The sequence below is a fragment of the Spea bombifrons genome, chromosome 2 (genome assembly GCF_027358695.1).
Source record: "Spea bombifrons isolate aSpeBom1 chromosome 2, aSpeBom1.2.pri, whole genome shotgun sequence".
NCBI classification, from domain to species: domain Eukaryota; kingdom Metazoa; phylum Chordata; class Amphibia; order Anura; family Pelobatidae; genus Spea; species Spea bombifrons.
In genome coordinates, this window is record NC_071088.1 from 82,043,122 (window position 1) to 82,187,300 (window position 144,179).

The window sequence follows — 144,179 nt, forward strand, 5'->3', positions numbered from 1 at the left end:
CCTTCCCATCTGTTACCACCTGTCAGTTCCCCTACCAAGTCTGCAGTTCCTTGCTTTTTCTGCTCACAGTCTACTGTTGCCTGCCTGTTTTCCTCATCACAATGCTATCTGCTTGTTCCCCCTCATCTGCTACCTGCCTATTCCCATGCCAGTTTGCTGCCTGCTTGTGACCCTACTGTGGGTCTACCTCTGGTCTAGAGCTACTTGACATTCCCTGCCTGTTCTCTTTCCCAGTCCACTACCACGTGCCTCCTCCCCATCTCAGTTTTCCACCTTGGCTGCTTGTTTCTCCCCATTATGCAACCTGTCTTTTCCCTTCAGCCTGTTCCCCCCACAGCCTATTCTGTCCTCCCTGTTCCCCGTCGCCTGACTGCTCTTCCACCCAGTCCACTGACACCTGCTTCTCCCCCTCCCAGTCTACTGCCTCCTGTCTGTTAGCTCTCATTCACTCTGCTGCCCGTTTGCTTCCCCCAGTTTGTAGCCTGTCTTCCTTCTTCTGCATGTCCCCTCCTAGTCTGTTGCCGTCTGCCTATCCCTTACTTGCCTGTTACTTGATGCATCCTATCTGTTCCAAGCCTAGGTCTATTGCAGTTTGCCTATCCCCCATTCTGTTACCACCTGCCTTTTGTCCCACCCAGTCTGCTACTGTCTTCCAGTTTCTCCTCAAGTCTACTGGTGCCTCTCTGACCCTCCAGTCTGTTTCCACCTGCCTGACCTATCTGTCACCTATCTGTTCTCATACCCAGTCTGCTGCTGTCTTCCTCTTCCCACTCCCAGTCTGCTGCTATCTTCCTATTCCTCCTCCCAGTTTCCTGCCGCTTGCATATACCTCACCAAGTCTGTCCCCCCCCCCCGTCTGTTGCCACCTCCTCTGGTCTATTTCCGCTTGCCTTTTCCCGCCTTGGTCTGTTCCCTGATTGTTTTTCTACCTAGTCTACTACAGCTTGCCTGTTCCCACTTTCAGTCTGCTGCTGCCTGTCTGTTCTCCCAGATTCATTCTGCTACCTGGCTACCCCCTCCCTGTCTGCTTCTTGCATATTCCTTCCTGCATTTCTATCACCCCAATCTCCTTCCCCCAGTCTGTTGGCTGCGTCTTTATACTTTATATTGTATCTTTGACTCCCCCCCTTCAATCTGCTGCCTGCCTGTTTAGCTCTGGTTACTTCTTGCCTATAGCTTCCTTCATGTCCACCCCCAATCTACTGCCTTAACACCCCTTTCAATTTGCTTCCTGCCTCTTCCAGCACACAGTATGCTGTGGCTTGCATGTTCTTCCACCTTTACTGCCTGCTTGTTTCTCCCAGTCTGAACCATGTATTTTCCTTCCTGAGTATACCACTCCCTCCAGTCTGTGGCAGTCTGTGTATCCCTTTTTTGTCTGTTCCCCCATTTGCTTCAACCTTGCTGTTCTCTAGGTCTACTGCAGCCACACTATCCCCTCATTCTGTTGTCACCTGCTTATTCTCCTGCCCGGTCTGCTACTGCCTTTTTGTTCCTCCCCAAGTCTACTGCGGCCAGCCTCTTCTATCCCCAGTCTGTTCCCAACTGCCTGGTGCCAACTCACTGTTCTCATACCCAGTGGCCCTTTTAACCCTTTATATGCAACCACTTGCCTATTCTCCAAGCTTTGCTATGTTGACACCAGCCTGGTTCTTTTCCTGTCTGCTGTCTGCCTTTTTCTACATGCATATTCACCCAAAGTCTGCTGTCTGCTCCCACAACGTTGATGACTGCCTATTCCCACCTTTATTTTCCTCTCCAAGTCTGCTGTCTCTGGCCTATCAGCCTCTTCTCAATCTTTTCCTGCCTGACTATTTTTGCCCTGGTCTGTTCATTGAGTGTTCTCCTACCCAGTCTACTACTACCTGCCTCTTCCCATAAACTACCGCATGCCTGTTCTTCTAACTAGTCCATTACCGCCTGCTTCTTTCCCCTCTCAGTCTGCTGACAAATGCCTAGTCTCCTCTTTCCTGTCCATTCTTTCCTCCATGTTCACCCTTGTCTGCTACCTTTTTGTCCCCTAATCTGCTGTCTGCCTCTTCACAATCCCACTCTGTTGTCACCTGTATGATCTTTCCACTTTACTCTTCCGCCCGCTTAGTCCTCTCTATTCCTCCTGTCTGTTCTCCCCCCGGCCTGTCTGCTTCTTCCCAGTCCCATTATGCTGTCTGCATGTTCTTCTCCCTTTATTCCGTTTCTTTCTTTTAGTTTATAGCCTGTATACTCCTACCTGCATGATGTCCCCACCTAACCAGCCTGCTTATCCCATCCCTGCCTGTTCCCCCGTTCCTACCACCTACCTGTTCCCAGCCTAGGTCTATTGCAGCCTGCCTTTTACACCCATCGTGTTGCACCTTTCTGTCCGTTCTACTTGGTATTCTACCACCTTCCTGTTCATCCCAAACCTACTGGCAGCTTGCCTCTCCCTCCTCCCACTCTGCTGCAAACTCCCTATTCCTCTGCCAATTTCTGCTGCTGCATGCCTATTCCACTCAAGTATGCTACCTGCCTGATATCCCCAAATCTGCTGCTGCTTGCCTACCCCTCTTGGTCTACCTCTGTCAATCTCCCAGTCTGTTACCGCCTGACTGTTGTCCTACCCAGTCTACTGCCACCTGCTTCTTCCCCCTCCCAGTCTGCTGCCTGCTTCTTTTCACTCGGGTAACTGCTTGTTGGTCCTTTGTTTGCTGCCTGCTTATTTTATCTTGCACCTTTCCCCAGTTTGCTGCCTGCCTAATTCCAATTTACGTTTCCCCCACTAGTCTGTTGCTATCTGTCACCCCCAGTCTGCTGCCACATGCCCTTCCCACTAGCATGCAATCCCTGCCTGTTCTCCCAACTCCACTATGCTGCGCCTATCTGTTTCTCTTACTGTGTTCTGCCTGCCTGTGTTCTCTAGTCGATCTCCTAACTAGTCAACTATTGCCTGCCTCTTACTCTGCTGCTGCTTGTCTGTTCTCCCCCATTCACTCTGCTGTCTGCCTTGTCCCTTGTTTGCTAATATTTTCTGTACTTCCCCTTGCAGTTTGAGGCCTTCATGCCCTCTAATCTGCTTCCTACCTTTCACTCATACTAACCAAACACCTGCCTATTCTCCCAGCTTCACTCTGCTGCCTGCCTAGCCTGTCCTACTTGTTCCTTCCTGTCTGCTGCCTGTCTGTATGGCCCATTCCCTCTGCTGCTTGCCTGTTTAGCACCATGTCTGTGTATTGCCTATTCCTCCCTCCATTTTCCCTACTCAATCTGCTGACTGCCTCTTCCACTCCCAGTCTGCTTCCACCTGGTGTTCTTCGTCTGTTGTCTGCTGATTCTATCCGGCCCGATACCACTGTCTGCTGTCACCTGAGTGTTCTCCTGCCAAGTCCATTGCCTCCTGCCTGTTCCCCCCTTCACTGTGCAGCCTGACTCTTTCTTCCTCCCAGACTCACAAGTCTGCTGCCTGCTTATCTCTCACCTGCATGTTCCATAAAGCCATCAGCATGTTCCCCCTCAGTCTGCTTCCTGCCTATCACAACATTGCTGCTGCCTACCTCTCACCCCCTCCCTTACTCTATTTACCCCTGCTTATTCCTATCCAGGGCTGTTCTCTGGGTGTTTTCCTATCCAGTCAACTACCGCTGACTTCTTTCACCTTTTTACTCTGTTGATCTGTTCTACCGCTTTAATCTACTACCTGTTGCTTAGCCTCCTGCTTGTTTATCACTGTCTTCTTCTTGTCTGCTCCTTCCTGCATGTTCCCTAGGTCTGCTACCTTCTTGGAAACCAAATCTTCTGCCTGTCTCTTCCCTTCTGCTGTCGCCTGTTCTACCAGACAGTTTACTGTAGCCTGCCTCTTCCTACTCCCAGTCTGCTGCCTCCTACTTGCTGCCCCCCTTTCACTTTGCTAGCTGTCAATTTCACTACAGTCTGCTGCCTGCCCATTCCTTCCTGCATGCCCTAGTAAAACGGCAACCTGCCTTTTTCACCACCATTCCTCTGCCACTTGCTTGTCCCCCTCCCAAGTCGGCCATCTCTCCATTCCCCCAGTCTGCTGTTCACTACCCAGTCTATTCTTACCTGCCCCCAAAACATGCATGCTTCTGCCTTCAGTTACTCAATTTGCTGCCTGCTTGTGACCCTACGTCTGCATAGTCTACCGCTGGTCTAGAGCTACCTGACATTCCCTGCCTGTTCTCTTTCCCAGTCCACTACCATTTGCCTCCTCCACATCTCAGTCTGCTGCCGCTTGCATGTTCTTCCACCTTGGCTGCTTATTTCTCACCATTCTGAAACCTGTCTTTTCCTTTCTGCCTGTTCCCCCCACAGCCTGTTCGGTCCTCCCTGTTTCCTGTTGCCTGACTTCTCCTTCACCCAGTCCACTGACACCTGCTTTGTCCCCCTCCCATTCTATTGCCTCCTGCCTATTCTCTCCCCTTCACTCTGCTGCCTGTTGCTTCCCCCAGCCTGTCTTCTTCTTTCTGCATCGCCTCTCCAAGTCTGTTGCTGTCTGCCTATTCCTTACTTGCCTGTTACTCCCGTTTGTTGCATCCTATCTCTACCAAGCCTAGCTTGCCACCTGCCTGTTGTCCCACCCAGTCTGCTACTATCTTCCAGTTTCTCGTCAAGTCTACTGTTGCCTCTCTCATCGATTAACTCTACTACCTGGTTACCCCCTACCCGTCTGCTTCCTGCATATTCCTTCCTGCATGTCAGTCGCCCCAGAATATCCTACCCCCAGTCTGCTGTCTGCGTCTTTATACTTTATACTGTGTCTTTGGTTCTCCCACCATCAATCTGTTGACTGCCTGTTTAGCTCCCTTATGCGTCTAACTTTCTTTTACTGCACATTCTTCAACAGTCTGTTTCCTTCAATCCTTGCCAGTCTGCTGCCTGCCTACCCCCACAACATTGTTGCGTGCTTACTTCCATTAGTTTCCGCTTCTAGTCCGCCATTCTCTGCCTATTACCCCTCTCTGTCTATGCCTGCCTGCCTATCACTCTCTCCTTTACTATATCTCTGCCTTTGGGTGTTCTCCTACCCAGTCAACTACCACCTTCCTCTTCCTGTCTTACTCTGCTGCCTCATATCCCACGTTTCCCACTTTACTCTGCTTTCTGCCTACTTAGTCTCCTGTCTGCATTCTACCTATTTTCCCCTACTATGCAAATACATGGCTTTTCCCTCAGCTTCACTCTGTTCCCTGGTGCCCTGCCTTATTATTATGCAGCATCTCTATTACATCCTCCCTATTCCCCCAATTCTTCTGCCACCTGTCTATTCCTCGCCTGCCTGTTTCCCCTTTTCCTGGCACATACTTGTTCCCCTACCGAGTCTACTGCTACCTGCGTATTTATCCTCCCAGTATGCTGCCACATGCTTGTCTACCGACTGACCGACTGTCTGTTGCCACTAATTCTGCTGCTGCTTGTCAACCTCCCTTCTTGGTCTAGTGCTACCTGACTAGTTAACTAGTCTGTTAACTTCTGCCTGTCCCCATGCTTCACGATGCTGCTTCCGCCTGCCTGTTTCTCCTCCTGAATGGGGCCTGCCTGTTCCTTCCTAGATGTTCCACTAGTCTGCTGTCTGCCACCCACAACATTGCTCACTGCCTTCTTCTACCCTCAGTTTCTTCTTTAACTTTGCTGCTCTCTTACACCTCCCATTCTGCTACCGCCTGCCTGTCATCCTCTCCCTGTCTCTATATACGCTACTCGTTTCCACTAGGGCTGTTCTCTGGTTGTTCTATCCAGTCAACTATCACCTTAGTTCCTCCCGCTCTTACTCTGCTGTTAATTGTCTGTTTCCCCCCTTCACTCGGCTGTTTGTTTCCTACCTATTATTTCCTGCACCTACTCCCCACAGTCTGCTTAATGCCCCCTAATCTGCTTAGTGCCTTTACCTCATACTATGCAAACACCTGCCTATTCTCTCAGCTTCACTCATCAGCCTGTCTATCATGTACTGCTTGTTCCCTCGTTTCTGCTGCCAGCAGTCTGTTCTGCCCCTTTACATTACTGCTGCCTGCCTGTTAAGCACCCTGTCTGCTTACTTCCTATTTCTTCCTGCATTTCCCCAGTCAATCCGCTGCCTGCTTCTTCCCACTCCCAATCTGCTGCAGTCTGCATGTTCTTGGTCCTTTACTCTGCTGCCTGCTGATTCTGCCCTGCCTGGTCCCACCGTCTGTTGTCGCCTGACTATTTACCTACCCAGTCCATTGCCTCCTGCCTCTTCCCCCTTCACTCTGCAGTCTGTCTATTCCTTCCTGCCATACCCCCAGGTCTGCTGCCTGCTCATCACTCACATGCCTGTTCCCTCTTTTGCTGCCACCTGCCTCTTTACCCTGCTGCCTGATTGTTTAGCCCCGTCTGCTTCATGACTATCACTTCCTGCAAGTTCCCTTCAAGTCTGCTGTTGCCTGTCAGTTCTCCCCCTTTACTCCCCTGCCTGCTGCTTAGCCTCGTGTCTGCATGCTACCTATTATTTCTTGCACCTCCTCCTGCACTCCGCTACCTTTATGCTTACAATTTGCTTCCTTACTTTGCCCCTACTAAGCAAACACATAGCTTTTCTCTCAGCTTTATTCTTCTGCCTGTCTCTTGTCCTCTCAGTTCACTGCCACCTGTCTGTCCCCCCCTTAATTCTCTAGCCTCTTTGGTCCCTCCTCCCTGACCTCCCCATGTCTGCTGCCACCTGCCTATCCCTCGCCTTCCTGTTCCCCTTTTTCTTGCCACCTGCTTGTTTTCCTACCACCTGCCTGTTGCCCCAACGTCTGATGCCATTTGTCTACCTCCCTTCTTGGTCTAGTGCTACCTGATGATAGCCCAGGCTGTCACCCCCTGCCTGTCTCCCTGCTTTACTATGCTGCCACCTGCCTGTTTCTCCTCTGTATGGGCCTGTCTAATTCTTCCTAGGTATTCCCCTAGTCTGCTGCCTGCTACCACAACATTTCTGACAGCCTGCTTCTGCCTTCAGTTTCTCCTTTTAGTTTGCTGCTCTCACACAGCTCCAAGTCTGCTGCCATCTGCCTATGACTCTCTCCTTTACTCTATTTCCACCGGCTCATTTCCGCCTAGGGCTGTTCTCTGGTTGTTCTCCTAACCAGCCAATCTCCTGCCTTTCCCCCCTTCACTCTGCCGCATGCCTGCTAAGCTTCTTTTTTGCTTCCTACCTAGTATTTCCTGCACCTCTCCCCCACAGTCTGCTACCTTCATGCCTCCTAATCTGCTTCTTGCCTTTCACCCATACCATGCAAACACTTGCCTTTTCTCCCATCTTAATTCTGCTCCCTAACTATCCAGTCCTGCCTGTTCACTTCTGTCTGCTGCCGTCTTTCTGTACTGCCTGTTCACTTTGCTGCCTGCCTGCTTAGCACCCTGCCTGCTTACTGCCTATTACTTCCTGTTTTAACCCAATCATCTGCCACCAGCCTCTTCCCCTCCCAGTCTGCTGTCTATTTGTTCTCCCATTTACTCTGTTGCCTGCTAGTTTAGCACTATGTATTCTTCTTGTCTATTCCTCCTTGCACATTCCCCACAAGGTCTGCTGCCTTCTTGCCTACCCAATCTGCTGCCTGTCTCTTCCACTCCCTGCTGTCACCTGTTCTACCAACCAGTTTACTGCAGCCTGCCCCTTACCGCTCCAAGTCTGCTGCCTCCTGCCACCCCCTTTGACTCTATCAGCTGTCTGTTTCTTTCATGTCTGCTGCCTGCCCATTCCTTCCTGCATGCCACACCAAAACTGCACCCTGCCTGCCCCCCCACCTCCAAGCTTGCTGCCTGCGCATATCAGCCTTCCTGTTCTTTTCACAGTCTGTTGCTGTCAAACTACTGCCCCTTTAAGTCTGCTTGCACCTGCCTAATCCCTCCAGTCTGCTGCCACCTGTCTGATGTCACCTATCTGTTATTGTACCCAGTCTGCTGCTGCCCTCTTCTTCCCACTCCAAGTCTGCTGCCACCTTCCTATTCCTCCTCCCAGTTTGCTGCCGCCTGCCTTTACACCACCAAGTCTGCCCCACCCAGTATGCTGCCACCTCCTCTGGTCTATTTCTGCTTGCCATTTCCCGCCTCGGTCAATTCCCTAATTGTTTTCCTACTCAGTCTACTACAGCTTGCCTTTTCCCACTTTCAGTCTCTTGCTGTCTGTCTGTTCTCCCCGATTCACTATGTTACTTGGTTACCCCCTACCCGTCTGCTTCTTGTATATTCCTTCCTGCATGTCAGTCGCCCCCCGAATCTCCTAGCCCTAGTCTGCTGTCTGCGTCTTTATACTTTATACTGTGCCTTTGGTTCTCCCTCCTTCAATCTGTTGACTGCCTGTTTAGCCTCCTTATGCTTCCTAACTTTCTTTTACTGCACATTCTTCAACAGTCTTTTTCCTTCAATCCTTGCCAGTCTGCTGCCTGACTACCCCCACAACATTGCTGACTGCTTACTTCCACTAGTTTCCCCTTTTAGTCTGCCACTCTCTGCCTATGCCTGCCTATCACCCTCTCCTTTACTATATCTCTGCCTGCTTCTCCCAGGACTGTTCTTTGGGTGTTCCCCTACCCAGTCAACTACCACCTTCCTCTTCCTGTCTTACTCTGCTGCCTCATATCTGTTTCCCCTTTACTCTGCTCTCTGCCTACTTAGTCTCCTGTCTGCATTCTACCTATTACTTTCTGCACCTCCCCTGCTTCCTGCCTTTCCCCCTACTATGCAAATACATGGCTTTTCCCTCAGCTTCACTCTGCTGCCTGGTGCCCTGCCTTATTATTATGCAGCATCTCTACTACATCCTCCTTATTCCCCCAATTCTGCTGCCACCTGTCTATTCCTCGCCTGTCTGTTTCCCCTTTTCCTGGCACATACTTGTTCCCCTACCGAGTCTGCTGCTACCTGCATATTTATCCTCCCAGTCTGCTGCCACATGCTTGTCTACCGACTGACCGACTGTCTGTTGCCACTAATTCTGCTGCTGCTTGTCAACCTCCCTTTCTTGGTCTAGTGCTACCTGACAATCCCACTAGTCTGTTAACTCCTGCCTGTCTCCGTGCATCCATGCTTCACGATGCTGCCGCCTGCCTGCTTCTCTTCCTGTATGCGGCCTGCCTGTTTCTTCCTAGATGTTCCACTAGTCTGCTGCCAGCCACCCACAACATTGCTGACTGTGTGCTTCTACCCTCAGTTTCTTCTTTAAGTTTGCTGCTCTCTTACACCTCCCATTCTGCTACCGCCTGCCTATCATCCTCTCCCTGTCTCTATATCCGCTACTCAATTCCCCTAGGGCTGTTCTCTGGTTGTTCTATCCAGTCAACTATCACCTTACTTCCTCCCGCTCTTAATCTGCTGTTAATTGTCTGTTTCCGCCCCTTCACTCGGCTGTTTGCTTCCTACCTATTATTTCCTGCACCTACTCCCCCACAGTCTGATTAATGCCCCCTAATCTGCTTAGTGCCTTTACCTTATACTATGCAAACACCTGCCTATTCTCTCAGATTCACTCAGCAGCCTGTTCCTGGTCCTTTACCCTGCTGCCTGCTGATTCTGCCCTGCCTGGTCCCACTGTCTGTTGTCGCCTGACTATTCTCCTACCCAGTCCATTGCCTCTTGCCTCTTCCCCCTTCACTCTGCAGCCTGTCTATTCCTTCCTGCCATCCCCCAGGTCTGCTGTCTGCTCATCACTCACATGCCCGTCTGCTTCCTGACTATCACTTCCTGCAAGTTCCCTTCAAGTCTGCTGTTGCCTGTCAGTTCTCCCCCTTTACTCTCCTGGATGCTGCTTAGCCCCCTGTCTGCATCCTACCTATTTTTTCCTCCTGCACCTCCCCGTGCACTCCGCTACCTTTATGCTTACAATTTGCTTCCTTACTTTGCCCCTACTAAGCAAACGCATAGCTTTTCTCTCAGCGTTATTCTTCTGCCTGCCTCTTGTCCTCTCAGTTCACTGCCACCTGTCTGTTCCCCCCTTCATTCGCTTGCCTCTTTGTTCCATCCTCCCTGACCCCCCATGTCTGCTGCCACTTGCCTATCCCTCGCCTACCTGTTCCCTTTTTTCCTGCTACCTGCTTGTTTTCCTACCCAGTCTGCTGCTGCTTCCGTATTTCTCTTCCCAGTTTGCTGCTGCCTGCCTATTCCCCTTCAGTCTGCTGTCACTTGCATATTGCAGCCAAGTATGCTACCACCTGCCTGTTGCCCCAAAGTCTGCTGCCTTTTGTTTACCTCCCTTCTTGGTCTAGTGCTTCCTGATGATACCCCAGGCTGTCACCGCCTGCCTGTCTCCCCACTTTACTATGCTGCCACCTGCCTGTTTCTCCTCTGTATGCGGCCCGCCTAATTCTTCCCAGATGTTCCCCTAGTCTGCTGCCTGCTACCACAACATTTCTGACGGCCTGCTTCTGCCCTCAGTTTCTCCTTTTAGTTTGCTGCTCTCATACACCTCCCAGTCTGCTGCCATCTGCCTATGACTCTCTCCCTTACTCTATTTCCACCTGCTCATTTCCACCTAGGGCTGTTCTCTGGTTGTTCTCCTAACCAGCCAATCTCCTGCCTTTACCCCCTTCACTCTGCCGCATGCCTGCTAAGCCCCTTTTTTGCTTCCTACCTATTATTTCCTGCACCTCTCCCCCACAGTCTGCTACCTTCATGCCTCCTAATCTGCTTCTTGCCTTTCACCCATACCATGCAAACACTTGCCTTTTCTCCCATCTTAATTCTGCTCCCTACCTATCCAGTCCTGCCTGTTCACTTCTGTCTGCTGCCGTCTGTCTGTACTGCCTCTTAACTTTGCTGCTTGCCTGCTTACTGCCTATTACTTCCTGTTTTAACCCAATCATCTGCCACCAGCCTCTTCCCCTCCCAGTCTGCTGTCTATTTGTTCTCCCGTTTACTCTGCTGCCTGCTAGTAAAATTCTTGTCTATTCCTCCTTGCACATTCCCCACAAGGTCTGCTGCCTTCTTGCCTTCCCAATCTGCTGCCTGTCTCTTCCACTCCCTGCTGTCACCTGTTCTACCAACCAGTTTACTGCAGCCTGCCCCTTCCCGCTCCAAGTCTGCTGCCTCCTGCCACCCCCTTTCACGCTATTAGCTGTCTGTTTCTTTCATGTCTGCTGCCTGCCCATTCCTTCCTGCATGCCACACCAAAACTGCACCCTGCCTGCCCCCCCATCTCCAAGCTTGCTGCCTGCGCATATCAGCCTTCCTGTTCTTTTCACAGTCTGTTGCTGTCAAACTACTGCCCCTTTAAGTCTGCTTGCACCTGCCTAATCCCTCCAGTCTGCTGCCACCTGCCTTTTCCACCTCCAGTCCACTGCCACCTGTTTGTCCCCCTCCCAAGTCTACAGCCACATGTCCATTTCCCCAGTCTGCTGCTTGCCTGATCACCACCCAGTCTATTCTTGCTTCCCTGTGCATTCCAAGTCTAATTCTGTCTTCCTGTTCCCACCAGTATATTCTCTTCCCATCTGTTGCCACCTGCCCTTACCCTACCAAGTCTGCAGCTGCCTGCTATTTCTGCTCCCAAACAACTGTTGCCAGACTGTTTTCCATATATCCCTCTGCTGTCTGCTTGTCCCCCTAATCTGCTAACTGCCGATTTCCATGCCAATTTTCTCCCCAAGTCTACTGCTGCCTCTACCAACCACCCAGTCAGTTCCCACCTGCCTGACATAATTTATCTGTTTTCGCCCCAAGTCTGCTGCCACCTTTGTATTCCTCCTCCCAGTTTGCTGCCTGCCTATATCCCCACCATGTCTGCTGCCACCCTCTTATTACTCCCTTTGGTCAATATCTGCTTGCCTTTCCCACCCAGTCTATTACAGATTGCCTCTTCCCCATCTTCACTCTGCTTCCTGCATGTGCTGTCTGCATGTTCTCCCCCATTAGTCAGCCTGCTCTTCTGTCCTCCCTATTTCCTCTTGTCTGCTGCCACCCTTGAGTCTGCTAGCTGCGTGCCTACTCTCAATCTCCTGCCTTCATGCCCCTTGCAATCTGCTTCCTGCCACTTCCTACTTCACAGTATGCTGCGGCCTGCATGTTCTTCCACCTTTACCCTGCTACCTGCTTGTTTTCCCTAGCCTGCTGCATGTCTTTCATTCCTACATGTACCACCCAATTCCTTGTCTTTTGCAGTCTGCCTATCCTTCACTTGCCTGTTTCCCCTGTTTGCTGTAAACTTTCTTGTCACTAGGTATACTGCAGCCTCACTAACCCCCACTTGCCTATTCTCCTACCTGGTCTGCTATTGCCTAAATTCCTCCTCAAGTCTACTGCCGCCAGCCTCTTCCAATCCCAGTCTGTTCACACCTGCCTATCTGCTTTCTGCCTATTCCTTCCTGCATGTCCCCCCCAGTCTGCTGCCTTCATGATCGGTTAATCTTATGCCTGCCTTTCCTACCATAGTATGCAACCACCTGCCTTTTCTCTAAACTTTGCTATGCTGCTGCTAGCCTGATTCCTTTCCTCTCTGCTGCCTAATTTATCATTCATGTTCACCAGAAGTCAGCTTTGATGACTATTCCTGCCTTCAGTATCCCCTCTCAGTCTGCTACTCTCTGCCTATTGCCCCTCCCAGACTGCTGTTTGCCTATCACCTCCCTCTCAGTTTATTTCTGCCTGACTATTCCTGGCCTGGTCTGTTCACTGAGTGTTCTCCTATTCAGTCAGCTACTGTCTTCTTCTTCCCTTCAACTAACACCTGCCTGTTGTTCTACCTAGTCCATTACCGCCTGCAACCCCTTCTCAGTCTCCTGACACCTACTTATTCTCCTCCTTCACTCTGCTGCCTGCTTACTGTCTATTCCTTCCTCCATGTTCAACCCAGTCTGATGCCTTTTTGCCCCAATCAGCTGCTTGCCTCTTCACAATGCCACTCTGCTGTCACCAGTATGTTCCTCCCCCTTTACTCTTCTGCCTGCCTAGTCCTGCCTGTTTGTCCTGTCTGTTCTGCCTACTTCACTCTGCTGCCTGCTTCTGCCCAGTCCCATTCTGCTGCTTGCATGTTCTTCCCCCTTTACTCTGCTGCCTGCTTGTTTCCCCTAGTATACAGCCTGTCTATTCCTTACTGCATGATGTCCCCGCCTTACCAGCCTGCTTATTCCTCAACTGCCTGTTCCCCAGCTAGGTCTATTGCAGCCTGCCTATTCCACCCTTTCTGTTGCCAACTGTCTGTTCTACTACTCGGTGTGCTATCGCCTTCCTGTTCCTCCCCAAATCTACTGCAGCTTGTCTCTTCCTCCTTCCGGTATGCTGCAACCTGCCTATTACCTCACTCATTTCTTCTGCTGCTGCATGCCTATTCCCTCAAGTATGCTACTACCTGCCTACTGCCCCAAATCTGCTGCTGCCTGCCTACCACCACCCCTCTTGGTCTATTGCTACATGCCGAATGCCCCAGCCTGTTACTGCCTGATTGTTCTGCCCAGTCTACTGTCACCTGCCCCCCACTTGTATGCTGTCTGATTCTTCTTTACTCTGCTAACTGCTTGCCAGCCTACCTCTACTGCCTGCCTATTCCTTCATATATGCACCCTCTCCACTCTGCTGCCTGTGTACTCCCATTTCCCCTTCTACCCTGTTGTGTCTTTTGCCCGAGTCTACTGCCACATGCCCTTCCTCTAGCATGCAACCGCTTGCTTAGTCTCGCAGCTCCACTGTGCTGCGCCCGTCTGTTTCTCCTTCTATGTGCTGCCTGCCTATTTCTGCCTATTTCTGATCCCCAGTTTGCTGTCTGTCTGCACCCACAACTGTACTGACTGCCTATTCCCACCATCTGTTTGCCCTCTTGGTCTGCTGCTCTCCACCCAGTCCCTTTCCTATTTGGCTATTACCCCTCACTGTCTTCCAGTTTCTCCTCAAGTCTACTGCTGCCTCTCTCACCCTCCAGTCTGTTTCCACCTGCCTGACGTTACCTATCTGTTCTTATACCCAGTCTTCTGCTGCCCTCCTCTTCCCACTCCAAGTCTGCTGCCACCATCCTCTTCCTCCTCCCAGTTTGCTGCCGTCTGCTTATACACCACCAAGTCTGCCCCACCCAGTATGCTGCCACCTCGTCTGGTCTATTTCTGCTTGCCTTTTCCCGCCTTGGTCTATTCCCTGATTGTTTTCCTGCCCAATCTACTACAGTTTGCCTTTTCCCACTTTCAGTCTCCTGCTGCCTGTCTGTTCGCCCCGACTCACTATGCCACCTGGTTACCTCCCTACCCATCTGCTTCTTGCATATTCCTTCCTGCATGTCAGTCACCCCCGAATCTCCTTCCCCCAGTCTGCTGTCTGCGTCTTTATACTTTATACTGTGTCTTTGGTCCTCCCTCCTTCAATCTGTTGACTGCCTGTTTAGCCCCCTTATGCTTCCTAACTTTCTTTTACTGCACATTTCTCAACAGCCTGCTTCGTTCAATCCTTGCCAGTCTGCTGCCTGCCTATCCCCACAACATTGCTGACTGCTTACTTCCACTTTCATTCTGCCACTCTCTGCCTATTACCCCTCTCTGTCTATGCCTGCCTGCCTATCACCCTCTCCTTTACTATATCTCTGTTCTTTGGGTGTTCTCCTACCCAGTCAACTACCACCTTCCTCTTCCTGTCTTACTCTGCTACCTCATATCTGTTTTCGCCTTCACTCTGCTGTCTGCCTACTTAGTCTCCTGTCTGCATTCTACCAATTACTTTCTGCACCTCCCCTGCTTCCTGCCTTTCCCCCTACTATGCAAATACATGGCTTTTCCCTCAGCTTCACTGTGCTGCCTGGTGCCCTGCCTTATTATTATGCAGCATCTCTATTACATCCTCCTTATTCCCCCAATTCTGCTGCCACCTGTCTATTCCTCGCCTGCCTGTTTCCCCTTTTCCTGGCACATACTTGTTCCCCTACCAAGTCTGCTGCTACCTGCGTATTTATCCTCCCAGTCTGCTGCCACATGCTTGTCTACCGACTGTCTGTTGCCACTAATTCTGCTGCTGCTTGTCAACCTCCCCTCTTGGTCTGGTGCTACCTGCCTAGTTAACTAGTCTGGTAACTCCTGCCTGTCTCCATGCTTCACGATGCTGCCGCCTGCCTGTTTCACCTTACTTCCTCCCGCTCTTACTCTGCTGTTAATTGTCTGTTTCCGCACCTTCACTCGGCTGTTTGCTTCCTACCTATTATTTCCTGCACCTACTCTCCCACAGTCTGCTTAATGCCCCCTAATCTTCTTAGTGCCTTTACCTCATACTATGCAAACACCTGCCTATTCTCTCAGCTTCACTCAGCAGCCTGTCTATCATGTACTGCTTGTTCCCTCGTTTCTGCTGCCAGCAGTCTGTTCTGCCCCTTTACATTACTGCTGCCTGCCTGTTGAGCACCCTGTCTGCTTACTTCCTATTTCTTCCTGCATTTCCCCACTCAATCCGCTCCCAATCTGCTGCAGTCTGCATGTTCCTGGTCCTTTACTCTGCTGCCTGCTGATTCTGCCCTGCCAGGTCTGTCTATTCCTTCCTGCCATACCCCCAGGTCTACTGTCTGCTCATCACTCACATGCCTGTCTGCTTCCTGACTATCACTTCATGCAAGTTCCCTTCAAGTCTGCTGTTGCCTGTCAGTTCTCCCCCTTTACTCTCCTGGATGCGGCTTAGCCCCCTGTATGCATCCTACCTATTATTTCCTCCAGCACCTCACCCTGCACTCCGCTACCTTTATGCTTACAATTTGCTTCCTAACTTTGCCCCTACTAAGCAAACACATAGCTTTTCTCTCAGCGTTATTCTTCTGCCTGCCTCTTGCCCTCTCAGTTCACTGCCACCTGTCTCTTCCCCCCTTCATTCTCTAGCCTCTTTGTTCCATCCTCCCTGAACCCCTCATGTCTGCCACCTGCCTATCCCTCTTCTACCCGTTCCCTTTTTCCTGCCACCTGCTTGTTTTCCTACCCAGTCTGCTGCTGCTTCCGTATTTCTCTTCCCAGTTTGCTGCTGCCTGCCTATTCCCCTTCAGTCTGCTGTCACTTGCATATTGCAGCCAATCTGCTTAGTACCTTTACCTCATACTATGCAAACACCTGCCTATTCTCTCAGCTTCACTCATCAGCCTGTCTATCATGTACTGCTTGTTCCCTCGTTTCTGCTGCCAGCAGTCTGTTCTGCCCCTTTACATTACTGCTGCCTGCCTGTAGAGCACCCTGTCTGCCTACTTCCTATTTCTTCCTGCATTTCCCCACTCAATCCGCTGCCTGCTTCTTCCCACTCCCAATCTGCTGCAGTCTGCATGTTCTTGGTCCTTTACTCTGCTGCCTGCGGATTCTGCCCTGCCTGGTCCCACTGTCTGTTGTCGCCTGACTATTTTCCTACCCAGTCCATTGCCTCCTGCCTCTTCCCCCTTCACTCTGCTGCCTGTTTGTTTAGCCCCGTCTGCTTCATGACTATCAGTTCCTGCAAGTTCCCTTCAAGTCTCCTGTTGCCTGTCAGTTCTCCCCCTTTACTCCCCTGCCTGCTGCTTAGCCCCCTGTCTGCATGCTACCTATTATTTCCTGCACCTCCTCCTGCACTCCGCTACCTTTATGCTTACAATTTGCTTCCTTACTTTGCCCCTACTAAGCAAACACATAGCTTTTCTCTCAGCTTTATTCTTCTGCCTGTCTCTTGTCCTCTCAGTTCACTGCCACCTGTCTGTTCCCCCTTCATTCTCTAGCCTCTTTGGTCCATCCTCCCTGACCTCCCCATGTATGCTGCCACCTGCCTATCCCTTGCCTTCCTGTTCCCATTTTTCTTGCCACCTGCTTGTTTTCCTACCACCTGCCTGTTGCCCCAACACCTGCTGCCATTTGTCTACCTCCCTTCTTGGTCTAGTGCTACCTGATGATACCCCAGGCTGTCACCCCAGGCTGTCACCCCAGGCTGTCACCCCCTGCCTGTCTCCCTGCATTACTATGCTGCCACCTACCTGTTTCATCTCTGTATTGGCCTGTCTAATTCTTCCTAGGTATTCCCCTAGTCTGCTGCCTGCTACCACAATATTTCTGACAGCCTGCTTCTGCCTTCAGTTTCTCCTTTTAGTTTGCTGCTCTCACACAGCTCCAAGTCTGCTGCCATCTGCCTATGACTCTCTCCTTTACTTTATTTCCACCAGCTCATTTCCGCCTAGGGCTGTTCTCTGGTTGTTCTCCTAACCAGCCAATCTCCTGCCTTTCCCCCCTTCACTCTGCCGCATGCCTGCTAAGCTCCTTTTTTGCTTCCTACCTAGTATTTCCTGCACCTCTCCCCCACAGTCTGCTACCTTCATGCCTCCTAATCTGCTTCTTGCCTTTCACCCATACCATGCAAACACCTGCCTTTTCTCCCATCTTAATTCTGCTCCCTAACTATCCAGTCCTGCCTGTTCACTTCTGTCTGCTGCCGTCTTTCTGTACTGCCTCTTCACTTTGCTGCCTGCCTGCTTAGCACCCTGCCTGCTTACTGCCTATTACTTCCTGTTTTAACCCAATCATCTGCCACCAGCCTCTTCCCCTCCCAGTCTGCTGTCTATTTGTTCTCCCATTTACTCTGTTGCCTGCTAGTTTAGCACTATGTATTATTCTTGTCTATTCCTCCTTGCACATTCCCCACAAGGTCTGCTGCCTTCTTGCCCACCCAATCTGATGCCTGTCTCTTCCACTCCCTACTGTCACCTGTTCTACCAACCAGTTTACTGCAGCCTGCCCCTTCCTGCTCCAAGTCTGCTGCCTCCTGCCACCCCCTTTCACGCTATTAGCTGTCTGTTTCTTTCATGTCTGCTGCCTGCCCATTCCTTCCTGCATGCCACACCAAAACTGCACACTGCCTGCCCCCCACCTCCAAGCTTGCTGCCTGCACATATCAGCCTTCCTGTTCCTTTCACAGTCTGTTGCTGTCAAACTACTGCCCCTTTAAGTCTGCTTGCACCTGCCTAATCCCTCCAGTCTGCTGCCACCTGTCTGACGTCACCTATCTGTTCTTGTACCCAGTCTGCTGCTGCCCTCTTCTTCCCACTCCAAGTCTGCTGCCACCTTCCTATTCCTCCTCCCAGTTTGCTGCCGCCTGCCTTTACACCACCAAGTCTGCCCCACCCAGTATGCTGCCACCTCCTGTGGTCTATTTCTGCTTGCCATTTCCCGCCTCGGTCAATTCCCTGATTGTTTTCCTACTCAGTCTACTACAGCTTGCCTTTTCCCACTTTCAGTCTCTTGCTGTCTGTCTGTTCTCCCCGATTCACTATGTTACTTGGTTACCCCCTACCCGTCTGCTTCTTGTATATTCCTTCCTGCATGTCAGTCGCCCCCGAATCTCCTACCCCCAGTCTGCTGTCTGCCTCCTTATACTTTATACAGTGTCTTTGGTTCTCCCTCCTTCAATCTGTTGACTGCCTGTTTAGCCCCCTTATGCTTCCTAACTTTCTTTTACTGCACATTCTTCAACAGTCTGTTTCCTTCAATCCTTGCCAGTCTGCTCTCTGCCTACCCCCACAACATTGCTGACTGCTTACTTCCACTAGTTTCCCCTTTTAGTCTGCCACTCTCTGCCTATGCCTGCCTATCACCCTCTCCTTTACTATATCTCTGCCTGCTTCTCCCAGGGCTGTTCTGTGGGTGTTCCCCTACACAGTCAACTACCACCTTCCTCTTCCTGTCTTACTCTGCTGCCTCATATATGTTTCCCCTTTACTCTGTTGTCTGCCTACTTAGTCTCTTGTCTGCATTCTACTTATTACTTTCTGCACCTCCCCTGCTTCCTGCCTTTCCCCTACTATGCAAGTACATGGCTTTTCCCTCAGCTTCACTCTGCTGCCTGGTGCCCTGCCTTATTATTATGCAGCATCTCTACTACATCCTCCTTATTCCCCCAATTCTGCTGCCACCTGTCTATTCCTCGCCTGCCTGTTTCCCCTTTTCCTGGCACATACTTGTTCCCCTACCGAGTCTGCTGCTACCTGCATATTTATCCTCCCAGTCTGCTGCCACATGCTTGTGTACCGACTGACCGACTGTCTGTTGCCACTAATTCTGCTGCTGCTTGTCAATCTCCCTTTCTTGGTCTAGTGCTACCTGACAATCCCACTAGTCTGTTAACTCCTGCCTGTCTCCATGCATCCATGCTTCACGATGCTGCCGCCTGCCTGCCCCCCACCTCCAAGCTTGCTGCCTGCGCATATCAGCCTTCCTGTTCCATTCACAGTCTGTTGTTGTCAAACTACTGCCCCTTTAAGTCTGCTTGCACCTGCCTAATCCCTCCAGTCTGCTGCCACCTGCCTTTTCCACCTCCAGTACACTGCCACCTGTTTGTCCCCCTCCCAAGTCTACAGCCACATGTCCATTTCTCCAGTCTGCTGCTTGCCTGATCACCACCCAGTCTATTCTTGCTTCCCTGTGCATTCCCAGTCTTATTCCGTCTTCCTGTTCCCACCAGTATATTCTCTTCCCATCTGTTGCCACTTGCCCTTACCCTACCAAGTCTGCAGCTGCCTGCTATTTCTGCTCCCAGACAACTGTTGCCAGACTGTTTTCCATATATCCCTCTGCTGTCTGCTTGTCCCCCACATCTGCTAACTGCCTATTTCCATGCCAATTTTCTCCCCAAGTCTACTGCTGCCTCTCCCAACCACCCAGTCAGTTCCCACCTGCCTGACATAATTTATCTGTTTTCGCCCCAAGTCTGCTGCCACCTTTGTATTCCTCCTCCCAGTTTGCTGCCTGCCTATACCCCCACCATGTCTGCTGCCACCCTCTTATTACCCCCTTTGGTCAATATCTGCTTGCCTTTTCCCACCCAGTCTATTACAGATTGCCTCTTCCCCATCTTCACTCTGCTGTCTGCATGTTCTCCCCCGTTAGTCAGCCTGCTCTTCTGTCCTCCCTATTTCCTCTTGTCTGCTGCCACCCTTGAGTCTGCTAGCTGCGTGCCTACTCTCAATCTCCTGCCTTCATGCCCCTTGCAATCTGCTTCCTGCCACTTCCTACTTCACAGTATGCTGCGGCCTGCATGTTCTTCCACCTTTACCCTGCTACCTGCTTGTTTTCCCTAGCCTGCCGCATGTCTTTCATTCCTACATGTACCACCCGCTTCCTTGTCTTTTGCAGTCTGCCTATCCTTCACCTTGCCTGTTTCCCCTGTTTGCTGTAAACTTTCTTGTCACTAGGTATACTGCAGCCTCACGAACCCCCACTTGCCTATTCTCCTACCTCGTCTGCTATTGCCTAAATTCCTCCTCAAGTCTACTGCCGCCAGCCTCTTCCAATCCCAGTCTGTTCACACCTGCCTATCTGCTTTCTGCCTATTCCTTCCTGCATGTCCCCCCCCAGTCTGCTGCCTTCATGATCGGTTAATCTTATGCCTGCCTTCCCTACCATAGTATGCAACCACCTGCCTTTTCTCTAAGCTCTGCTATGCTGCTGCTAGCCTGATTCCTTTCCTCTCTGCTGCCTAATTTATCATTCATGTTCACCAGAAGTCAGCTTTGATGACTATTCCTGCCTTCAGTATCCCCTCTCAGTCTGCTACTCTCTGCCTATTGCCCCTCCCAGACTGCTGTTTGCCTATCACCTCCCTCTCAGTTTATTTCTGCCTGACTATTCCTGGCCTGGTCTGTTCACTGAGTGTTCTCATATTCAGTCAGCTACTGTCTTCTTCTTCCCTTCAACTAACACCTGCCTGTTGTTCTACCTAGTCCATTACCGCCTGCAACCCCTTCTCAGTCTCCTGACACCTACTTATTCTCCTCCTTCACTCTGCTGCCTGCTTACTGTCTATTCCTTCCTCCATGTTCAACCCAGTCTGATGCCTTTTTGCCCCAATCAGCTGCTTGCCTCTTCACAATGCCACTCTGCTGTCACCAGTATGTTCCTCCCCCTTTAGTCTTCTGCCTGCCTAGTCCTGCCTGTTTGTCCTGTCTGTTCTGCCTACTTCACTCTGCTGCCTGCTTCTTCCCAGTCCCATTCTGCTGCTTGCATGTTCTTCCCCCTTTACTCTGCTGCCTGCTTGTTTCCCCTAGTATACAGCCTGTCTGTTCCTTACTGCATGATGTCCCCGTCTTACCAGCCTGCTTATTCCTCAACTGCCTGTTCCCCAGCTAGGTCTATTGCAGCCTGCCTATTCCACCCTTTCTGTTGCCAACTGTCTGTTCTACTACTCGGTATGCTATCGCCTTCCTGTTCCTCCCCAAATCTACTGCAGCTTGTCTCTTCCTCCTTCCAGTATGCTGCAACCTGCCTATTACCTCACTCATTTCTTCTGCTGCTGCATGCCTATTCCCTCAAGTATGCTACTACCTGCCTACTGCCCCAAATCTGCTGCTGCCTGCCTACCACCACCCCTCTTGGTCTATTGCTACATGCCGAATGCCCCAGCCTGTTACTGCCTGATTGTTCTGCCCAGTCTACTGTCACCTGCCCCCCACTTGTATGCTGTCTGATTCTTCTTTACTCTGCTAACTGCTTTCCAGTCTACCTCTACTGCCTGCCTATTCCTTCATAAATGCACCCTCTCCACTCTGCTGCCTGTGTACTCCCATTTCCCCTTCTACCCTGTTGTGTCTTTTGCCCAAGTCTACTGCCACATGCCCTTCCTCTAGCATGCAACCGCTTGCTTAGTCTCGCAGCTCCACTGTGCTGCGCCCGTCTGTTTCTCCTTCTATGTGCTGCCTGCCTATTTCTGCCTATTTCTGATCCCCAGTTTGCTGTCTGTCTGCACCCACAACTTTACTGACTGCCTATTCCCACCATCTGTTTGCCCTCTTGGTCTGCTGCTCTCCACCCAGTCCCTTTCCTATTTGGCTATTACCCCTCACTGTCTTCCAGTTTCTCCTCAGGTCTACTGCAGCCTCTCTCACCCTCCAGTCTGTTTCCACCTGCCTGACGTTACCTATCTGTTCTTATACCCAGTCTTCTGCTGCCCTCCTCTTCCCACTCCAAGTCTGCTGCCACCATCCTCTTCCTCCTCCCAGTTTGCTGCCGTCTGCTTATACACCACCAAGTCTGCCCCACCCAGTATGCTGCCACCTCGTCTGGTCTATTTCTGCTTGCCTTTTCCCGCCTTGGTCTATTCCCTGATTGTTTTCCTGCCCAATCTACTACAGTTTGCCTCTTCCCACTTTCAGTCTCCTGCTGCCTGTCTGTTCGCCCCGACTCACTATGCCACCTGGTTACCTCCCTACCCATCTGCTTCTTGCATATTCCTTCCTGCATGTCAGTCACCCCCGAATCTCCTTCCCCCAGTCTGCTGTCTGCGTCTTTATACTTTATACTGTGTCTTTGGTCCTCCCTCCTTCAATCTGTTGACTGCCTGTTTAGCCCCCTTATGCTTCCTAACTTTCTTTTACTGCACATTTCTCAACAGCCTGCTTCCTTCAATCCTTGCCAGTCTGCTGCCTGCCTATCCCCACAACATTGCTGACTGCTTACTTCCACTTTCATTCCGCCACTCTCTGCCTATTACCCCTCTCTGTCTATGCCTGCCTGCCTATCACCCTCTCCTTTACTATATCTCTGTTCTTTGGGTGTTCTCCTACCCAGTCAACTACCACCTTCCTCTTTCTGTCTTACTCTGTTACCTCATATCTGTTTTCGCCTTCACTCTGCTGTCTGCCTACTTAGTCTCCTGTCTGCATTCTACCAATTACTTTCTGCACCTCCCCTGCTTCCTGCCTTTCCCCCTACTATGCAAATACATGGCTTTTCCCTCAGCTTCACTGTGCTGCCTGGTGCCCTGCCTTATTATTATGCAGCATCTCTATTACATCCTCCTTATTCCCCCAATTCTGCTGCCACCTGTCTATTCCTCGCCTGCCTGTTTCCCCTTTTCCTGGCACATACTTGTTCCCCTACCGAGTCTGCTGCTACCTGCGTATTTATCCTCCCAGTCTGCTGCCACATGCTTGTCTACCGACTGTCTGTTGCCACTAATTCTGCTGCTGCTTGTCAACCTCCCCTCTTGGTCTGGTGCTACCTGCCTAGTTAACTAGTCTGGTAACTCCTGCCTGTCTCCATGCTTCACGATGCTGCCGCCTGCCTGTTTCACCTTACTTCCTCCCGCTCTTACTCTGCTGTTAATTGTCTGTTTCCGCCCCTTCACTCGGCTGTTTGCTTCCTACCTATTATTTCCTGCACCTACTCTCCCACAGTCTGCTTAATGTCCCCTAATCTTCTTAGTGCCTTTACCTCATACTATGCAAACACCTGCCTATTCTCTCAGCTTCACTCAGCAGCCTGTCTATCATGTACTGCTTGTTCCCTCGTTTCTGCTGCCAGCAGTCTGTTCTGCCCCTTTACATTACTGCTGCCTGCCTGTTGAGCACCCTGTCTACTTACTTCCTATTTCTTCCTGCATTTCCCCACTCAATCCGCTCCCAATCGGCTGCAGTCTGCATGTTCCTGGTCCTTTACTCTGCTGCCTGCTGATTCTGCCCTGCCAGGTCTGTCTATTCCTTCCTGCCATACCCCTTGCCATACCCCCCAGGTCTGCTGTCTGCTCATCACTCACACTGCTTCCTGACTATCACTTCATGCAAGTTCCCTTCAAGTCTGCTGTTGCCTGTCAGTTCTCCCCCTTTACTCTCCTGGATGCGGCTTAGCCCCCTGTATGCATCCTACCTATTATTTCCTCCAGCACCTCACCCTGCACTCCGCTACCTTTATGCTTACAATTTGCTTCCTAACTTTGCCCCTACTAAGCAAACACATAGCTTTTCTCTCAGCGTTATTCTTCTGCCTGCCTCTTGTCCTCTCAGTTCACTGCCACCTGTCTCTTCCCCCCTTCATTCTCTAGCCTCTTTGTTCCATCCTCCCTGAACCCCTCATGTCTGCTGCCACCTGCCTATCCCTCTTCTACCCGTTCCCTTTTTCCTGCCACCTGCTTGTTTTCCTACCCAGTCTGCTGCTGCTTCCGTATTTCTCTCCCAGTTTGCTGCTGCCTGCCTATTCCCCTTCAGTCTGCTGTCACTTGCTTATTGCAGCCAATCTGCTTAGTACCTTTACCTCATACTATGCAAACACCTGCCTATTCTCTCAGCTTCACTCATCAGCCTGTCTATCATGTACTGCTTGTTCCCTCGTTTCTGCTGCCAGCAGTCTGTTCTGCCCCTTTACATTACTGCTGCCTGCCTGTAGAGCACCCTGTCTGCTTACTTCCTATTTCTTCCTGCATTTCCCCACTCAATCCGCTGCCTGCTTCTTCCCACTCCCAATCTGCTGCAGTCTGCATGTTCTTGGTCCTTTACTCTGCTGCCTGCTGATTCTGCCCTGCCTGGTCCCACTGTCTGTTGTCGCCTGACTATTTTCCTACCCAGTCCATTGCCTCCTGCCTCTTCCCCCTTCACTCTGCTGCCTGTTTGTTTAGCCCCGTCTGCTTCATGACTATCAGTTCCTGCAAGTTCCCTTCAAGTCTCCTGTTGCCTGTCAGTTCTCCCCCTTTACTCCCCTGCCTGCTGCTTAGCCCCCTGTCTGCATGCTACCTATTATTTCCTGCACCTCCTCCTGCACTCCGCTACCTTTATGCTTACAATTTGCTTCCTTACTTTGCCCCTACTAAGCAAACACATAGCTTTTCTCTCAGCTTTATTCTTCTGCCTGTCTCTTGTCCTCTCAGTTCACTGCCACCTGTCTGTTCCCCCTTCATTCTCTAGCCTCTTTGGTCCATCCTCCCTGACCTCCCCATGTATGCTGCCACCTGCCTATCCCTTGCCTTCCTGTTCCCATTTTTCTTGCCACCTGCTTGTTTTCCTACCACCTGCCTGTTGCCCCAACGCCTGCTGCCATTTGTCTACCTCCCTTCTTGGTCTAGTGCTACCTGATGATACCCCAGGCTGTCACCCCAGGCTGTCACCCCAGGCTGTCACCCCCTGCCTGTCTCCCTGCTTTACTATGCTGCCACCTGCCTGTTTCTCCTCTGTATGGGCCTGTCTAATTCTTCCTAGGTATTCCCCTAGTCTGCTGCCTGCTACCACAATATTTCTGACAGCCTGCTTCTGCCTTCAGTTTCTCCAAGTCTGCTGCCATCTGCCTATGACTCTCTCCTTTACTCTATTTCCACCAGCTCATTTCCGCCTAGGGCTGTTCTCTGGTTGTTCTCCTAACCAGCCAATCTCCTGCCTTTCCCCCCTTCACTCTGCCGCATGCCTGCTAAGCTCCTTTTTTGCTTCCTACCTAGTATTTCCTGCACCTCTCCCCCACAGTCTGCTACCTTCATGCCTCCTAATCTGCTTCTTGCCTTTCACCCATACCATGCAAACACCTGCCTTTTCTCCCATCTTAATTCTGCTCCCTAACTATCCAGTCCTGCCTGTTCACTTCTGTCTGCTGCTGTCTTTCTGTACTGCCTCTTCACTTTGCTGCCTGCCTGCTTAGCACCCTGCCTGCTTACTGCCTATTACTTCCTGTTTTAACCCAATCATCTGCCACCAGCCTCTTCCCCTCCCAGTCTGCTGTCTATTTGTTCTCCCATTTACTCTGTTGCCTGCTAGTTTAGCACTATGTATTCTTCTTGTCAATCTGATGCCTGTCTCTTCCACTCCCTGCTGTCACCTGTTCTACCAACCAGTTTACTGCAGCCTGCCCCTTCCTGCTCCAAGTCTGCTGCCTCCTGCCACCCCCTTTCACGCTATTAGCTGTCTGTTTCTTTCATGTCTGCTGCCTGCCCATTCCTTCCTGCATGCCACACCAAAACTGCACACTGCCTGCCCCCCACCTCCAAGCTTGCTGCCTGCACATATCAGCCTTCCTGTTCCTTTCACAGTCTGTTGCTGTCAAACTACTGCCCCTTTAAGTCTGCTTGCACCTGCCTAATCCCTCCAGTCTGCTGCCACCTGTCTGACGTCACCTATCTGTTCTTGTACCCAGTCTGCTGCTGCCTTCTTCTTCCCACTCCAAGTCTGCTGCCACCTTCCTATTCCTCCTCCCAGTTTGCTGCCGCCTGCCTTTACACCACCAAGTCTGCCCCACCCAGTATGCTGCCACCTCCTGTGGTCTATTTCTGCTTGCCATTTCCCGCCTCGGTCAATTCCCTGATTGTTTTCCTACTCAGTCTACTACAGCTTGCCTTTTCCCACTTTCAGTCTCTTGCTGTCTGTCTGTTCTCCCCGATTCACTATGTTACTTGGTTACCCCCTACCCGTCTGCTTCTTGTATATTCCTTCCTGCATGTCAGTCGCCCCCGAATCTCCTACCCCCAGTCTGCTGTCTGCCTCCTTATACTTTATACAGTGTCTTTGGTTCTCCCTCCTTCAATCTGTTGACTGCCTGTTTAGCCCACTTATGCTTCCTAACTTTCTTTTACTGCACATTCTTCAACAGTCTGTTTCCTTCAATCCTTGCCAGTCTGCTCTCTGCCTACCCCCACAACATTGCTGACTGCTTACTTCCACTAGTTTCCCCTTTTAGTCTGCCACTCTCTGCCTATGCCTGCCTATCACCCTCTCCTTTACTATATCTCTGCCTGCTTCTCCCAGGGCTGTTCTTTGGGTGTTCCCCTACACAGTCAACTACCACCTTCCTCTTCCTGTCTTACTCTGCTGCCTCATATATGTTTCCCCTTTACTCTGTTGTCTGCCTACTTAGTCTCTTGTCTGCATTCTACTTATTACTTTCTGCACCTCCCCTGCTTCCTGCCTTTCCCCTACTATGCAAGTACATGGCTTTTCCCTCAGCTTCACTCTGCTGCCTGGTGCCCTGCCTTATTATTATGCAGCATCTCTACTACATCTTCCTTATTCCCCCAATTCTGCTGCCACCTGTCTATTCCTCGCCTGCCTGTTTCCCCTTTTCCTGGCACATACTTGTTCCCCTACCGAGTCTGCTGCTACCTGCATATTTATCCTCCCAGTCTGCTGCCACATGCTTGTGTACCGACTGACCGACTGTCTGTTGCCACTAATTCTGCTGCTGCTTGTCAATCTCCCTTTCTTGGTCTAGTGCTACCTGACAATCCCACTAGTCTGTTAACTCCTGCCTGTCTCCATGCATCCATGCTTCACGATGCTGCCGCCTGCCTGTCCCCCACCTCCAAGCTTGCTGCCTGCGCATATCAGCCTTCCTGTTCCTTTCACAGTCTGTTGTTGTCAAACTACTGCCCCTTTAAGTCTGCTTGCACCTGCCTAATCCCTCCAGTCTGCTGCCACCTGCCTTTTCCACCTCCAGTACACTGCCACCTGTTTGTCCCCCTCCCAAGTCTACAGCCACATGTCCATTTCTCCAGTCTGCTGCTTGCCTGATCACCACCCAGTCTATTCTTGCTTCCCTGTGCATTCCCAGTCTTATTCCGTCTTCCTGTTCCCACCAGTATATTCTCTTCCCATCTGTTGCCACTTGCCCTTACCCTACCAAGTCTGCAGCTGCCTGCTATTTCTGCTCCCAGACAACTGTTGCCAGACTGTTTTCCATATATCCCTCTGCTGTCTGCTTGTCCCCCACATCTGCTAACTGCCTATTTCCATGCCAATTTTCTCCCCAAGTCTACTGCTGCCTCTCCCAACCACCCAGTCAGTTCCCACCTGCCTGACATAATTTATCTGTTTTCGCCCCAAGTCTGCTGCCACCTTTGTATTCCTCCTCCCAGTTTGCTGCCTGCCTATACCCCCACCATGTCTGCTGCCACCCTCTTATTACCCCCTTTGGTCAATATCTGCTTGCCTTTTCCCACCCAGTCTATTACAGATTGCCTCTTCCCCATCTTCACTCTGCTTCCTGCATGTGCTGTCTGCATGTTCTCCCCCGTTAGTCAGCCTGCTCTTCTGTCCTCCCTATTTCCTCTTGTCTGCTGCCACCCTTGAGTCTGCTAGCTGCGTGCCTACTCTCAATCTCCTGCCTTCATGCCCCTTGCAATCTGCTTCCTGCCACTTCCTACTTCACAGTATGCTGCGGCCTGCATGTTCTTCCACCTTTACCCTGCTACCTGCTTGTTTTCCCTAGCCTGCCGCATGTCTTTCATTCCTACATGTACCACCCGCTTCCTTGTCTTTTGCAGTCTGCCTATCCTTCACCTTGCCTGTTTCCCCTGTTTGCTGTAAACTTTCTTGTCACTAGGTATACTGCAGCCTCACGAACCCCCACTTGCCTATTCTCCTACCTCGTCTGCTATTGCCTAAATTCCTCCTCAAGTCTACTGCCGCCAGCCTCTTCCAATCCCAGTCTGTTCACACCTGCCTATCTGCTTTCTGCCAATTCCTTCCTGCATGTCCCCCCCAGTCTGCTGCCTTCATGATCGGTTAATCTTATGCCTGCCTTCCCTACCATAGTATGCAACCACCTGCCTTTTCTCTAAGCTCTGCTATGCTGCTGCTAGCCTGATTCCTTTCCTCTCTGCTGCCTAATTTATCATTCATGTTCACCAGAAGTCAGCTTTGATGACTATTCCTGCCTTCAGTATCCCCTCTCAGTCTGCTACTCTCTGCCTATTGCCCCTCCCAGACTGCTGTTTGCCTATCACCTCCCTCTCAGTTTATTTCTGCCTGACTATTCCTGGCCTGGTCTGTTCACTGAGTGTTCTCCTATTCAGTCAGCTACTGTCTTCTTCTTCCCTTCAACTAACACCTGCCTGTTGTTCTACCTAGTCCATTACCGCCTGCAACCCCTTCTCAGTCTCCTGACACCTACTTATTCTCCTCCTTCACTCTGCTGCTTGCTTACCGTCTATTCCTTCCTCCATGTTCAACCCAGTCTGAAGCCTTTTTTGCCCCAATCAGCTGCTTGCCTCTTCACAATGCCACTCTGCTGTCACCAGTATGTTCCTCCCCCTTTAGTCTTCTGCCTGCCTAGTCCTGCCTGTTTGTCCTGTCTGTTCTGCCTACTTCACTCTGCTGCCTGCTTCTTCCCAGTCCCATTCTGCTGCTTGCATGTTCTTCCCCCTTTACTCTGCTGCCTGCTTGTTTCCCCTAGTATACAGCCTGTCTATTCCTTACTGCATGATGTCCCCGTCTTACCAGCCTGCTTATTCCTCAACTGCCTGTTCCCCAGCTAGGTCTATTGCAGCCTGCCTATTCCACCCTTTCTGTTGCCAACTGTCTGTTCTACTACTCGGTATGCTATCGCCTTCCTGTTCCTCCCCAAATCTACTGCAGCTTGTCTCTTCCTCCTTCCGGTATGCTGCAACCTGCCTATTACCTCACTCATTTCTTCTGCTGCTGCATGCCTATTCCCTCAAGTATGCTACTACCTGCCTACTGCCCCAAATCTGCTGCTGCCTGCCTACCACCACCCCTCTTGGTCTATTGCTACATGCCGAATGCCCCAGCCTGTTACTGCCTGATTGTTCTGCCCAGTCTACTGTCACCTGCCCCCCACTTGGATGCTGTCTGATTCTTCTTTACTCTGCTAACTGCTTTCCAGTCTACCTCTACTGCCTGCCTATTCCTTCATAAATGCACCCTCTCCACTCTGCTGCCTGTGTACTCCCATTTCCCCTTCTACCCTGTTGTGTCTTTTGCCCGAGTCTACTGCCACATGCCCTTCCTCTAGCATGCAACCGCTTGCTTAGTCTCGCAGCTCCACTGTGCTGCGCCCGTCTGTTTCTCCTTCTATGTGCTGCCTGCCTATTTCTGTATGATCCCCAGTTTGCTGTCTGTCTGCACCCACAACTTTACTGACTGCCTATTCCCATCATCTGTTTGCCCTCTTGGTCTGCTGCTCTCCACCCAGTCCCTTTCCTATTTGGCTATTACCCCTCACTGTCTTCCAGCTTCTCCTCAAGTCTACTGCTGCCTCTCTCACCCTCCAGTCTGTTTCCACCTGCCTGACGTTACCTATCTGTTCTTGTACCCAGTCTTCTGCTGCCCTCCTCTTCCCACACCAAGTCTGCTGCCCTCCTCTTCCCACTCCAAGTCTGCTGCCACCTTCCTATTCCTCCTCCCAGTTTGCTGCCGTCTGCTTATACACCGCCAAGTCTCCCAGTATGCTGCCACCTCGTCTGGTCTATTTCTGCTTGCCTTTTCCGGCCTTGGTCTATTCCCTGATTGTTTTCCTGCCCAATCTACTACAGCTTGCCTCTTCCCAATTTCAGTCTCCTGCTGCCTGTCTGTTCGCCACGACTCACTATGCCACCTGGTTACCTCCCTACCCATCTGCTGCTTGCATATTCCTTCCTGCATGTCAGTCACCCCCGAATCTCCTTCCCCCAGTCTGCTGTCTGCGTCTTTATACTTTATACTGTGTCTTTGGTCCTCCCTCCTTCAATCTGTTGACTGCCTGTTTAGCCCCCTTATGCTTCCTAACTTTCTTTTACTGCACATTTCTCAACAGCCTGCTTCCTTCAATCCTTGCCAGTCTGCTGCCTGCCTATCCCCACAACATTGCTGACTGCTTACTTCCACTTTCATTCCGCCACACTCTGCCTATTACCCCTCTCTGTCTATGCCTGCCTGCCTATCACCCTCTCCTTTACTATATCTCTGTTCTTTGGGTGTTCTCCTACCCAGTCAACTACCACCTTCCTCTTCCTGTCTTACTCTGCTACCTCATATCTGTTTTCGCCTTCACTCTGCTGTATTTATCCTCCCAGTCTGCTGCCACATGCTTGTCTACCGACTGTCTGTTGCCACTAATTCTGCTGCTGCTTGTCAACCTCCCCTCTTGGTCTAGTGCTACCTGCCTATTTAACTAGTCTGGTAACTCCTGCCTGTCTCCATGCTTCACGATGCTGCCGCCTGCCTGTTTCTCCTCCTGTATGCGGCCTGCCTGTTCCTTCCTATATGTTCCACTAGTCTGCTGCCTGCCACCCACAACATTGCTGACGGTGTGCTTCTACCCTCAGTTTCTTCTTTAAGTTTGCTGCTCTCTTACACCTCCCATTCTGCTACCGCCTGCCTATCATCCTCTCCCTGTCTCTATATCCGCTACTCATTTCCCCTAGGGCTGTTCTCTGGTTGTTCTACCCAGTCAACTATCACCTTACTTCCTCCCGGTCTTACTCTGCTGTTAATTGTCTGTTTCCGCCCCTTCACTCGACTGTTTGCTTCCTACCTATTATTTCCTGCACCTACTCTCCCACAGTCTGCTTAATGCCCCCTAATCTTCTTAGTGCCTTTACCTCATACTATGCAAACACCTGCCTATTCTCTCAGCTTCACTCAGCAGCCTGTCTATCATGTACTGCTTGTTCCCTCGTTTCTGCTGCCAGCAGTCTGTTCTGCCCCTTTACATTACTGCTGCCTGCCTGTTGAGCACCCTGTCTGCTTACTTCCTATTTCTTCCTGCATTTCCCCACTCAATCCGCTCCCAATCTGCTGCAGTCTGCATGTTCCTGGTCCTTTACTCTGCTGCCTGCTGATTCTGCCCTGCCTGGTCCCACTGTCTGTTGTCGCCTGACTATTCTCCTACCCAGTCCATTGCCTCCTGCCTCTTCCCCCTTCACTCTGCAGCCTGTCTATTCCTTCCTGCCATACCCCCAGGTCTGCTGTCTGCTCATCACTCACATGCCCGTCTGCTTCCTGACTATCACTTCCTGCAAGTTCCCTTCAAGTCTGCTGTTGCCTGTCAGTTCTCCCCCTTTACTCTCCTGGATGCTGCTTAGCCCCCTGTATGCATCCTACCTATTATTTCCTCCTGAACCTCCCCCTGCACTCCGCTACCTTTATGCTTACAATTTGCTTCCTAACTTTGCCCCTACTAAGCAAACACATAGCTTTTCTCTCAGCGGTATTCTTCTGCCTGCCTCTTGTCCTCTCAGTTCACTGCCACCTGTCTGTTCCCCCCTTCATTCTCTAGCCTCTTTGTTCCATCCTCCCTGAACCCCCCATGTCTGCTGCCACCTGCCTATCCCTCGCCTACCCGTTCCCTTTTTCCTGCCACCTGCTTGTTTTCCTACCCAGTCTGCTGCTGCTTCCGTATTTCTCTTCCCAGTTTGCTGCTGCCTGCCTATTCCCCTTCAGTCTGCTGTCACTTGCATATTGCAGCCAAGTATGTTACCACCTGCCTCTTGCCCCAAAGTCTGCTGCCTTTTGTTTACCTCCCTTCTTGGTCTAGTGCTACCTGATGATACCCCAGGCTGTCACCCCCTGCCTGTCTCCCCACTTTACTATGCTGCCACCTACCTGTTTCTCCTCTGTATGCGGCCCGCCTAATTCTTCCCAGATGTGCCCCAAAGTCTGCTGCCTGCTACCACAACATTTCTGACAGCCTGCTTCTGCCCTCAGTTTCTACTTTTAGCTTGCTGCTCTCATACACCTCCCAGTCTGCTGCCATCTGCCTATGACTCTCTCCCTTACACTATTTCCACCTGCTCATTTCCACCTAGGGCTGTTCTCTGGTTGTTCTCCTAACCAGCCAATCTCCTGCCTTTACCCCCTTCACTCTGCCGCATGCCTGCTAAGCCCCTTTTTTGCATCCTACCTATTATTTCCTGCACCTCTCCACCACAGTCTGCTACCTTCATGCCTCCTAATCTGCTTCTTGCCTTTCACCCATACCATGCAAACACCTGCCTTTTCTCCCATCTTAATTCTGCTCCCTACCTATCCAGTCCTGCCTGTTCACTTCTGTCTGCTGCCGTCTGTCTGTACTGCCTCTTCACTTTGCTGCCTGCCTGCTTAGCACCCTGCCTGCTTACTGCCTATTACTTCCTGTTTTAACCCAATCATCTGCCACCAGCCTCTTCCCCTCCCAGTCTGCTGTCTATTTGTTCTCCCGTTTACTCTGCTGCTTGCTAGTTTAGCACTATGTATTCTTCTTATCTATTCCTCCTTGCACATTCCCCACAAGGTCTGCTGCCTTCTTGCCTACCCAATCTGCTGCCTGTCTCTTCCACTCCCTGCTGTCACCTGTTCTACCAACCAGTTTACTGCAGCCTGCCCCTTCCCGCTCCAAGTCTGCTGCCTCCTGCCACCCCCTTTGACTCTATTAGCTGTCTGTTTCTTTCATGTCTGCTGCCTGCCCATTCCTTCCTGCATGCCACACCAAAACTGCACCCTGCCTGCCCCCCCACCTCTAAGCTTGCTGCCTGCGCATATCATCCTTCCTGTTCCTTTCACAGTCTGTTGCTGTCAAACTACTGCCCCTTTAAGTCTGCTTGCACCTGCCTAATCCCTCCAGTCTGCTGCCACCTGTCTGACGTCACCTATCTGTTCTTGTACCCAGTCTGCTGGATTTTACCCCTAACCAGTCTGCTGCTGCATGCATATTCATTCTCCTAGTCTGCAGCTGCCTGCTTATTCCCCTTCAGACTGCTGACGCATGCCTGTTGCAGCCAAGGTTGCTACCACCTGCCTGTTGCACCTAAGTATGCTTTACCCCAGTCTGATATCGCCTGCCTTTTCCCCTTGCTTCACTATGCTGCGCCCTGCCTATTCCTCACTGCATGTTCTCCTCAGTATGCTGCCTGCCAGCCCCCACAACACTGCTGACTGCCTACTTCCGGTTTCAGTTTCTCCTTTTATTTTGCTGCAAACAATAACAAGATATACAAAGGAAGAAGAATAAGAGCATTACATACAGATGCAGTATGGTACAAATTTTATTATAAACCCCAAATAGCTCCCTGTGAAACTTAAATAATTCAGATTTTTTGATTATTTTTCTATTTATTTATTTTCAGTTTTAATTAATTGTTGAACATGATTCAGCACTTGATTTATTCGGATCTGGATTATTAGTTTAATAGTGAGCTATTTGGCACATGTGGTTTATAATAAAATTTGTTTTATCTTACTGCATCTGTATGTCACTCTCTTTTTCTTCTCCCCTTGTTTATCTTGATGATGTTTTAAGATTAAGCAGCTCATAAATATAGTATATACACCATTGATTAACAAAGCTTGGGGTTGCTGTGTTTTGGGCTAGCCTTTTTTTCTAATATCTTTCTCTAAAACACTTTCTTGACCTTGTGGGCTCATTTCATACCAATTTATTCTATGTTCTGCTATACAGCATTATTCCTTTCTGCATATTCCCCCTCGAGTCTGCTGGCTGCCTACATATTCCTGTCTTCATTTTGCCCTCCTAGTCTGTTAATGTCTGACTGTTCTCTTTCCATGTCTGATGCCTGCGTCATCCACAGTCTGCTGCCTACATGTTTTCACCCCTGTTTGCTGCTGCCTGCATGTCCTTCCTCATTCTTATTGGCTGCCTGTTCCCCTGCCCAGTCTGCTGCTTCCTTCATCTTCCCTCTCTCAGTCTGAACCATCAGCCTGTTCCCTCACTTTCTGCTGCTACCGCTTGCCTTTCTCAACCCCCTGTCTGCTGCTTTCTGTGTATCCCCCTTGGTCTAATGTCACCTGCTTATATCCCCAGGTCTGTGGCTGCCTCTTCCCCCTTCCAGTCTGCTGCCTGCTGCCTACAGTTTGCTGCCGCATGTCTGTTCCTCCTAATATGCTATTGGCTGACATCTCTCCTATACAATCTGCTACCATCTGTTTGTTCTCCTCCTTCACTTTGCTTCCAGTCTTCTTCCCCCATCCGAAGCCTGCCCATTCCCTTCTGCATGACCCCTCTAGTCTGTAGGCTGCTTGCCATTTCCCTGTCTGCTGCCTGCCCATTTTCACCCCAGTCTTTTGATGGATGCCTGTTTCCCCTAGCATGCTACCGCAAGCCTGTTACATTCTACTCTGCTGTCCTCTGCCCAAACCTCCCACGGCTACAGCCTGGATGCTCCATCACCCAGTCTGCTGCCTTCTGCCTGCTCCCCAGCCTGCTGCTGCCTCCACTTCTACCTGCCTGCTCTGCTTCATATGCAGCCTGCTTTCCCCCTCTAGTCTGTTGCCACCTGTATATGTCCCTTCAGGTTGTTTTCACACCCCCCCACCGCTGTGCTACCATGTGTTTGTTTTCCCAATCTTTCTGTTATACCATCTGCTGCTGCCTGTTCCCCTACCCATTCTGCTGCCTGCATTTCCCCCTCCCAGTCAATCTACTTATTATGCTGCCTGTTCAAACCCCATCACTCTGGAGCTGCCTGTTTCCCCTATGCCTATTGCTCCTTGCCTGTTTCATCCCAAGATTCTTGCCTGCCTATTCCAGCCTTCCTGTTTACCTACTAGTCATCTGTAGTTTGCCTATTCCACCTTCTAGTTATCTGCCATCTCCCCATTTCTCACTATTCTCTCACCGCCTGCCTTTTCTCCTTCCCAGTCTGCTAATGCCTTTCTGCCTGAGTCTTCAGCAGTCTGTAGCTGCCTGGCTTTACCATCCTTTACTCCCCTAACCTATCTGCTGCATTCTGCCAGTTCCCACCCCATAGTCTACTGACACCTGCCTGTTCCTCTTCTTCCCAGTCTGGTGATGACTGCTTGCCCCCTGACTGTAGCTCCACTGTCTGCTGCCACCCTGCTACAGCTTGACTGTACTACCAAGTCTGTTCCTGCTTGCCTGTCCCCCTAGCCTACTGCTGTCTGCTTGCTCGCCCCCAACAGTCTGCTGCCACTTGCCTGTCCCCCATTATCTGTTGCCAGCAACCTGCTCCCCACAGTCTATTGCCATCTTCCTGTGACCCCAGTCTGCTGCTGCCTACCTGTTCCTCTCCTGTTTACTGTTGCCTGTCCCAGTCACTGTCGGCTGTCACTTGTCTGTCCCCCCAAAGTCTACTCCCATCTGCTTGTAAGAACTTATCCTTGTACAAAGTTTCCTATCTGACCTGGTTCCCTAAAGTCCTGACAAAAGGTTACCTCTGGACTCACGAAGAGTCGTCCTTCAGCACTCAGGAGAGGAAAAACCCCCTGTGGGGGAAACCTCTGAGGGACCATGGCATGAAGAACTGCCCTCCCTCTGGGCTTTAAGAGGCAAACACATATGTAAGTATGTAAGTTAACATACCTTTAATATTTGAATTACCACCTTGTTTCTGTCCTTCTCAAAGCAGCATGCGAAAGGAGGACACTCATCCCCTTTGTGGAAACATCGATCTCCAAGAACGGGTACAGGAGTAGCCGTAGACACACTCTGGAGACACATCCACGTGAGTCTCTTTTTGGCATAGAGATGGGTATCGGAATTCTTTGGGCAGTTCTAGGAGTAAATAGACTTGTGCAGCAGTTATCAGTATTTGCCACTGTGACATCACAACGTTATCGCTTTATGATATTTAATGATTTATTTTCGGTTACTATTCCTTAACCTATACTTATGATACACAGTCCACATTAGCTTAATACAAATGTATTTCAATATATAAACTGTTTTGTTTCCCACTACCAAATAAAACAGTTTAAGCCTTAACTTAATTTTGCAAACAATACAATGCCAGGTCTAACCATTCTCATGATGTATTCTATAATATAAGTCTTCTATTTGACCATTTAATTTGTTCTAAATCAATTTGAATTACCACCTTGTTTCTGTCCTTCTCAAAGCGCCATGCGAAAGGAGGGCACTCATCCCTCTGTAGACACACTCTGGAGACACATCCAAGTGAGACTCTTTTTGGCCTAGAGATGGGTATCAGAATTCTTTGGGCAGTTCTAGGAGTAAATAGACTTTTGCAGCAGTTATCAGTACCACTACCAAATAAAACTGTTTAAGCTTTAACTGGATTTTCCAAACAATACAATACCAGGTCTAACCATTCTCATGATGCATTCTATATTATAAGTCTTCTATTTGGCCATTTCATTTGTTCTAAATCAATGCAAAAACCATAATGTAAATTAAGACCTGAGTAAAATTTTGTATTTGAGTAGAATAGTACACGTCATGTAATTAGTTTACTAAAAAAGATGATAAAAAGATGGGCATAATATAGATAATTAAAAATAGACTGATTCCAACTATAACTTGGATTAATGGGTCTAGTAAAGGCATTTATCCCAAAATACATTTTACATAAAATTATGCTTTTATGCAGGAATGGAACACAATATGTTGGGCCCCAGAACAATTATTTGAGTGTTTGCTAAAGGATAAATTCTGGTTAACAACAAAATTGGTTGGGTACTCATCAATCCTGCCGTGAAAGCACCGATCTCCAAGAAAGGTAAAGGGAGTAGCTGCACTCAGTTTCTTCTATATGGAAAAATGATGAAGCTCAAAGTTAGATTTTTGGTATTCAAGCTCCAGGACTGCAGGCACATCCAAAATGAAGTGAATCTCAGTGACAACCTCAGATGTTTCCGAGAGTAAACGGAATGTTGCAGCAGTTATCAGTGTTTGCCACAGTGACATCACAACATTATCACCTTCATGATGTTTAGTGTCCTGTTTTCAGTCACTATTCCTTAACCTATTTCAATATCATTCACTGTCTAAATTGGCATAATACAAACATATCTCTAACTACCTAATAAAACAGTTTATGCCTTAAATGGATTTAGCAAACAGTACAATGCAACCACCCACCTTCACACCCACCCAGTACAATGTAACCACATCCATGATGCATTCTATATTATGAGTCTTCTTTTAACTATTATCATATGTTCTAAATCAATCCAAAACCATAATGTAAATTAAGATCTGAGCTAGATTTTATATTTTCGTAGGATAGTACACATGTCATGTAATTAGTTTACTGGTTGGTAGAAAGATGGTCATAAAAAAGCATTTAAAAATAAACTAATTCAAATAAGCCGGTTACTGGGTATAGTAAGGGCACTTACCCCAGAATGACCAGACGTTTGCATAAAGTGCAGCTCTTTTCCAGGAATGTAACACAATATTTGAATTACCACCTTGTTTCTGTCCTTCTCAAAGCAGCATGCGAAAGGAGGGCACTCATCCCCTTTGTGGAAACATCGATCTCCAAGAACACCCGGGTACAGGAGTAGCTGTAGACACACTCTGGAGACACATCCAAGTGAGACTCTTTTTGGCCTAGAGATGGGTTCAGAATTCTTTGGGCAGTTCTAGGAGTAAATAGACTTTTGCAGCAGTTATCAGTATTTGCCACTGTGACATCACAACATTATCGCTTTATGATATTTAATGATTTATTTTCTGTTACTATTCCTTAACCTATACTTACGATACACAATCTACATTATGAACTGTTTTGTTTCCCATTCCAAAATAAAACTGTTTAAGCCTTAACTGGATTTTGCAAACAATACAATACCAGGTCTAACCATTCTCATGATGCATTCTATATTATAAGTCTTCTATTTGACCATTTCATTTGTTCTAAATCATTGCAGAAACCATAATGTAAATTAAGACCTGAGTAAAATTTTTTTACTTGAGTAGAATAGTACACATGTCATGTAATTAGTTTACTAAAAAAGATGATAAAAAGATGGTCATACTATAGATAATTAAAAATAGACTGATTCCAACTATAACTTGGATTAATGGGTCTAGTAAAGGCATTTATCCCAAAATACATTTTGCATAAAATTATGGTTTTATGCAGGAATGGAACACAATATGTTGGGCCCCAGAACAATTATTTGGGTGTTTGCTAAGGGATAATATTTAAGGATACATTCTGGTTAAGAACAAAATTGGTTGGGTACTCATCAATCCTGCCGTGAAAGCACCGATCTCCAAGAAAGGTAAAGGGAGTAGCTGCACTCAGTTTCTTCTATATGGAAAAATGATGAAGCTCAAAGTTAGATTTTTGGTATTCAAGCTCCAGGACTGCAGGTACATCCAAATAAAACTCTTTTTGCCTTGAAGATGGGATATGAAGTGAATCTCAGTGACAGCCTCAAATGTTTCTGAGAGTTAATGGAACGTTGCAGCGGTTATCAGTGTTTGCCACAGTGACATCACAGCATTATCACCTTCATGATGTTTATTGTCCTGTTTTCACTCACTATTCCTTAACCTATTTCAATATCATTCACAGTTGAAATTGGCATAATACAAACATATTTCTGTATGAACTGTTTTTCTTTTACACTACCTAATAAAACAGCTTATGCCTTGAATGGATTTAGCAAACAGTACAATGCAACCACCTAGTACAATATAACCACCTTCACGATGCATTCTATATTATGAGTCTTCTTTTAACTATTATCATCTAAATCAATCCAAAAAACATAATGTAAATTAAGATCTGAGCTAGATTTTATATTTGAGTAGAATAGTACACATGTCATGTAATTAGTTTACTGGTTGGGAGAAAGATGGTCATAATATAGGCAATTAAAAATAAACTGATTCAGACAATAAGCCGGTTACTGGGTCTAGTAAGTAAGGGCACTTACCCCAGAATGCCCAGACGTTTGCATAAAGTGCAGCTTTTATCCAGGAATGTAACACATTATGTTGACCCCAAAACAATTATTTGAAAAGGTAACAGCTTTGTGGAACATGATGGCGCTTTAATCCACCCACCCTCTGTATAACTCAGTGGTTAGTCAGTAAGACCCCACTTTAAACGGTCACTGTAATACGTTGTGCCTACTAAAGAAAAAAACACGTTTAAAACGTGATACAGCACTTGTTTTTATACTCATAGAAAAATGGGTTTTATTTTCTATGGGATTTCTGCTTTAAAATGAAGTGGCATCGTATATAATGCCTTTGGTAATGTAACAGTAGGTGGAAAAAATACCAAAATTGACGCACCTCCCCCCCCCCCGTAGTAGCGACGCCTATACCCCCCAAGTTTATTCCTTGCACCCCCAGCTGCAGTGCCAAATAACGCCGTACAATCTAAAAACTATGGGCTCATTGGTCAGTTGCCCAAGGACCACGCGTTCATTGTTGCCAGGAAACTGATTCACCACGTGACGTAGCCCCTAAAACAGTAGCGTTTCGACAGGGGAGGTGGCGAGCGGAGAGACCGCCTCCCCTAGGCCGGTCTTCAGGTCCACGCCGAAGCCTCTGCGATTTCCTCAAGACCCCAACCAGCCCTGCTCAGCGGCCGCCCGATGAGCAGGGCTGGTTAGGAGATCACAATCCCCCCGCAACCGGCCGCAAATTAGGAAGCTCAAAGGTCGGCCACTTTATACCTCGGCTTCCGTACTCCCTAATCACTACGCGCCGCAATTGATGCCGAGCACCGGGATATATACTAGGGATGAGTATAACAGCTCCGACAACCGGATGAAGGATGAGAAAGGTAAGCGATGGGGAGAAAGGGGTGGAAGGTGGAGTGTATGTGTACGGGCTGGTGTGTGTAAGAGCAGTGTAGGTATTTGTGTGTAAGCTGGTGAGTGTATGTGGATATGTGTGTTTATGGCAGGTATTTGTAAATGCAGCATTTAGGCAGTATATGTGTGTGTTTATGGCAGGTGTCTGTAGTGTGTGTAATGCGCTTATTGGGCTAGGTGAGCTAGTTGACCACAAGTCGGGTTTCACTTCCTCAAGCAGTGTTTCCTCATAAACATGGCAAAATCCTGGTAAAGTTGACCTTTACACTTAAAGCTTTTCCGATATCCTTGAAATATCCTTGAAAAATTGTACAGCAGGTTCAGGCCAAGGAGGTTCCACAGAGTTAAATATATTGTATTTGCTCGATTATAAGACAAGCCTCGTCTTATAATTGAATAGAGGTCTGACTATGAGACTAATATCCAGATCCCCAGCAGCGCTGCAGGAGACCTGGATCCTCCTGGCTGCCAGAGTGGCATATAGGGCTATAAGGCATTTCTGAAGGCAGAGTGGCATATAGGGGGTGTAAGGTATTTCTGGAGGCAGAGTGGCATATAGGGGGTTAAAAGGCATTCCTGTAAGCAGAGTGGCATATCAAGGAGGCAGAGTGGCAAGCCTGGGGGCAGGTGTGCATAACTGGGGGGGCAGGTTATCTTATCATATATTTTCTTAAATATGAAAATATAGTTTACATGAGTTAATATTGCCTAGTAAAACTTTTTTCCTATAGGGTCGTCTTATATTCAGGCTTTTTCTTTTTTTTTTCCTAAATTGATATTCAGATTTTGTGGGATCGTCTTATAATCGAGCAAATGCAGTAAATATATGTGGTTGCCATAACTACCCTTCCTGATGGATTTAGCGGCAGCGTACAGTTTATGTTGGTGTTGGTGACTACATTTTGAACCTCTTTTCTCTGCCTTACTACATCTAAGCTATTTGGCAGCTGAGTCAGTGGCTTTTGTTTGAAGTGGAGTTTTCTAAAGAAGGTGCCGCATGTCTCTCCCTTCTCAAGATTCTCCATTTTGGCACAAAAGGTGATTTGACCGGTTTTCTCCTCAAAGCGCTTATTCAGATCCTTTTGATTTTCTCTAGCTCATCCCCTACCCACAATGTTGAAGGTCCAATAGTGACTGTAACTTGCACTGCAGCCTTCTAAGGTCCTTCTTACTGACTCTGCAACCAAAAGAAGTTGTGAAGCTTTACCTTGTTGTACCCTCACCATGAGCTACAGTTGAGTAGCAGCCCTTTCAGCTCAATTACATACAACATGCACTAGACTTTTTTTCTTTAATTTTTTCTTTAATTTATTTAATTCACTTCGTTTTTTCACGAGTGCCTATTAATTTATTTCCCTTTTGATTCACGGCTTGAAATTCACGGCTTGGCCCCCACTATTCTACGGCACACGTATTTGTAACCGCGTTTTGGACACTGTTTTTCTTTTTAGGAGGCAGTGAAGTCTGGACTTTGCTGGAGGAGGATTGGAGCCTTCTGGCCCTTTCCTCTCTTCAAGAAGGCCAGCAAGGAGTCTCACTCTTCGGGGTGAGACTCAAGATCCGACCCTCCCATGGGGGGGGGGTTGGAATTTGTCCGAGTTCTCCGTGAGGGAACTCGGTATCGTAGTCTGGCTTCTGCTGCCTTGTGCACAGAATGCGGCACCAAAGGAGCACGCACCTCGGGCTTCCAAAAAAAAAAAAAAAAAAAAAAAAAAAAATGCACTAGACTTTTGTGTTCAGATTCAGATGGACTTCTTTTCTAACACATTTTGCATAGTTCTTGCATCCGTACAAATCTCTGAAAATGAGGAGGGACCCCAAACAAACAAACTAAATGAACAAGAAACCTCAGAATATTGTTCAGCGAAAAGTGGGAAGGAACTGTGTATAGGAGGGTACAACAAGTTATCCTGGGGCAGTCTTATTGGTTATGGCTATAATTATTTCCAGAAGCTTTTCTTGTTTACTTTATCATTCTGGCTAATCTGCATTTGCAAGGCAAAGGCATAACCATAGTCATATATGTTTGCTGACACAATTTTAACTTGTGAGTAGCAACCAGAAACAGGTTAGGGTTAGATCACCAAAGTTTCTTGCAATATAGACAGTGTAGAGACTAAACTCAGTGTCAGCCTTGCTGTAGAGCATTTTTGGGGGGAAATTCAGTCCCATATCATGTGCTTGGGTATGTCTTTCTGCCATGGCCTGCCCATTGCTCCTTTACTGCTGTTGTTTCTGTTCTATCATTTCCATATTTTAAGGGATCAATTTGAATAAGTGGTGTCATTTCTGTTGAAATTCAATGCTGTAGCATGCTGCTGGATCTGCCTATCCATTGGTATAATGCTGGTGATTCTACAATAACAAATCTAGTCTGGCTCTTCCTAATCCCTAGGATGCTGCTTGAAGTAAATCTTGTGGAAATGTGAGGCCAGAAGGTGACAGGGACCTCAGCCATTGAAAATATTGAACCAATTTTGTTTTGACATTTTGTCCAAAGTCAGGAAACAGAATTCTTGTCCAAGAACTAATGTGCTACAAATGAAATAAATAATTTCAGTTCTTCCACAATCTCATACACACTGCAACAGTACAGTGTTTAATTTGTACAGTGTTTAATCCTATGCCCAAGGTTAGCCTCGAGTCACAGGGCTCCATGATTAGAGAAATAGCAGGGTCCATACAGTATTGCCTATGCTTCACTGTTGAGGAAGTGAACACAAAGTGTGTCCTCTGGTGCATTGAGCCATCAGGGCAGCTCCATGACCAATTGATGGAACCAGGCCTGGTTGAGCCCATAGGATCCCTCAGGGATGCCTCCATGATCATCTCCTTAAACGGCCAGTTAAAGGCCTCTCTAATCGTTGGTGATCTGATGGTTATCAGCTAGGTCAACTGCATCCAACATGTGGCCCATGGGCCAAATGCAAGTACTGGAGCAGTGCCTAGGTGGGTGCATGGGGTGAGTCTCCCTACCTTCTCTGATGGCCTTTCTCCCTTCCCTGTCTCATTTCCTGTAGCACCTTATTCTCTTGCATTGTTTCTTATTTCTTTGTCAGCTCCTCCGTGGCTTCTTTCTTTGTCACCTCCACCGAGAACCAGGCCTCATAGAGCACTTCTACAAAAGGGAGGAGCACAATGTCTCCCCTGATTGGGGGAACGGGGGAGAGACTGTACCTGTGGCTCTGCCCATTTGCGAAAGTACTCCAAGAGAGCAGCATAATGAAGAAAGATTTGCTGAGAAAGAGAAGCATTTCTGCACCTCTCTCCACGAATCTATCTACATTTTTCTGAGGTTTATGAAATTGGAGTCATTGGATGTACCACCATCTGTGTCTGACTTGCTATGTAATCATAGGAGTCATGCTTGCTATAGAATAGGAGCCATGCTGTACGACCGTCTGGGTCTGGCTCACTATATAACAATAGGAGTCATGTTGTATATTTTATCTCAATGCAAAATGAGTGCAGCCCATGGACACATACATTTCTGGTGAAGTGGCCCACTTCAGTCCTTAGGGCCTGGATAAGTTTCCTTAGGAATACTCCGAGGAATACATGGAGATAACCCGAGAATGCTCCCCTGGCCAAGAACCATCTACGATCACAGCACTTTGAAGAAGCCAGATCTTGGTGCAACATGTCAGTGCGCATCCGTGAAACCTTGCAACGTCACCCGGAAGTGAAGTATTGGGAATTGACTCAACTGTAGGGGAAGACTGACCCGGCTTGATCCATAAAACGCAGCAGTGAGGTGTGTGTTTTTTAGACTTCTAATGCAAGCGGATACTTGTTTTGATTGTATTTTCATTACATAATATTTTACTGGAACTTCTCTCTTCTCCTTGTTGGTGCTTTTGGGAAACCTGCACAAAGCAACACAGTTGGGAACCTATGTACAAATGGAGACAAGTCATCACAGCTCCTCAAACATAGGAGCAGTGGGTTGCTCCTATACCAGGCAAGCATTTAATTAGTCAATTGCCACATATAATAATATTATTAATCTAATTAATATTTATGTATTCTTGAGATCTGCACCATGGGATATGTTTTGTTTACATGTACTAATGCTGATTAAGCGTCAAACAACGGATCAAGAAAGTTTAAGAACTCAAGAATCCAATATTTTAAGAGGTATTCCCATTAATATTTGCTTAATTCACTTACTTGTCGGCGTGTGCAATACTAGACCTTGGTCACTACTGTACGCATATGATCATAAATGGACTGCAGACTAGCACCTAGGCCAAATTGCAAATTAAATTACCTCCTTGGATTAGGTTACAGCTGTGATGTCAAAATTCAATGGGCCACTCTTCCGCAATTTACGCTGGTACACAATGCCTTCATTTTAAATGTTATTTCTTTATACCACAGTATGGTATAGACCAGTGATGGCGAACCTATGACACGCGTGTCAGTGGTGACACGCGTAGCCATTTGGGGTGACACGCGCAGGATTTCCTGCGATTCATCCTCGGCTCCTGCACGGCTGCCGAGGATGAAAGAATCTGTGCTGGAGGACCCGTTCCTCCAGCACAGATTCTTTCATCTTCGGCGGCCGTGCAGGAGCCGAGGATGAATCGCAGGAAATCCTGCGCGTGTCACCCCCCCCCAAAAAAGGGGGGGGCGGGACGTGCGTTAGCGTAACTAGCGGGGGGCGGGGCGGTGGAGGAGCAGGCTCGCAAGGGAGCGGTATCGGAGACCACCGGCTCCCTTGAGTGATTTTAAGCCGGTTCAAGGATCTCCCTTGAACCCGGCTTAAAATCACTCAAGGGAGCCGGAGGTCTGTTAAAGACCTCCGATACCGCTCCCTTGCGATCCGCGCGGCAACAGCTGTTGTGCGCCGGGGTTTGTTGTTAGATCCCGGCGCACAACACTGAAGCCGCGCCCACCGCTGTCCGTGCCCTCTGAACCCCGTGCCCTCGGAAGAAGAACTGAAGAAGAAGAGGAGCGAAGAGCAGGAAAAGGAGCTGTAAGGAGAAAAGAGGAAAGGTAAGAAAGCATACAGTGAGAGTGGATTGGTGTATGTGTGTGGATTGGCGTGTGTGTGTGGATTGGCGTGTGTGTGTGGATTGGCGTGTGTGTGTGGATTGGCGTGTGTGTGTGGATTGGCATGTGTGTGTGTGGATTGGCGTATGTGTGTGGATTGGTATGTGTGTGGATTGGTATGTGTGTGGATTGGTATGTGTGTGGATTGGTGTGTGTGGATTGGTATGTGCCTGGATTAGTATATACGTGTGGATTGGTATGTGTTTGTGGATTGGTGTGTATGTGTGTGGATTGGTATGTGTGTGTGGATTGTTGTATGTGTGTGGATTGGTATATGTGTGGATTGGTAACTGTGTGAGAGTGATGGGTGTTATGCTGTACCATTTCCAATGTATTTTTCATTATATAATTATGCTCTAAAGTACATCATAACTCCCATCACTCTATACTGTTCCATACAGTGGCAGAGCTGGGAGACAGAGGCCTTACACCCCCACCGCAGGACTCCTGAAAGGTAAGTAGTTACTAAGCAGGTATGTTAAATAATTTGTTTTTGGTTTATTAAATACAATTATATATTGCAATTATACATTTTTGTAGTTTAAACTATAAATTGCGCAAAATTATGGTTTTTTTGTCGAAGTGACACACCACGCGAGTTATGCTCGATTTTTTGCCGATTTTTGACAAACCACGCCAAAAAGGTTGCCCATCACTGGTATAGACTATAATTTGTGAAACAGGATAGAACTGGTGCCATCTAGTGGTTGTCACCGCATATCCAAAATACATCAAAAAGTGCTGAGGGATAAAAGACCTCTTTTTCTCAATGGCAAATATATATTGAAACTATATTAACAGTCCAAAAGTAATTATTATATATTTTTCTGATTCATTGAAGACATTCGTGGTAGTAACTGAAGGCATTTGGGTTTATCCGAGAGCAGCATGGTAATGAAAGTGTTAGCGTTATTGCCATATAAGAGTCCTTCTACCTAGTTACTTACCACGGAGCTTACCATCAAAAGCATGATGCTTCTGCCTTGTAATTTGGCTTATTTAATAAAACTAGGTACAGGATTCTAGCAACACCTTCATTATATCTAACTAGCTATAAGCATCGTATTTAAATGTGAAAATGTGTGCAGCAAAATAATATAGATTTACATCAGTATGGCTAAGAGAAGCCCGGAGATAGGCAATGTGTCCATACAAGCACAGAAGTATCTGTTGCAATGGTTATTAAAGTTGTTGTTGTATGTGACGCCACTTAGGGAAATATTTGCAGGCCATCAGGCAATCCAGGAATATCCCCAGTATATGGTGCCCAATGGCACCTCCCAAGTAAAACATCGGAGGGCTTGATCGTCCGAGAGAGAGATCTGCCCTGGTTTTGTTGCCACCCTTAATAGGCCTGCTGCCTTATGCCTAAGCCTGGATAAGCCATTGCCACAGGGTATAATTTAACTATTTCAATATCAACCATGTATGAAATATATGGTTGGCCAAGTGGACCCGGGATGAAATCCACAAATCCCCGTTTTGGTGGCATTTTAACCATCAAGTGAAAAAATAAAACTATAGAAGCTTTCCTGCATGTAGCAGGGCTGTGACAAGTATGGATCCTTTTAGAGAGAAAGGAAACTACCTAACATCTAACTCTTGACCTGAGACCGACCCTTTCCTTAGAGGATCCAGTACCCACAGGGAAACTAATTTGCAGCACGTAAGGACTGGACTGCCATGTAAATGAAGACTGGTGTAAGAATGTGCAAAAGGATGTTGGCTCAAAAGTTTGGTTACTGCAATAAATTAGTATCCGTATCCCGCAAAAAATATTTTCATTGTATATAATATATATATATATATATATATATATATATATATATATATATGAAGCACTTTCAAAAGATGGTCAGCACTCCAGGTCTTTAAATTAACAATTTCTCTTTATTCAAAGTCAAGTCGACGTTTCAGTCATTGCTGACTTTCCTCAGGACAAGCAATGACTGAAACGTCGACTTGACTTTGAATAAAGAGAAATTGTTAATTTAAAGACCTGGAGTGCTGACCATCTTTTGAAAGTGCTTCATATGGAAACTGCTGGTTACTAGCATCAGGCTTGGGAAATTTGGAATGGTGTGCAATGGACTTTGTGAGTATATATATATATATATATAATATATTATATATATATATAGATGATAAACATATATCACACTGCCAATCCTTTATATATCTGTATTGACAACTTTTGTGCAACATATTATTATTTTAACGGTTACATCTATAAACGAAACCGTGTAGTAAGGAATGTTTTAATTATGTGCTGCTTTGTTTAGTTACTTCTAAGTTTAATATGGAATCACAGAAATCCTGAAACAGATCTTCTTTGGATGTACTTCTCCTGTTAATTATTAACCGCTCATTGGTGATATCGTTAAAGGGTTTGGGATCTGAATTATCACATGATATCATGTGATGAGGAGTGATGTGCAGAATTATAAAAATATATGCGTTCCTTCAGTTCAGAGCCTATGGCACCTGGAGCAGAATCGGAGGCCCCATCCCATGCTGACATTACATAAACTTCTGGAAGCGGAGGGGGATGCTGGGAATTGCTGCTGACATCCCTCACTTTTCAGCACGTAGGGCAACTGACCTTCTTGCCCCATGGAAGTTATGGCCCTGCTTCAGTTGTTGGATTTTGGGGGGTTTTCAATATTTTGTTGTAGAACATAGGCAAAACCTCAAACCAAATTGTAGATTCGTAATTTAATATCTAGAATAAACTATTCAAACACAAAATATTTCTATTGTTTTCTATATCTATAGGTCGCATTCTACATATCCACAGCCACAAATCATAATAGCAGTTCATTATCTATACAATATCTAAGACTGTTCTGACCAATATAATAAATCAGATTAATTAACCATTGTTTAGATTTTATTTCCTAATATTACACATATTTAACCTAAATTTCTTATACTACAGTGCATAGGACTTTTATTTAGTTGCCGCATTTAAATTTACCCCAAGTAATAGAATGTAGCACCATGTCAGTCTTTGGTTTTAGGCATGTAAAACATTATTCTCCTTTTAACAGATTAAGCAAAGGAACATTTTAGCATCAGATGTCTGCCATCCAGACAGAGAGGTGCCTAAATTATAAATAAATAATGGGGTAAGCCTTGAGACCAAATATCATAAACAAAAAGAGAAGACGAGAAAAGTATCATAAAATATAACTTTTAATCAATAATCATTAAAATCTGATGTTGTGGCTGTTCTGTTTTTTCAATGTATGTAAACAGATTATGTTGTGAAAACTGCATTTTGGATAGAAAATAAAGCAGGTTAATACATATTGGTATTATCAGCTTTATGGGAATGTATCTGTTTCTAGCTAGTACATATACTACAAACATATATTATAGTGGGGTTATTCATGGATAATAGGCACTAGGAGTCTGTTACGTGCAGTGAATCAAAGCACTCAGTATAAACAAAACACTCAAATTATTACTATAATGTATATAGTAAATATCAAAACAATATAATTGTATAGTAATTCCAACAGTAAGTATTCAAACTGACATTACAGCCATCATTTGGACTTTAATGCATATGCAATTCCCCTCAAATGCTAAATAGAAGCAGTCTAATTATACTGCATCATCTTTTATTTCTCACTAAGTGTGGGTTGCACATAAAGCAGCATAAACCACATTTAATAAAACAAACTGATGCACATTTTTTCGACAAGAAATCCAAGGCAGCTCACAATCTGCCAAGAGCTCTCCCTCTTCTAAATGGCTTTAGAGGAGGCTGCGGTACCAGGAGGCCCACGATAACAGTTCTTCACTCAGAGGCTCGATGTCAAACATGGAGAGGTCCCAAATGTATAATGGATTTTTTTTTATTAATTTGCTTTGATTTAGGATTGAATAGAGGTTTTAGAAGGGCAGAACCATTGTTGATGTATTTTTTTTTTTAAATATATATTTAACTTTCCTTGTACCAACAAATAAACAGGAAAATTTATATAGTCTCAATGTTTACCCATTGGTTCTGGATTTTCATCTTGTAAACACAAAGGGTCTAAGACATTTCGAATTAAAACAAGCAGAGAAGTTTAAAAAAAAATGATTTTAATTATATGGGTATGGATAATGCAGTATACTTGATTTGTGTTATGCAATAACATCTCTTTATTTGATTTTGTCACTTTTTAGATAATCCATCAAGCCCCCGTTGAAAGTCATGGACATGACTCTCTTACAGTCAGTTAATACAAAGTGTTTGCCTTTTCAGATAATTAATATTCCATGAGAGTGGCATACCAACAAAAAACACTTTGGTGAAACCCCCTGAACATGGTTAAAGCATAACATTGGTAACTGAGATCACGCCTTGAAAGTTACAAAGTGATTGACACATAAGATGTAATTTGCATATAGAAATTTATACAATCTATACATTGTGAGCACAAAATTGCTAGCAAAGTGTGAACTCAATGATACTTTAATATCAACTTTGTACACCTGTAAGTAGGGAATAAGAACACCAACATTAAGAATGCATTGCAGGTGCTTGCATACCCTACTCACGGGCATGCAAGCAGTTTGCATTATTAAAGATGTGACCTAGAAAGGTTAGCAATGTGGAAATACCAATTTGCCCATAGTTTTTATAGTGCATATCTTTAAAAAAAAAAACTCTTAACATGCCTTAAATTTGGGTCATTGTAACATCTGAACAAAATGTACAGCATTATAAGTAAGGGCAAGTAACACAAAACTTTTCAGTGCCAGGTTCTTTTACAGACGTTCACAGCACCTTTCTTCTGGTTAATAGAAGCTCCGTCTAGGTTTAGCGCTCTTAACATAGAGCTCTTTAATAGCAAACAAGGGAAGTTGCTGCTAGGAGCTTAGGGGGATATAGGGACTACTGCTATATTTAGGGCCATACTGAATCAGATTAATTACTATAGAAAGATATTATTGTAGGTATCATTTATACTGTGAGAGAACCAGCTTGTTCTTCTATTCCACATTTTTTCCATGCCCGTAGTTTTTTTTTCATGCATCTATCAACCTTAACAAAAAAATGAGTTGTAGCTTTATATATGCTGCTTCCTCCAGTAACGGAGTTCTTTTTTCCTTTTTGATTAAAATAATGCTTTTTAAATAACTGATTTTATTCAATGTTTCTCACCTTTTGAAGGAATCCAGTTCAGGGTTGAAACACACAAAACAAATCTAGAACATGATTTATGATAAATATGATAAATAATCTCGTACACTAAAAACAACAATATACGGTCAGATTTATATTTTGATGTTTCAAAACCTATAGTTTACATCTTATTAAATATCCTTAGCCACAAGCTCCTTATTTAACATAAAAAAGAATTTCTTAAGAATCCTTAAGAATGAGAAAAGAAGTAGAAATGAACGGGCAACAAAATTGTCCAGGAATTATTTGGAAATTTACAGTGGATACAAAGAAATATGTTAGAACACAATGAGAAATCAGGCATCAGAGTTAGCTGACCATATGTGATTATTACATTTAGAATACACTTTTCTAATGTAACGTGACAGAAAGTACTAAAAAGTGGTCGTTTATAGATTGAAGAATGAACATAATAGCAAGAAAATAAGTAATTTACAACCAAATAATAAAAAGTAGGTGCCACTGCTGTCATTAAAGACTAGGAATCCACTTACAGAACGTATTTTTTCCATGATAAAGTATAGCCTTTATAGTATAATACACTACTAAAAAACATTTGATGTTTCGGTGAAGTAAGATCACTTAATACATAGTCAACCAAAGAGAAGGCATCCCCCTGCTATTAGTTAAGGGGGTCTGAATGTTGTATTTTTCTTTTTTTGTTGTTGTTTACTACATTCTTCCTGAACAAGCACTTTATTGGTTAAACTGAGGAAAGAGGAGACTTGGTTGGTGTTTCTTCCAGGTTTCCAGAATAGTTTAGATCTTCTCAACAGGTAGTGTAATGTTAGAGTAAGTGGGGAATGGTTATCTGAAGATGTCTGAATCAAGGTCATGTCCAGTTTATACAATGCATGGTTCATGTTACTTGGTCTAGCGTAACAAAGAGTAACCCAGGAATCATTCTAGAATATGAGAAAACGATCGCCTCTTGCACAATCCTTTTTATGATGTCTCATTTCAGTTTTGTGTTGTGAGACGTACACTCCATGATTGTCCAATATCTAACATTACATAAGCAACACTGTCCTGTCTTTCCAGCCAAAATACTCTATAAATTCTTTCTGATAGGCAGCTACAACGTAGATTTTCTGTCTATATTTGCCAAAAGTTCATTGGTTTACAATGTAAATTTTTTTGTTGGTGTCAAGGATTTTCCTGCAATTAAGAAAACAGGGATTACAAGTTTAGTCATTTTGCATATTGCTTTGATGTTTGCAGGCTAATAGAAGTGGCTCATATATATATTATTATATATAAAATAACCAAACCTGGTTCATTTTACCAAATACTGTATATTTTCAAACCAGTAATGTTATCAAATGTGATTAATGACTCAAAATGGACAAGATTGAAATGTATTAATTACCTCCTTTCATGTGGAGAAATAAATATGATAACAACCTTGTATTTGTATCAGCCTATGATACATAAGTAAATGGAATTATGGTGGGAGGTGGTAAATATATAGAACCGTTTCCTAGCAGAAGTAGTAAAGTCTAATAAAGTGAAGGGGGCAGGCATAACGCTATCCTGAATCTAAAAAAAAGACTAAGGACCGATTAAGGTCTGAGTCTTTACATCAGGAAAAATGGGCAGACTAGATGGGCCAAATGGATCTTATCTAATGTCACATTTTATAAGTCTTTTATGTATTGCAAACTTCAAGACAAATAAGTTAAGTCTCAACTGATGTTACAAAAGATGTGTGCTTATTTTTCACAGTCATCTTGAAAAAGATTAGTACACTTTTCCTAACCTAACCTCTAAAACCAGATTATAATAGATCTTCTGCAATTACTAAAACCTTTTTATTTTTAGATTTATTTATTCTAAATAACCAAATAAAATAAATATGCATAGTGAAAGGTAACTTTAGTTCTCACCTCCTGTGTATATGATTTTTCCTGCTGATGGATCCCATTGGCCGATTCAGAGTTTCCAGTTACCTGCCAAAAAAAGAGGTAATAAAAAATATATTTTTTTCTCCTTTTTATAGTGCCGTCATATTCGGTAGCACTGTACAATGGGTAGACAGGACATAACAAGTAGTATATAAAACAACAATTTGACTTACAGAAACAACAAAAACACAAAAAGTGGAAACTGCACCACAAAGTCCCACTAACAATGCCCCATATGCTATGTAACCAAACAATGACTACTTTGTTTTTGTATTTCCAATATATGCTAATGCAAAAAACAGAATGTTGCAGAATCTTGTAATACCTTTTTTATTGGACTAACAGTATTAAAATAATAGACGAGCTTTCGGGAGTCCTCCCTTTATCAAGTCAAAAGCATTTCTCAGAGAAAAATGAGAAAAAAAAAGAGAAATGCTTTTGACTTGATAAAGGGAGGACTCCCGAAAGCTCGTCTATTATTTTAATACTGTTAGTCCAATAAAAAAAGGTATTACAAGATTCTGCAACATTCTGTTTTTTGCATTCGTATACACTGGACTAATACGGCTACCCCAAACTACAATATATGCTACCAAGATCACTGATGAAAAAGAAGTATGGTTAGCTAAGTGGGAAAGGAGATAAACGATGCAATTTTCATTTGCTAAGCCACAAAATCCATTAAGGTGTATTGTTCAAACAATTCTAAACTGAAAGTCACGATGAAAAAATTCCTCAGATAATGGTAATATTAGCCGCATCAAGCAAATCTATCACAGCTGCGGATCACTGTTTGTATTAATGCCAAGCGCACATTGTGCACAGAAAAGACATTAAGCATCAGTTATTTATGATAAAATATCCTATACAAAAGTTGAAAAAGAACATAAATACACTGAAAATGAAACTACCGTATTTGCTCGATTATAAGACGACCCTGATTGTAAGACGACCCCCCAAAATCTGAATATTAACTTAGGAAAAAAAGAAAAAGCCTGAATATAAGACGACCCCAAAGGAAAAAAGTTTTACCAGTAAATGTTAATTCATGTAAACTATTTTTTTAATAAAAGCTATGATTGAGAAAAATATTTTTTTTGTTTTTATTTCTTGTATTTTCCAACCTGTCCCCCAGTTACGCACATCTGCCCCCAGGCTTGCCACTCCAATATGGCACTGTGGCCCATGATATGTCTTTTAACCCTCTATATGCCACTGTGCCCCAAGGTATGCCTTTTGACCCCCTATGTGCCACTCTGCCTCCAGAAATGCCTTATACCCCTATATCCCATTCTGGCATTTAGGGGGTTAAAATGCATATTATGGGGCAGAGTGGCATATAGGGAGGTATAAGGCATTCCAGGAGGCAGAGTGGCATTAAGGGAGTTAAAAGGCATTGCATAGAGCACTCTGCCTCCAGAAATGCCTTATACCCCTATATGCCACTCTGGCATTTAGGGGGTTAAAAGGCATATTATGGGGCAGAGTGGCATATAGGGAGGTATAAGGCATTTCAGGAGGCAGAGTGCTCTATTAAATGCCCCCTTAACGCCACTCCAGAAATGCCCTATGCCCCCATTTAACTAACACACACACTCTCTCTCCCCCCCCCTTCCCCCTCTCTCCCCTCTCAGCCCTCTCTTACCGGTGCTTCCAGCCGGGGCAGCGGGTTGACGTCGCCTTGCGCTGCAGCCGGAAGGAGGTGGAGTTGGCAGCGGGGGTTTGTATGCGTCCGTCGCGTATACTTTCCCCGGCTGTCAGAGATCAGAGTTCCCCGCACCGGTGCCGGGAACTCTGATCTCTGACAGTCGGGGAAGGTCTACGCGACGGACGCAGACAACCCCCGCTGCTAGCCACACCTCCTTCCGGCTGCAGCGGACGTTGTCTACACGGATCGCGTAGACGTCAACCCGCTGCCCCGGCAATACAGCAGGAAGCACCGGTAAGTGTGTGTATGATGGGGGGGGTGAGACAGGAGGATCCAGGTCCCCTGCAGCGGTGCGGGGGATCTGGATCTTAGTCTCCTAATCAGACCTCTATTTGAGGTCTGATTAGAAGACGACCCCGATTAGAAGACGAGGGGTATTTTTCAGAGCATTTGCTCTGAAAAAAACCTCGTCTTATAATCGAGCAAATACGGTAAATATAAATTGTAACAGCTTTAAGGGACACTATACTTAGTTATTTTTTTCTCTTCACACCATTCCTATAAACTGAGAATCCAGCTTGCATTTTACAAGTTACAGTCTGCTTTCCCAGGACCACCAGCCTGACAAGAGTTCACTGCAATCTGATATAGAGGATATTAAATAGACCTTCTCTAGCATGTGCGGGCTGGAGTAAAGCGTTCCTCAATCCGTTCCTGAGTAACCTGGCCAATATGAGTGTTGACATCATCATAATAATTTTAACTTCTGCGCGAGAAGCCAAAGTTGTTTCCAATGTTTAATGGCAGATTATCATGCCTATATCATAACTCTCTAATGATTTAGTACTCAAAATAGCAAACAAATATGAAGCTTGCTTTAACTAGCCATATGAAAAACATTAAACACAACTTCACAATGTTACTTTTATAAAAGTAATGTGCTTGTGTAATTTAAAGAGGAAATGACTACAATGCATGTTTTGATGTTCTGTTCTAAAATATGAATATTGTATTTGAGTAAGGAATTTACCTGAGATTTCTCTGTGTTGTTTCTCATGGCCTCCATTAGTTTCTCCATTTGATGGCCCTGATCCAGCGCAACACGGAGGGCATCTTCAGTGCTTACCAAACGATGCTGTAACCGCAGGACTTCTGACTCAGTCGAAGGATCTATTAACGAGTAACGCCTCTGATCTGATACAGACTTTTCTTTGTCCTGAAGAATGGAAGGAATGATATGTAAACTGTAAAAAATCCACATGCTTTTTGAGTCAGAAATAAAAACATCTACAATAAAAATATTTTGCAGCTGAAACTTAAATCATTATACAATATACAACAACGGTGGGCATACAATCGATGTATTTATGTCAGTGCTTGTATGGCCTGGGCATGCAACACACTCACCAAAATCATAAGCTTTTCTCTTAATATTTTGATCTCTTCTTTTAGTTTCTGTTCTTTTGATCTCCAGTCTGCCTTATGAACCTCTCGGCTTAAGTCTTTTTCTGGTCCTGGTGAGCGTCTATTGGCTTCCAACAGAAGAGCTCTCAATTCATTTAAATTCCTGAAATACCCCAACATGATCAGCACAAAAACAAAGGCAAATGTGGCCAAATCAAGAAATCAGTCTATTAAATCAAGGGCTATTTATGAAAATAACTGATATAAAACTCAACTCAAATAACTGCAGAACTTGTAATTATAATAATTCTATACATTTTAAATGAACACTTCTTTAATTGTAAGAATGAGTAATCTGGCCAAACATAACAATAAACTTAAGTATATTTTTGAACGTCCCATTTTATTCTTAAAATTAGCTTTCATGAACCAGAACCGAGTTTATAAAAAAAAGGGTATTATATAATATACATTATATGTAGAATATACATTATACATTATGTTAACCATGCTGCCTACAGACAAGGTGCCTAAGTATGTTACAAATCATTTGAGCATACAGGCTTTACTCACCTCTCCTTCTTGAGTAAATCCTGGCTGATTAAGACAAACTGCCCTGATGTGTCATGGGATTTTCTAGAGAAGGCTTCTAGCTCAGCTTCTAGTTTTTTATTGTCCTTAACTAAAGAATCCACCTTTTTGTCTCCTGATTTGCATCTGTTTTCAAGAGCTGTGGATCACAACAAACAACATGAATGTCATTCAATTAAATTCTTGAATTATAAGCATATAGTTTAGCTCGCTCAGTGCTACTCCTACTCATAGAGAACATCCTGAAAGTGATATGAAGAAATTGGGAAACATCAGTGGAAGGGGGAGATCGATAATTAAAAACGAGGAAAATGAGAATAAAGGAAAAAAAGATAAAGGACAGAGGTCAGTGGAGATGGATATGGGGAATGAAAAAGAACAAAATGCAAAATGGCTGAAAGTTCTGAAGAAGCATTGGTACAGTGACAAGGAAGCAAGAGAATTAAGTGAATGGACACAACGTAAAACAGATTCATTAAGTAAAACTGAGTTGCTGAAAAAGAAGGAGCAAGAAGCATAAAGTGAGGACAGGCAAGGAAAAGAAAGACAAGTAACGCATAATAGACTGAATAAGGTAGTAGGATGTAGAAGATGTATAAAGAAAGAATAGGTCATAAAAAAAGCTAAAAAATTATGAAATATTTAAATCATATAATTACCAGTTATTTGAGCCCTTAGTGCTTCAATGTGGGAAGACATAGATGACACCTCTTTGTCTCGCTTACTGAGCTTAACTTGCAGATCTGTATGCAAAATAACATAATATGAGTAGTCGAATTTCTTTTCTTCATTGCCAAGGACACATTAAGAATTATTTATACACTTCTGTTACATAAGACAATGCAGAGTGCTACGGATAATGCTGATCCTGGAGAAATGCGGGGACATTGGACTGCCTAAAGAAACACTTAACTGCCGATTAAAACATTTGACCCTGCCCAGACCGGCCCTGATAACAGCACACATCAGAAAACACTACAAATTCTAATGTAATTCAACCACTCTTATTTTCCAGTACAATTTTCCTTTAAGCTGATTGATAAAATATTTTTTTCTGTAACAAGGGAAATATATGTAAAGAGAATGAATACCTTCCAATGCATTTTTCATTTTTATCTTTTCTTCAGAAATATCATTGGTTTCTATCACCTGAAAGAAATACGAAACAAAAAAGGGGAACATATGAGATGTGGATCACTTATTACTTATTCCTTATCAATGGATTTAGTGCAAATACGTAAAATAATATCATTATAATCAGCAGTCACATGCCTTAAAATGTCATGAAATATAATGGTCTATACTAAAGAAAAGCATTAAGTAGTTTTATGAATAACTCTTTTTAAATTGATTAATAAAAAGCATTTATGACAGTTTTTTTTTTACTTAACATAATGATACAGGACCATCTTACAAGTTAGGGACCATTTGATCTCAGGAAATATTTGATCTGCCACAAAAGGTACCAGGACCAGCTTTGCTGCCCTGTTATTTGTGCTACCAAATCAGCCCTCCCCAAAGAGGAACAGTAAAATTACAAAGAGGTAGAAGTAAATTAATAGGGACTAATAATCCTGAAAACCGGTTGGCCACTTCAATATCGTACCGACAGGGTTGGTTTTTAATATACACCTATCAGCCATAACATTATGACCACTGACAGTTATGGTGAATAACACTGATAATCTGGTTATCATGGCACCTGTCAGCTGGTGGGATATATTTCATTCTCAAAGTTGAAAGCAGGAATAATGGGCAAGCATAAGGATCTGAGGGCCAAATTGTGATGGCTAGATGACTGGGTCAGAGCATCTCCAAAACTGCAGCTTATGTGGGGTGCTCCCAGTCTACAGTGGTCAGTACCTATCGAAGTACTCCAAGGAAGGAAAAGCAGTGGACCGGCGACAGCACATGGGGGCGAAGGCTGTCCCGTGTGGTCAAATCAAACAGACGAGCTACTGTAGCTCAGGTTGCTGAAAAAGTTAATGCTGGTTCTGATAGAAAGGTCTCAGAACGCACAGTGCATCGCAGTTTGTTGTGTATGGGGCTGCAAAGCCGCAGACAAGTCAGGGTGCCCATGCTGGCCCCTGTCCACTGCCGAAAGTGGCTACAATGGGCAAGTAAACATAAGAACTGGATCACGGATACATGGAAGAAGGTGGTCTGGTCTGATGAATCACGTTTTCTTTTACTTCACACGGATGGCTGGGTGCAAGTTGCATACCTGGAGAACACATGGCACCAGAATGCATCCATGGAGGCCCCATCTCACAACTTACAGGACTTAAAGGATCTGCTGCTAACGCCTTGGTGCCAGATACCACAGCACACCTTCAGAGGTCTAGGAGAATCCATGCCTCGACGGGTCAGGGCTGTTTTGGCAGCAAAACGGGGACTTGCAAGATATTAGGCAGGTAGTCATAATGTTATGGCTGATCGGTGTATAGCTAAACTGTAAACTATAAGTTTAAGAAAAAGAAACTTTAGGGCAGTTTTTTGCATTTATTAAAATAAAACTATTCTATAACTGCTGCAAAATTCAGAAGCCATCCAGGATATTTTTTAAGGTCAACAGGGCATTTGACAAAACCGAGGATTTATAAAAGAATACAAGTCTACCGAAGCATGCCTTGAAGACCTTGTGGGTTGACTGCAATTACCCCATAATTTTCTACAAGAGACACTCAGTGGAAAAAATGGGCAACGGACCATTTTACAAAATGAAGAAATAAGAACAGTAGCTGGGTTTTTGTAATTTTTTCATAAAGCTATGAAGAGGGGAAATAAGTTATGCCTGTCCCAATGGTCTAACCACACAGTTAAAAACGACTACATGTCATGTTTTAGGAGCACTGTCAAATCACTGTCCTTCTAGGGTATGTGCCCAGAATAAAGCAGCTTCATATAAAAATATGGTAGCTACAATTAATCAGATATCAAATATGAAGGAGTTAAGCATGTATGTTCCTTGAATAACCAGATTCTGATGTGCTTCTTCCATTTATACCGTGCCACTACAGATGGATTTTCGGTTATGATATCTAGACAAAAAGGTAGATTACTAATAACAGATCATACGTTTGCATTTTGTGAAGAGAGAAGCTGCTCCATGGACTGTAGTTTGTTTTCCAGAAGCAATATGTTATCCTGCAATCTTTGGATTTCTTGTTTGTTTCGAAGGTCTGCTTTCTGGAGGGAATCATAATCCACAATTTTCTTTTCAGCTATGGAGATCTGTTCTTTCATGAAGGCTATGGCTTGCGTCTGGTCGTTGTATTCGATGTTTATCTTTTCCAGTTCACATACTCGCTGTTCTGTTGCTCTGTATTTGTCCTTAATGTCTTGAAGTTCTTTAAGATGTTGATTGGTTTTTGATTCCAATTGTGTTTTCCAGTTGTTATTGCCTTCTTCTATTTCGTCCTTAATTTCTTGTATCTTGGATTTAAGGATCTCTTTCTCCTTAATATGAACTGCTATTTCAATCTCGTTCTTGGCTTTTAAGTTCTCAAGTTCCAGCTGATGTTCCATTTTAAGACTCTCCATGTTGGCTTTAAGATCTACTACCTCTTTGTATTGAGTGTCAGGGCTTGTAACCAGGGACCCTTTCAAGTCATGTAAAGATTTCTGGTGATCAGAAACAATGCTGTCCAGTTTGGATTTCCAGCTGTCCATCATACCCATATTCTCCCTTGTGGCTAGCTCTAGTTTCTTCCTTAAATCTGCAATCTCCTGGACATGTTTCTCATTCAGCCCATTTAGCTTTTCAATTTCTTGTTGGTATTTTTTCATATTTTTCTCATACGTGTCCTTTTGTTGACTGCTTTCCTTTTGGTGCTCCTTGCTGGCAGATAAGAGCTGATCCCGGAGACGCAATGCCTCTGTCTGCAGTTCAAGACTATGCTCGGGTATATCTGTCTGGCTTGAGTTCAACAAGCAGTGTTGGAGGTCCTCAATTTCATTGCGACGAAGGCTCAGTTCCTCCTCCAACTGTTGGATTCTGGACTGCTCTGCTACAGTTGTAAGCTACAGAAACGGGAGTAAATATGGAGAATTAGACTATATATAGATTACCTTTGTTAATGTTTCTACAGCTAAGTTTCAAGAACAATAGTGAAAACCACGACAATGTAAATGTTTAATTACTTATTTTACACCAAGGTACAGTGTATCTAATTTAAAAATTATGATATTACTTTTAATCCACTAGCTTCTCATCAAGGTGCTCATTATTGCAATGAACATTTAACCTTGTGTTTAGAAATCTATACTATTCTTTTTTTTGGAACAGCGCACTAAGAAATCTTAACATCTGCCAACTGCTGTCTGCAGCACTACAGTTGAAATATTCTGAGGTTCATAAATCCTGGTGTAAAATAAAGGAGGCTTGCAATATGGATGTAAGTTGTTAGCAAATTAAAAATGAAGTGCATGAAAATGTATTTGCAATTTAAGATAACTGCACGTTTTCAAACATGGCAAATTATTTATGCTGATACGAAACTATGTAATGATTAGAACTAATCTACACTTAACAATCAATTAATAGAAATTAAATGCATACTTTAATCACTATAATAAGACAGACTTGGGTAACTACGTGAGTAACACAGTCATTGCATAGTTTTTAAACAGAAGAGCTCAGCCTATGGTGAGAAGCACCATGTGGGAGTTGCTTGGTTGTGGGTGGATGGTCCTTATGTCACTATGCTTTACCACAGAGAGAGCGAAAGGGAGGAGGTTCTGTGAGGTTCTGCCTACGGTTCTTTGAGGTTTATTATCTAGTTTTCAATATTGAGCACTACTTTCTGTTTATGGATTGAGGCTTCTTAAAATTTACATATTTAATGTTAAGCCAAAAGTATAATTTACAAAGTTGACCTGTCATGTTATTGTATCACTAAATATTGAAAGATAGCCTTACTGGAAATATCATTATTGCCTCAAACTGAAAAATAAATTACGTCTGTAAAATATTATTTCTTGATTTGCATAGCACCATCGTATTCCACAGCCCTGTACAATGAGTAAACAGGACATAACAAGTAATATATCAAATAGCAATTTGGACAGAAGGTAATGAAAATTTATACATTTTTTGTATACAGAGTCAAGGACCAAGGAACCTAAATGAGAAAGGATGTTTCTTTAATTACAAGAACAACCAACATGTCTTCTATTGGTTAAGCCGATTACAATGTACTATCTTGTATAGTTACATGTTTAAATATCTAGATATTTTTCTAACTTTTTTTGAACACGTTTTTTGGCATATTAAGTACAAGTAATTTGTTATTAATAAAATAATAAGTTATGAGTACTACTGCTTTAAGCCTGGAAATGCTAGTAAAATTATAACTCTTCTAGGAAGCAATAAATATGAATGCGAAAAAAAACTGTAAAAGCCAAAAATGGACTGAAGCAACATAAAACCATAAATTGTTGGGTCCATTGTTGGGAACATAAAAAAAGCTGGCAAGCGTATGGTACTGCAGGTGGGGTCACTTGACTCATTTTACCCTCTTGTCCTCTAATTCTTTGAGAAGCTTTGCAGTTTTTGCCTTCTCAAACAGTAGATTCTGCTCGAGCTCCCGAATTCGGGCATGCTCCAACTGCGTCTGTGTCTGCACGCACGGAATAAGAAACAGAGAGACAGCAAAAAAAGAACAGATGCAACATCATCCAACATCTAGAATACAGTGTACAAATACCACAGGAAGGAATGTGGTGCCGCAAGCCAACAGAATCTGGGATTTTTTCAAAAACATTGTTGAGGCTAGTGAAGCATCTTGTTAAAATACCATCAATTGTTTTGGCTGGATGTAATAAACCTTTTTGCAAGATTGTATTACCCAAGTGTGTTGTTTAGTTTGTGTTCCAGTGGGAACTTTATCAAACAAATCTCTATACATATAATATTGTCACTGTTGGAACTTTTGTGTGGAAGGAGGGGCTGACGAATCATGTTTTGTGCATGAAGGATGGGGCTGCCGGATTGTGTTGTATGCCAAACGGAGAGGGTGTGCATAGTATAGTGTGGAGGGAGGAGGTAGGCTGTCACAGGGTGTTTGTGTGCAGGGAGGAGAGTGTCTGCAGGATGTTTTTTTGCAGGAAGGAGGTGGGCTGTCTGATGTTGTGGGGGCTGCCAGATGACTTTGTATGGGAGAGAGCTGCTGGATAGTGTTGTGTATGGTTAGAGGGCTTCCAGATAGTGTTGGGTGCGCAAATCAAAGAGTTTACCAAATAGTGTTGTGTGGGGGGGAGTCAAAAAACATAGAACTGAGATAAAAGAAAGAAAGAGTGGAAGAGAGAAGAATGAAAAAAGAAAGTGCAGCAGAGAAAGGGAGGGGAAGAGAGAGAGAGAGAAAAGGAAGAAAGATGAAGGGACACAGAGACAAGATAGAGAGAGAGAGAGAGAGAGAGAGAGAGAGAGATGAAAGAAAGAGAAGGCAAGAGAAAGATAAGAGAGTGGACAGAATGATAGAGGAGAAAAAAAAACATTCACATCATTCTATGAGGGGCACGTACGCTAGTATTTTAATTATAATGTCACCTATGAAGTTTCCAGGCAGGCTGAGGGTCAATGACAGACCATAATCAGTTTCATAGGGCCAGGGGGCCTCTAGTTGGATTGCATTAGTACAATAGCATAAGAATAACACAATATGACCTGCAACTCCCAATATCCTACTACTATTTCATTTTAAACATCTTTGAAGCATAAAGCCTCTGTCACAAACTAAATTCATTATTAGAAAGCATTCATTTGTCTACCATGAATTCTGCATTTGGATATGGCTCAGAGTATGTATATTATATTTTAACTCTGTGCAATCAAAGGGTTAAAAGAGTAACTTTACTGACATAAAAAATCATAGGAGTCTTTACAAAGCCTGGCTATAGAAGCCTAGGGCCCGATCATGTCTACAGCTGTCATTATGTATTAAGGCAAGTGTGGTCTGGGGAATTCACTAAATAAAACAGCTCATAAGATTCATAATAAATCATATAAAGCTTTAGAAATTGGATCACATTCCAAGACCTATTCTGCAAATAGTTTTCCTGATATTCCTTATATCCACCTTTCAGCACTCCCATCCCTGAACATGAGAACACTAATATATCCGCTTTGGGTAAACTCCCCGAATTTACAATAGATTATTAAGGGCCATCCCTGGCTAATTCCTCAGAGCTGCCCCTTCATAATACATAGTTCAAACAGTGAACTGTTTTAAATGTATTTTATATATACAAGCTACCTCTAAAGTTGGTAAAATCCTCTGTGCCTAGTTGATGATGAAACCTCAGCAGATTCTCAGAATCTCCAAGCTATTGATCTGAACCTCTAAGAGATGTGATTGCTAAATCTTATTCATAAAGGACCAGCATATTATGAGACTTGTTTTTATATAACAGGCTGGAGCCCTCAATAAAATGAATATTAATCAGGAAAACACTCTTTTTATGAATTTTATTTCTCAACAAAAGCTGCTACTGTTAACTTAAAGTCTCTAACGTTAATGAGCATTATAAGTGCATGCAGTTTCGAATAACAGAATAAAAATATAATAAATAGTTGCATGTTTTGAAAAGTGGCATCTTAATTTTGAAGAGGCAACAAAAACACCAGCCGGGTGAGTCGGAAATATAATCATGTAGTCCGGACTTGGGCGCTGGCCAACTCTTCGTGTTCGTCTTCGTGGGGAAAAAAAACGTTGTATTCTACCTGTTCCTGTGTTCGGTTCGGGTGAATATTTGTGTACATTCTTTTTCTTCTTCGTTTTTTGTAGAATGGGTTAATACGGGGTTAACGCAGTACGCACTATGCAGTAGCTTTGGCACCAAGATTTTAAAGGTCTGTACGAGCAACTCTATTGGTCGCCGGCAGGGCCCTCCTCTGCCATCAACCAATGAAGTGCACCTGCACTCCATTGCTTCATGGCAAACGAGCCCCCTGCTGGCGACCAATAGAGTTGTTCATACAGACTTTTAAAATCCTGGTGCCGCAACTTGGCCAGGGGAGACCACTATAGTCGCTCATACGGACCTTTAAATCTTGGAGCGGGGAGACCATGGTCTCCTCAGGCCAAGTTCCACCATCAGGAGTTAAAGGGCTGAGCGAGCGACTCTATTGGTCGCCTGCAGGGGCCTCCTCTGGCATCAACCAATGGAGTGCAGGTGCTTGCACGGCCCTTTAACTCCTGACGGGGAACTTGGCCTGTCTCTCCTCTCCAAGAGTTAAAGATCTTTAACTCCTGGCGTTGAACCCACGGATCTCTGCTCCCGTTATCTACACAGCATCGCAGGGGTTAACGGGAGTGGAAATCCCTAGGTTCGCCGTCAGGAGTTAAAGGGCCATAAGAACGACTTTATTGGTTGCCGGCAGGGGCCTCCTCTAGCATCAACCAATTAGTTGATGCCAGAGGAGGCCCCTGCTGGGGACCAATAGAGTCGCTTGCACCGCCCTTTAACTCCTGACGCCGAACCTACAGATTTCCGCTCCTGTTAAAGAGCGATGCTGCGTATATAAGGTAAACTAAATAGGGAAGGGACCAGGGAGATTAGTAGACGAAGACGAACCCGAAGATTCTTTATGTTGTGTGTCTTCGTATATGTTTTGCCGCCGCCATGTTCGGATGTTTGGTATTCGGGCTGATCAATGAAAACACACCCTTCGTGTTCGTTTTCATGTTCACCCAAATACGAATGCACATGTCTAATATATACTATGCAGAAACCTTAAACTATCTGCCTACCAGGCCTCTGAAGGGAATATATATATATATATATATATATATATATATATATACCACTAAATGATTTCAGGCATTGGAAAATAAACAGCTTCTCCAAAAACATGTTTTCAGGGAGCAGTTATCTTGCTTATCAATCAGGTCACAGCTGAGATAATTATCAGATGTCAGAGATAATTGCTACCCCATGAACCATATGACATATGTCCATATACTCAACCAATATCCTGATTTTATTGCTGGATCTCACCAAGAGACATTTACTATAATGTGATGCGTACAGTGACTATGGCTGGTTTTCAGGCAATATAAGGTGTTTTGAGAGAACCATTTTCTTAAACCCTCTGGACACTTTTTATGGAAAACACCACCGCAGTATTTTTTCTCTTTAACCCCTTAAGGACAATAGGGGTTATTAGTCGTAGTATATTGTGGGACAATGGCTATTTTAACATTTTTCGGTGTTCCTGTTTAGCTGTGATTTTCTTCTTTCTCATTTCGTGCTCCCACACATATTATATATTGTTTTTTTCAGGACAAACAGGGCTTTCTTTAGATACCATTCATTTTATCATATCATCTAATTTACTATAAAAAAAAATGATAAAATATGGGGATTTTTTGTTAAAAAATTACTTTTTCTCACTTTTTAAACAAAAAACTTTTACTCATCTGCAAAAACGAATGAAAAAACCTGCTAAATAGATTCTACTATTTGTCCTGAGTTTAGAAATACCCAATGTTTTTATGTTTTTTTGCTTTTTTCTGCACGTTATGGGGCAATAAGTACAGGTAGCGTTTTGCTATTTCAAAACCTTTTTTTCCAAATCTGGTAATTCTTCCCCCCATGTGCCATTTCGGGTATCTTTGAAGCCGGCCAATGCAATTTACCACATCAAGTCATATATTTTTAAAAACTAGACACCACAAGGTATTTCACATGCTGGTAATTTAACCCTTTCCATGCACTAATTTTACCACCAGCCTTTGTGAAACTTTATGATAGTAAATTTTTTTGTATTTTTTTCACACACGTTGTACTTCAGGTATAAATTTATCGCTCCTGTCAAACAACACCCCAATATGTTTTCAGTAACATCTCCTGAGCGCAGTGATACCCCACATGCATGGGTTTGTTGGGTTATTTGGGAGGTAAAAGGCCGCCTTTGTGAGGTGTGTATTTTTTGGCCATTTAGACATCTGATCCTACTGCCCCCATGTCCCATTTTTGGGACACCTTTGAACCCGGCCAATTCAATTTATCCCATCCACTCATGCATTTTTTAATACGAGACACCCTATGGGCATTTGTAATGCCAATATTTTTAACTCTTTCCATGCTGGAATTTTTGTAAAGATAAAGAATTTTAGGACTTGCTTATTAATTTTTTTTTTTTTTTTTGGTGACAGTGGGGATTTTTATATGTTACCATATTATTTTTATTTTTTTTAAACATTTTTTAAAATTTTTTTTTTTAATTTTTTTTTAATTTTTTTTTTTTTTTTTTTTTTTACTAATCACTCATTAGTGAGCTGGGCTCCATTGACCTTGCATGGTTGGATGCAGTACCTGCATTCAACCTGCAGGAGGAGCTCGAGAGTTCACAAGAGGGTCTGGATAGACCCTCTATGAACTCATTTCTATTGTTGATGCCATCCTGTGAATGACGGCAACGTCATTTACAGGATGGCACTTGTGGTTGCTCCTCGGAGCAATCACAAGGTGATCGGGGTAGGGGGGTAGTGTTACTGACATGCCTCGATATCGAGGCATGTCAGTAACACCATTTATGCTTAGGAAGCGATTCAGATCGCTTCCTAAGCTGTTTTAGCCGGGCGCCGCCGCGATCTTTCATGATCGGTGCGGCGGCGGCCATTTTTCTTCCGGGGAGGGCTGCCAAGGGCTGCCCTCCCCGAATCCACGGTCAGCCTCACTTGTGAGGCTTCCGTGGATGCTGCAAAGCCGCCGATCGCGGCGAAAACGCCGCGATCGCGGCGATGCAGCTATTTAACGGCAGCCCGTACATGTACGGGCATTGTCGTTAACCCGTTGCACGGCAACCCCGTACATGTACGGGGATTGTCGTTAAGGGGTTAAAGATAAAAACAACCATTAAAAGCAGCGATGGATGGCGAGATTCCAACTTTGTATGCTTTTTCATTTTGGCATTGAATTCAAATACTCAATCAACAATTTAATACATATAAAAAAAAAAACAACCATTACGGCCATTACAAACAATACCTCTAGATCGCCCTTTGTGATGGATTCTTCCTCCACTCTGAACTGGAGATCTTCCACTCTCCTATGTAGGGAATAAATTGTTATACATTGTTATTCACAGACTACATTTGGTAATACGCTTCCTTCACAACACATGCCTGCCTTAAATAAACAGCCTCTTCACAACGATTTTCCATTCCATTTAGTAAACTGGAAAATCAGTTTAGCCACTGGGATGAGTAAAGCACATCATGATTTGCTTTACTTTCAAATATATTTAAGATCTAATGGAAACTCTTCAATAGTACTTACCTCCGGAAGGCCTGGACCAGGTCATTATAGATATGGCTGCTTTTAGTCTACAAGGAGGCACCAAGTACCAATAAAGACTATGCAGCATCTTAACATGCTCTGTGTAACTTTAATGGATTTTTCTGAGATAAGCAATTGTAACTGCTGGCAGGAACTTGTGCGATGTTCACTTGGATGCCAGCAAATATAAAAATCCACACATTTTTTAGATATTTTTTTAGTAATATTCGATATTGCTTTCATGTTTGCTACTTAATATAATAAGACAACACATTGATACAATTAATTTTTCTTGTTAATCAAATATTAAATAGCTATGTATGGACAACTATAATGAGAAAGCAAAAGGATACAGTGTCAGCAGAATGTCTTAAAACGGGTATGAGTCAAAATTCTATTATGTTTCTGTGATTCACTTACCTTTTCTCTTCTTCTAGTTGACTCAGCAGCTCAATTTTCTCCTTCTGTGTTGATTCCACCAGGGCACGAGCTCTTTGAAGGTTACTTTCTGCTTCTGTAATATACTGTCGCAAGAACAAAGGTCAGAGTTTCCAAAGATGGCGGAGCATATAGGATCATAAAATATTAGGTGTTGCATGTTAGAAATGAAGCTTGTCAAAAAATAAGAAGGACTTTCTTACTTTTATCACTGGTTTGATTTTGTTGTTTATACACTTCCTTCCAGTAATCATAGGATTACTGTTATTTATTTTTATAGACCATTTCTGATGCAAAGTTTGAAAAGCGGTCTTATAACCTTAGCAACCCACAGCACGGTCCACTCAGCAGGAATAATCAATTTGTTGTATTGGTTAAATGATCACTTTTAAAACTCTGCTCCAGAATTGCTTATTATAACTAGTTTCCACTGTGTTCTCCAATATTATACCTCCCTTTGAGGTGAATTACCAACTTGATAATATGATTTGGTTATTATTTTTAACCTACAAATGTGTCCTATAATATGCCTTAAACAAAAATGCTGTCATTCTCTATAGGAAGACACATAAACTTAACACTAAAGCAAATGTGATCGAAGCAGCTTCCTGCTCAGGGATGGTGTCTGTACCTGCTCGTGTTGGGTTTTCAAGACAGTGAGCTCTTTCTCAACTTCACAGATGTGACTTGTGGCTTTTGCCACCTCAGCTCGCTCCAGATCTCTCTCTGCCAGCAGCTGCTCGATATGTTGCTGCTTTTCCTTTAGCGCCTCTTGTAGAGCTGTTGTACCAGAGATTTTCCTTGCATACCGGGATGACGTTTCAGTGAGCTAACAGGCAAAAATGAATTAATCAGCAATAAATGATTGTCATATACATTTGGCTACCAATAAATTATATTATTATTACGACCTACATGTTTGGTAGTGTGGCTCCCTATGTCACCTATTGACATGTGAGCCAGCACAGGGACACAAACACTGGGGACTTCCAGTGTTTAAGAGGGGTTTAATAAACACAAAACATCACAAAAATAACAGAAACCTATGCTCCCTCTGAGCTTGATTCATGTCTTGAAGCCTACATAACAGGATGGGCAATTAGGTTACTTACAACCTTAAATACCCCAGCATTGCAGGTGCCCAAAAAGGGGCATTTTCTTTTGGAGCTGGGTTACAGCTGGGACTAGGGATGTGGTGGGTGGTAGATCTTTAAAAAACCTACCTGCACCTGATGCCAGATGGCAGTATGGGACCTGTGATTTAAGTCTGTGCTCAGGCATTTGATCTGCTCTACAGCTTACTGGGCTAGTCTGTAGAGATGGTTATTTTTGCCTGCAGAAATGGGACAGTGCCCAATAATCAGTAGGGTACCAATTTAAACTTGAGAGGTATGACTCATATATTGAAAGTCAGTCTCTCTGCCAGCTCAACTCTGCCTTCAATTGGATTTTCTGTTCTTCCATCAATAACTAGTTTACCACATAGGGCATTCTTTGGCCTGGAATCTCTGGAGTATCTCTACCAACCTGAACTCACAGAGTTCACCTTTTATCTGGCTGCATGGTGGGCCATCTCCATCAGGAGCGCTTTACAGCAGTCCAGCACTCGGACAACAAATGCCCTTTCCTGCCCTTTTGGTTCGGATGAAATTTGTGGGGGGGGTTTATTTGGAAACAAAATCCGTTGTCACTCACACTCACTCATTCTCTCATGGGAGGAGCCTCGGCACGCACCACAGGGACAACCTCTTCCCTGATTGGAGGTTGTTCCTATAGTACGTGCCAAGGCTCTGCCGTGCTGCAGAGGAGGTCCAGGAGGCGAGAGAAATAGAAAGGGAAAGAAAGAAGAATGAAGTCATGAAGACCACGAAGAAGGATAAGAAGCAGAGAACAAGAAGCTGAGCTGTAAAAAAGAGACAGAGAATGTAGGGAGACACTGAGAGAAAGTGTGACAGAGATGATGCGAGAGCATAACAGAGAGTGAGAGAGAAAAACAAAATTTAAATGAAAATTCTGTGCTTTCAGCTTCGTTTTCGTTTGTTTCTTTGGGGCCCTTTCTCATTTTGTACGAATTAACAAAATTGCCAGATTTTGTTAAAATTTAAAGGTGTATGACTCCGTTTGCACGAGTCTAACTTCTACATTATCTTGATAATGAGAATTCTAAATGATGATTTCACTAAAAAAGTATTGAATGATCTCTTATAGCTATCACAACAACCAATGCAATATCCCTACTGACTTACATTTAAAACGTCATTGTATCTTGGTGCAAGCTAAATAATATATTTGCATTATGTAAATTAATTTTGTATGATCGTATTTCAGTGCAAAGTTAATGATGTTACTTTCCATGAAACCAGTCTCATGTATATTGACCATAAATGGTAGCTTTTAAACCTAATTTATTGGAAGCAGGATTTCGCAATTTCCATTAATGAAATGGCAAGGATAATACATAAAAACAATTATTAAAAAAGAAAAACCTATAATGCAATATTTTTCCAGGTTCCAGGGTGCAAACTGAAACTCACTTATCCACATATTTTGTGGGTACTATAAACATGTATAAGTAGTAGGTAGAAACTTTTGAGAACAGGACAGATTACTTACTAGGCCACTTCTGCTGGGTCTGCCACCTACTGATGATGCCACCGAGCTTACAGAACTGATGGAAGAGCTGCTAGGGCTATGTGTCAGTGCCGACACACCCATTGCCATCCTCTTGCTTTTCTTGGCCTTGGCAGGACTTGTTGATGGGAACCCAATACGGATCACCTTGTGAATAGGAGCAAAAAGGCCAAATTTTGGTGGACATTGAAAGTACCTGGAAAATGTAAAAGTAAAGTCATCATTGCTATACATTCACTTGCAGAGAGAAACAGAGAAAAACATTATAGCTACCATTGCATTCACCATTACAGTTACTTCATTTTAAAGTTTTGGATGGCTTTCCCTCTCAACCACCACCACTTTGGCAATTCTATGATATGGTGTAGTTTGGGCTAGAAAAATCAACATACCAATGGCTAATATGCAGCTGCCTTGAAAACAGCCACAATAGCTACCGAAGTTCCATACAATGCTAGCTAATAGTAGTCAATACTCTTTGGCTTTATTAAGATGCTTTTTACATTTGAGCATACTGCCAAGCAGAGCCGCTCCACACGTAGAAGGCTCATAAGGTCTGTGGATATAGAATCCTAGATTCTGGAAGGATGGTTCCCTCAGGAGATGACTGATAACTTGTAAGGAACTCTACAAATTAGGCATGCGGCATCTCAAGCTGAGCTGAGACTGTAACAACCTGACAGTATTGCATTTTCAATTAACTCTGCAATACTCTCACCATATTATCCACTATAAAATATTGTCTAGACAGTAAGCACGCTACAAAACTATTCCATCAAATTATACACAGCTGCTGTCATAGAGGCGTACTATAACCAAAACTAACCAAGTCCCAGAGTCCTATATGAAATAGCAATGTCTATTTGAAGGCTATAGCTCCCATTATCTTTAAAGTTAAATATATAGTAAGCATAAGTGTACTCCATGTTTACACTTCATTCCCTTTGGATATTTGCCAACAACTGATGACATCTTCAGTCAAGTAAAAAAGATCAAACATCATAAATGCTTTAATTCTTATATAATAGTGAGTTGTGTGTTCTCTGGTATCCTCCTCTGAGCTTTTAGTTGAATTTTCATTATATATTAACAAAACTAGTGACGACTCAGAATAGCGGATGACTACTCATAATAGAGCATGTGATCTGCCAGTGGGAAGTATTTCAAATACATTTAGTACCTTAGTGCAACTCTATATATACGGTATGTTTACGGAAAATAAAGTTCCAGTGAGTACAGGCTGTATATCAAAGACTGCCAAAAGACATAAACAAGCTGTTTTAGGATACCCACCCATTACAACATATGCAGTGTTTCTCCACGAAGGAATCTTTTCCACTTAAAGCAAATAGTATTATTCTGTCACCATGTAATGTCCATCTGCATGGAAAATGTCACGCCACTGAATACAAAATTACCCATGAACTTCTTTGTGTTGGGCTTCTCTGATCTTAAAACACGCATCTCGACCATCAGCTTAATATTTTTTTCTCAAAGTACATCTCGTCTGTATTGGCTGTTTCCCAAATGCAATGAGAAGGCTGTCCAAAAGGTTTTGGAGTGTGGGAATTTGTGTCCATTTAACCAAAAGAGCATTTAGCATTGATGTTGGACAAGAAGTCCTGGCTCACAATCGGTGTTCAAATTCACCCCAAAGATGTTCAATGGGGTTAATTGACTAAGTTTGTGAATCCATGAAAGGGGCACAGTCATGCTGGAACAAGAAAAGGCCATCCCCAAACTGGTGCCACAAAGTTGAAAGCATACAATTGTCTTAAATGTCTTTGTATGGTATAGCATGAACATTACCCTTAACTGGGTCTAGGAAATTCATTTTGCGCTACTCTATTCTGCTACACTACAGGTCATTATCAGACTAAGTGCAATCATGTCTGGCAGCGCAACCTCCTACAATAACCTCTTCTTCTTCTTCATCAGGGCAATTTCTCTTTTATGTGTAACCAAAAAACACTTCTAACTACAATTTCAGCCTGAAAAGGCAGCTTTATCAATATAGTTCCATAATAACTCAGAATGGGGAAGAAAGGGTATTTAAGTGACTTTGAACGTGGCATGGTTGTTGGTGCCAGACAGGCTGGTCTGGGTATTTCAGAAACTCCTGATCTACTGGGATTTACAAGCACAACCATCTCTAGTGTTCACAGAGAATGGTCCAGAAAAGAGAAAATATCCAGTGAGCAGCAGTTGTGTGGACGAGAATGCCTTGTTGATGTCAGAGGTCAGAGGAGAATGGGCAGACAGGTTCGAGATGACAGAAAGGCAACAGTAACTCAAATAACCACTCGTTACAACCAAGGTATGCAGAATACCATCTCTGAATGCACAACACGTCGAACCTTGAAGCAGATGAGCCACAGCAGCAGAAGACCACACCAGGTGTCATTCCTGTCGGCTAAGAACAGGAAACTGAGGCTACAATTCACACAGGCTCACCAAAATTGGACAATGGAAGAGTGGAAGAACGTTGCCTGGTCTGATGAGTCTCGATTCCAGCTGCGACATTCAGATGGCAGGGTCAAATTTTTGATGTAAAAAACATGAAAGCTTTGGCCCAAACCACTCAATTAAAGTCTCTTTTGATATACAGCCTGGTATTTACTTCGGTTGTTGCACTTAACCGCTTAAGGGAGAAGACAGCCTGACCTATTTTTTTTTAATTCAAAGGATGTTTATTTACTTTTCCTCTGTATTGTTCCCTGGTATATTCATTCCTTATTACTTAGATATGTTCCTGGCTTGGATTTGTACTTCTTCTTAATTAAGCCAACGCATTTATGCAAGTAGATTTTTAAAATCTAGACCCATTTTGCAGTGTATGCTTGCTTAACAATTATAAATGCATTAATAGAAATTATATTATGTTTAGTTTTTGACCAGACAACATACCTGTGCAAACAAGTGTACGTGTGATATGTGAAAAACCTGGTGAGAATGATTTACTATGTTCCCGGCATACCTGGTTCCTGCCACTGCACCGTCGTTCTTGCCCAAAGGCTCATCTAACTCAACTCCACACCATTCACCCTTTGCAAAATCCGTCTCTCCCACGTAGCGAACCACTCCGGTCTTTGTACCACCAACCTGCAAGCCATGATTAAGGGAAATTAACAGCTTTAATACCATTGAATATTAAATAAAATTGGCATTATAATAATGAGAGAGTTGGATAAATCAGACACAAAACACATATTTTTTGCCTTCCTCTGGATCAACACAGTAGGGACACAATAGGTATATAGGTTGAACTTGATGGACTTTGGTCTTTTTTCAACCTTATGAACTATGTTACTATGTTACTATATAGAAAGTAGCTAATTCAAGTGAAACGTGTTCTTAAAATTTATGAATCCCATTATTTTTAACTACATATGCTGTGACTAAATTAAGAAACTAAGATGTTCATTAAAATACCTTGTACGCAGCCATTTAGTTTATTATTAATAACACACAGTAAACTTTACCAAAAGCAGTGTGTAGTAGTATGTAGAGAATCATGTTGGTTTTATTTGTCATTTTATTGTACGTGACAAAGGAAATATATACTGAAACTTTCAGAATACAACAAAGTCAATTCTTGTGTATAAAACACACATTACAGTCAGTCACAAAAAACCCTTAAAAAAGGTATCAAATTGTGAATTTAAACTTCCAACCAGGTGCCTTTCTGTGTCAAATGTGATTTACTAAACAATGATGTATGATGCAAAGCGCTAAACAATTTGTTTTTTCATTTACACATACAGTGCATGTTCTAAACACTTTCAGAGCATTTTTCCAAACAACAACAAACCAAATAATCACGTGGACCTTGTAATGAGTTACATATTCATGCTTACCCCTTACCAACTTTCATCAGTCTTGTGGACCTGTACATCCACCTTGCCAGTTACATTGTCAATGTATAGCTTAACTATATATCTTTTCCACTAAAGCCAAAGAGGGACACTTTCGATTTAGCGGGTATGGTCTGAAGCATGGCTGTTGGCTTGGGTCCAAAAGAGGGACATTTGGGATATGTATATATGAAGGAAACACTGAAGGAGCTTAAACAATACATTTCCGTTCCTTTTGCTAATTATAGTAAGAAGGTTGGAGAAGAATTGTAATTACCTACTCAGAATTTTAGATAAACTTTAAGATTTTGGTTGACTCTTAGGTAGAACTACAAATACTTTAGCAGGCTGGAGACAAAGGCATTATAATTGCTGTCTGTACTATTATCACACCAACACAAAAGCACAGTAACGTCTTGCAGAGATTATGCGCACAGATTGACAGTCTCCGCTTTGTACAGTTTCAAAGTTAAGAAGTGACAGAATCTGCTAACAGTTTAATTCTCAATACCTTTTTGATGTGGCTAATGAGGCCATAGTGTTAGGATGATTTGCTCTCAGCTAAGAGTAAGAGGATACCGCATTAAAATTAAATAAATGTGGATGCCTTGCCGCACATTGTTCAGCTTGATCGTTTAAAAAAGGACTGTCCTTACAGCTAAGAGGAAACAAAGACAATGTGCTTGTAACACATGCTGAAATTGCTAATTCCTTGTATTTCTATCATTAAAATGAGCGCATAAAGGTAATAATGATTAATCTGTTCAGTGTAAGTCTAGATCTTTTCCCATTTTTCTCATGACATTATTGACAGAGATGGCTTCATAGCATGGCTTCAGTGTGTCCCCAAGCAGGGCCGGCCCGACAATGGAGCCGAGTGGGGCAACCGCTCCAGGCGGCACTTTTGAAGGGGCGGCACTTTGCCGCCCCAAGCCCTTTTTTTTAAATTTTTTTAAAGCGAAAGAGAGAGAAAGGGGTGCCGAGTGGTCAGTACCCGCTCGGCGCCCCTCTCTCTCTCTCTCTCTTCCGCAGCGAGTCTCCCTGTTCGGTCTCGGTGCCGGCTTGTAATGCTGAGTGCCGGAAGATTTCCAGTGCTCAGCATTACAAGCCGGCACCGAGAACGAACAGGGAGACTCGCCGCAGGACTGCTGAAAGGTAAGTAAAAGGGAAGGGGGGGGGTGGAGGAACGGAGAGAGAGGAAGGGTATATAAGGGGGGGGGCGCGTCATTTTAAAATTCGCCCCAGGCGGCATTTTGCCTTGGGCCGGCCCTGTCCCCAAGTCTTATTTTATATATTGACAAATGTGTTACACACATAAATGCCACGTTCAGGGCCAGACTGGGGATGACCTAGCGGCCTTGGCACTTTAGGGCACACATTTTTCTACAAAGACCGTGAGCAGCCGCACGTATCCTTCCATTCCCCACACACCACAGGACCAGGTATGCTGCTGGAGCAGTACCATAGTTAAGAATGTAGTCCTACCAGCCACAGGCCCAGGTACAGCAACATTTCCACATTCAATTATTCTTTCCCAATCCTAATGTATCATCATACAAATAGAGCTATAATTTGTTAAAGAATACCGCAGACTGAAAAGACCCCCTCCCTCCAAAGCACTAGTTATAAACTGTTCAATGTTTGAAAAAAATACCCCCTTACATTCAAAATGACCAAAGAAAGACACTTGCTTTAGGGGGTATGGTTAGAGGAAGAGGGAACAAATCTTTACTAATGCTATTTATGTGATTGTGACCTATTGAATAATATAAATACTGGATCTGATTTACAATTTAGTTTGTGAACACATTTCTTTACACGTTGTTGTAACTTTAAGGGTTGTAGAACAATGTGATACACTCATATCCATCAAATATTCTGAGCTCCTAGGAAAGAGAGACATCAAGGATAGGATGAGAGACAAAGGGATTTGTGAGCCAAATAGTAACTGTGAACCTAAAAAAGAACACTAAGAATTTGGCCTATATTAGCTATAGGCTAATAACGGAAAACCAGCACATATTACGCTTTAAATGTGCTTTATGAATGATTACTGGTACTATTATTACCAGAAAAGTCAAATCTGGATGTCCAAAGAGCAGATAGAAAGGTAAGAAAGGTATCATGATATTTTGTATGCGTTTTATTCAAGTAAAACAATCCCAATCTGAGGCATATCATTTATTGTTTGCATTTTGTACCACATAGGCACAATTTAAGATAACCATTATATTTTTTAATGTAAAATAAATATAATGGTAGTTAAAGTGAGGGGCAATGGTGCTACAGTAGATACACCAATATCTTGGTTCAAAAGATAAGTGAAACAAAAGACTCTTAAGGCTTACCCAGGCCCATTTAAAGAGACCTGACCGAACACCCTATATCCATAGAGGTTTTAAGAAATATCTTGTATATATGTTACCTAGATGCTAACTTATGAATACCCATGTCTTTGGCCTCTTGCCTTTGTGGGTGCCTGTGAGTACCTAATCTAAAATTCTTGTATCTTAAATTCTTCTGTTTTAAAAATATGGTTCTTATTCTAAGGACCACCTTGTAAAGGTCCATGGATCAAAATTTAAGAATGACTACAGTATAACATTATTAGAATATCAGTAGCAGAATCGGCTCTTCAAGCCAATGCTTTTGAATAAAATACAGGTGTCTGTAAATGTACATTACTCCAGGAGGCTTAGGTCAATGTGTCATTGTTTAAATCATATGCAAATATCTGATTTCAATAAAAGCCTACCAGGTACTTATGCATAATATTCCTCAATGAAATCATATTGACACTATGGAACATACATTCATTCATGACATATTTCTGGAAATCTTGACTCACCAAAACACGATCTCCAATCCGTAAATCTTTGTCACCTTTTTTAACTGACCCACTGTCTGAAAGATTTGATCCCGATTCATTTCCTGTTTTGATGGTGTTGTTCAGCACACTTTCTCGGAGTGGAACGATGCGTGTAGTTAGAGGTGGGGTGGCAGTTCCAGAATGCAGGGACAAGTTTTGTGTAGTCAATGATTCCACAGAATGAGAATCACTTCCTGCACCATCTGCCACAGGCTGGCGAGTCAACTTGGATGGACGAGTAAAAATCCCCTGTAATGGTTGACATTCAAAATAGCGAACTCCACCAACTGATCCATCATTCTTTCCTACTGGGTCATCCAGAACAACTCCTGCCCACTGTCCTGGGGCAAATTGGGTTTCTCCCAAGTATTGTACCACTCCAGACTTTACTCCATTGACCCATACACGTTCACCAACCACAAAGTCTCCCAAGAACTCATCTCCAACCTCAGTGATCTTTGAACTTGATTTTTCTGCACCAACTGAAGAGGTAGATCCCTGTTTATGCAATGGAGAACCTGTGTGCAAGAAGCAAGGCAATATTAACAAACAAACACTTATAGACATGCTTATCAATCCTGTAGCCTTTATGTGGAAGTTACAATTATCCTGTGATAATAAGGGTTTAAGTTAAACTATGGTGCCAGACAGGTTTTTTTTGGAAATCAGAAGGATACATTGATTAAGGTAAAATAAATAGTTTTCATGTCTCATATATATCCACCAACAGCTTTTTACTTTCTGATGTATGTTTTACCTAAATTAATTTGTCTTGTTAAAACACTGCAGCATACTGCCCATACCTCCATCAGTTTTTACCACCACCTTTGGCTGTGCACTGGTAAGTAAGAGGTGTGTTTGTTCAAATGCATCTTATGCAAACCACAGGGGTAGAGTTCAGAAAAAGAGAGCAAATGTATAGGGGCAACTCTGATGTATCACTCCATGCATTTGCAAGGGGTAAAAAAACCCGTTAATTTAAAGTGGACACTCAGTTGTCATATGTATTAAACTGCATATAATAGTTGCCGTGTCCTTGTAAAGGGACGCTCCAGCCATCATATGCACTTTAGACTTTTGTGGTGTTCTTCTTGCAAATGCATAGGGGGATTCCACAGAATCTCTCATTTGCATTTGCCCCTTTGCCCGCCCTCTAGCTACACTATATAACCAAATGTATGTGGACTGTTGGATACACAAGTGACCCTACAGGGCCCATATGTCATTGCCAGTGTTTGATTACTCCTTTATGACTTTAGGACTTAGTGTTGTGTCCTGTAAAACATGAACACACTACCACAAGGATTTAATAGGACATCCTGAGCTTTTGCATTCTATGACAGCCTAGCTCCTTCCCATAATAAGTGTTTAGGTGGTGTGAATGCTGGCGCCTGCATTAGACACTCTGCACACTCTGCACAGACCCTGCTGGGGTCTCTGGTAACCCACTGACAGCTGATCACACATACTGTTATCAGGAATGCAGAACCGAGTTTCTGCATCACTGTGTTCTAGAGTGAGATTTTAGTGAGTTGGGGACAAACTGAGTCTCTCAAGTGAATACCTGTGAGAATGGGAACATGTGGTCCTCTCGCCTTATGGCTGAGGGGGCAATGATTTGAAATGTCTGGACACCCAGCATGGTGGTGTCTCATGAATGGTGCTGTCAGGGTCCACTCTCTGCTGCCTGAACCATGGCTGAATTATACTCCAGGCTAATACATCTGCTACCACTAGTGGCCTCTGTCCTCCCTCTGGAGTGATCTGAACCTGATTATCAGGTACAGCTGCGCCTCATGAATTGAGGGAAGCCCTGCCTTTAAAAGACCTGCCCTGCCCTTCAGTCAGGGCCTTGGCATTGACGTAAGGACTGCTTTGCTCTGAGCCGCTACCTGAACCCGTGCCCGTGCCTGTGCCTGAACCCGTGCCTGTGCCTGAAACCGTGCCTGTTCCCGAACCCGTGCCTGAGCCGTTCCCGTCCGCCCTGCCAGTGGGCCTCCGTTCCCGTCCGCTTTGCCAGTGGGCCTCCGTTCCCGTCCGCTTTGCCAGTGGGCCTCCGTTCCCGTCCGCTTTGCCAGTGGGCCTCCGTTCCCGTACCTGACCCTGCCAGTGGGCCTCCGTTCCCGTCCGCCCTGCCAGTGGGCCTCCGTTCCCGTCCGCCCTGCCAGTGGGCCTCCGTTCCCGTCCGCCCTGCCAGTGGGCCTCCGTTCCCGTCCGCCCTGCCAGTGGGCCTCCGTTCCCATCCGCCCTGCCAGTGGGCCTCCGTTCCCATCCGCCCTGCCAGTGGGCCTTGCCTGTGCCTGAACCTGTACCTGGACCCGTACCTGAACCTGCCTGTGGGCTTACCTGCCAGTGGGCCCGCACCCGAGCCTGGACCCGTACCTGAACCTGCCTGTGGGCTTACCTGCCAGTGGGCCCGCACCCGAGCCTGGACCCGTACCTGAACTTGCCTGTGGGCTTACCTGCCAGTGGGCCCGCACCCGAGCCTGGACCCGTACCTGAACCTGCCTGTGGGCTTACCTGCCAGTGGGCCCGCACCCGAGCCTGGACCCGTACCTGAACTTGCCTGTGGGCTTACCTGCCAGTGGGCCCGCACCCGAGCCTGTACCTGCACCCGAGCCTGTACCTGCACCCGAGCCTGTACCTGCCTCAGCTCCTGTCTCTCTGCCCCAGCTCCCGAGCCTGTACCTGCCTCAGCTCCTGTCTCTCTTCCCCAGCTCCCGAGCCTGTACCTGCCTCAGCTCCTGTCTCTCGTCCTATCCAGTTCTGCTACTCTGTCTGTACCTATCTCAGTGTCACCATGCATAAAGGGGTACAGACAGAGTTCCCCGTATCCCCTGCACATGGACTCCTACCCGACCTGCTCGCCCGGGTCCTGACAGGTGCTCATAAGTGCACTGAATCACACTGTTGGACCCTTTTTGCACTTAAAAAAATCCTTACTATATTAGCCTATGGCCATAATGCCAGACATGGGCCTGGGATCGATTCAGCTTTTTTCCGTGCGGTTTGCACATTGCACCTTTTTGTTTTTGTGCACTTTTTGATTGGATTTATTTGACATAGTTTTATTCACTGGGCTCCTTACTACTCAATGTTTTGGTGGAGTTAGGCAGGTTCCCCTCTATAGGGGGGGGGCAAGAAGATCTTGAACTTCCTCTACCCTTAGTTATGGAGGAAAGAATGGGATGCACATCTCCATTGGGACAGTTCAGTTACATAGAGGTAGATTGGGGACCCCATCTCCTTGGTCCCCTTTCTTGTCACTTTGGTGTACCGGCAAGAAAACAAAATGCTTTCTGGCGGTTTGATATTTGTGATTATAGCTTTCCAGAGGCACTGCATGATTGCAAATGATTTGTAGCTTGTTGAACAAGTGAGAAATCAGGTCCATTTTGGACTCAAGAAAAAGTGTGCTCTTTGTGCAGCAGAATTGGAAGTTGCTTCAATATGGGAGTTTTGCCTTTTTCTTTATCAACAACAGGATTGACCTAGACAGGCTTGTGTCTTTTTTTCAACCTAAATTACTATGTTACAAGTGCACATGGATCAAGTTATAGTCACCCACTATTTATGGTAGCATTGCACATTAGTGGGTATTTTTTGTGTTTTGTTTTTCATTTTGCTGTGTTTCTGTATTCTTGGTTTTTATGTCTGGAAATGGAGCTTTCAGTGGCTTCTAAGAGTTCTTTGTTCTCTTCGCCTTGTAGCTTGCATTGCATGCTATAATCATGGCTGTCATGGTACAAGGCTGGTGCTTACTGGTACAGGAAGTGCTTTGTTCCCACATAAAAGAAAATACACATTTGCATTAAAATGAGTCTGCAATAAATTAGAATACTTTATTTTAGGTGTCTGGTGAACAATAAGGATGAAAGAAAAAATAAGCACACACCTAAAATCTAAAATGAGGAGGAGAACAAAACTGATTCCAACCAGAAAGTTTCCATGGCAACTAAGAAAAGCAGACGGTTTTACTGCTTGTGATGTCAAGAAACATCTTATATTTAGTTAATTTAGTTAAGCATCTCATAATCTTACCTCTGGCACCCATCCCCCAGCCATCGCTTTGTTTTATAGACATATAGAAGCAGAAATGTTATTGGCTTTGTATATTCAGTTCCCTCATTTTGGGTGTGTAATGCATCATCCATAAAAAAGGAAGATGTACTGCCTGCCAAAATACCGTTTGTAACACTTGTACAGCTTAAATAAGTTTCTTTCCTGCATATTTTATGTTCACATATAATTTGAATTACACTGCTTGCCCTATAAGATTTATTCACTAAACGGAGAGTTTCAATGCCTCGCTTCACTTTTCATTATGATGGGGCGACATGCGGGCAGGCTTCTCCAGCAAGAAGAGCGGAACTGGCCATGAATAACGTATAAATGAATGGGTAATACGTGGCCAACCAAGCTCTTCCTGCAGGAGAAGCTCACTAGGGTTGACCTTCATAAGGTAAAGTGAAGTCAAGAAGTTCACATGACAACTCTCCTGCAAAGGCACCCATTAGTGAATAAACTCCAAAGTGTTAATCTTATATTTTACATGGTATAAAAACACAAGTTACTCAACAAGTAAGGCAGGGACAAGTAAATAACACTTAATGGTGAAGGGAAAGTTGCAATCGTGTGATAGCTGTGGGGGGTAATTTTATAGTAGATGCTTTAAGGCATAAAGGTGGTTACTAAATACATTTTCGGTTCCCTGTGATACTTAAAAAAAACATACCGTATTTTGTATATGTTACTTAACAGGGTTCTAGCACTATAGTCATATTGTCATGAAGTTCATTCCCATTCTGTCAATGTAAGCATTTTATTTGTTGATTAAGATCTTTTAACAGATGAAGACAAACTAAAACTGTGGAAAATGAACAAGCACTTTCATGAAATAATGGATGGTTTTTTCCCTAGATGACTGATTTTAGGCAAAATGGATTGTTTAACCTGCAGGAATGCCTTTTGGTAGTTGAAACTCAATCAAACAAAGCACACTTTGCAGTTGGAGCAGATTGTGATCCCAAAGTAGGTTTCAGCAGTAATAGCATTTCTGGCTGTGACTAGTTTTTACTTAAACTACTTCATTATCACCCCCCCCCCAAAAAAAAGGCTGCCAGAATCAAAATACTGTAAGAACATAAAGTGTAAAATGACCAGAGGTCATAGAATCTTACTGCAGTCTCATGATGATCATACCCATTAGTTTCTTTATTCACTTGGCTTGCTAGTATCCCCACTGTGCCTGGATAAATATTTTATACACACAGCAAGTGTATTATACTTGTTTTATATGGACCATTTTTGGACCGCATCCTTTGACTCGTTATAAAGATAATCTCAGAGTACTTTTATATTGTGGAACTGGACAAAAACCAATGTGGGGGCACAATTGGGCAATCTGCACTAGGACAGTGTTGGCATTAAGCTGCACCATTAGACAAAGGGAAAACTATGCCCTGTAACAAAGCCAAATCCTGACTCAGCTTTCATTTTGTTTGACCCTGCAATGCAAAAAAATGAAATGCTGGTGTCAGCAATAGCTCAATCTTTTTACAAATGATGACAGGGGTAAATTATATTTAACTGTATTGATTCATTTCACCATACTTTTAAGAACAAAATATTTATAAAACAATATAACCCCATACCTTGGAGTTAGGGAGAAGTCTCTCTAAAGCCACAAATCCCTGTGTTCTTGTTAAGTCAGAGAGTCTGGTTCAAGTCTGCTTTTAGTCACCACATCCATATAATGACTTAAGGGTCAAGAATGCCTTACCTTCCTTGGAACTGGTGCTGCCAGTAACACTTGCCCCTGCAGAAGATCTGCCCACAGGACTGGAGTGCTTAGCTCCCCTCCCAGGGATTTTAAGTCCACTTGGTTTCAACATTGTTGCAGAAATATATTCAAGCAGCCAGCGGTTTTTCTTCTGTATCAGGATACACGTTAATGTTTAAATGTCAGGCATCTCTGCACTGGATGTCATCTTCCATATTCAGGAACCTAAATAAACAAAGGACAATATTAGGTTCTAGATCACACATAAAGTGCATTTTCAGGTTTCACTCTGGATAAAAGTACTAAAAGGTATATTTTTATGCACAATTAACATCCAACTCCCCATTTATTATGTACTAAATTAGATACATTTATAGAATGTACAGTCATTTTTCAAAATGTTTCTTATAAATAATTGAATCTCACCATCATCATAAGTTAAGTTTAATGATCGCTTGCACAGTGAAATTTCTATAAAAGAGCTTTTGTAATGATTTAACCTGAAGGCAACAGTAGCCTCGGCTGTCCACATGTTACACTGTAAACTGGATTAGCTGTGATAAAATGTTTCAACAGATGTCTGGGTTTAGTGAGCATTTGGGAATTCTATAATGGCTAAATTTACAAAATACACTGTATCAGCATAAACTTCATTCTAATAAATAAACTATTCTTCATTTCTGCAGACACGTCACAACTAATTACTCCGTAACAAAATGTGTGAGAATGGTATCCATGGCAGCAAAGGACAGAGAAGAATAATTAACTTATTAACTAGTATATAGTTAATTGTGTTGGTGATGCATACAAAACTTTGAGCTGTGTAGTGTCATAGCACTTCATCAGATGAGTGTCTGGAAACCATCTTTGTTGTTGGTTTGGTGTTATAAGGTCTGGTAACAGTACTACTAGTCCAGAATTTTTTCTAGGCACCCGCTTTTTACAGAACAGTAAAACAGATGTCAATAACTGCCAGAACAGCTTCCTTCTTTTCAGATCTTTTCAGATTCCCTCTTTATAACCAGGCGCTGTAGCAAAGAAGGCGTTTAAAATTTAGAGGCCTTCAACCTCCATGATCTACTTTGATAAACAAACCTTCCTGTTGCTACTCGCTAGCTCACATAGTGCACAGTGTGCCGACGATTTGTGCCGAAAATTGGATCACTAAACACATTATCCAATTATAACTGCTACCTAGCAAGCACCCTCACGCACATTTAAACAGGCATAATATCTCTATTATATGCATAGTGAATATTTCTGGTGCTTTTATTACAAGGATATTCCATATGCCTCGGGGATTAATGTTTTATAAATCCTACTTATTTCTGGAATTATTAATACTTACTAAAACAGAAGTTATGGAAAATGTACTAGATTATATGCTTTTAAATACGACTTCTAGTATTCTACCCCTGGTTTCTACACTCTTAGTTTGGTACCTAAGCCCTCTTCACTGCATCTGTTTCCTGCAATACATAAAAAGGGTAACTGAAGTCCAGGCTAATTCCAATGGTGTGATCTAATTCCAGACAGAAAATATTGTATTATAGAAGCAATATCTGTTCTGTGTTATTATTGACCACAGACAATGAAGGCTAAAGTCCTCCATGCTGTAGAATACCGAGGTTTGCCTGTTACATTACCGAGCAAGACCAGAAAATGTAACTTCCCATGTCTTCTCAGCGAGGAAAGCACTACCTCCAATCTGCCGGAGCTTTTAAGTAGCTGATTTCTCCTAAGCTAAAAAACACAGCTTGCTCACCTGATGGGGAAAATATGCTCGATATGTCAGTGCACAAATGGTGACTACATAATGTAATGATACTTAAGTTTTATATCTATTGGAAGTGTGGTGATTAAAGGCTCCTGCTAAAAGTAAGACCAGTAAAAATCTTATGCTGGGAGGCTGATATAAACAAATAAATTATGGAAGAAACACACTTTGATTGTAGTTTAAAATTTGGGTCAGTTTTTTTAAAAGAAAAAAGCTCAAAGGGAACATTGTATTTGTTGCTGTGGTGATTGCTCTCCAATTATGAGTTTATCTGAGAATTGTTTTGTGTGACCCTTATATTTTAAAGGATGGTGCAATCTAAATGCCTTAGGTCCCTGTTCTTGTCACTGAACTACCAGTCGCAGCTCCCACTCAGCAAGCCACACAGTAGTGCCTTATATACATCATTATTGTGTTCTTTTTCTATTTGATTGAGATGTGAGAATCACATCTTTGGTATTGCATAAAATATTGCATAAAATATACAATAAATAAGAAACAAGCCAGTATAAGTGGAGACTTTCATATTTCACATTTTGTGACATTGCTTCTTACAGCTTTCTTTGTTTTGGGACATAGAAAATGTCTTATTTTGGGAATTGGCAACTCAGACAAAGCCAGCTCTATACAGTGTAACAGTGAACCCCCGTCATGAATACCATCATGGAGAGACTCTAAAAACGCACACACTGAACTATAGAGAGGGGCACCTAATTCCCTCTCTCTAGTTCCCTCCTAATTCTGGACCTCAAGCCCTTTAATAGCGAATGACAGAACCTCTTGTTCTGATGCTAGAATAAACTGAGAACAACAATGGATTTCCATCAGTGATATCAAGAGTGGTACATTCATCAGAAAACAGCATTTTTAAAATGTACTTAACTTAACTTAACTAGTTATTACGGTAAGTAAACATTGTATTTAGTGACGGTATTTTTACAAATGTATACATGCATTTTTGAAACCCGTGGTGACAATGCTATTAAAGCTGTGATGTGCCGTATGCCTTCCTATGACTTTGTGGTCACATTAAGCGAGCAGGTTTGCAGCAGATGCAGGATGTTCTGGATAGAATGTCACATTTGATTCATTTGCCCGGCTGTGCAGACTGCAGGCTGTGTAAGCCTCAGGGTATGGTGGGTACCTTCTGTGACATTCTATCAAGGTGATCTGTCAGATCTATTCCTCATCTCCGCTAAAGCTTTTCTTAAAAAACACTCCGTGGGGAATGCGTTTTTGTAGTAGAAGTAGTATTACTGTATATTGAATTTTTTACAGCTCCTGAAAAACTAAGTAATATGTTCAAAGTGCCCCAAATCCACCCTCTCTCTCTTCCCTCCATTACTGTTCCTCTTTTCTAGGAGCTCAGAATGCTTGCTGGGTCTGAGTTTATCACAGTGTTCTACAGCCCTAAAAGTCACAATAATGTTTGTGACTTTTAATGTTTTCTGGGAAACATCTATTATTTATAGGCTGCCGTCCAACACATATAAAATAGTTTCCTACATTATGGGGAATTTGGAAACCCAGAAAAGGAAATAAACTACTTAAAGGGGCACTTCAGCCATCATACACACTTCAATCTAATACCCCAAACATTTCAGGTGTCCAGACTAAGAAACCTTTATTGTTGGAGGGCATGGTTAAAAGTGGATGGGGCAGGGTTGAAGGCAGGGCAGGAACATCTACTGTACCTTACCTGTATGGCCATCTCACAGGGCTAAAATGCTGTGATTTAGGTTTTTCTTCCACAGATCTCAATCAATGTCAAAGCCTGCTGGTCAGGCCAAAGGATATCAGAAAACCTCCTCTACCAGCCCATGATCCCCACTGTCACCAAAAGTAGGACAATGTGGGTGTTTTGGTGGACAGAGGCCAGAAATTGTGACTGACCTGGTAAAAACCGGGTGGCTGTGGGGCATAGATGATATGGCAAACCTATACTTAAATGTCTGGTTTGTTCAATTATAACAATTTTCACACTAGTACTAGTTTAATAAACAGTCATTGCTACATAATATTTTACTTAGTGTAACAAGTAATTAACGATCCCCACTTCTTTGTAATGCAGCATGCTGCTTTAGAAGATGCTGGCAAACATGCCTTTTTACTGATCTTATAAAAAATGTGCATAATATTATTGTTTTATTTTCCTAATGTTCCATTACTTTGTAGGAAACTACCCATGCCCTTCTATTCTTAAACATCCCCGTTTCTAGCTGTGTGAGTAACAAATTAAAGAGTAGCTGTATAATCATTAATGAACGTTATGTTGTAGAGTTCAACTAGTTGCTGGAATTTGTAATTATAGGGTCTTTCACAGCAATGCAATGAAGAAAGTCATTTAAGCTAGATCATCTAAGTTGAACGAGTTTATATTTATGTACAATAAAAGTAAGGTTTCTGTATTGAGTGTCGATGCTAAGTCACCACGAATAAGGCATGTGGTTTGTGTTATCATTAAGGCACCCCCAGTAAAATGTCATAGGAGCTCCATGGATTAATCAAGTGTGTTTTAAAAAAGATTCAAGATGAAACATTTCTTGCTGGTTGTGGGGTGGCTAATCAAATCAAAGCCTTCTGGTAGCATACGCTGTTTTCATACTACAGATTATAGAACTGCAAAGATCAAAGAATGTGGCACAGAATGTTAGACCACCACTTCAGATCAAAAGACAACTGTGGCTACTGTCTAGAAAAGCTGTGATCCTGACAGACAGATGACAAAATATTTATTTTTGCCTGATACTATTTTTCACAGTAGTGACCCTCCCTACTTAAAACTGCTTTGGCTGTATAAAAACAAGAACATACATGAACTTTTAACTGTATTTGTTGGTCATCTGGCCACCAACTATGGAGAATATGTATTACAAATGGGTCACGGATGGCCTTAGGTTCAGCCCAAAAAGTGTTATATCAGGTCTTTATTTAAGTCTGCAGATGCACATACATATAATAGAGTGTTGTCGAATGTCACTGCCTCTCACATGCATATCATTAATACGAGATGTTAACGGCCTACTATTTTCAGTGTTTCAAAGAAACATACACTAAATGACCAAACGTATATGTATTATTCACTCTAAAAAAAAATTTCTTATATCTGCTTATCATTTGTATATTTAACAAATCCTTCGCCATTTAAGATATCTTATGAAACTCTATACAAAGCTAAGCGTATGTTGTGTGGAAATATGTGAGGGGAAAGGGTTTACCAGCCATGCATAATTTCGGACATGGAATGCTGGCAAAGTTCTATTATTTAAAAAAAATAATAAAAAAACCTTAGTGGATAACTAGATTAAAAAGAGGTTTGTACCCAAATATTTCTACAATATCATACATCTCAACATTTTCTTTGGTTTCTATACACAGTATAGTAGCTTTTAGTAGTGCAGAACACTGTAATCCACTCGTACCCAGCAAACCTTCTGAGTTCCTACAATAGAAGAACAGTAGAGGAAGAAAGAGTGATTTTGGTCCCAAAGAGGGAATGGCCCTCCTAAACTTATAAACGGTATGCAATATGACAGTCGGCTTATCTGCACTAGAATATCATTGCTAATGGGGACTAAAAAGTTGTTAGGGACACTTGTTCAGAACTACCTAGGCCCTGAAGGCACAGAACATAGGCCCTTAAAACAGCACAGTTATGAATTCCACATTTGGGTCGACATGAATGACACATGACACAACTATGTACTATATTACATAGTACTCTGTGTATGATTTTTGTTTGAACAAGAACACAAAATGCTTCCTAAACTTCTGCAATGGTCAGCCAAGTTACACTTGGAACATATGTTGATGAGCAAAGAACTCATTTTGTTGGGTTGAAGTATCATCTGGCAAAAAGTATGTGTACTCCACCCAGGCTGCTATTTGCAAGACTAAAAGTCTAAATTATTCACTTTTTTCTGAATAATTTGTGTATTTATCAAATCCTTTTTCTTTTTATAGGTTACAAAAAAAAATAATGATACCTAGTGAAACTCACTTCCCAAATAATTTAATTGTCTTTAGTCAAGGACACAGGGTACTGATATTTCATATAATCAGGAAAAAAATAATTATTATATCAATATTTTAACAGCAATTTGGTTGTGATCAAGAATAAACAAGAAGTATCTAAGTAATTATGCAAGCTTTAAAATATAGATGTTTTATAAGAAAGAGGCTCTTATATGTCTCATTTGTAAGGAAACAGCTTCATTTGGGAAAGATAATTTAATAATTCACTGTTCTCTTAATGGAATGATAAATAATATCAAGTCAAACTCATGCATTCGAAAGGAACATATTCCATGGTGTAAAGATAAACATAAAGTAGCATAAAAAAACTGAAGGGTTATACATTTCTGGTATCCTTTTTAAAATGTAACAAAATAGTATATTCTTTGGATTTACAGTATTAATGATGTTACTTGCAAAAGCAGGGCCCGCTTATCCTTATTGTTAATTTTAAATTGTCTTTGGTAAATATTTTCCCTTATTTTAACAGCCATATCTGAAATCTGCACATGCTATATAAATAAATATAATGTAATGTATATAATAAGCGGTAGGTTCAAATATATGTTCCTCAGTTTTAGTCTAGGTAGAACAGCCAACTTAGTTGAATATTTGTTATTAGAATTAAATGCCCGTTTAAGCATATCTAAAGTGTTCACATAGCAAGATAAGTGTGCAGTGAGACATAACTCTCATTTCACAATCACTGTAAATTATTTATAGACAATCTGTAATGTCTAAACACAACGTGAAGGGGTTTTTTATGTTACGTCTGTAAATGTGCTTATTCATACTGGGAGGCTCTGTTTTTTTAGACATAAATCAAGCAGCGCTGGGAGATAACATACACAAAAGTAGATGCTGGTGTTAGTTTTGACTGCTACTTTCTAAAACAAGTGGTTGCATCACACTGGAACATATGAAGCTTTAAAAATATGTCCCGCTCCCCTGTTGCAGGAGCAAAGACAGCACAAAAAGTTCAGTTTACCAACTCCCAAAATCATAAGCTTACAAAGGACATCTCCATAATGATACAGTGTGTTTGCACTTACAAATACCTATCGAAAAAAGGGCAACAATCATAAACCTTGTCCAACTACTAGGGAGTCAACATGACTTATACATGAAGATGGTCAGTATATATAGACTGATGATAATTCCCAAAATAGTTCATTTACTGGAATAAACTCTTTATAGTCTATTTGGAAAACATTCATTTATATAATAGATACAAATAGAGCGACTGGTAGAAGCTGTAGACGTAGAAACAACAGAAAAATTAAAGAAATCCATACTTTTACAGTTCGAAAAAGCAGAGTTCTAGGAATATATACTGGATAAGGGTCACTTAGACATCATCCCAGGCAGGCAACTACAAGATGAGCCCATTGTACGCAAGAGAAGCCAAGGGGTTAAAAAAAAACGTATGACTTGATGTAAACTTATAAATACATCTCATATAGGCGTCAGAAGATTAGTGCAAAAATGTGTGGCCCTAAACGTTGAAGGCTGCCTCAACATATCGTGTCCATGTTAGGACCAATGGATAGAGAGGAAGAAGTGCCAAATAGCAATGGGCCACCAAAGATTACCAGAATGAATCAGGAGAAAAGAGTTCCGTTTCACTTCCCAGCAGCCAAAGCAGCAGATTACCCTTAAAGTAGAGGAAGTTCTGATTAATCTTTTTGTTTTGCCTTCAATTGATTCCTATGGCCATTATCATTCTTGGCTTATGAAAAAATAATGATGTTGGCTCATAAACTCTACAACATGTTTCTTGCTAAACATAAACGTATATAGCAAAGATTATAGATATAAAGAAGAGAATAAAACTAGAGTTAACCAAAAACGAACAATCTCTAAGCAAAAGACACCAGAATCATTGGGCACCATAAAATTCCTGACAGAGGTTTTTATTCTTGGGGACTGTTATTTTGTCGTGTGCGTAAGGATATGAGTATGGAACGTGGGTACTCTCCCGTGCGTTAAGGCAGGATGGCGACCCTGGATTGTGACAATGACATAATCTACCACTTCGAAGTGCATGAATGCAAGCAGGAAGCAATAGTTTACTAAATACTGCAATACTACTCTTGTCTCTTTTATATTTTTGTTTTTCTATTTATACTTTGTTCCTCGCCTTGAAACCTGCTTAGCCCCCTATTTATTTGAACACAACAGTCATCCTCTTACTACTGGGAACCAGAATAGAACATGTGTAAGCAATTAAATCAGCGGCAGCTTTAACAGGAAGCCTGGAAAACCTCATCTGATTTTTATTAGCATGAGTCACAGACGTTTGTCCGGCTTAGAGTTGTGGTGCAATCCTGTGAAATTTAGAGTAAGATGTCATCTGCTGTAATTCCCTGGAACACAGGATGTGCACCTCATAACAGTTTATATCACTCGAATCACCCCACTCTAATGGACACAGAATGATCGAGTCAAGCTGTGAGCAATATGCTTACAGCAATAGCTTCAAAATAATGTCACTATAAACCTTACACATCTCTCATGCACTTGCTATCTTATCACCATTACAAAAGACAATTATTTGATGGGTGCCTGTAAGGAACAAAAATCCTCATTCAACCTAGTGCAACATGTGATAACAGAATAGAGGGCCGCATCGGAATTCAAAATCTATTGGGTTAGTAGAGGAGTCGAACGAAGGTGAGGACTGTACTTTCTGGCAAATCTTTGAGGGTATATTTTTTTACACTAAAGCAAGGCTACTTGGGCTACGTGAAGTCCCATAACAGCTTTTGGTCTGCAAACCCCATCATTCTCAAAAGCTACAGAAGTACAAAAACAAATGAAGGCCTAAAGGTTGCCTTTGTATTACAGCATACAAAACTATGTTGTTTAGTGTTTATTTGTGGTCCACCATATGGAATTGAATTGCAAATTCATGGGTCTCATGTTAAATTTGCAATTACTTGGCTGTCTTAATACCTGCTGTGGCAAAAATCCAAGTTTCACCTGGGTCAAAACACGTGTTTTTCAAACTTTGTAAGAAAAAAAGTAGCTTTTCCTTTCAGGTTGGATTACTTTGGCAGATATACATCTGAACAGACATCCTTCCGTAGACTGAAATAGAAAAATGTAACTAAAAACAAGAAATATACTGAACCGGATTCATTAACTGGTATGAAATGTATCACTGTTTTTTGGAGGATTGGTATACAATGATTTGTGGTACATTTATCTCAATTGAACCAGATTCATGGCTCTACTCTCCACATGTATGTTAAATGTACAATTATTTTATACTTTGCAATAAAAATATATATATATATATATATATAATAAAACCTTTTTCCTCTTAAGTATTTGTTTCATATAGGAGATTATCTGAGAATCCGTGTATAAAACATCCTAATGCCGCTAGAACACACCCCAAAGATCCATAGAGAGATCTACACGGAAAGTCTGTGACTGGCAGCTGTGGTCATGTAATGTAGTCGGGCAGTATTTACTTTGAATGCAAATCAGGACTGTTAAAGAAAAACTGTGTGCACCGAGCTGCTTTATTCAGAAAGAGCTACACATAAAGGCATGAATACACCATGTAGTTTTGCCATCTTAGTGCGTAAACTACATGACTTGTTTATTCGCAGGGACAGTTCTTGATTTTTTTAAGGCCTGATCATAAACAATAAAATAAGAAATTTTGCAATTATGCATTTAAAGGAAAACATTCATTCTCTAACAGATCCATACAAATGGGTGCCCCGAGGAGCTGGTTGATCTGGTTTTATAGTAGCGCCACGCTTATCGAAATCTATAGCCTTCGTGTTATACATGTCTCCTGGAAAAGCTATAGACCTACAAAATGCACAATGGCGGAGAGCAGAGAAGGATTAACATTGAGGCTTAGAGAGACAGTTTTCATCTACAAGAGGTCTGGCTTTTCTCACACCCTGACAGGAAGCAAAAAAAAAAAAGTATGTGTGATTATGCCCGCTTAAAATATTTTCCCAGCAAGGAGCTTAACAACTTCCCATGTCATGATAAGACTGGAGATTTCTGCCTGTGTAAAATCCGGCAAGCTACTGATGACCTTAGACTAGTGACATTTACCGTTGGGCGCTTGGGAAGTGTCTAATCACCGCCGTCTGATTCAAAGCCTGTGGCAGGAATACAGTAGCGATAAGATGAAATAATTATTTGCAGAATGTTAAACCCCAGAAGTCAATCAGCGGCAGAAAACGGCTCTCATTTAAAGTAAGGTAGTGCTTTCTGACGGAAATGGACGCTACCACCACACTTTCCACACGCGTGTCTGAACTGACCCACACGCGTAGCTTTCCCAGAGCCAGTGCTGGAGCTCACTGGAGGTGAGTCTAACACTACATTGAGAAGTGTCTTGCCAAACACATCTCCTGCACTGCGTTTAGCTGAGGACGTGGAAAGAGGCAAATGCATATGGTGGCATTCTGCGTGTCATTCATGCATTTGCAAAAGGAAGGCCACAAAAATGTAAGGAGACGACTCACCTATCATATTTTTTAAAGTGCATATGATGGCTGGAGTGCCCTTTTAACACAATATTTTGGTATTAGAACACAGGCTTTTGTATTAGTCGGGGGAAAAAACTTTCTCCTGATCTTCATATACATTAAAAGGCACATTAAATGAATAGTCATGTCTACACTCTGTAGGAACCCCCACCCATTTCAGTTATATGTCTAGCAGACTAGCTAGAAAATGGAACATATGGGTCAAGGTTGGGTTCAGTTCTCTAAACAGCCATTATAGGAGAGCGTGCCCAGGAAAGTACACTTCCAATCCCTGTGGGCAGTCACTTGTAAGAGAACAAGTAGTGCTTCTCATTGAAACCTTACTTTGATTTCATTAAAATGGCATGCATTAAACCGCTGAACTCGCTAGGTTTTTAAAATGTAAAAAAATATACTGTCCATGAATTCTGTGTTTTAAAGTTGAATAGAATCATTTGATCATTAGAAAAAAAGGTTTTTATATGGTATCACAAGATGTATTTGAAAAAATCCTAAAAAATGTGAGCTTTCGGTTAGTCTTCTTATGTGACACTCCATATTTTGTTAAATATGAACTTTTAGCCAATCTTCTGTAATATGTGTCTTCTTGCAGATGCAATAAGCACTTAAAATCCTTTTGGAACGTACAACTTCCACAAGACTGAAAACTGATCCGAGGTCAAGAGTTATCCCAATGGTGTGACGTCATAGCATTGTATACAAAACAAGGGTTAGTATGAGTGAGGGGTACCAGCTAAGGAGGGGCTATGATAAAGTGGCCTTAAATAGGGTCAGGAAACCATCAATAAGAGTTGCCATTGTGTGCACAGATGACCATGCTAAGCAGTAGTGCTACCTACTAGAGGCTATTTAAGCTAAAGGGAGGGTTGTGGAGGCATAGCACCATCGGGAGCAAGACACTAGCTTGGGGAAAGGTTATATAAACTGGTACTCATTAGTGGTGTTACTGGATCCGGGGGAGGGCTGTGTGGACATAGCACCAAATCGGGTCAGCAGTGTTTCAATATGCTGCAGGGGTACCAGATAATTGTTGAACCATATAACATTGGGCTATGGCTATAAAAGAACATAACATGCTACAGGGCACCAGACAACTGTGCTGCACATACATTTACACGGTTTTATAGCTTAACAGGAGATGAGACAAACACATTGAGCAGTGGTTGTAACTGAGCTCAGGACCATGCATCGTAAACACCCATAACCATTACGCTGTTAAGATGCATACATCAGAAACATCTAACATCAGAAACAACTTACAAAAGTGTAAGTTGACTTTAGTATGTTACATATGTTTACGTTTCTATAAATGTATTCATAGAATACTGTACTTGCTCTGATCAAATATGCTTTCCGTCTTTTTTTCAATGAAATATTTGTACAGTAAGTATGCATCGAACAGGTAAATATAATAAAAGTACTTAACATTTTCTAGTTAAAAAGCAGCACACCAAACCTTTTACATATTCTCTGTGACATGTTGCCACTAAGCAGACTGCAGACTGATTACATTAGACTGGGTTTAGCCCAGGCCCCCTTAAATCTCCCTGGTAAAGAATCCAATCGGAGCAATTGTGGGCCAAATTATAGTGGAGTGAAAGAATAAGACATTATGTGACACAAAGACTGAATTTAATCTCTTTGATTGCTTGGCATACAGACAAGCAAAAACGGATTTTAAATTTGTATGCGCAATTAGCAATGTTTACCAATTCCTTAAAGAAATTAACAAAACATAACTAGGAACCCTTTATGTGCTAGTTGACACTCACCAGCTACAAGTTTAGTATGTGGTAGTAGTATGTGGCTGTCCATACATATGTTAGCACCACTAAAATATTAGGGTGGAATGAAGGTACTAACTTGACTTTTTGCCTAACATATGGGTGGCCTCCTGCAAGGCATTACTTGATGATTATTATTATTATTATCTTTTATTTATATAGCACCAACAACGTTTCCAGCTCTTTTTACAATACATACATTCAAAGGGTATGACACAACTAGAATTGACAGTCTAAGACAAACCAATACATCAGGTAAAGAGGCCCTGCTCGCAGTCTTAAAATCTAGAGAACATCAAAAATTGTCCATCTAAAGGAAAAGTTCAACATTAACAAATCGACCTAGCAAATTAGACACAATTTCTAAGTCATATCCTAATAATGGAGTTTAAGACAAATAATGAATCTGTCCAAACTGAAGTGAACAGGCTTCGGCACTGTTCTATAATGGCTTGAGGCATGATATATCATGAATTAAAAAAAACCACAATGATTCAGTCAATGATTATTGGAGCAATGCAATGGACTATTATTGCAATTAAAATCTTTATTTAACTTGGGTTGATAAATGAATGCAACTGGATATTTAAATGAAGGAAGCCATGTGACATTTTCATGGGTACTGTATCATCTACTTAAAATGGACCACAGGGTTGCTATAGCCCTGGCACTCCAGCTGTAGACCAGAAGATCCATGATTCCCAGCAGTGCAATCCTAGACTAATGAAGAATACCATAGGATGCCTGTAGTGGATGCCTCCATTGTTCCTTACAAATGGTCTCACAAATACATCTGATACTAGGCACCATATTGCACATCTGTCCTACCCAAGTATGCTAATCTCACAATCATGCCACAAAATAATCTATTGCAACACTGTAACCCCTTATAAATGAACCCCATATCTATGTCCTTTCTTATCAATGGTATCTTAAAACTAACAATTAAATGTAAATAAAGAGAGCTGTATTGGATTTACACAAAGAGCCCTTCCACTCCACATCAACAATAGGTGGAAATGGTAAAATGTCCATCCTAAAAATGCAATGGTGTAACTAAGGCTGTGGATACGTGGCTGTGGGTTTTGGTCCAGTCCTGTGTATCTGACAGGCAGCGTGGAACTGTCCATCCATGCCACGCTGGACCCACTCCTCTGCCTTTGTTGCAGCAAGGGATTCTGAGATCCATGGAGCTTCAGCACACACCCACTGCCATCTCTCCATCAATGCTCATACATCCTTACCTCCAGAGATGCCAGCACCCCAAAGCACCAGATGAGAAGAGGGATCCTACCAGCCCAACCCTGCAGTCTGCCTCTAGCTCAGTGATCAGCCACTCCCTGCAGGCAAGGGATAGACAGTGGGGGAGGAAACCAGTTGCCAGAGTGGGTACAAGCAATGACAGCAGCAATCCTCAATGGCCAAAATTACACCTCCTCCCTTCTTGGAGGTGAAGCCTATCCAGTGTCTGGGCAAAGATAACAAACAAATCTGTGCACAGCAGGAGTATACAGGATCTTGAGTATGGAGCAGGAACAAGCAGAATACCAGGCTGATTGCTAAAGGGAATGCCCAAGCCTTTGCTAGAAAGGCAGTGCTGCTGTGTTTATCACAGGGAAGGTTGTGCTGCTGCTGACTCCCTCCCTGCTTCTCTTGGATGGGCTCAGTCTGCTTCACTGAATGTATGAAACAAAAGAGGAAGCAGAGGGGAGATCAGCAGTCAGGAGGAGGAGGGGAAATCCAGCTGTTTTATGAAGCAGCAGAGAATAGAGGTTTGTGTTTCCTAGATCTGCTGTTGTGCAGAAAACCAGGAGGGAGGGCAGATTTTCCATGATATTTTTCTTTTAATTTGATGGTATGTGTCCCACCGTTGACTAACCTAATTCTACTATTTAAAAGGAATTAAAAAGATTTGAGGGTTTTATTATACACAAAGGAAAATATTTGCATTCACTTTAAATAAAATACATTATTGCTATGTATAGATTTGTTTTCACAGGGCTATATAATGATGTTCTCTCTTTCCCATATCATCATCTGGGTGCCTATGATCCATTGAGTTATGGATGGCATAAACAGCTCCTCAGTTTACATGGTAGCATCACTAATGCAGAATTTCTTTACATGTATTTGTATTGTGCTGAGGAAATGCATTATTCACAACCCAATACCTTATTGACAACTTACTTGAAGGTAATTTACTACAACTCTGTGTATACAAAAGTGATTGTGATTACTTTTGCAGATAGTACCCTCAACGTATACCCAATAATATAAACAAACCATTAAATGTACAAATGTAAAAATTTGGAGGTATCAGTTTTACAATTACTGTGATTAGTAACTGGATATTAACCTACATCTTGCCTCTATAAACAACAATGCCTTTCAGGAGTAAGCAACAGTGATTACATGTAAACACACTGGCTATTTTTTCAACCTGGACACTGACAGCTACCAAGGGTTATAGGGAGAACAAGAAACTGGACCCTGGCAGTTACTAACAGTTATAAGAAGAACAAGAACCTGAACCCTGGCAGTTACTAATTGTTAAAGAAAGAACAAGAACCTGGATACTGACAGCTACCTATGGTCAGAGGAAGAACATGAACTTGGTTACTGACAGTAACCAATAGTTGAACAAGAACCTGGATACTGGCAGCTGACAAGAACCTGGGGACAGTTATAACCAGAACTGTATACGGTATGTTGGGGAGGCTGAATTCTATGATGACCACCCTAGAGTCAGCAGTGTCCCTTATTTAAACTGACTCTCCAAGAGGGCATATCATGGCGGAGGTCCACAACACAAGGATGACCAACTATCCATGTTCTAGTCAAGGCCCAAGCTGCATCAAGACTCTTAAACTGGAAGAGCATTCTTAATGCTAACTCAGGAAGCCCTTCAGGACAGCCTAACAACTACCACTCACACAGAGGAATTCTTCAGCACAGAGGTATGGATAAAGGTTTACAGTAACTGCCAAAAGCCTTCCCAGAGTGGCAGACACCGGCAGGCAATAAGGATAAATAGAATGCCTCTGTTTTAAATTCACAGTTGTTACTTCCATTTAGTAGCAGTATATTGTCAATGTTGTGATTGTGTTTTTTAATCGTTTGGGTATTGTTGATAGAATAGTTGTTTATTATATTGTAAATGTTCATGTTAAGTGCTGGCTGTGTGAACGAAAGAAATATTTATTCCTCAAATACTTATTTCTTACACCTGGCCTGTTGTGCACATAAACCTTAACATATCTGTCAGTTTTTCTTTTCACCTGAAAGTATAACCACATCAGAACAATACAAAAAAACATTTAAGAAGCTTTAACATTTTCTATGGCAACAATCTACAGTTAGGTCCAGAAATATTGGGACACTGACACAAGCTTTTTATTTTGGCTGTTTCCAAAAATAAACTCAAGTAACAGATACATATGAGTATGAGATATGAATATGAGATTAAAGTTCAGTCTCCCAGCTTTAATTTGAGGATATTTTTGAGGCACTTTATATTTGAGGAACTTTAATGAAGCGGTTTCATGGACAGGTGTGGGCTAGTCCTTCGTTATTTCTTCATCATTTAAGCAGGTAAAAAGGTCTGGAGTTGATTCGAGGTGTGGCATTCGCATTTCGAAGCTGTTGCTGTGAACCCACAACATGCGGTCAAAGCTCTTAATGGCCATCCTTAGGCTGCAAAAAAATAAAAAATCCATCAGAGATATCCCAGGAACATTAGGAGTGGCCAAATCAACAGCTTGGTACATTCTGAGATAAAAAGAATGCACAACGTGCAACACAAAAAGGCTAGAAGACAGCAGTGGTATTAAACCACATCACAAAAACAGAAACAAAATCAGCGTTAACAAAACTGGAAACGCAGGAGAACTGAAATGTTAAATCAAATCTCTAATGTAGTTGATACTCAATGAAACCCACAATATGACCTTGAACAACCTTGCGGCAAGTGAGAACCACCAGTTGCCATTCTCACAATAAATGGATATAGCCATTGTATTTGGGTTTTGAAGCCATAAACTAAAGCCAAGTGAATATATAGAAAAGCCTTGACATCTGGTCTATTCTTCCTTTTTGTCTCATTTTGTTATTTGATAACTTGGCCAATGATACCATTATAATTATATGCACACATGTAGCTAATACAGCTACAAGAATCATAAGAACTGGGACTCTATAAATAAAATCTAATGAGAATAATAGTTTACCACAACACAATAGCCTATTGTGATTATTTTTTTGCAGATTACCATAACCCAAAACCCAAGTACACCTTACTTAATGATCTACTATAGCAACAGCAGTACAAATTACAATGAACACTTACCGTACCTTGGTGACTGGTCTCTGCTGATGACCCTCCCTCCCAACATTCAAGAAACATCTCAAAACCCACTTCTTCAGAGAAGCCGCACCATCTTAGCTGCTAGAATTTCCTTGTCACTGATACAACCACCACACTACCTCTCACCCTTTCTCTGTGCCTTATGTTTGTCACCCCATCCCTCAAGATTGTAAGCTTGCGAGCAGGGCTCTCTCCACCGAATGTATCGCTTTGTCAAAGTCTGTCAATTCTCATCTTGTCATACCCCTTGAATATATGTATTGTGTTAAGTGCTGCGTAAACTGTTGGCGCTATATAAATAAAAGATAATAATAAATAATGACCCAAGGCAGTGGTAAAATGTGGTGGTGTTCATGCAAAACTGACTCCAATGTGCATTTTGGTATAATAACGCATGGAGTGTATAATGTAAGAAAGTGGCAGGTCTTCTAGTTATTTTAAACTTGGTGATGTTATATGAGTTCATTTCTCACAGATAGCATGGCTAATTTAATTTAGAAGTGTGAGCGATTTTACACGTTGACACATTAGTACTCTAAAAAAAACTAGCCTCCATACCCAGGCAGGTGTTTGGTTACAAACTGACAAGTGTTCTTCTCAGATGCATCACTCCCAACTTTTAAAGCTCGCACTACATGATGAGCAGGTCATAGGACTTCAGCAGAGGTGATGGGTCAGTCAGGTAAACGTGATCATTATGGTGAAGAACACAATACCAGGGGCTGAAGTGCAGGGCTACAGTGGTGAAACGTATTAAAGCCTGGCATCCCTTAGAGGTGTTGGGTACATGGAGTAGATGGCAGATGGTGAACAGCCTATTGTGACATATCAATATAAAGATTAGTTTTTATGCGCAATACTCTGCAGGTCGCTGGGAGACTGTGAGGACTAAGATAGAGGGCGAATAGACAATGTAAAAAAGTGGCATGGGACTTACCCTCATGCAGGTCCCACATCTCCACCTTGTGATGCCCCGAAGTTGAGCTCCGTGATGCAGCTTTTTCTGTAAGGAGGGCGGACGGTAAGGCGCCTGACCCTGTTTACTTGTGATGCTAGACCTGCCTGTTTTGGTAATAGCCCTGACCATTGCCGCACACCCCAGCACCGGTAGCCTGATTTAGATGCCTGAAATGTTGGGGGTATGGGATACACAACAACAGGTGTAATAGTAGGAGAAAGTGTTAGGTGTAGGAGGATGAGAAGAATTAACCCGTCACTTGGGTTTCAAGGGTTTGTTTTTTTAAAACAAAAAGGAACAAACGAGAGAGTATCATTTAAATTTGTAGGGTGGAAGACTAAGGTGTTGTGTGCAAAATATTATTGAACAAAATGTAGTGTATACTTGAAATTGTATACCAGTTAGAACAATACCTGAATGTTGCGAAGGGAGGGAATGATAAACACAGCATTATATACTGTGGGGTTCACCAGCTGGTAAAGGTTGCTTCCCTTCTTGGCCAGACCAGAGCAACTAATATTTTATTCAAGAGAAAACAGTCCCACGAGAATGCGCTGCAAACAGGAAATACAAATTCCCAGGCTTCTTGGTGGCTCTTAAAGAAATGGGCATGGACAAGACGGAATATATCCCACAGCAGATCTATCATCAATAAGAACGTCCCACAAACATCAGAGGGACATCGCAACTCCCCGCCTTCCACCTTACTATATAGCACAATCCATCATGAGAATATATTGTTTAATAAATATGTATGCCAAGCATTAGAAATCTAAAATTCAGAACATCATCATGCCGCACTGCAATAAAGTCCTGAAATAAAAAAAAAATCCACAAAATGGTTAATTTTCATTTAGTTGTCCTCTTTACGGTATCATTTTTCTTAGGGGTTTGTGCATTAACCTTAAGTAACGAACAGCAGTGGCGTCGCTACAATCCCATCATGCCTAGATTCCAGCACTTACATATCCAACCAGTAAATGCTAGAACCTTGGCATGATGGGACTGTGATTGCTGTTAGCAATCACACTCCTATCATGCCAAGTCAGCCAGTACATGCTGAAACCTAGCTAGCTGCCCCCCTTGTGTATTGATGCTGCCAGCAATATGGGGTCTGCACATCACTTACAGCCACCCTGTACCAGCATGTACTGGCTGACTTGGCATGATAGGAGTGTGATTGCTAACAGCAATCACAGTCCCATCATGCCAAGGTTCTAGCATTTACTGGTTGGATATGTAAGTGCTGGAACCTAGGCATGATGGGACTGTGGTTGCTGTTAGCAATCACACTCCTATCATGCCAAGTCATATTGCTAATATTTTTCTCCAATTGTGGTGTGTTACCTACTTTTATTAAAAATGTGAGTTTTTATTATTATTTTTAAAGGTGGGGGTCATTTTCGGTTTTGGCTAAGTGAATGTGTTGGTCCAGAATTTTCATTTTGGTGCATCCCTAGAATAAATAGAACTATTTCATTTTTAATTATCCTGAATTTGTAGTCACAAACCTTTCTAGGCCCAGAAATCAGTGAGAGGAAAAGTAAAGGTTTTGTGTCATTTACTTTATTTTAATCTGCATATTTTATTAAAGGCCATATTTTCTCACAGTGAAAAATGAGTGCGGCCCGAGCACGTATACAATTCTGATGAAGTGGCCCACTGCAGAAAAAACTTGGACACCCCTGCTCTATAACAACAATGGCGAACCTATGGCATGCAGGCCACAACGGGCACGCCAAGGCCTCTGTTGTGGCATAAAGCAAAGTTGCCGACTGACCAGATAATTTTCTAAATTAGCTAAAACAAAAAAAAGCGGGGTCTGTTCATAGCTACTGCTTCACTGCTCCCTTGCAAAGCATGCAGGCTATCGATGCTATGACATCATATCCCGGCGCCCAACACTGAAGCCACGTGCACCAAGATGGAGTACTGGAACAGGGGTCTGTAGGCACAGACCTCACACTCCCCCCACAGGAATTAAGAAAGGTAAGAAAGATAGAGTACTGGAACAGAGCAAAAAACTACAGTAACACGCAAACACGCACATGCAAATACACAAGAACTTAACATGTGTGATTTACTTTTTGCAATTAAAAAAATCATTATTGCCAATGTGAGCATGTCCATAAAGAAAAGGGCTTGCCCCAAATCATTACCTCTTGTGTAATGCACCCAAACTCTAGATTGTAAGCTCCTTTGAGCAGGGCCCTCCTCATCTGTTTCAAATCATTTTTTTATATTATATACTATTTGTTATGTCCTGTCAACCCATTGTACAGCGCCACAGAATATGATGGCGCTATATAAAACAATAATACCTTACTTATTTTGAAATCAGAAGAAAGCATAACTGCGATCACAGGTGCAACATCTCAGCAAAGTGAATATGTGAACATGGGATGCATAGCATTTAAAAGCACTTAACCCAACTGAACATTTTAGGTTGATGTCTATTAATGAGGCCTTTAGGGTAGTAGCTATGATGGACATTTGCCACCAATTCCCAACACAGTTGCGTTCTCCTTTTACAATCATGGCTCTTTATCGCCCTCCAGTGGTTCGTGGGGCGCATTGTAATGCATTCACAGAAGAATAGTCGACAAAGGCTGAGCGGGCACGATGGGAGTTATAGTCTGCAGGCTAGAACGCCTGTTTTAGCGGGTATACAAAATGTTTTATGCTATTTAAATATATATAATTCCAATACAATGTTTAGGTTAAACTAGGAAATGCGGACCATTCGGAGTCCGCAGTGTATATAACCCGACTTTTTCGAACACAGAGGGCTGATGCCGGCGCCAGTGTTTGGGGGCGTGTCCTGGCTGGTGACGTAGCACGTTCTACGAGGCCTGTCAGCGGAGTCTGGCGCTGGCGGGAAATAAACATGGAGGTGGAAATGGAGGAAGCTCCAAGTGGGCAACCGGGGGTTAAAGAGCAGCCTGCTCCCGATAACAAGTGCCCTCCCGGGACTTATGAGCTGCCCTGGTGAGAGCGGAGGGTATGAGCGTGTGGCGGGGATGTAGTGCAGATAAGGGGGGAGTCGGAGTTGCTGGTGTCTTCGGTGTCTGTGGTTTGGTGAAAGTGTGTAACGTTATCAAAGTATGATTAGGTTGATGCTTGTGCGAGAGGTAATATTGGACGGCAAATGCGCAATTAAAGGTATGGACCAAAAGTGGAATTTGCAAATACTACTAAATCGTACACCCCGATAATGCTTAAAATAACAAAATCTGGGATTATGTATGAAAGGCATTTCTGGGGGCAGCTGTGCATAGCTGGGGGGCAGGTTGGCAAATAAAAGGAAACAATAACAATATTTTGTCTCAATCATAGCTTCAATTAAATATGAAAATTGTTTCCATGTGAATTAATATTTACTAGTAAAACCTTTTTCCTATGGGGTCGTCTTATATTTTCTTTTTTTCCCTAAATTAATATTCAGATTTTGGGGGTTGTTTTATAATTGGGGTCGTCTTATAATTGAGCACATACGGTATTTTTTCTATGCACTATATCCAGATTGTTTTCCTTATAATGTGTACATCGCGTTGCTTGGCGAGTCTGATTAGGGGTGCTGGGGTATTTAGGGATTGCCCTGCTATAGGGAGAGCCAAAAAGCAGTAGCATACTTAGGGTGCTCTCTAGATCCCTTGACATCACGCATGTCATCTTATGTTGAATGCTGACATCAAATGAAACTACGGGTTTTTTTTCCCCTATAGGGTGGAGAAATACAGACCGTTGAAGCTGAACGAAATAGTTGGCAATGAAGAAACCGTCAGTCGGCTGGAGGTAATCGCTGTTTGATCTTCATCGCGCAAGTGTTGACCTTTGCAAAGGAATTTTTTGTGATTTTATTTTTTCTTACACAAAGGCGGACTCTTAAAGATGTACCTTGAAATGACCATTCATGATACCGTGGCTTAGTGATGGACACAGCTGCGATGCTATAATACCAATTAGTACGACTTGGTTACCTTGTACTTGTCCCTTTTTAAAAGTAATCAGGAAATACATTTGTTAGAAAAGAACCAGTCTTCTGCTTTGATGAAACAAGAAAACCTTTGCTGCTGGACAGTGACCCGTTTTTAAATTGTGACACTCCTATACAGAGCCCCTAAAGACCTTTAAAAGTATCAAAAGTATTGGTATTTTGTGTGTTTTGTGAACATTTGCAACAAGTGCACCAAACTTATGGCGTGCAAAAATCACATCATAAAATGTGATACATGTGTTTATAAATAGCTGGCTTATTTATTAATAAATAGAGTAGGGAAAAAAACCTCAAATGAACTACTGCGTTCTAGGTGTTGGGATTACATGTACACTACTCGTACATCTTTTGTCCTTTGTACACAAATGATGGGGGTTTTCAGACCAAAGTTTTACCTTTTTTCTTATTGTATTGTAAGACTTAGATGTTCTACTTATATGTTAAATTATCTTTCTTACATATTTGTCCTCTATGTTACTATCGGTATTCTAGAAGTTCTAACTTGTATTTTGTATTAGGTGTTTGCAAGAGAAGGAAATGTGCCCAACATCATCATTGCTGTGAGTATTTGAACCCTACAAAACTAGTTGTTTACGTGCATGCTATGAAAAAAACACAAATCTGTATCTTTTTATACACAACTTTTTTTGTGTGTTTAGGGTCCTCCAGGGACTGGCAAGACCACAAGTATTTTGTGTTTGGCACGAGCTCTTCTGGGCCCTGCGTTAAAAGATGCAGTGTTGGAACTTAATGCTTCAAATGATCGGTATGCAAAACTTTTTATGCTAGTATTGCACTGTTGTGCACTAATCTTTCACTACACAATATATTAATGTTTTCCTGGTCTTTTATATACTTGCCATACGTATGTGTGTGGTACATTTTAGCTTTTGGTTTCTAGCAAGTAAAGACAAGCTGTCTATGTCAGTATTTTGTCCTATATTTATATAATTTGCTTGACATCATAGATTTTAATGTTGCAAATATAGTATACATCCATGTAATCAATTTTCTCTGCCACAGCTTTTGAGGGTTGTTTCTTGCATTATTAAAGATAGGGCCAGAGGTATTAAATTCTTTAATAGTAAATCTGCAAGCACCAAAAGGGACTTAATAAAAATACATTTTCATATAATTCTGAAAAACATCTAACGTCATTGGAGGAAAAATGGAATTTCCCTTGCCATTCCAGGTGGCACATGAGAAGAAGGCTCCGCCTACCAGGTAGGGCAGGAAACACTACAAAAAAAGGAGACCTCCCCCTTCCTCCCCAGTGTTGTTTCCTGCCCTACTCAGGTAGCGGGTAGGCTTTAGCTTACCTTCCCTCTTCTTTTTTGTTTTCTTGGAGCCCCGGGGGGGCGTCCTTCTCTCCGATCCCCGATAGTGATCCCGGTGGATCCAGGGTGATGCGGCAGCCTCGGAGGCTGTAACTCCGCGGTCCTCGCGGTTACTCGAGGCTCAGTCCTCGGTATATGCTGCCCACAGCCCAGGGGGCTCACTGGGAGGTGCATCCCCGGGCTCCGGTTCCCTCCGTCCCGGGGAGGAGGAATCCTCAGCGTGAGGCACGGCAGGAGAGCGCTCCGGAGGCGCTGCGAGCGGGACTTTATAGCCGGCTGTGCCGGTTTCACGGCACCCGTTGTTCATTATTTTCCTCTCTGCATTAACCCCGGCTGCGTCCGGGGTCACGAGAGGTCAATTGACGAGGAATTTCCGGATGTGACGTTTTCTGGGCCTGGGCGCCTAAATGCCTCTATAAAAACGCCAGAATGGGTAAGATCTTTCCTTGCTCTCGTTCCTGCGCTGTATTATTGCATTTTCTACTCCTTTTTCGTGCCTGCCTGTGCCTAAGGATTGTATATTGCCTTTTTCAAGTAGGTGTTTCCCTCCTGGGTTTTAAGGAGATTTCCATGGCCTATTTCCATTGCTTTCTGTGGTCTCATTTTGTGTTTTTTCTCCTCAGTCATGTCAGATAAAAATCCAGACATCCCTCCTGAGGCCTCCCCACATAGGAAGTCTGTGGGTAAAACGAAACACAAAGCCTGCTCTTCCTGTAAAAAGACCCTACACGACCCTACGGCCAAAATGTGCAGCTCCTGCTCTCGGCCTAAAGAAGTTTCCGCAACGGAATTTACCTCCTGGTTGAAAGGGGAACTTCAGTCTACCTTTGACTGTTTTCGGGATATGGCAAGCTCCTCTCAGGCGCCGGTGCCTCACCATCAACTTTACCAGCAGGGTCCACCAAATGTTCTTCCAGATACCCTGGAAGATTATTCGGCTCCTTTTTCGGAATATGACTACCAGTCGAATGACCCCCAGTCTTCGGATGAGGAGGGGGAAATTAAAGAGGAAACCTTTTTCTTCCCAGTCGAAGAAACAGGGAAGCTCATATCTGCAGTCAGGTCTACTTTGAATCTACAGGATGACATTCCAGTCTCAAAACCGGATCCTTTTCAGGGTCACTCTAGGAAACCGCAGACCTTTCCAGTTCACGATTCACTTTCAGCAATAATCACGGAGCAGTGGAGATATCCTGACCGGAGATTCTTCACGTCTTCCAGAATCAAGAAGCTGTTCCCTTTTGATGGTAAGAACTCTGATGCCTGGGAAGTTCCGAAAGTGGACACCGCAGTAGCCAAGGCTACGAAGAAAACAGCCATTCCGATGGAGGACGCGTCTCATTTCAAAGACCCCATGGACCGGCGGGCCGAGAATGCCGCCAAGAGGGCTTTTGAAGCAGCAGCGGCGAACTTTCGTCCAACCATTGCAATAGCGTCAACTTCTAGAGCCATTAAGATCTGGCTTCAACAAGCGGTGGAAGACCTGGCAGCTATTCCAGGGACTGAGCAGGTCGCAAGAAACCTGGCCGACACCTGCTTAGCAATTGACTTCATCTCCGATGCCTCCATTGAATCTGTCCGTGCATCTGCTAAAGCTACGGCACTTTCTACGGTTTCTAGACGAGCGCTCTGGCTTAAGTCGTGGTCTGCAGATAATGCCTCAAAACACAAGCTGTGCGGCATTCCGTTCCAGGGGAATCACCTCTTCGGCAGCGACCTCGACACGATTTTAGAATCCACCACGGGCGACAAGCACTGGTTACCTCAGAGGAAAGGACCACCTCGTTTCAGGTCTAATTATTATAGAGCTCCAAGAGACAGGGAGTTCTACAGGCCCTCTACCTCCAATCAAGACTACCAGTCCTTTCGGGGTAAACCCTACGCAAGAGGTAGATTCCAGAGAGGAAGAGGCAGAGGCAGGGACGGTAAATCAGGAAGGTTCTGACGCCAGCAGGCTTCAAGTAGGGGGCAGGTTAACCGGTTTCTTTCATGCCTGGGAAGAGATCACCTCAGACCCCTGGGTCCTTCGCATCATCAATCAAGGCTATGCACTGGAGTTTACTCACCTACCTGCCCAGAAATTCCTGCTGTCCATGCCCCCCGCAGATCCTTGGAAAAGAGCGGGATTTTTCTCCACACTCACCAACTTAATTCACGAGAGGGCGCTAGTCCCGGTGCCTCATCTAGAAATAGGAGAGGGAACCTATTCCCACGTCTTTGTCGTACCAAAACCATCCGGGAAATTCAGGTTAATAATCAACCTACAGTTGGTAAATGCCTGTATAAAATACAACAGGTTTCGGATGGAATCCCTGAAGTCCGCCACGGAGATTATTTCATCGGGGGACTTCATGGTCACTATAGACCTACGGGATGCCTATCTACATGTCCTCATCAGGGAAGACCACCAAAGATTCCTCCGCCTGGCCGTTACACTGCCTCAAGGTGTTCGTCATCTTCAGTTTCGGGCCCTTCCGTTTGGGATTGCTTCTGCACCACGGATCTTCACGAAACTCATGTCAGTGGTCGTGGCCTTCCTGAGGCAAAGAGGCATCAAAGTGGTCCCATACCTGGACGATTGGCTCCTAATTGCAGCCTCGGCATCATTGCTCCACTCACATCTAGAGTTTTCCCTCAAGACTCTCCACAACCTGGGATGGTTGGTGAACTCTCTAAAGTCAAAGTTACTTCCAAACAGACGTCGGACCTTTCTGGGAATGATCCTCGATTCAGAAGTACAGAAGACGTTTCTCCCGCAGGACAAAATCCTAAGATTACGGGAATTCGCACACGCGGTCCTACAGAGCAAATCAGTGTCCCTCAGATCCGTCATGTCTTTGCTCGGTCTAATGACCTCCTCCATCTCGGCGGTTCCCTGGGCACTGGCTCACGCAAGACCTCTTCAACAGTTTTTACTGGATCACTGGGATCGCTCCGGGACGTCCCTATGCAAGAAGGTCCGGCTTTCTCCCTTCGTTCGGGAGTCACTCCGTTGGTGGCTGTCAGCCAAGAAGCTTTCACAGGGACTCCCTTGGCGGACGAGAGATTGGGTGGTAATCTCCACCGACGCCAGTTTGACAGGCTGGGGTGCTGTCATGGGAAGCCATATTACCCAGGGAACCTGGTCTCCTCAAGAATCAAGCCTGCACATCAATCTTCTAGAACTGCTGGCGGTCTGGAGGGCTCTAAGGTTCTGGTCTCCAATCCTGCGGCACAAGTCCATCAGGATCCTTTCGGACAACGTCACCGTGGTGGCCTACCTTTCCAAGCAGGGTGGCACCAGAAGCAGACGCCTGCAGACCCTGACGGCTCAGATCTGCCGATGGGCGGAGTTCAGTCTCTGTACTCTCTCCGCGGTCCATATCAAGGGTTCACTGAATCAGGAGGCGGATTACCTCAGCAGGAACTCAGTACCTCCGGGAGAATGGTCCTTAAACAAAAGGGTCTTCACCTTCATCACAAAGAAATGGGGCACTCCCCAGATAGACCTGATGGCCACGCATCTGAACACTCAGGTAAAGGAGTTTTTCTCTCTTTCACCAGTCGGCCGTCCCCGAGGCCTGGAAGCACTCTCGCAGACCTGGGATTTCGATCTCGCATACGTTTTTCCTCCGCTTCCCCTTATCTCCAGAGTGCTCCGGAAAATTCGGGAAAACCCTCAAAAAGTCATCCTGGTTGTTCCTTTCTGGCCTCGAAGAATTTGTTTCTCGGACCTTACCACCTTGTCCATAGACAAACCCATGCTTCTTCCTCAGGTCAAGGATCTTCTCGTTCAAGGTCCTGTTCTCCACCCAGATCCCTCCCGATTCAACCTCTCCGCATGGCTTCTGAAAGGGAGATCCTGACCTCTAAAGGATTAGCTGCACCAGTGGTGAGCACCATTCTCTCCAGCCGCAAAAATTCTACGACCGCCAAGTACCAGAAGGTTTGGGAAACATTCATCGCCTGGTGCAATATGCACGAAGTATCCTCTCCATCTATCTGTGAGGTGCTGCGTTTTTTTCAAGATGGCTTTGATAAAGGATTCCAACCTGCTACTATCAAGGTCCAGATCTCAGCTCTCAGCAACTTCTTGGACTTCAATCTGGCTTCCCATCCTTGGATCTCCAGATTTTCTAAGGGAATGTGTAGACTTCGCCCTAGGCTCCGTCCGTCGGTCCCGCCCTGGGACCTTAACCTGGTGTTGCATCAGCTCACCACGTCTCCCTTCGAGCCTCTAGAGGATACCTCTCTAAAGCTACTCACCTACAAGGTTGTCCTCCTAGTAGCCCTCACTTCTGCTAGGAGGGTGAGCGAGCTCCAGGCTCTCTCCAGAGTAGAACCGTTTCTCAGGATTCTGCCGGACTGCATTATCCTTCGTTTGCCACCGGAGTTTCTCCCTAAAGTAGTCTCTCCTTTCCATTCGGATCAGGAGATCGTCCTGCCTACTCTCTGTCCGGATCCCAAGAATCCCAAAGAACTGGAACTCCACTCGCTAGACCTGCGGAGATGTCTCCTGTCCTATCTCTCACGTACGTCTGCCTGGAGGAAATCCGATTCTCTCTTTCTGTCCTTTGCGGGGACCCGCAAGGGCAGGTCAGTATCCAGGGCTTCCGTGAGCCGCTGGCTCAAAGACGCAATCACTTTATGTTACGTCTCCGCGGGAAGAGTACCTCCCTCCGGCCTGAAGGCTCACTCGACCAGATCCGTCTCGACTTCCTGGGCTGAACTCTCCGGGGTGTCTCCGTCTCTTATTTGTAAGGCAGCGACCTGGAGGTCGATTCATACGTTCGTAAGGCACTACAGGCTGAATCTTCACCTCTCAGACGAGTCTCAATTTGGTCGGCGTGTCCTACAGACTGGAATCCTTCCCCCCCTATCTTGCTAATTCTTCTCATGTGCCACCTGGAATGGCAAGGGAAAGAAAGAATTCTTACCTGGGAATTCCTTTTCCTTGTCCATTTCCAAGGTGGCACACTTTTTCTCCCACCCATTAAATTTTTCTTTGTTTGGCTTTTATTTGTCTGAGTCTTTCTTTTTAACCACACTGGGGAGGAAGGGGGAGGTCTCCTTTTTTTGTAGTGTTTCCTGCCCTACCTGGTAGGCGGAGCCTTCTTCTCATGTGCCACCTTGGAAATGGACAAGGAAAAGGAATTCCCAGGTAAGAATTCTTTCTTTCTATTTATTCATAAATAAATGTATGAAATGCTTCAGGGACTGTGCAAATGTTCTTCTTGAAAGATATTACACCACCCACTGTTGGTGTGCTGCATTAATACTGCGGTAATCACCGAAAACAACCAGCAACATGTCAAAGATCAAAGTTGGTCAGCCGGGTAAGAGTGTGAAATGAACTGCATTTCTTCTAAAAATAATGAATCAACAATATTCTCTAATAGAGTTCTTTCCCCCATAAAAAAACTCCATCTTGCAGGTTTTAAGTTAGTTTACAACTGCGTGGGTTTTTCTTTTTGTTTGTATTAAATATGAACAGAATACCCATGAATTTAACATGGCATAAGATAAGAATGTAGAATAGTAACATCTTTAAATGACCAACAAAAGCATTTGCTGTTTGAACTGTTTTTTTTTTGTTTGTTTGTTTTTTTTTTATTACAAAAAATCTTATGAGTGTGTGTTTGTCTTCCTTAGAGGCATTGATGTGGTGAGAAACAAAATTAAAATGTTTGCACAGCAGAAGGTGACTTTACCAAAAGGTCGACATAAAATTATCATCCTGGACGAAGCTGACAGGTGATTTCTTTTTCACCTTTCTTATATATAATAAGTTTACTTATTTGTTACATTTTACTCTATTGTTGCATTTCAAAATGATAATACAGCTTTTTCTATACATTAAATAGATATGCATGCCAATATTTAATATGAACAGTTTATTTATCATCATTTTAAAACTAGTGAATTAAATACATATAATATGTTCTAAAGTTTTTCCATCTCTCTTCAGATTTTTAATGTTATTACTGGACTGAGGTTCATGTTGCTGCTTCTAACTCGCATTATCCAGATTATATAGGTGTGGCCTGTAATGGTTAATGTTGAAAAAATTGGAGAGAATAGATTCTTCATTCTGTTTTTCACATTCCTTTTTTTTTAGAACAAATGCCTATTACATTGTCCTTGATATTTTAACATTTTACCAGAGTTTTTATTGTGCTACATATCATTTACATGCAGTTGCTGCCTAGTGCTCAGGACAAACACTTTTTTTTTTTTTTTTTTTTTTTTTTACAGTATGACAGATGGAGCCCAGCAAGCTTTAAGAAGAACCATGGAAATCTATTCCAAAACCACACGCTTTGCCTTGGCTTGCAATGCTTCAGACAAAATCATAGGTATTTTTATTCCCTTATTCATTTAGTTACAAAAGTTTTTGTTTACATCGTCTCCTAATATGTTTTTCTTCTTCCTAGAACCCATCCAATCTCGCTGTGCTGTTCTACGGTATACCAAACTGACAGATGCCCAAGTTCTTGCGAGGCTGATGACGGTTGTTGAGAAGGAAAGGGTTCAGTGTACAGATGATGGTCTAGAAGCCATTGTGTTTACTGCACAAGGAGATATGAGACAGGTGTGCATTAGGGCTTGATTGAAAAAAGTTATAAAAATAACCCAGCAATTCAGAAACCAACATAATATAATAATAATTATCCTTTTATCTGTACAGAACATCATTAAAAAAATAAGTAACCAAATACGTATGTCTGTAAATGTTGATATAAGCACAGTTTCATTGTAAAAATACTTCTCAAGCTTGTTAACCTAAATCCAAATGGTATTGAGTACTCCCTGTGGATAGTGACTGTTTCAGGCTTTTATAGCGTAGCCCGGGTACAGCAAAATTACCCAGAACAATGAAATTCAATGATTTTTTTTTTTTTTTTATTCAAACCGCTACTATACTTGGGCTGCTTTTAGTTTTATATAAATCCAATTGCACTGTGTGATTAGTCTTTTAACAGCTGTTTCTTTTCCTAGGCATTGAATAACCTGCAGTCTACTCATGCTGGTTTTGGCACTGTTAACAGTACCAATGTTTTTAAGGCAAGTGAGACTCATTTCCTAGTAACGGTTCATGGTAGAAACGCATAACTGGGGACAACAAAAAGGAAGATGTTATTTCAACAGTTTTCTTTTGATGTTTTCAGGTCTGCGATGAGCCCCATCCATTACTAGTAAAAGAAATGTTACAGCACTGTGTGAATGCAAATATCGATGAAGCGTACAAGGTATGGGTTCCCAACGACTAGCGAATTCTTTAAATTACAGCTAATTTGTATAAATTAGGCTGATATGCTGTAGACCACTGGCAAGTTTAAACCCAAGATAAAATTTAAAAGGTAGTTAAGAGACTGAGTTTAGCAGTGGTCAGTGTATTTTATACTAGTGTTGCCTGGGTCTGTCGTATCAAATGAGCCTAATTAATTTCAGAGTATAATTTATTGAAGTGAATGCACAGCATAATATAGGCCAAGACGTTTCCTGTGTTGTAAATGACTTCATACTCCTCTTTCAGTGAGATAATTTGGGGACCTAAATGTGCTTTGTTTCAGACTTGGTTAACTGGCTCAACCACCACTGTGCTTAGACTATTTGAAGTGTTTCAAAACAAAAGGGCAGAATGAAAATTATATATTTTTCTTTGGAAAGCTTTATGCAAAAAAATGCAGCTACTGTTACAATAGGAGATCTTTGCTGATATAACCATTTAATGCTTCAGATTGTGGCTCACCTGTGGAAACTTGGTTATTCCCCTGAGGACATCATAGGCAACATCTTTAGAGTGTGCAAAACTTTCCAGATGCCTGAATATCTTAAGCTGGAATTTATAAAGGTAGGTTCATCTTTCCTGCAAACTGCAGCTTTCGTAAATAAACAATACTTCTCTAATTCAATAGAAAGCATTTCCAAATAATTCTTAAGCAGCTATATTTGTGTGTGTGTGTGTGTATTATAACGGTCATGTTTTAGACATGTATGTTAAATGTGTTGCCCTAACTATGAATGTGTTGTAAATTGCAGGAAATTGGTTACACACACATGAAAGTAGCTGAAGGTGTCCACTCTCTCTTACAAATGGCTGGACTTCTTGCTCGTCTGTGTCAGAAGACTGCAGTAACATCAAAATAAAATATGCCCGTTTGCTTGTTTTTTGTTAATTAAACTTGTAATGTTTTCTATCTTTCGTCGACAACCTTTAGAAAACTTCAGTGCATTCACACCTAATAAGATTTTATAACCCGACGATATCTATAAATGCAATTAGTTTTGTTTTAAAATACACGTTTGCTAGGTTGTCCTGGAGTATCATCAGTCCCCTTTATCAGCGTAGGCAGGTTCTTCCACCAAGAAAAGGGAATACCAAATAACCCTGTGCAGGATGACACTACAAGCTCGGAAAAGACACTGCATAGTGCTCAAACACGTTTACTTACAGTAACTGGAAAGTATCAAAAGTATCCCCAGTGCACCTGCTAGTTTCCATCAATGGAGAGTAGCATAATTCCCTTGTTCTCTTCCCTTTCCTCACCCCACCACCACCAAAGGGTGTCTGAGCAAATCAAGTCAGCAACTTCCGTGGGGGTGACAAGTTTTTTTTTTGGGGGGGGGGTGAATAACTCGGCAGATCCTGCCAATGGGTTTGTGAGTTTGTAATGCATATGTATTCATTAAAGTGTAAATATTGTATTGGTTTAGGTGGTGTGCTGAGATATCAAGTTTGAGGGAGGTTAAGCATCGATGTGCTGCATAGTGATGTGCTGAAAATGAGTGCAAAAGCCTCCTAATACATTCCACATCCAAATATCTTTCCTCCTTTTCAGCCATCGCCTGTAAGACCTGTGTGAGAGATTGTATTTCTAGGTAATTCCATTGCTGAGTGAAAGAGTGCTGGGAACGGGAACATGTTATTACTGCATTTAGAGTTGCTGAAAAGTATTATGGATTTGTGAAAGAAGCAGACTGGTTGACTTATTAGAATTTGGGTGGCAGAGAGTATTTTGATAATAAAACATGGGTAGTTGATGCTTGGTGGAAACAGGCTTTACAAAATTGTAGGTGCAGGTAGGGATAATGTATAGTAGAGATAATTTTATTCTATGATAATTTGATAATAAACAGCTGTGTAGGTTATGTTTTTTGGCACCTAGGTGGTCCATTTTTTTGAACCTAAACAATCTAAGAATTACCTCTGCATTTTGTGTTGTGATATATATGAAAGGTGCTTTGACTCGCTTCTCTGCCTTTTTGCTTAGATCAAATGAGTACCCATGAGAGAGGGAAAGCTTAGTTCTGTGACCTTAAGGCTGAGTTTGCATCACGGAGCCCAGGGTTATAGTATCCCCTGTTTTGGTCACTCACTTGTTTTTCACTTCACATGCATGAGTTGGTAATCGCACTATGTACACTTCAGTTTACACTTTTGTGCATCACCTCTCACTTAAATTGCCCTTGCTGATGGTGGAGGGGTGATTTATTAACCTACCAGCGCATATGTGAAAGTGCCATAGTGGAGCCAGGTCCTGGGAGACTAGGCTTTTTGGTGAGGCTGTGGGCTTCACTCTTCCTTGAAGACTTCAATGGGTCCTCTCTTATACGTCGTATAATTGTACAACTGAACTGCATGTTTGTAAACTACTTAAGCAGACTGCTAAAACAATAAAGGTAACATCCCAGGCATCCTTTCCTACTCGGTTTGGCAATGGTGTTTTTATACAGTATATTGATTTACATATTGCCTTCAAATTTTAAGGCAAGACAGGAGGCTTCCTATTTTGCATATCTTCCTTTACTCTCACAGTAGCAGCAAAGAAAGAGTTAACGTCATAAGTGAAAACAACCAATAGAAAACATCACATAAGAGGTATATAAACTAGGGCTGAAACAACTAATCGATAAAATCGATAATAATCGATTATGAAAATCGTTGGCAACGAATTTCATCATCGATTAATCGGATCGATTTTTATCGATTATAAAAAGAGGTTTTTTTTCAGAGCAAATGCTCTGAAAAACTCCTCTCTTTATATAATCCGACCTCAAACAGAGATCGGATTATAACACCGGAATCCAGATCCCCCGCAACGCTGCAGGGTACCTGGATTCCCCTCACTGTCGGCCGGTCTCTCACTTCTGTCTCTCTCCCCCTCCCATCTGCCTCCTCCCCCCTCCCATACATCACTCTGCCTCTCTACCCGGCACCGTTACTGACAGGCACTTTCCCTGCAGCTTCATAGAAGCCTCAGTGTGAGTGAAGGTGAGTAACGGAGTCTTTCTGTGCGATTGCTGACAGCGAATCATCCTCTCTGACAGCCGGTGGGGGTCTGCATCGCACAGACAGACTCCGTTACTGCCCTTCACTTACACTGAGGCTCCTATGAAGCTGCAATGAAAGTGCCTTCAGTAACGGAGCCGGGTAGAGAGGCAGAGCGGTGTATGGGAGGGGGGAGGAGTCAGAGGGGTGTATGGGAGCCACCCTCCAATACACCACTCTGGCTCCTCCCCCTCTCATACGCCACTCTGCCTCTCTACCCGGCTCCCTGGTGTCTTGTCAGAAACGGAGGTTCACAGGAGGCAGAGTGGAGTATGGGAGGGGGGAGGAGGCAAAGTGATGTATGGGAGGGGGAGGAGGCAAAGTGATGTATGGGAGGGGGAGGAGCCAAAGTGATGTATGGGAGGGGGAGGAGGCAGAGTGGTGTATGGGAGGAGGCAGAGTGGAGTATGGGAGGGGGAGGAGCCAAAGTGATGTATGGGAGGGGAGGAGGCAGAGTGGTATATGGGAGGGGGAGGAGGCAAAGTGATGTATGGGAGGGGAGGAGCCAAAGTGATGTATGGGAGGGGAGGAGCCAAAGTGATGTATGGGCGGGGGAGGAGGCAGAGTGGTGTATGGGAGGGGGAGGAGCCAGAGTGGTGTATGGGAGGGGGAGGAGCCAGAGTGGTGTATGGGTGAGTTATAGTGGTGTATGGGGGGTATTATGAATTTTTAGGGCATATAGGGGGTATAAGGCATATGGATATTAGGCATATCAGGGAGGCATAAACATATCTGGGGGTAAAAGGTATATCAGGGGGCTCAGTTGCATATCACTGGCATATAAGGAGTATAAGGCATATCAGGGGCACAGTGGCATATCAGGGGGCACAGTGGAATCTGGCATATAAGAGGTATAAGGCATATATGGGGCAGAGTGGCAAGCTGGGGGTCAGATGTGCATAACTGGGGGCAGTTTGGTAAATAAAAAAATTTAAACAAGGCTTTTTTCTCAGTTTTTATTAAATATGAAAAATAGTTAACATATGAATTAATATTTACTAATAACTTTGTATTAAAACCTAGTTTGAGAAGCACTGTGTTTGGGTTCTTGTAGCTTTTATTATTATGTCAGTAAAATAAGAAGGTGAATAGAGTGAGAGAGGCCATTGCAATAAAGAGATGAAAGTGTAAATTGTACGTTTTTTATTGCAATTTTTCTTCAATTTAAAATAATGTATTTTTTATCCGATTAATCGATTAATCGAAAAAATAATCGGCCAACTAATCGATTATTAAAATAATCGTTAGTTGCAGCCCTAATATAAACCCCTAAGCCCTCCTCCTCTTCCTCTTTCTTTGCTGCTCACCGTAGCTGCAGGTCAGTCCTCTTCCTTACCTCAGGACTTATTTCAATTTTCGATTATTATTCGTAATAATTTGATTTTATTAAGAGTGTACCGCTATATATATATATATATTTATATGTTTTGCGCCTTTCCTGTGTCTCTGACTCCTTTTGCAGGTCCGTGGTCAGGGAGACTTTCTCTCTTCCCCGTTTTCCCACCGGGCCCCTCCGGGTCTCCGGGCCTTTCCGGACTCCTCCGGTTCTCCCCCCCCCCTCTTTTTCCACCTCTTGGTTGCCTTGCTTTCCCAGCTTCGTAGTTCCTACCCTTCGGGACCGTTTTTTCCCTTACCTGCTTTCTTCTCCTCCGTGTTTCTCGCGGTTCTTTTGTGCGGTTCAGCCGCCATCCCGCCGGGCGGCGAGCTCTCGCGTCGCGAGATCTCGCCGCCATTTTGCTTCACCCTTCGCGCGATTGCGGCGGCCATATTACTGCTCTCGGCGTGCAGTTTCTTTTGCTAGGTCCTCGTGCGTCGCGGCCGGGTCTCGCAATTTCTTCTGCAGGTCCCGGTCGCCATCTTTTCTTTCCTTTGCAGGTTACTGTACACCAACGGTTTCGCTCCAGACGGTATCCGGTTATTCTACCTTCTTCTGTATCGGGTGAGCCGCGTTTTTTCACATATTTCCCAATTTAATCATACCAGGCTAGTTCCTGCTATAGGTTTGTTCCCACCATATATAGATATTTCATTACTACCTTGCGGATTATCGGCTATACATATTCCAGGCTGAGCTCCTGTGAAAAACATATTATTTATATTGGAGTGCTCCATGATTTTAGAGCCTGCCCTTACATTGACATTATCTATTTTCTCTCTGCAGACGATATGTCACAGGATAACTTGCCCTCCCAGGATGCCTTTATGGCCTGGTTAGAATCTAAATTTTCAAACTCTGTGGAGTCCTTCTTTTCAAAAATGTTGGCCTCTCTACCCAGCCAAGGCCTACCACCTGTCCCTTCTGGCACTACTAATATCCCGTCAGAACCTGACTCTGATAAATCAGAAGGAGAGGCCTCCGGCTCTAAGCGCCCCTGGAAGGGCAGCAGCATCACAGCAGGCAAGGGCAAGGCACCCGCAAAACGCCAAAAATCGCAGGCACTCCTGTTAATGACCCACTATCTATAGTGGACGAATGGCGGGCAGATTCCTCTAATGGATCTGAATTATCTGTTAATCTGGCCTCGTCCAGAGAAATTGACTCCGGGTTCGTCGGTGAGTACCTGGTGGATGAGCCCCACCTTGCCGAACCCCAACAATCCCATACGGCCTCCACATCTACTGACCTCCCGGTCCTTGACCCTACTGGGTCTTCTCTATTTGATCCCACCACTATGCGCCACCCTAGGGCCACCGAGTGGGCTCCCCCTGAACATATTGCCCTCTATATCCATAAATGGCTTCGGAAATCTCTCCCTAAGGAGGTCCGGAATAAACTTAGGGCCGAATGCCCCAGGCCGTCCATTCCAGATAAAGTGGCCCTTACCCCTGAGTTTGACCCCAATGTGGTCGCTCTTTTATCCGTAAATAAGAAAGACCCTAGAAGAGGGCTAGAGCAGGGCCTAAAATCGGCACAGGATAAACTCCTGGATCTGGTAGGACCGGTCACCCAGATATTGTCCCTGGCGGACAGGGCTTTTCTGCATGATACCCCCCTGGACTCCAAAACTATACGTGACTGGGCCCTTAGAGTAGTGTGCCTCTTAGGTAACGCAAATGTAGCCATAGCTACAGAGCGACGAAAAGCTGTCCTCCTTCGCATGGATCCCCGCCTGGCCGAGCTGGGCACCAAGGACTTGGGAGCAGCCGCTAACGGCTTGTTGTTCGGAGACGCTTTCGTGAAGGAGCTTAACCGCCACGTGTCGTTGATGACGTCTTGGAACAAAGCCAAGACCTCCATGAAACGAGTTTTCCAACCAAACCCTCATTTTTCTGGGAGGGCTGGACGACCGCGGGGCCGGGCCGCCAGCCGTTCTGCATCTCAAGGCCCCAGGAATTTCCCTCCACCACAGTCTTCATACAGACCAGCTTACCATCAAAGGTCCATCATCCCTCGTGGAAGCTACAGAGGTAGAGGCGCCCAGGGATTACCCAGAGGACGCTCCAGTTTTGGTAAGTCACAATGTTTCCTTTCCTTCTTTCCCTCTTCGGGTTGGGGGACGCATATCGCATTTTTTCCACAACTGGGCGTGGATTTCTTCAGACCCGTGGATCCTCCAAACGGTCCGAGGTTTCCAGATAGACTTTGTCGCTCCCCCCTTTCAGGTTCGCAGACCTCGCCCCCCTGTCAGGTCTCCGGCCGATCAGGCCCTCATAGAGACGGAACTCCGCGCCCTGCGAGACAAAGGGGCTATTCAACGAGCTCCTGGTCCCATTGGATTCCTCAGCTCTATCTTTCTGGTGCGCAAACGCACCGGAGACTTCCGTCCCATCATCAATCTTCGGTCCCTCAACGCTTTTGTAGTCTATCGCCATTTCAAGATGGAGGGCATACATCTCCTCCGAGACCTTATGTCAAAAGGCGATTGGTTCACCAGGTTGGACCTCACGGATGCCTACCTCTCCGTCCCTATTCACCCGGATCACAGACGTTTTCTCCAGTTTCGTTGGGGCAGCAAGTTTGGCAGTTCAAGGCCCTTCCCTTCGGCCTGAGTTCAGCCCCATGGTGCTTTACAAAGCTCCTGAAGCCGGTCATGGCTTTCTTCCGATCCAGGGGCGTCAAGTGTATAGTATACCTGGACGACATCCTGTTGTTTTCGGGTTGCCGAGACACTCTTCTCGCGCAGACAGAGTTCGTGGTTCAGACCCTTCACGAACTCGGCTTCATTGTCAACGCTCTAAAGTCGGAACTCGTCCCGAGCCAACACGTTATTTTCCTGGGCTTCGAGATAGACTCTCAGGCGGCCATGCTTCGCCTTCCGAGATCCAAGATAGTGTCCATTCGGAAAGAGATTCGTTCTCTTCTCCGCCACGACTTCTGCTCCCTTCGCCTCCTGGCTCGGGTGGTAGGCTTCCTTTCGTCCTCCATTCAAACGATATTTCCCGCTCCGCTCCATTATCGGGCTCTCCAGCGCCTCAAGGCCCACCATCTGAGGAAGACTCCGTCCTACGACCAGGTTATCCCATTGACGCAGGAAGTGCGGCAGGAACTTCGTTGGTGGCTCCGTCACATGGAGGCCTGGAACGGGCGTGCGATTTTTGGTTCCCAGCCGGACTTCGTCCTCGAATCCGACGCCAGTCTCCTGGGGTGGGGCGCTGCCTCCGACTCGGAAGCGACCGGAGGAACTTGGTCTCTGGAGGAACGCTTGCTCCATATCAACTGTCTGGAGCTGATTGCGGGTTCCTTCGCGATCAGAAGTCTAGCCAAAGACCGTTCGGACTGCTGTCTCCTCCTGCGGATGGACAATTTCTCAGCAGTCCGTTATATCAATCGTCTGGGGGGCACGCGCTCCAAACGCCTCACGGACGTAACAAAAGACATCTTCGAGTTTTGTCTGGCTCGCAATATCACTCTGCAGGCAGAGTACCTCCCGGGAGTCGAGAATCTCCTAGCGGACTGGTTCTCCAGGCATTGGCGAGACGCAAGCGATTGGAGACTCCACGGTCAGGTCTTCCAGGATCTCCAACGTCGGAGAGGTCCGCTTCACCTGGACTTATTTGCATCCAGGACAAATCGGCAGACGTCGGATTTCTACAGTTGGCTTCCGGACCCGGAGGCCCTGGCGACGGACGCCTTCATGCAGGTGTGGCCGACCTCGGGCGTGTACGCGTTCCCCCCTTTCGCCCTCATTTCGAGGGTCATCCTGCACTTGCGTCGCAGCGGGGGCTCTCTGGTCCTTGTGACCCCCCTCTGGCATGCACAGCCGTGGTTCCCGGCTCTGTTACAGTTGTCGGTCCGGGACCCTCTGGCTCTTCCGTCTTTTCCGAACCTGCTGACGGGCTCGGAGGGCCAACTTCATCCCCTCGTCCAGGAGGATCAACTTCTCCTGGTGGCGTGGACTATCTCGGGGGACTCCGATCTGTCCCGGGTCTATCGGAGACGGCTCAATCCCTGCTGCACGAGTCTTGGGCCCCAGGTACCCGAAAGTGGTACCGGGCAGCTTGGCGCAGTTGGACTGCTTGGTGTGTGGGACGGCAAGTGGATCCCCTTTCAGCCCCTTTAGATTTCGTGCTTAATTTTCTTGCGGATATGTTTTCCTCGGGGAAATCCTACCGTACTATTAATGTATTCCGTTCGGCCATCTCTTGTGGTCATGTTGGATTCTCGGGCGAGCCGGTTGGTAAAGCGCCGCTGGTCTGCCGCCTCCTTCGCGGCATTCGTTTATCCCGGCCTCCGGCCCCTCGCTATTCTTTTCTGTGGGATGTAGCTGTAGTGCTTGATTTTCTGCGGTCATGGCCGGACAACGAGTCCCTTTCTCTACGTCAATTGTCGGCGAAACTTACCTTTTTGTTGTGTCTTCTCTCTTTTCGCAGGGTCTCCGACGTTCGGGCTCTTGATACTCACTCCGTTTCTTTCTCCCCGGAGGGTCTGGTGTTCCGGATCCACAGGAGGACTAAGACTTTCTCCTCGTCGGTCTTTTATCCTTACTTTCTTGAAGACCCTTCTATCTGCATGGCCAGATGTGTTAGGTCATATCTGTCTCGCTCTGCCATGGTGCGCCCTACCTCGGTCTCTCAGCTTCTTATTTCCTACGTTAAGCCATTTTGGGCTGTCTCTTCTCCTACGCTAGCCCGTTGGGTTCGCTGGCTCCTCTCTCTAGCGGGTGTGGACGCTAGTTTCGGGGCGCATTCGGTTCGGGGGGCTGGGGCGTCTTGCGCCCTTAGGTCCGGGGCAGCGTTGGACGATATTCTGAAGGCGGCAGATTGGTCCCGGGCTTCCACTTTTAGAGAGTTTTACTTTCGCCCGGTTTCTTCCGCGGCGCTGGCTTTAATTTCTGGCGTTAAAACTGCAAAATAGGAAGCCTCCTGTCTTGCCTTAAAATTGGAAATTATTCTAGCCTTGGTGCACGAATAATTATAATTTTAATAAAGACAGGAGGCGAGTATTTTCCCTCCCATCCCTCCCTTATTTGGGGTAAGTTTATTGGTTTTTCTTGTGCCTGTTTTCTGTGTTTTATCTGCTCTTTTGTCACAATGGGGAGGATGTGTTGGTTTTTTATTGTTGTTTTGTGACATTCTCCTATGTCTTGGAGATATCTGGTCCTGTTACGTTCTCTCTTTTTATTTCAGCGTGAACTGCCCATGCCGTGTTAGAGTTTCGACTCCCCGTGTTTGAGCTTCGTTGACTCCACCGTTCTCTCTGGAGGATTCTGGTTCCGGTTTGCCTGTTCGGTTCGGTGTTCCAGTCAGTTTATGGTTTCGACAAGATTTGTGGACATTCTTCAGTACGGTTCTCAGCGCCGGAAGAGGAGGAGGGCTTAGGGGTTTATATACCTCTTATGTGATGTTTTCTATTGGTTGTTTTCACTTATGACGTTAACTCTTTCTTTGCTGCTACTGTGAGAGTAAAGGAAGAAATGCAAAATACTCGCCTCCTGTCTTTATTAAAATTATAATTATTCGTGCACCAAGGCTAGACTAATTTCCAATTCTGCAGAGCTGTACATTGAACGTAAGTAGAGCATCACATAAAAATGTGGACTCGCAGAAAGAAAAGGTGAGATCACCTTGGTCAAACAAGACCTCCAACAAACTGGCCGGAGCCTATTCAGACCAGTAAGCGCTCTTGTTGGTTTCAACTGGCTTCAAAGCCATGTCTTTGCCAAGTCTTACAACCACTAAAGAAGAATTCTTCTCCGTGGTTCAGTCAGGGACAGTCAACTGTGCCTTTATTTTATAAAATGCTAGGACACTGTCTTTTGGTCTCAGGCTTTACAAATGGTTTATATAAAAACACAAACAACTTGCTTTTCTATTTCTATCTGATCATCTATGTTCAATGTTTTTAATGACACATTATAAGTAGAAACGCGATCCATTCATATTCACGTCTATATGCTGAATTCCGAAGCATGTCCATTTTTGTTTGGAATGAGTAAGAGAATTACACATTTGATCATATGGAGAGGGTGTGGTATCTGGACAGGTGTATTTCAAAGTATTCAAACATCTCCCAATCAAACTCTGTACCTGTATTTGTATCCTGATCCCCCCATTTCACTCTCTGTATTATATACACTTTTACTAGTGCCATTCCCATATATACTGCAACACATTTTCATATTATGTTGTCCTTTTTTTGTTTGAGGATAGTTATCTCAATTTCCCATGATTTGTCCAGATAAGCTAATTCAACACATTGAGTATGATTTCTAGAGGTGAGATTTCTGGGAGCCTTAATAAAAGAAAAACTCTTCCATTTCAGATCCTGTAAATGAGTAAAAGATAAATTAGCCACATTCAACTTATTGTGCAGATACTTTCTTCAGAATATGGAATAAACTACACAATATCAATATTTGTTAGAACAGATCTAGGGATCTACTTTCCACAAAATACTGAATTTCAGTAGTGTACCTGAGAGGGCAGACCTGATCCGCCTCAGGCGCCACTCATCAGGAGTGTGGCACACAGAGGTCCCAAGTCTCCCAGAAATTCTCTCTCAATGTCTCCCTACGTTCTCCCCCGACCGCTTGCGTGCCCGTCTTCTTTCTTAGCTGGCCTTTTTCTCCTACCTCTTCTTCTGTCTTCTTTCTTTGTCTGCTTCTCCCCAATCTCAGCTCCTTTGACCAGGCCCCCCGAGTACTTCCACAAAAGGGCGGACCCACAGCATGCACCGCGTGGACAGCCTTTGCCCTTTCCTCCAATCTGAGGAGAGGGTGTGCCCGGAAGCTCCGCCCTTTTGAGAAAGTGCATCTGGAGGCCTGGTTCACGGAAACGCAGATGAAAAAAGACTGAAGAAGGATAGGCAATAGAAGAAGCAGAGCTGTGGGAAAGAAGGGACATGGAAGCAGTCAGCAGAGAATGTAGGGAGACATTGAGAGAGAGTGTGAGAGCGCATGAGTAAAAATGAGTGAGTGAGAGTGTTTTTACATTTACATGGAGGGGAATACTCTAGGTATACCCCTGAGAGAGAGTGTGAGGGAGTGTTAGTAAGGGTGAACGAGTGAGGGTGTGGGTGTTTTTACATTTTAAAGTGGGGGGCGAGGTGGCAAATATAGGATCCACTTAGGGTGCCAAATACTCTAGGTACATCCCTGTTCACTTTGTAAATAAATTATGCTGTATGTATGTATGATCAAAGCTATACATCAGTGTGGAAAGAAGCAGGAGTGTCTTTTCTGCAGGGTAACTTGGTTTATCTACCCAGAGCTCATCAACTTTCAGAGGCCCATAGTTATATTTTTTTCGCCACCATCTCCAGGTGGTTCATGGTGGGAAATGGTTGGGAAGGAGAAAAGAGGTTACAGAACCTTAAGTTTATCTGAACGTGATCAATGATCTTTAATGCTTATGCAATAACCTAAACTTAAACTTATAATTTAAGACTGGTCTAAAAGATCATGTAGTCCGTCATAAGAAGGAACTTTAATCAGAAGCGTCCCTTAAAGAAGGCCCCATATTTTTGACAGCGCTGTTCCTATGGGCTTTGAGTCATGTTTATTGTCAGGGCCTGTCCAGATATTTTTATCAAATTAAGTAATGTAGCTTAGCTTTAGGTCAAACCTGTGGTCCAAAAATGCAATCTATTTTCTTTTGAATGAATCAACTTGTGATAAACTCACTGCTCTAGTTGATGAATCAGCACCCACATTTTATCAAACTTAGAGATTCCTTTTTTTTTTTTTTTTTTTTTTTTACTGGATTCCTTTCAAAGGAGACGTATCTGGAGCTGTCATCAGAAACTCTGGGGGCTCTATAGGCTCTACACCTAAGTATTCCGAAGCCATGTGTGCTACCCTTTCCCTCCTAATGACTTAATTTACTCCCAAATGTCCTGTTTTTTTAGACACTATACTGCTGTGCCACCAAGCTGCACCAACTGTCCTGCTTTTGTGGGCAGTGAGGATCATGGGCTGGTTGGGGACATGCTGTGATCTCCCTAATCAGCTTAGTGAACTGTAAAATTGATGGAACTCTGTGTCATTCCAACACAGACCTAAATCACGGCCACCTCACCATGCTCTGAAGCTGGGCATTCTGAAGCAAGGTGCCACTTTCGGTAAGGTAGGAGGGCAGTTGAGCCCCACCATTCCCATCTACTGTCCCACCTCTCCTTGCTTCCACCCACATGCCCCAACAAGGGTGGCCTGGTTTGAACAACTGAAACAGGGGTATACACGGTGTTTCTAAAAAAATCTAGGTCAGACATTAATTACAGTAGGGGAATTCTGGCAGGGGTACTTATATCTTAAATATAATAATGATAATAATAATAATAATAATAATAATAACATAATAATAGTAAAGATAGTTGCATGAAATTATTTTAGTTCAACTGAAACTGGAGGTTCAAATGTAGGGCTCCAATTCAAACTTTTGGGTCATAGTTATACTGTTAATATTACTGAATGCATATTTATAGCTATACAGTGTCCCTGGAGATCTGTGCAAGGGGCATTTAACACTAAGTATAATTGATCCATCTTACCTTTAATATGATAGATACTTTGGAATCAGCTGGACATATCAGGAAATATATAATCATTTTCTAAGAGATAGAAAGGCAAAGTTCTAATCATTGTCATGAAAATGTATTTACACAGAAGCCCAGTTTCTGATATAAGATTCAAAAGTCACACAAAATCACCCTACAGAGAGGGGTCACAACTATCCCATATTCATAACCCTTACTTAATTAGCTTCTAGACAGAAACCAGTATATATCTGTGCTAATATATCTGTGCTACTACTTTATTCTCGCCTACTGTCTAATTCACCTTCAACTGCCTCATATATATACCTGGGAACTTTCTAAATGAGCAGACCCTTAGACTTTAATAATCCATTGTGAAGATTCTATGTAGGGACTCACCAAATGTGTCAACCAAACTACTCTGATACCTGTCCTCAAAGAATACACTCAATTGAGCCACCTGCATTCAAGCAGGGACATCAGCCATGATATACTGGTAGCAAATACACCAATTGGGAATCTTGGATATGATGAAGGCAGTAAAGAATAGGAATGAGTCAGCTCCAGACTGTGTGACCTTGAGAATCCACCAATTCAACTTAGGATTCGAGTAAAAACCGTGACACCCATGTCAAACCCAGGTTAGATTGCAAGCTAGCAAGAACAGGGACCTCTTCTCTTTCTGCGCCAGTATGTACTAATGTCTATTAATGTCATTTTTGTAATAGCTGACGATCTATAAATAATTTGTAATGTAATACCTTATTAAATATCTTATATTTGTAATATTTGTTATACCAGTAGTCCAATGTGAAAAATGTAAAGATTGCATGTTTAATTACAGTTCGAATGAACATGAGCTATGTTAGATCAGGTTTTATTTCACATCATTGACATGTGTGGTAATTTCAAATTGTAAAGGATTTCCGAATTTTAATTTTTACAGTTAAGTGTTTATGTAAAGTATCTTTACCTGAGCCACTTCTTTCTCTGTTGCACCGTTCAATGAAGATATTCTCATAAATGGACATTTCAGAGTCTAGTAGAGACAAAAGTGGAATTCACATTCATAAAGAAAATAAATAGGGAGGAAGGGGTGTATGCGGGTGGTGCATTCTAAACACGTCAGCTGCTAACTTGCTCTGTCTTTGTGCACAAAATCACACAGCTCACTAGAACGAGAACCAGAAATAACATAATTTGGCAAACTTTACCTGGCTCCTTCTGTGCACAGTGAGAGATGAAAACGTTTGAATATGAAGAGGTTGCACCAAAATCTAAAATTAAAAGAAAATATATGCATTAAAGAGGGGGGCTGTGAGGTGGGGATGGCAATATTTGAACATTAAGTTTTTAAAAATGGGGAGCTATCAGCCAGTGGCCCACCGAGCATTTGCCTGGTGTGCCAGTGTGGGCTTGATGGAGAACATAAGTGACTGCAAAAGTCTTGTGAGTTTATGTGATTTTACATCATATTCACTGAAGGGAAGTTGGCAGGATCATTTTCAGGAGAGTGAACTCAAAGACTGTGAAGAGGACGTTCCTCTCCTACCGCAACAATTTTGTATGGACTCTATCCAGGAACTCCCATGGAGGGTGACATTAATGAAGCATAGTGCCTAATATGTTGCGTTTAGGATACTCTGTGGTTTTCTAGGAACCACCTGATCCTTAGTAGGGAACAGGTTATTGTCTGAGACTGTTGCATGCTCATCCTTAGCTTGCATAGAGACTTCTTCCATCATTGACAGTGTCGAGGTGGAGGATTAATCCCTCTCCTGATCCCCTCAGCTCTTGGACTTTTGTTTTATTCCCTTCAACCCAACTCAACTTCCCATCCTCAGGTGCAATTCGTGCCAGAATGTAACTAATTTTACGCCCCTGTTACATATTTTTTTACTGCTTGCCATGGTCACTGTTGCTTCTTTGTTGCAAATTTATTTAGAAAGTTTATATTGTTTGCTGCTTAGAATGCAAAAAAAAAAAACCCCAACATCTTCTAAGTACTTTAAACTAAAATTTGTACTTACCATAATTATAGTAATTTGTGGAAATAGGGTTTCTGGGGAAAAACAAGAAAATGTAACATTTCCTTTAATGTAAAAGTATTAGGTATTACTTAAACAATGTCAGGTTCCACGATATACTTTATTACCACATTTTCAGATATTTAACTTACACATAAGACCCCTCTGTATTTTGACAGGATACTGTAAACAAATGGGAAAAATGAAACAAAAGTGAAACAAAATCTGGTTCAAGGTCTACTACAATTATATATATATATATATATATAGATATATATATATATATATATATAAAGAAACAGAGCACACCAATGATAAAATACACTCTATATAATCTGACAATGTAAAGCGGATAAGGTAGTTTAACATAGTTTACAAAATCTTTACTGTAATCAGTAAATATTTTGTGTGGTACGGCACTCTTAGGCATTTGCCTCTTTTACCATTGGTAGCCACACAATTGTTGTGTCTATAGTAGCCATAGGTTCAAGCAGTTGCTTTATACATTATATTCAAATTAGTTAATGGTACTTACAATATCTATATCTCTTATATATTAATATACAGTAACTTACTCAAAACATTCTCATAGCTGGGATCTTTTCGATCTACAGTTAGAAAGAAAACACAAGCGCGGGAAACGTTATTTTTTGCGAGTATATGACACCACATGTTACGGCATTTCAACACGCTTCTTGTTACATGGAAATGTATATAGGGTACAAAAGACATCAACCTGTCTGAGAAATTAGGGCAAATTGTATCACATGCAGCTTTTTCAAAAGTGCCACCAACATTCGACCTCCCCACAAAATACTCCTCTGAAAGATTAAATGACAAGGTCGGCTTTGATCCACCAATTGTCCCATCCGCAACTTACAGTCAGTAGTTGGAGAGCTCTCTGTGTTCCTGTGGACAATATGATATATTAAAGATGCTGATCTGAGTATGATATCCAGGAGAAATCACAGTCTAAGGCTGCTATGAAAAGTGACATAAAATAATTCATGGCTTTTATTATGCTTAAAATGGAAATGAAAAGGACCCTTCTGCCATCATATGCAGTTTCATACATATGTGAGTTGTGCAGTCCCTTTAACTTTCCATGCAGGGCGGCCATCAGAAGTTTAGGGCCCCTTATAGCACAAATGATATGACCCCCCCATGACCTTCCCTCCACACTCAGTGTGGACATGTTTACACACACATACAAACACACACACATACAAACACACACACATACATACACGCAACACACACACTCCCTGCAGGAGGATTTGCTCCCTGTGGAGGGATTCAGCCAACCAGAAGAGGCTTTTGAACTATCAGCCAACCTGGAGAGTTGAGAAGTTTCTCCTGATTGGTTGATACCTCCTTCACCATAGTGAGGGCTCCTCCTCCAGCCCCTCTAATTAGGGGTCCTGTGCAATTGTTTTTTAATAGAGGGAAATAAGTCACTTACTTTATTTGATCCTCATCTGTATGGTGGATCTCTACCCTTCTACCTAAACATGTATAAAAAATCAGGATAATATTAACGTACATCATTGAAAAAAAGTTAAAATGTATTCTTTATCAGACAATATACAGGTCTACATTTTACGATCGATACTTATAACAAACTTTTAGTTGATCTAAGAATTGATACACCACCAGTAGTCTGGCTGCCTTTTTTTAAGCGTGTTTTGGGGTTTTCTCATTGGAGATTAGTTAGAAAGTTAATGAAAGTGTAAAAAGTTTTTACACAATCTCTATAATGTACTCCTAAAATTCATAATGAAAATTGTATTTTAATGTACGGTATATGTAATTACTAATGCATTTGCCCAATACTGGCAATGTTAATAGTAATATTAACCCCTTAATGACAAAGCCCAAACATGTACGGGCTCAAAATGCATTGTTTTCAATGGGTTTAGGGACAGGAAAAAAAGAGTTTCCTCACACAGTGTGTGGAAGCCACAGCGGTAAGCTGCGGGCCCATGTCAGGCAGTGGCTGGGACGCATAGACTTCTGCACGGCCCCAGTGAGGCTCGGCCACCCCCCAGACCAGTCAAATCTGGAGCGGTAAGAGGGTCCAGGAGAGTGAATGGGTGAATGGATGCATGATTGAGCCAGTGAGTGTTTGAGGGTAGAAATGGGACAAGCAGGCTGTTTTGGGGGGGTACAGGGTGCCACAGGCAGGCTGTTAGGGGGCAGCAGAGGTGGCACTGGCAGACTGTTTAGGGGGGCAGAAGTGGCACAGGTATACTGTTTCTGGGGCAGCGGTGACAAAGGCAGGCTGTTTTAAGGGCAGTGGTGGCAGAAGCCTACCACGTCAATGTCTCGCTCAGTGTATAGTGATAGGAGTTCTGCTGTACTACTATCAATGTCTGCCTCAGTGTATAGTGATGGAGGTTATGCTGTAGCATATATGTTCAGTCATTGTTATATACCGTATTTGCTCGATTATAAGACGACCCCGATTATAAGACGACCCCCCAAAATCAAAATATTAATTTAGGAAAAAAACAAAAAGCCTGAATATAAGACGACCCTATAGGAAAAAAAGTTTTACCAGTAAATATTAATTCATGTAAATATGTTTTTTAAATTTCCTTTTATTTGCCAACCTGCCCCCCCCCAGTTATGCCACTCTGCCCCCAGAAATGCTTTATACCCTCCCTATTTGCCACTCTGCCCCATGATATGCCTTATACCCCTATATGCCACTCTGGCATATAGGGGGTTAAAAGGCATATCATGGGGCTGAGTGGCATATAGGGGGTTAAAATGCATTTCTGGAGGTATATATGCATATCATGGGGCTGAGTGGCATATAGGGGGTTAAAATGCATTTCTGGAGGTCCAGAAATGCATTTTAACCCCCTATATGCCACTCAGCCCCATGATATGCCTTTTAACCCAGCATGTACTGGCTGCCTTGGCTTGATAGGAGTGTGATTGCTGCTAACAGCAATCACACTCCTATCAAGCCAAGGCAGCCAGTACATGCTGGAACCTGGGGATGATAGTAGTGGGATTACAGCCTCCCTATGCCATGCTACAACCCCCACCCCCCTTACACATCCATGCTATCACACACAAACACACATTCACAAACATTTAAATACTCATTCATTCCATTAATCACACATACTTCACACATTAATCACACATACTTACCCAAAAACCCTCCCCCACCCCCTTACCTGAACTGCAGATCTCTCACTCGAAGACTTCTGCAGGGGACCGGCTGTACCAGCAACTCCTCTGGCCCCGCCCCCAGAGGAGGGAGGGGGAGATAGAGTTCTGTGAGGAAGCTACAAGCTTCCTGTCCTCCTGCTTCTAACGGAAGAGACGCTGCTCGCGACCGGTAAGCAGCATAGCCCCAGCCATTTTTTTGGGGTCTGATTAGAAGACGACCCCGATTATAAGACGAGGGGTATTTTTCAGAGCATTTGCTCTGGAAAAAACCTCGTCTTATAATCGAGCAAATACGGTAGTTTACAAATCTGTAAAATAAATATTCTTGCCAACATTAATTTTTTGTAGGGTGGGGGTGCCTCATACAAGATCCTCGTTGGGTGCCAAATACTCTAGGTATCAGGAAAGATATGGAAAGGAAGTAAAAGTATATTTTTTTAGACTTACTAGGATTGATTATTAGCTGCTTTTCATTACTGTAAACAAAAGAAATATCATGATTTATAATACATACATACAACATAAATTTATAAAGTATGCAAATGTGACTTGTAACTGTTCCAAGATCATTTTGGCACAGCCACTCTCTCATGGCTAATAAAACTGTATTGTCAAGTTTTAATATACCGTAATCAGTGTTCCCTCTAAGCTGTGCGCTTGTGCGCGCGCACATAGCTTTTTTAGAGAGCGCACACGTCCAAAAATTGTGCGCACAACAGTTTTTCCCCAAAAAAAGAAAAAAATAGTAATTTATTGGAAACTTTATGCGGCGAGGATATTGTGCCCACAAAATTTTTGCTCTGTGAAAACTTTAGCACAAGAGAAATTTTCTGCGCACGCCAACTAAGAAAAATTAGATGGAACATTGACCGTAATACAAATAAATGCAATTTTTGTAAGATTTTATTCTATGCCATGTTTTAACTACTTTGTTCAGTTTGTTGTCCCAGTAAATTAAACATCAATGAAGGTTCCCCAATGTCCATTAAGTTGTGTATGTATTTATGTGTAAGACGTTAGAGTGGCTGTATGTATGTATGTAAGTGTAAGTGTTGGAGTAGTGTGTGTATGTATGCATGCATGTATGTGAATGTTGCAAGAGTGTGTGCATGTATGTTAAAGGTGTTAGAGTGGATGGGTGTGTGTATGTAAGTAGGTCTGTATGGGTAAGTGTATGGAGTTAGAAGGGCTTTGTGTATATGTATGTATGTGTAACATGTTAGCGTGAGCACATGTGTAAGTGTAGAGCACATATTGTCTCACAATCAACCTCCATCGTCATTACTTGTCATCATATTCATACCCAACCAGCACTATTTCCCTATCATCTTCGTACCTTTCCCTTAGCCCCCCCTCTTCATATTTCTCCCTTCACATCCCCGTCCTTGGCCTCTGACATCATATCCGGTGTGAGAGAAGATCTGTGCATCATTTGGCACAAATCCCTTTTGCGATGCCAGCTGCATTGTCCACCATGGCCACACTTATAATTGGATGGCTGGCCTGACGTTAACCAATTCAAATGATTTCTTCAAGCCTTTAGCGCTTACCCTAGGGCTCTTTTTTACCTCATTGAGCATTGTGCGTTGTGCCCTAGGCTGGACACCCACTTCTAGGAAGAGTAGCCACAATACTAAATCGTCTCCATTTATAAACAATTTGTCTAACTGTAGACTTTAACCCTTTCCAGCGTTATGCAAATCAACCATTCTTGATTGTAGGTCTTCTTTTTTTTGTGAGGCAAGGTTCACAGCCGCATATGCTTCTTTTGAATAGCAAACTCAAAATGTTTGAGGGTTTTTTATGTCAAAGTAGCTCTAAAACTTACTTCAAGTCCTGTTTCATTGATTTGACTCCTATTAGCTTTTGATGAAGTGATTAGGACTAGGGGTCCACATACTTTTTCCAACCCACACTGTGAATGTTTGAATGATGAATTCAATATGGAAAAGAACTATAAAATAATTTGTGTGTTCCCATTGGTTGCCCCTACAGAAAGGCAGCCCTGTTCAGGCAAGTAGCCCTTCCTGCGGTCACCCATGGCTTTACTACATTTTGTCTTTGTATTTGAATCTGTAAACACCACTACACTGGTTTATTACGTTTATAAACTATATAACTGTAAGATGTAACGGTTAAGGAAAATATTGAAAAACTTACAAGTTATAACGCATGTCATGTTTATCTATCCTTTTTACATGCTCTAAAAAACAATACAAAAGAGGTTAATTAGCATATTTTTTTACATATCCTAGAAATGCAAAGTGAAAATGAAAGTTGAAACAAGAAAGTGAGGGGAACATGACCTTACATGCGGTATTTGAAAATAGTTGAAAACAACCAAGAAGTGGTATGTAGGTCATGGTCCTGCCTCTAAAAGCCCTTCTCAATATGTGCTAGACTTGAGCAAATGGACCAAAAACATTTGGATGCATATTTTGTTTGGTTTTTGGTCCATATGTTTCCGGAGAACAAGTCTTGTCTCAATGTCTCACTACATTCTCCGCTGACCGTTTCCTTTTCCACAGCTCAGCTTCTTCTATTGCCTTTTCTTGTTCTCCTGTCTTCTTCCATCATACACTGTTCCCCGGGATCAGCTCTAGGTTTGCCGGGCCTCCCTGTGAGATTAGACAAAGGGGCAGAGCCTCTATGTGCACCCTCTCCTCCAATTGGAGAAACAAAGGAAAACTGTCCACGTGGAGGGCATTGTGGCTTCACCCTTTTGTAGAAATACTCAAGAAGCCAGAATACTGCAGATGGATTTACAGAAAAAGAGAAGTGCAGAAACGCTTCTAGCCTCTTGCAGTACTTCTGCAAAAGGGCAGAACCGTGCCCCATGGGGACAGCTTCTACCCTAATCATCCTTTTGGGGGAGTTGGTGTTCTAGGAGGCTCTGACCTTTTGAGGAAACGCTCTGAGGTGCCCGGTTAATGAAGACAGAAGTACAAGAAGAGGCAGAGTTGCTGGAAAAAGAGACAGTGATACGGACGCGTCAATAGAAAAGGTAGGGAGACATAGAGAAAGAGAGTGAGATAAAGTAAGGGAGTGCGAGAGAGAAGGTGAGTAAGAGTATGAGATAGCATGAGAGAGGATGAGAGTGTCAGAGAGAGTGTGAGAAAGCATGAGCATGAGTGAATAAGAGGGAAGGTAGCTCCTCATTTTCGGACACTCATACAAATTAATGAAATTGGCAAATTCAGACAAAAAACAAAAGTTAACATATTGCCATTATTCAGAGCTGTTCCCAAACAAAGGCAATAAAGGACCCCATCATGTGCCTGCATACTGAAGATCTTTCCAGGTCTGAGTGAACAGGAGAGCTGGAATATAATGTCATATATTACCAATCTTCTTGTGAGACTTGCAGAGAATATAAGTGTGAGGGAGAGCTGGAGCCCTGCTTGCCCTGTTTTCAAGACAATGTCTTCTTTAATTGTGCTAGCATAGAAAACAAAGAGCAATTGAATGAAATACATACTTTTTTTGGAGCACCTGCAGCGTCCGCACAAAGTCAGCAGAGTACCCAAAATCACTACGGAGGCAGCAGAAAGCAGTATTCCCGTAAAAAACATGCTTCAGTGCAAGATGTTGCTGGAAAAGAAAAATTACCCAATTCATATAACATAACAATGTTTTGCATAGTTAACTGAGCCGACAGGTAAAATTCAAAAAAAAAATATATATATATATATTGTGACAAAACCCTGTATGTAACTGAGGATCAATAAAGTCATCTTAAGCAAGTCCTTAAGGGTAATACGTAGACTTGTGCAATCGTATTCATTTGTATAAATTTCGACTGTAGTAATATGTAAGTATCTATAGAATAAATTGGTGAGCGCTATTAATAGATATACATAATAATAAAAATATAATATATGCATATATATATATATATATATTATATACAAATATACAAATAGATAGATAGATACAGAGATATAATTTAAGTGAGCATACAGAGTGCTACCTATTTATCAAACACTGTTCTTAAGATTATACGGAAATCTGATGCGTTTTGCCGTCTTATATTTTTTTATGATAAATAAATTGTATTATTGTTATTTATTTTTATTTGCCAGAATTCCTCATTGTGTGTAAGTATCTACAGTCCCACTTTTTCAAAATACAAATACCTATTGGATTTTTATTTCCCCCTACACAATATATCGCATATGCTGGTCTTGATGCATATGAAAGACAGTGTTAACTAATCATTACATTTCTGTCTCGCTTGTGTCCTATTTTGCACAAAGTCCATGGCTTTACATTTTTTTTTACAACTAAATACAGGCACTTTCAGTTTTTTTAATCTTAGTAAATTATGTTACAACAGGTAAGTGACAGTTGAATACAAACGTCAACGCCAAGCAATTTCAACTCCAGTTTCAGATAAAGAACATGATTTTCCTGATTTGACCAAAGATAATTGTAAAAAATATTATCATAATGCAATACACATTAAAACTGAATCTTGATTTTTGTTTAAAGCCAACCAAGTATATCAGTTGATAATGAATGTAAATGTAGATTGGAAATAGGATCTAAATCACTGCAAATACTTAACAACAAATAACATATTATTGTTATTACCTGATTTTCCTGATTTTTAGATCATATTAATCGAGGCCACTTACTTGACTATTCGACTCGCTGAAAATAGAGCCATGTCTTTAACACACTTCTGACATCCTGTGAAACAAGAATTTCAACCACATCCTTTCAAAGAGTGGACATAGAATGTTCTCAGACACACGTAATTAAACCTCCACCACAGAGACACAGAATTTGACAGTAGGTAAGAACCATTTGGCACATCTAGTCTGCACGTTTTACCTGATGTAAAGACCTTAATCAGCCTTTGGTCTCCTCTTAGATTCAGGATAACCATATATCTACCCCAGGCATATTAAAATTCCCTTATTCTTTTAACCTCTGTCTCTTCTTCTGGGAGGCTGTTCCGATTATCTACCACCTGCTCAGTAAATTAAACTTTTGCCATTGTGCACTCCATCGATGCTCCTCATAACAACAGCCCAGGAGCTGGCGTGCCGATAATACACATTGAGATCCTCACTGCAGTCTGATGAAACATTTTGTTTGCATGTGGCATGTGAACTTGGTTAGAATAAGAGCATTTCCTATGTTCACTGGCAAGCATAACTACCGTAGTACAGATGTGTGATAAGGACATGAGCAGGCATCATTCCACCTCGCGGTCAAGTCCTGAGAAGTAGCAAGTAATAAAGCAGTCCAAACCGCATTTGGCAGATAACATGCTCCATGTGCACGTAGTCCTGTCCAACACAGAAAAGTTATAGAAAACCCTATGAAAGGAGCAAGGAGTGATCCAGTCATTATGCATATGCTACACAATAATAATATCACATAATGTGGAGGCCACTAATGGCTATATGTGGAAATGCACATTAAACTTGAAAAAAATATATCAGAGCACCCAAAGAAGCAATAATACCCCTTCCACCATTACAGTTTCCATAATATGACATAAACTAATGAAAAATGTGTAGTTTACACAGATCTTGTTAAAGAAAACATGCTTGTGTTTTTTTTTATTGTGAATTATGTTATTGCCATTGAGGTTTTTTAAGTTATTTATTTTACATAAATACATACAAACATACACATACTTACCTGCTTGCAATCTTATTAACACAACGTCCAGACGCAGCAGCCTCTTTCACAAAACATTTTCCATTTGTCCTTTGCCACCCCTGACAACTTCAACTATGGCATACTAAAAATACACACTTCCTGCAGAGGCGCTGTGGCACTTTTGAATGCAACAAGAAAAGTATGCTACTCTCCTACAACTCTGTACTCTCATATGCTTTATTCCTTTCAACCCACAACACATTTTTCTCAACCTTCAACCCCTGTCTCTGCCCCTCACACCCACACTAGAATCCTCTCTCACTGCCCAAGATCTTGCCACCAACTTCAAACACAAGATCAAAAGTATGAGACTTCACTTCTCTGCAACATCCATCCATCCATCTCCCCTACTTATCTCATATGAGATCATTTTTCCCCTACAGTGAAGAAAATCTTGCCACTTTTCCTTCTTCCTCTCCCTAACCACGTGTCCCCTGATCTCTCTTTCTCTCATTTCCCATATTATCAATTGCAATCAGGGCCGGCCCTGAGGAGGAGAGAGGGGCGGAGGAGAGAGGGGCGCCGAGTGGTTTTCGCTTCCGGCGTCGGCAGGGGGCAGGGGGGGTGGCATTTTAAACTTCGCCCCAGGCGGCATTAAGTCTTGGGCCGGCCCTGATTGCAATTGTCTGCAATTTCTTCCTGGATGTCTCAATGCTACTTGAAACTTAATCTCTCCAAACTAGAACTAATTGTCTTCCCTCCTTTCTTTCCCATCACAGTACCAGAGTTCTCAATCGCAATTAATAACATGACTAATAAACTGGCCTGATGCCTTGAGGCAGTGATGTATTTTCCTTGGGCACTTCCCTAGGTGTGACCCAGGGCCTACACAGCCGACGTTCTTGTTGCAGAGCACCAGGATATGGCATCATATCCTACAGCTCCTTGGCTTAAAAGCACAAAGAAGTGTATGGTGTAAATGGGGTGGTTAGGGAGATCAGCAGCACACTAGGGGGCCTGATCTCCCAAGAGGGTGATCTGCCTCCCAGTTTTGCAGTTGGGGACTGCTGCCCCATGGACCTGTCACCCTAGGTCTGAAAAAGTTCCTGTCTTGGGGTCATCCCTTACATTCAATCCCTCGCCAGAGCCTGCTGCTTGCGCTTAAAAAATGTTTCTAGCATCTGCCATTTCTCACTCAAGGAGCCAGAAAAATCTTAGTTTATTCCCGTATTATTTCCCGACTGTACTATTGCAACACCCTCTTGGTTGGTAATGCTCAACTCTCTCTATCTGCAGTCTATCCAAATAGCTCGCATTAGGGTTATTTTTCTTATTCAAAGCTCTTCTGCTTTCCTTCTTTGTGAAGCCCTCCACTGGCTCACTATGACCTCAATAATTACATTTAAATCATTATACTAACATATACTATGTTACTATACTATATGACACTACTCCCCAATACATTTCTGACATCATAACACATTACACCCCTACTTGGGCATCCAGATTCATACAAATTCCTGAAAATGAGGAGGGACCCTCAACGAAATAAACAAAAACAAAGAGCTGCAAGTTTTTTGTTTGAATTTCATTAGTGTTTTCACTCTCTCACCCCCTCTCTCATTCACGCTCTCTAATACTCTCATTCACTCTCTCTCAAGCTCTCTCTGAATGTCTCCCTACCTTATGTGCTGATATGGCAAAATATCCTACAGCTCCGTGGCTTAAAAGCACAAAGCAGTGTATGGTGTAAATGGGGTGGTTAGGGAGATCAGCAGCACACTAGGGGGCCACAAATGAAAGAAAAATACATTTTTGGTCTATTCACACAAGTTTCCCTACTAGATTATCATGCTCTTCCCATGGGCTAAGGCTATGCCAAGCTTACAAGACTTCACTTGTGCAGCTCCATACTTCCACATTACCTTTCACCCCCCCCCAATACTCAAGAAAAACCTCAAAACCCGCTTCTTCAGAAAAGCGTACAATTTTATCTGATGCTAATACATTAATCTATGGCACCATCTCCCGTGCTTTCCCAATACGTTATGTTTTTCTTCACCCCATTCCTTCATATTGTAAGCTTTACCTAATATATTGGTTTGCCGTAGTCTGTAATTTTCAGTTTTGTCATACCCTTTGGAAGTACGTATTGTAAGAAGCGCTGTGTAAATTGTTAGCGCTATAGAAGTAAAACATAACAATAATAATGTATATTACATTTGGTTCTCTTTAATGCAAATTACATCATTTTATCTCCTACAGTATTTTGCTTTGAATGCATATGATGTCTGATAGCGGCTTATTTTGTTGTTACAATGCAATACTACTTGGTCTGCACTATTAAAGATAAACTACCAGCTTACCAGATTTGGAAATAAAATATAACATGCAAAAAGTTACATGCTTCTTCTAATATTTGCATATTTATACCAAAAGACAGATGAAAATCCTAGGCATATGAGGTGTTTCCAAATGCAGGTAGAAGGAATGAATATACTTTACATGTAATGGTTCAGTTGCAGCTGACTACAAATTCGAGGGGAACTCAATGTCTCGCTTTTACTTGCCGCCTGATTCTTTCCAGCCACAGCAGAGACTCAGCCAACCTACGTGGCATCAAGTAGGCTAACCAATGGACACAGTGACATGGTATGGAAGGTCATTGAGGAAGATCTCCTCCCAAGGACATTTATGCATGCTAGGGGGCTGTGACATTACATTGTGTCGAACACAACATCATTACATCCTGGCAGTGTCCTTTTGAACAGGCTTTGTTGAGGATGATGGTAAAACAAACCCAAAGACTCTGTGGAAAGGATGTTACACCTCTGTTTTGTATGAACTGCCATATAAGAACCTTGGCATGTGTTCCAGACCCGTTACGGTTTCCAGTGAACTGCATGATCCAGAGAATGAGAGTCTTGAGGAGGAGGATTAATACTTCCCCTTTTCTCTCCTTGTCCGTTCAGTTGTTGGACGCTTTTCACCCGCCCCATATCCTCAAGTGCCAATCCTACCACAATACTACTTTTTTTTGTGCCCCTGAAATTAATATTTTTGTTGCAATGTTCAAATATTTAATGTACAAACACTATGCCTACATATGGTTTGTTAGGTTGTCAGCGTTTGTGTTATCCTCTGCATCACAGTCTAGCTTGTGTACGATATGTCAGTAAAGTAGTATGGAAGACTAGGGATAAACAGGGCTGTCTTTGGGCTCAGCATTACCACAGGGGCCCCCAGCAGCTGTCCCTCTGGTCATCTTTCATTCTCCACAGTCCAGATGTGGAGGTCTGAAAAGCCACCATTAATGCTTCTTCCCAGAGGCCTGCATTTCATCTGCTATTCTAGAACACTGGCTTACGACATTACATGCTGGAGCCCTGCAGCAGGAGGAAGTGTTCATAAATAGGCCTGTACACATAGCCCAGGACTAGATTGTCTGTTCCAGCAACATCATTCACAAGCAATTGAATTTATATTGTTTTCAAAGTGCAGTTTTTAAATGATTTCATGTATAAAAGGCAGGGAAATGCCATCCAACTCTACAGGGGAGATAAAAAGTCTACACATCCCTGTTAAAATGCCACGTTCTTGTGATGTTAAAGAACGAGACAAAGAAATCATGTCTGAACGTGTGTGTGTGTGTGTGTGGGAAACCTCACAATAACCTGGTTGCAGAAGCGCACACACTACCTTATAACCTTCCCAGCAGGGGCCGCCCTACCACATTTCCTCCAAGACTGCATTGATGACTCAGTCAGGAGGTCACAAAAGAACCCAGGCCGACATTTAAAGAATGCAGGCGTCACTTGAGGTTACCGTCCACTATTTCACAATACAAAAAAAAAAAAAATAGTGCGAGTGTCATCCATGGGAGAGTTGCAAGGCAACTTTCTACATTTTATTGTCTTCACACAGCAGAAATAAGCCAACAGTTTCAATCTCCCAAATATACTGTTGCTGTGAAGCTGGTCTGTAGCATATTAAAGCCCAACCAGCTTTAATTTAGAAATTCTTCCAAAAGGTGTGTTCAATTCAACGCTAAGAACACCTTAAGTACTACAGAACAAGGGCACAGAGAATGTGCCAGTGCCAACTGGCAGAAATAAAATGTTGGATTACAGGAACACTAGCAATCCTTATCTTAGGACCAAATTTGTTAGGAAACCTGTTCTACTCTTGAATCCTAACAGATGCAACTTTTGAGATTGTCTGTCTGCTTTGCTCTTCGCATGCCACTGATAGATGGGTAAATGTATGCATCAATCCAGGGTGGTGGCTCAAGACAAATGAAAACAAAGGCTTAAGGTTTCATTTCTGTTTTATTTAAAAGATCTTCCACAAAATACCATAGCCGTAGATGTACCTTCTGTCATGAAGCAGAATGTGTAGAATATTTGGAATCCCATTTAAAAGTCAAATATTTAGACCAGTTGTGAAGTTGTCTTGCTTGGTCTTAATGCTCTCACACACAGCAGATGGAAATTGATCTATAGTAATCTGAAGGTATCACATCGCCACACAAAGCATGTCCTTATTTTAGGTACTAGTGTTTAACAAATGGTTCTCGAAGCGAGTGTACAGAAGCAAGGAAAGAAAGGGAAAGGGACACTAGTTTGCAGACACTGGAGGTACATTTTATTAACACTGGTGTTAATACTTTTGCTGCCAGAGTTGTTGTCACACAACTGCTTCTTGGCAGCAAGAGCATTGATTTTGTTTTTAATATATGAATTTGCATTAACACTATCTGAAGTATTTAGTTTCCATTTTAAATGCAGACACCAAAACTGAGCCCTTGCTGAAAGAAGAAATATGCACCTTAAATTTGCTGAGACTTTACAGAAGGATGATTTCAGGGGAGAAAAAGGCAAATCAGTCTCTCATGACATATGCTAGCATGACAACGTATATCGCTCTGCTGGTAGCGGCAGAGCTAGCCAATATAGATATACCGTTTAGGACCCATGACTAAGAGAACTCATGGAGCCATTCACATTTCAAGCAAGGAATGGTAACTGCAGCACACATTCCATTTGCAATTTGACCATCTGCATAAAAAGCAGTTTAATAAAGGCTGAATGAGTAGCTTTGCCATTATATAAAATAAAAAAATGCTTTAATTATCGGTTTTAAAACTACAAGCTACATAAAATCTATCGGGCTTATGTCGTTGGGTGTCAGAAATGCCAGTTTCCTTGTACTGGGAATTTCCTGTACCCAAGGCCCTCTTGTTCATTTATGCTGCATATCCAAATGTGAAAACAGAAATAGTGTAAACGAGACACGGAGGTGGTCATTACAACCTGGTAAGATTACTTATGTAGATAACAAGCCTACATTAAAATATTTAAATGTGGTTTTGAAACTCTTTCCCCATGCACACGAGTGTATAAAATGTTAATATGCACAAAGTGAAGGGGAAATGTTTGTGAAAATTCGTGTGATGTCAGTTTACATAATACCAGGTGCCTGTCTTCCTTTAATTTACAGAAGTAATCAAATTCTACCTTCTTGCAGAGTCTTGGCAAAAGTGAGCAAAACATGCATGCTAGAGAGAAAAGAACAGAAGAATTCAGAAGCAATGATAGAAGTAATGTGATGCTCCTAAATTAAAAGAAATGTATTTAAGTGAAAGAAAATTGCATTTGTCAAATCCAAAAACAAATTCCTCATGTCTTGGAAGAAGCTTCCCTTACAGGTAAGTTCACTGAATTATATTGGAGATATGTGTGGAAACAGCACAAAGCAGGTACTAGTTACAGAAAAGCAGAGAATGTACTAAAAACCACTTGTTAACAGCTGACATGCATTCACAAGCTCTGTTTTCAGAAGGAGGGAATGAGGGGTTAACGTCAGGAGGCAGGAATGGTAACTGCAGGGTTGATGTTCCAGATTGACTAGCTTACTCTGTCTCCCCTTTGTCCCTCCCAACCTTCAGTTCATTCCTTTTCTGTTCCACCACTTTCACTTCTGGGCTTAGCACCACCGAAGATGGCAGAATTTGGATTGGCAACTTGATTGAGGGGCGTTGCAACCGTCCTAGGTTTAAGTTGAAGTCGTGGTCTCTGTGCCCTTTCCTCTATATAAAAAAAAAAAGAAAAATAGAAAAGAAAAATCATACATACACTTTGTTAATGTTAGCCCTCCAATAACCTTCCAGAGAAAAACTGCCGTTTCCAAAATCTGTAAACCTCCATTTGGTTTGCCAGATGGTTCTTGTCATCACTATTATTTGTAACAATGATTTATCGGTTAAACTATCCATTAAGCACAATTCCTAACCGAAGGTAAATCAACATTTACTACAAACCTTCTGTTGGCTCTCTGAAGTCCGCAGAACCAGGGCGTGGTGCATCCCTGTAACGCCCAGGTCCTGAAGGTGGTGGAGGTCCTCTCCGATCTGGGGGACCACCACGCGTACCTCTGCCTCCTGAGAAGTCATCATCTCTAAAGCCTGAAACAAGAAATAAAAATCTGTGTTCTTACTTGATAGCGGCAGAGCAGTTAAAATAAATAAAAATCCCAAGCCAGAACATGACCTGTATAACAAGAAGCTTTGTGTGCACCACAGGAACAATACAGGAAAACGGTGACATCATTTGTTATAGTTATAATACACCAAGACGTCAAAAGAACGGTTGATATTAAAATCAGCCAAGCAGACCCAATACAGTAACTTTAAATCCTGTAACATATTAAGACAATAAAATACAATACTTTAAATTGTCAAGTCATCAAGCTTTCCATCATGGAAGGTTTTGAATCAATACACATAGCAATTTCCAAATATTTGCCCAGTAAATGGTTAAGTACCACAATATTAACACCCCCTAAAAAAAAAACCCTATGCTGATCAAAACATGATTACTACCAGGCCTACCTGGTGTACATACAAAATAACTATATATGCTCTTAAAATAAATTAAGGGTAAAGGGTCAAGAAATCACTACCTACTGTTTATGAGCCAACACCTGACTACTTAAAGGGACATCTAGGTCCCATACTGCCCCACCAATTAATAATCAACCAGTATCCCTCTTTTCTGTAAAGAGTGTACTCACGTTTCTTCAAGAATAGGAGGTTTGAAACCATTTTTATATTTTAGTTGAACATTTAGCTTAATCAAAACCAGAGAAAAAACAACAGTTCTTCTTTGAGTCCTCACTATATAATTGAATTGACAGAAAAAAATAAAAACAATTCAGGTGGAATTCTCAGCTATATAGGATACCGGAATTTTCCGATCTGTCACATGCAGAACCCAACACCTGGATGAACCACTGAAAGAAACATTAGCAAAACAGATGTGTCGTTTACCAGAGTTGAAGTCATCTCGAGAACCTCCTCTAGAGCCGAAAGAACTATCGTTTCCTGAAAAACAAGGTAACACCACTATGAAGCCAAATGCTACAAAAAAGGCCACTCATCGTTGGAATAGCAAAAGTATGTTGCAGCATCCTTGCTGGTGAGCTGAAGGACAAACATTTTAGAGCATTTCAAAATCACTTATGTATTACAGCTTTACAAGTAAAATCTGAAGTATTAGAGATTTCTGGAATAAAACATTAAGACATCAAGTGTTGTAGGCTCACCGTTTTCTCTGGGCACTGCTAAATATGACCAGTATAAAGCTGAAAACAATTCCAAGAAAGAAAAAAAAGAAAGCTTGCAAAATACACTTCTGTTCTAGTGCATAGAAGACTACTATATTATTTTGAGTGTATACAATATGAATATAGAAGGGAAAAAAAGTTACACACATGCCAATTCAACAGTTGGGTTTTAACCCCTTAAGGACTGTGCCTTTTTTTATTAAAGTTTTTGTACCCTTTGTGACA

The 144,179-nt window shown here is 43.2% G+C and overlaps 3 protein-coding genes and 1 long non-coding RNA gene across 6 annotated transcripts in view; 1 reads left to right on the forward strand and 3 right to left on the reverse strand.

Annotated features, from left to right (window-relative positions):
* Positions 1-51,086: 51,086 nt before the first annotated feature.
* LOC128472949 (CAP-Gly domain-containing linker protein 2-like) lies at positions 51,087-96,262 on the reverse strand. The gene is made up of 17 exons (XM_053454932.1): positions 95,867-96,262; positions 82,525-82,749; positions 76,722-77,260; positions 72,997-73,121; positions 70,002-70,215; positions 68,020-68,217; positions 67,371-67,474; positions 66,660-66,720; positions 61,181-61,285; positions 58,743-59,687; positions 56,756-56,813; positions 56,324-56,407; positions 55,647-55,803; positions 55,077-55,236; positions 54,700-54,885; positions 52,004-52,066; positions 51,087-51,275 (listed from the first exon to the last, which is right to left on the reverse strand). The coding sequence occupies exons 2-17, from the start codon at positions 82,634-82,636 to the stop codon at positions 51,264-51,266; spliced, it is 3,123 nt and encodes a 1,040-aa protein (XP_053310907.1). The 5' UTR covers positions 82,637-82,749; positions 95,867-96,262; the 3' UTR covers positions 51,087-51,263.
* Positions 96,263-102,806: 6,544 nt separating this feature from the next.
* RFC2 (replication factor C subunit 2) lies at positions 102,807-113,441 on the forward strand. Its single transcript, XM_053454933.1, has 11 exons — positions 102,807-102,931; positions 103,669-103,738; positions 104,459-104,500; positions 104,600-104,706; positions 110,909-111,010; positions 111,512-111,612; positions 111,691-111,848; positions 112,256-112,321; positions 112,426-112,506; positions 112,998-113,111; positions 113,300-113,441. The coding sequence occupies exons 1-11, from the start codon at positions 102,831-102,833 to the stop codon at positions 113,405-113,407; spliced, it is 1,050 nt and encodes a 349-aa protein (XP_053310908.1). The 5' UTR covers positions 102,807-102,830; the 3' UTR covers positions 113,408-113,441.
* A 14,091-nt stretch (positions 113,442-127,532) lies between these two features.
* LOC128474661 (uncharacterized) lies at positions 127,533-129,025 on the reverse strand. The gene is made up of 5 exons (XR_008346382.1): positions 128,992-129,025; positions 128,410-128,438; positions 128,105-128,137; positions 127,682-127,712; positions 127,533-127,564 (listed from the first exon to the last, which is right to left on the reverse strand). It is a non-coding gene; the product is annotated as an uncharacterized LOC128474661 (long non-coding RNA).
* An 11,615-nt stretch (positions 129,026-140,640) lies between these two features.
* EIF4H (eukaryotic translation initiation factor 4H) overlaps positions 140,641-144,179 on the reverse strand; it is an 11,725-nt gene continuing 8,186 nt past the window's right edge. For 2 of the 3 annotated variants that reach the window (XM_053454936.1, XM_053454935.1), the window contains 2 exons: positions 142,651-142,794; positions 140,641-142,419 (listed from right to left, as the gene is read on the reverse strand). In XM_053454936.1, the coding sequence (XP_053310911.1) occupies positions 142,280-142,419; positions 142,651-142,794 (284 nt within the window). In that variant the 3' untranslated portion in view covers positions 140,641-142,279. Of the gene's footprint in view, positions 142,420-142,650; positions 142,795-143,658; positions 143,713-144,179 lie in introns of all 3 variants that reach the window. The other variant, XM_053454934.1, reaches the window with a different exon arrangement.

Bases quoted from the DNA above. Each gene is read 5' to 3' on its own strand.
- LOC128472949 (XM_053454932.1), bottom strand. From the start codon at position 82,636: ATGTTGAAACCAAGTGGACTTAAAATCCCTGGGAGGGGAGCTAAGCAC. The intron at 70,216-72,996 runs GTATGCCGGGAA...TACATTTTCCAG, and splicing joins GGTGCAGTGGCAGGAACCAG to GTACTTTCAATGTCCACCAA. The intron at 59,688-61,180 runs GTAAAATGAGTC...CCGTTTCTGTAG, and splicing joins AAGAATTAGAGGACAAGAGG to CTTACAACTGTAGCAGAGCA.
- RFC2 (XM_053454933.1), top strand. From the start codon at position 102,831: ATGGAGGTGGAAATGGAGGAAGCTCCAAGTGGGCAACCGGGGGTTAAA. The intron at 104,501-104,599 runs GTGAGTATTTGA...TTGTGTGTTTAG, and splicing joins TGCCCAACATCATCATTGCT to GGTCCTCCAGGGACTGGCAA. The intron at 112,322-112,425 runs GCAAGTGAGACT...TGATGTTTTCAG, and splicing joins ACAGTACCAATGTTTTTAAG to GTCTGCGATGAGCCCCATCC.